Consider the following 104,767-nt stretch of genomic DNA (forward strand, 5'->3'; position numbering starts at 1 on the left):
ACCTATACTAACGGAATGTGGGAATCCCAATAGCATATCCGTTGTTTCTGCAGTTTGCTCCCACCTCCAGTTCCGTTCGTGGTGGTTCTTCTGTCTTGAGCTATGGCTGTCCTCAGCCAATTGAAAAGTATGAAAGTCACACGACACGAAAGCAGCGCATTTGCTGCATGAAATACGAAACTGCCAAGACGCCTAAGTGATAGTTTCATACTTTCTGCGATATGATTAGCGCTTTCGCGCCTCATTCGTGTTTATATGGACATACTTATACAGTAGACATTCAAGATGATAAATGTGTAGGTTTATTAACTTACAAAACACAAACTGTTTCACTGTTTCGAAACAGCGTATCGAAACATTACATTGTACTCCATGGTTACGTGTTTCAGTTTGCCCATCTCTAATTCCAAAGTTGTCGCTGGCTTTTACAAAGATATTTACTTGCCCGCAGCCGTGGTGCCGCTTGGTAGCCAATAGCCATGATGGCCGCGGTAATGTAACAGAGGAGTTTGGTTGCAGTGACAAGTTGTGGTACCTATTTTCAATTTATTGTTGAGTGGAAAGATTTATTTAATTGGGACCATTTGTCAAAACAGGTAAGCCTTTGTTTCCAGAAATATACAGTGTTACTAAAATGCATTCATTTCTATGTATAACAATATTGAGTTCAGTGAAAACAAACTTGTCAGTGTTATTGTTATCGTTCCATGCTTACTATACGTTAATTTTCCCGCATCATCCCACTTCTCAAATCTTTTCCTGTTATTCGAAAACGGAACTGGACCTATATGCTTAAGCAGAGGTCTGAAGCTATGTATTCAGTAAGAAATGTCATGCCGTCACGTTAATTAAGGATAGCTCCTATCTAGTAACATTCCAGAACCTATTCGGTCTTGCTGTGTTGTGTGGTTGAGCATTTCGTAATGACCTCTTCTGATACATCTATGTGGAGGTCTGTCATTCAGCAGTACCGATTCTTTCCTAGACTCCACCAAATGCATTTGTTTGGATTTACTTGCATTTCAATAAAATGGTCTTGGCTGGTTAACGTCGATGGAACTTCTCTGAAGCATTTTGGATAGCGCCATGCCCTTAACTAGTTTAGAGTTTGGTTGACACATTTAGTTTGTTCCTTTTGAAAAGCGGCAGATTCTACACATGCTTGTGGAAGAGCATCAGTCTAATGTGACCCTGAAGTATGGGTCAAGTGAAGTGTTCGAATCCAGTTGATATTGTTTTTGGTTGATTTTGGGAATGTTGTGGTTGCTTTATTTGATCGTTTTTGTCATTTGATTTAGTGGCGTGTGTTTATTTTTAGTTTGTCCCCACACAGAAACCCCCTATTTCCACCGCTTGTTCCGTTAGTTTGATTATATTTTTGGAGGAATATGTGTTTGATGGTTTTACGATCTATTTTTGTGTTTGAAACACCTTGAAAGTTTGTTGTCTTGTTTATGTAATGACGTCATAGTCTCGATTGGGAGTTATTGTGAATGGTCGTTTCCGCCATATTGGTACGTCATTGGTCAAACCAGACGGGTGGAATCGGACGTTTCCTTTACAGTATGCCCCTGTTGTCTAGTCGCAGGATTTTGCAATGAATGTCATTATTTCCTAAATTTACTGCAGTGGCCGTCTGTGGTTTCATCTTGGCCTTGTAGGCCTGCTTCCAACACCGTTTAACAGTGATATTCAGCAGGCATGCTGTTGGTGAATATTTGACATGAGCATCCTTCCAATTGTGAAAAAAACTGTTGTCAGTGAGTTGGACAGTTGACCGATCACTGTTTAATAGTGACTGGAGAACCATCTCCTGTGTAAAAAGCTAGATATGAGTAGGTTGTAACAGTCCAGTATGCACGCAGTCTTTTAAATCGTTCTGCATAAATTCTGCTTTCAGACTTTCCCTGCATCTAAAAAAATTTCAGCTGTCGACATTCGTACATTGAAGTTCCTAGTGATATATTCAGCGTTCTTCAGTTGTCTTTATCAGCCAACCAGAAAATTTACCAAGTAAACATACAGGGCATTGGTTTGTAGCATTCATGAGGTTACTCGTGACCTTTAGTATAGGTATCACCTTTCCTCCATTTCACTTGTCAGGGAAGTATTAGGTTAGTTAGCAAGCTTGTATATTCGAGTCGGGCTTGGTGTTCCAGTGCTAGTGCCCATGCCTGGAAACAAAAATGAAGGGGGATCAAATCCTGCTTGTGTAATGGAAATTTTTCATTCTGCATTTCAGTTATTCTTTCTTTCACAATTGAATGAAGATCTACCAGGGAAGACAAATGGTTCAGCTTCCATGTTAAAACAGTAGATCCCTTTTTTCCAGTAGGATTACTGGAGTAGATTAGGTACACACAAGTCAGTGAAGTGGCTTCCAATTGAAAGAAGTGCACCAGTTGAGTCAAACGAAACATAATTATTATTGTTATTATTATTATTGTTGTTGTTATTGTCTTGTTCCTCCTGCCACCGAACTTCACTAATTCCACTATATCTAACTTTAACCTATCCATTTCCCATTTTAAATTTTCGAACCTACCTGCCTGATTAAGGGATCTGACATTCCATGCTCCTGTTTGTAGAACGCCAGTTTTCTTTCTCCTGATAACAATGTCCTCCTGAGTAGTCTCCGCCCGGAGATAACAATGGGAGACTATTTTACCTTCTGAATATTTTACGCCATCATCATTTAACCATACAGCAAAGCTGCATGCCCTCGGGAAAAATTATGGCTGTAGTTCCTCCATTCGCAGTACCAGCACAGCAAGGCCATTTTGGTTAGTGTTACAAGGCCAGATCAGTCAATCATCCAGACTGTTGCCTCTGAAACTACTAAAAAGGCTGCCGCCCCTCTTCAGGAACCACATGTTTGTCTGACCTCTCAACAGATACTCCTCTGTTGTTGTTGCTCCTACGGTACAGCTATCTGTATCACTGAGGCACGCAAGCCTCACCACCAGTGGCAAGGCCCATGGTTCATGGAGGGGGAGGGGGGAGGTCTACAATGGTTTTGGCAGGAAAAATGTTTGCTCACCCCAAAGTTGTGGTAAAGGTCTCTGCTTTACATAGTTCATCTGTTGACAGGCCTTGTGTTGTAGCATAGGGTTCCTATGTCTCTTTCTAGTAAAAGTTAGGTATTGGACACCCCTCTTTGCTTTTTTTAAAATGTCACAGCTGTAAACATTAGGGTTTGCTACCAGCCAATTTGTTACTACTAACAGATTTTCTGCATTCACATTCATTGGCTTCATGAGGAGGGGGATAGTGTGAGCCAGGTCTTTGGACAGATGATCCAGTGGCTGCACAACAAGATGAAAGGAGTTCAGAGGGTACAACATATAAGAATTAGGGAGTGGAGGAAAGGAGAGTAATGTGGAGATAACAAGAGTGACAGGAAAGAAAGAGGAAAAAAAGATTTTTTTTTTTGGGGGGGGGGGGGGGGAATTGGAGGAGAAAGGGTGGTAGGAGAAGGCAGTAGGCAGTACATAATCTGATCAGGAAAGGAGTGTCTGGGCAGAAGCAATAAAGGAAAAGGTAAGAAGGGGGGCAGTAGGAAATAGGTTAGTGGAGTTTAAGCAAGGGGGAGTGCGAGAGTGCAGGATGTGCTGGAGAGAGAATTCCTATCTGTGTAGTTCAGAGAGACAATTGCTGAAACACATTATGCATGTTGCTTGCATGGTGAAGCAGCTGGTTTGAAATCACTTGTGTTGTTGTGCATAGCATGTTCGGCAGCTGGATGCTCAAGTTTGTGGATTGCCACGATTTGGTGGTGGTCATTCCTGTGAACAGTTGGTTACTTGTCTTGCCCAAATGGAATACTGTATAGTAATTGCAAAATAGCTGATTTACAACATGGCTGCTTTCGTGCATGGCCCAGCCTTTTATAGGGTGGGAAATAGCTGTGACTGGACTGTGATAGGAAGTGGAGGGTGGGTGTATGGGACAGGACTATCACTTGTGTTGACCACAAGGGAGTAATCCATGGGGTGCAGGATTGCAATAGGAATAGGAAAGAATATTCTGATATTCTGGAGGTTGAGTGGGTGGCGGAGCACTAATTTGGGTGATGTGGGTAGGATTCTGGGTAGAATATGCCTTATTTCATGACATGATGTGAGTTAGTTGAAGTGCTTGTGAGTGGTGTGGTTGTGCTTTTCAAGTCAAGCATGATACTGGATGATCAGAGGAACGGTGTTAACAAGGCTGGTTAACAGGGTTATTGGTGTCAAGAGAAGGAGATGGCACAGGTGATCTGTTTATGGATGAGGTGGATAGGATATTATCTATCAGTAAAGGATCTGGTAAGATTATCAGTATATTTCAACAACTCCTGCTTTCCACTGCAGATGCAATGTCCATGGGTGGTGAGGCTGTAAGGAAGTGACTTTTTGACATAAAATGGGTGGAGGTACTGTTGGTGATAGATGCACTTGATATTAACAGTGGATCTATAAATATGCCTCAGAATCCTCCTGCCCTAAGTCTCCACTAACCTGTTTCGTACTGCCTCACATTACCTTTTACAACCTCTATTCTCTCCACACCACTCCTTACCTGTTCATATTCTCCCTCTCCACCTCTCTCCCCCTTCCTCTCCCCCTCCGTCTCCCTTTCCCCCCTCTACCCTCCCTCCCTATCCCCCTCTCTGTCCCTATCCCCCCTCTCTCCATCCCCCTCCCTACCCCCTATCCCTCTCCCTCCCCTCTTCTCCCCCTCCCTATCCCCTCTTCTCTCCCTCCCCTCTTTTCTCCCTCCCCTCCCCCCTCTTCTCTCCCTCCCCTCCCCCCTCTTCTCTCCCTCCCCTCCCCCCTCTTCTCTCCCTCCCCTCCCCCCTCTTCTCTCCCTCCCCTCCCCCCTCTTCTCTCCCTCCCCTCCCCCCCTCTTCTCTCCCTCCCCTCCCCCCTCTTCTCTCCCTCCCCTCCCCCCTTCTCTCCCTCCCCTCCCCTCCCCTCTTATCTCCCTCCCCTCCCCTCTTCCCTCCCTTTCTTCAGTTCTCTTAACTCCTTTGTCTTGTTGTGCAGCCACTGAGTCATCTGTCAAAAGACCTGCCTAACACTACCCCTCAACTCTCTCCTCACTTCATATGTCGTTCCCCACTCCCTCCCCACCTCCATCCGAAAGGCAGCTGTTCTTAGTAATTGCTAATCAACAGTTAGTCGCACCTCAGGTCTGTACATTTGGTTGGCTGTGTAGTAGTATGAGAGAATGTGTGTACATTCATTACAGAAAGAACAAGAATGCGAAAGCTACTGCAAATAATCTTTTCTGTTGCATGTTTCATAGCATTTTAATGCTATGTACTAGGCTGGTACCTGAACTTGGTCTTTGTCTTGCCAGGCAATATTTTAACCAGCTTATCTTAACACGGCTGATCTGGCATACAGTTTTGATTATTTTGGAAGTTTCAGTTTTGTTCTTATCTGTCAAAATATTGTTTGTAATTTAACTTGTCTATGCACTTAGAACCAAAACTAGGGATGTAAAATTGGAGGTCAGTTAATATTTGCCTTTATTGTCTTTCCTTCTTGATACTTGAATGTGTTGCGTATTTATGGAATCATATTTTTGCAGTTTCAGCTTAGAATGGCTCTACCACCCAATTATAAACAAATTGCTGTTGTCTCTCCAGTCCAGTCTTCAGGGTCACGTAAGTACTGACTGTGTGTTTAATGTTATCACATTGTGAAAGTGATTTGTTTTTAATTCATGATGATTGATACAATTAGAGGGACAATACTTAGCCTTCTTTTGAATTTCTAGACCTTTGTCATACCATAGTATCAAACTTACAAACAATTAACAGGATTTAATGTGTTTTAAGGATGAGTTCACACTCTTGTAAATGTCTTACGAAATATATACCCGTTTTTAATTCAGCAAACCTGCAACTTTAATAAAATTGGTTACTTGCTCAGCATTTTCACTTCTTCAGGTGAATGTTTAATGTTTCATACGTATTTGAACCCCCTGCGGCTTCGGGGGCTATAATAGGCCCTAGGTATTTCTGACTGTCGTAAGAGGCGACTAAAAGGAGTCTCACATGTTTCAGCCTTTATGTGATGGTCCCCTGTAGGGTTTGACCTCCATTTTTCAAAATTTTCCCGAAGAGTGAGGCAATTGGGGAAGGCTGCCTTACATGGTGCATCTTGTCCATCGTGCTCTGAGACCTATCGCATCCTTCGTCGACGTGGGTCTGCACTTCTGCTCATTCTGCAACTGTTAGGTGAGGTCACCCTCCTGGGTGCATATATTTCCATCAACTGCAGGATTGTTTTCTGTGCTTAACGATGATAATGGACTTGTCTGCTTGGCTGCACCTAATATCCAGCATGGTAGCCAGTCCGTTGTGGTTGGGCCTCCATGCACCCTGTTGGTTGTAGCTCCCTGACCACACAGGGATTGCTCTGCTGCGCCGTTAACTCCCCACGTATGCTGAGGAGTAGATGCCCGTCACCTTGGGGCATCAAGACTTCCAGAAATGGCCATCCTGCCAGGTGGCCTTTGCTGCGGCTGGGTGGCACTTTTGGGGAGGGCCCCTGCTTGGAGTGGGTGGCATCAGTGCGGATGACACACGATGAAGAGTAGTACATCATCTCTTGCTGGTGGTCGAACACCAGCAGTCTCTAAGTGTTCATGGGCTCAGTTCAACGAACAGAAGAATGGCCCCAAATCGTTCTCCCTGTCCACACCATGGGAGGAACTTCAGGCTAAGGATGGCAGTGGCTCTTATTCACCCTTATACCTTGTATGTTCAAGAGCTGATGGGGAATCTTTCATGACGATGAAGCCTCAGTTTTTTGTTAAGCATTTAGAGGACAAGTTTGGGGAGGTGGAGGGCTTGTCCAAAATGAGATCTGTGTCGGTCACGGCCGTTACTCACTCGTGACAAGCTGGGGAATGTTTCTGTAACCATCATGCCCCATAAGAGCTTAAATATGGTTCAGGGTATCATATTTTACAATGACCTTATTTTGCAGTCCGACGATGAGCTGCGCGCCAGTTTAGAGCGGCGAGGCGTACATTTCGTTCAGCGTGTTCACTGGAGTCCGAAGGATAATCAGATTGCCACCGGTGCCTTCATCTTGGCCTTCGAGGGAGATACATTACCCGAGAAGGTCAAGGTGATTGTCTGCTGCTGTGATGTAAAGCCTTATATCTGTCCCCCAATGCGGTGCTTTAAATGTTGGAATTTCGGCATTGTCTCTCCCCGCTGTACTTCCAGCGTCACATGTAGAGTTTGTGGGCGCCCATCACATCCCAATACTCCGTGTGCCCCGCCTCCCATCTGTGTCAATTGCAGAGAGCACCATTCGCCTTGCTTGCCTGATTGCAGGATTCTCGAGAAAGAAAGGGAAATCATGGAGTAAAAGACCCTGGACAGACTGATCTACACTGAGGCTAAGAGGAAATTTGAACGCCTACATCCTGTACGTACGATATTGTCTTACACTGCCGCTACAACAGTTCTAGCACCATCAGCTTCGCCAACCCCAGTCACTTCTCAGAGCCGAAAGACTACACCTGCCCCCTTGATGGTGGGGGCTCTTTCCTCCCGGTTGCTCTTGCACCACCTACTTCGGGAGCAACCCCCAACCATCGGGGATATCAGTCCCCACTTCTGCGCCAGAGAAGCGTAAGTCTTCTTTGGTTCCTCTCGCTAGGAAAAGGTCCCTTGGGTTGAGAGGTGGCATGAGCCCCCTCTCATATTTCTATCTTACGATTTTCCTCTCTAATTGCATGCAGTGAAAAGTCGCTATTCCTTCACACACGGACTTCCCACGCAGCGTCTCTTGTCACCCGGGTGGTCCGGTGACAGGCGGGCTCCGCTGATCTGGAAAGGGTTAAGCCGACGGGTGTGAGTAAGTCGAGTGAATGCTTTGCAGACGCCGACATTGTCAAAAGAAACGCCCGGAGGGGTCTGAAGTAGCGGCTGGGCTAGAGGTTCCATTACTTCGCAGAATCTTAGCGAAAACACTTTCTGGCGGGCTACCAGCGAGGCGTGGGAATGACTTGTGTACCCAGGCAGTTGTGGCGGGAAAATTCCCGCGCTTTCTGCAAAATAGTAACTGTGATTGGCTTGCTCAGGGCATAGCTCCGTGACATAGCAAAATCAGCGCAGAAATTGGTGCCAAGAATCTCCATTGGCGGAATGGTAGTGCTCCGGCAATAGAGTGGAATTTTCCGCCAGTTTTTAGAGTTGCTGATTGGAATGTTTAACCGCGGCCACTGTCGTGGGGGTGGGAATGTTGGGTGTTCGGCCTGTATGGGTGCTCTAGGTAGTCAGCTCTCGCCTTTCGGTCGAGGACGTCGAAGCAACCAGCCATCGCCTCCGGTACGCCAAATCGTGTCCTTGCAGTTAAGAAGACAGATTGGTAAGGTATGTCCGCAGCACCGGCAGACAGGGATTTTCCTAGGTGATAATCAGAGCTCAGCTGAGCGCGCCTGTTCGTCTTTTTCTAACTTTGTTCTGTCTTGGGTAGCAGCAATTAATGTTGGGTTGGCTATGTGTTTTCTCTTAAGATTTGAGTTGCAAGGAATTGGCTCCACATACCACTTCGTCATAATCCTCACAATCTAGTTTAGGGACAACTTCACATTCACAGCGTTTGTTTGAGTATCCAATTTGAGCCAATTTGATGTATTGTAAATGTTTCATGTGTTTTTGTTTATTATTTTGTGTTTAGTCTTAATAAATCATATTGTTATTTTGGACAGAACTTTCATTCTGTTAATCGGTAGAGCAACCCTATCATTCCTCACTATGTTAATGAAACCTTCGTTTATTTAACTTATTTATCAAATTAAATTATTGCAGGTGCCAAACTCTCTTCTACTCCACTGGCAGGGTTGATTAGAATCTGTTCGCGTTTTTTTTTTTTTTTTTTAATCCTTGTGCAACAGCAAAAGTCGGAGTTAGAATAGGGGGGTCTTAGAGCATCATTTACATATGTAGATTCTAGAAGAATTTAGTGTTAAATACACTGCTAGCCCCGGCACCTCGCAGGGTCACTCCATTCCCAGGTTTCTGCTAGTGGGAAAGATGACATCCGCCAGTGTCTGAAGAGCCCAAAAGCAGTTGGTCATAGGGCTTTACACTTACCCGCAGTCCCGGAGACTGAGCCAGTGAAGTCGTCCCAGCCAGGAAAACCCAAGGAGCAGCGAGAGAAATAAAAAAAGAAGATCCCCAAGACCAAGGGAACTAGGGCTTTACACTTACCCGCAGTCCCGGAGACTGAGCCAGTGAAGTCATCCCAGCCAGGAAAACCCAAGGAGCAGCGAGAGAAATAAAAAAAGAAGATCCCAAAGACCAAGGGAACTGTGGTGGCACCCACACCACTGCTACCTACAAGCTCTGCGCCTGCGGATGAGGTGGAGATTCTGGAGTCTGCTGAGGACCTAGATCTCACCGGACCCTCAGACACAATGGATATAGACTGCTCAGGCAATAAGTCTGTGGCAGCAGGTGACCCTGTGGCGTAAACTGCTTCATTGATTGTTCCATGCCTTCCCAGTCTCACGATGATGTCATCCTCCAGTGGAATAGCAGCAGTTTTTTCCACTGCCTGGCTGAGCTATGGCAACTGTTAAGCTTTACACCTGCTTTCTGCATTGCCCTCCAGGAATATTGGTTCCTGGCAGTGCGGACCCCTGCCCTCCGCGCCTATATGGGATATTACAGGAACTGTAGCGACTATAATTGAGTGTCAGGTGGAGTTTGCGTTTATGTTCTAAACTCAGTCTGTAGTGAAACTGTGCCCCTTCAAACCCCTCTTGAACGCATTTCCTGCACTGATTGATCAACTCCCTAAACCTTTCATACTTTTGGGAGATTATAATGCTCATAACCCGTTGTGGGGTGGCACCATGTTTACTGGCCGAGGCAGAGACATCGAAACTTTACTGTCTCAGTTCAACCTCTGCCTCTTAAATACTGGGGCCGCCACACATTTCAGTGTGGCTCATGGTAGTTACTCGGCCATTTATTTATCAATTTGCAGGCCAGAACTTCTCCCATCTATCCACTGGAGAGCACATGACGACCTGTGTGGTAGTGACCACTTCCCCATCTTCCTGTCACTGCCCCGGCGTCAGGCCCATGGACACTTGCCCAAATGGGCTTTAAACCAGGTGGACTGGGGAAACTTTCACTTCTGCTGTTGCCATTGAATCTCGCCCACATGAGAACATCGATGTGATGGTTTGAGCAGGTGACTACAACAATCCTTTCTGCGGCAGAAAACGCGATCCCCCGGCAAAAGGCAGTCCTTTTGTGGTAGCCGGAAGTTGCTGAAGCAATTACGGAGTGTAGGCGAGCTCTACAGCGGCTTAAGCGGCACCCTTCCGTGGAGCACCTCATAGCCTTTAAACGGCTCCGTGCCTGCGTTTGTCAACTTATCAGACGACAGATGCAGGAGTGTTGGGAGAGATATGTCTCGACCATTGTGTGCCATACGTCACCTTCCCAAGTCCGGGCAAGGGTCAAACATGTTTTCAGGTACCAGAACCCAACAGGTGTTCCCGGCATTAACATAAATGGCGTATTATCTACCGACGCAAATGCGATTGCCAAGCTCTTTGCTGAGCACCGTGCTCGAGTGCATGCGTTGGAGAATTACCCTCCGGCCTTTCGCACTCTCAAACAGCGGCTGGAAGGGAAAGTCCTCTTGTTCACTACGTGCCGCAGTGAATAACGCTCCATTTACAGAGTGGGAGCTCCTCAGTGCCTTTGCTCATTGCCCCGATATTGCCTCTGGACCAGATCGGATCCACAGTCAGATGATTAAACATCTCTCATCTGACTACAAGCAACATCTCCTCGTCATCTTCAACTGGATCTGGTGTGAAGGTATCTCTCCATCGCAATGTCGAGAGAGCACCACGATTCCAGTGCTCAATACGACGGTTCAGTCCCGCGTCCGGCCATCCTGATTTAGGTTTTCCGTGATTTCCCTAGATCATTTCAGGCAAATGCCGGGATGGTTCCTTTCAAAGGGCACGGCCGATTTCCTTCCACATCCTTCCCTAATCCGAGCTTGTGCTCCGTCTCTAATGACCTCATTGTCGACGGGACGTTAAACACTAATCTTCTCCTCCTCCTCCTCCTCCTCCTCCAGTGTTCAAACCTGGTAAAAACCTGCTTGATGTGGATAGCTGTCAGCCCATCAGGCTCACCAATGTTCTTTGTAAGCTGCTTGATAGTATGATGTGTTGGCGGTTGGGTTGGGTCCTGGAGTCATGTGGCCTACTGGCTCAATGTCAGGGCAGTTTCCACCAGGGTAGCTCTACCACTGATAATCTTGTGTCCTTCGAGCCTACCATCCGAATAGCCTTTTCCAGATACCAACATCTGGTTGCCGTCTTTTTCGATTTACGAAAAGTGTATGACACAACCTGGCGACATCATATCTTTGGCACATTATATGAGTGGGGTCTCAGAGTCCTGCTCCCAATTTTTATCCAAAATTTCCTGTCGCTTCGTATATTCCGTATCCAAGTTGGTGCCATTGCTTCGTCACCTCCGTCAGTTTAAGCGGAAGTGCTGCCAGCACCTCAATGCCCTCCACAGCCTGAGCAACACCAACTGGGCTGCAGATCGCTCTACGCTGCTGCAGCTCTACAGAGCCCTTGTTCAATCCCGTGTTGACTATGGGAATCTGGTTTATGGTTCAGCGGCACCCTCAGTGTTGCGTTTACTCGACCCAGTGCACCACTGTGGCATTAGCCTAACGACAGGAGCTTTTAGGATGAGTCTGGTGACCAGCGTCCTTGTGGAGGCCGGAGTCCCTCCATTGCATGTTAGGCGTGCACAAGTGCTGGCCAGTTACGTTGCACACATTCATTAGTTCTCCTGTGCATTCGAATCACTGTCTCCTTCTCTCACCCATGGCAGTTCATCTCCCGCATCAGCAGCCAAGGTCTGGGCTTCCAGTTGCAGTTCGTGTCGGATCCCTTCTTTCCGAACTGGAGTCCTTGCCTTTGCCACCTATACTTGAGGTCCATTCATGTACACCTATGCCGTGGCTTCGTTTGAACGTTTCACTTGGCCCTAAGGACTCAGTTAACCCCCCGGCTCTCCACTGCCACTTCCTCTGGATTCTTGACATGTACAGAGGTCAAGAAGTGGTTTACACTGACGACCCAATGGCTGATGCTCACGTCGGCTTCATGTATGTCCATGGAGGACATATTGAATAGCATTCCTTGCCCACTGGCTGCAGTGTTTTCACTGCTGAGCTGGTGGCTATATCTTGTGCTCTTGAGCACATCCATTCATGCCCTGGGGAGTCGTTTCTTTTGTGTACTCACTCCTTGAGCAGCCTACAAGCTATCGACTAGTGATACCCTCTTAAGCCTTTGGTAGCGACCATCCAGGAGTCCATCTATGCCCTGGAACTGTCGAGTCGTTCAGTGGTGTTTGTCTGGACCCCAGGTCACATCGGAACACCAGGCAACGAACTTGCCAACAGGCTGGCCAAACAGGCTACACGGAAACCGCTTATGGAGATTGGCATTCCACTAACTGACCTGCATTCCTTTTTTACGCCGCCAGGTTTTTCGGCTTTGGGAGACGGAATGACACAGTCTCAGTATGCACAACAAACTGTGTGCCATTAAGGAAACTACAAATGTGTGGCAGTCCTCCATGTGGGCCTCTCAGAGAGACTCTGTGGTTCTCTGCCACATTGGCCACACTTGGGCAACCCACAGCTACCTCCTGCGCCATGAAGACCCGCCTGAGTGTCGATGCAGTACCCTGTTGACAGTGGCCCACATTCTGGTGCGCTGTCCCACTTTGATTGCCCTGCGACGAAATATTCTGTTATCGGACTAGCTGTTGCTAATTTTATCTGACAATGCCTCATCGGCTGAGTTAGCTTTACATTTCATTTGTGAGGGTGGGTTTTATCATTTGATCTAAGTTTTAGCGTGTGTGTTTTGTCCCTGTGTCTTCCACCCTAGTGCTTTTAGGGTGGAGGTTTTAATGTGTTGCAGAGTAGCTGGCTTTTCCTTTTTATTCTTATGGTCAACAAGCTATTGTAATTTGTTTTGCCGTTTTAATCTCTTCTACCTGTTTCTTGCAATTCTGTGCATTTCTTCTTGTATTTCGTCCATTTAAGTGTTTGTTACCCTTCCATCATTCTTGTGGTTTTTTTCTTTCTCTCCGTTTTGTGTCGTCAGTCTCGCTTGTTTTATTGTCACCCTTGTGGCATTGTTTTATTCAGAACAAGGGACCGATGACCTAGCAGTTTGGTCCCTCCCCCCCCCCCCCCTCGCCCTCCTCCTCCTCCTCCTCCTCCTCCTTCTTCTTCTTGTTTTTAAAGCCAACCAACCAACTTATTTGAAATGACAAAATTAAAATACGAGTCATTACAGAGGAACATTCACACACTTCAGATGTATGCTGCAGGAAACATTCCACTCTTGCTGTAACTAATACTTTTTGTGATGGTAAGGACATCTTCTAAAAGAGTTCAAGTGAAATAATTGCCAACTGTCAGTGGATGATTGCTTATTAATAGTGGACCAAATCATACTCAAGGCAAATGCTGAAGAAAAATAAAGGAAATTTCAACTAAGTATCAAAAGATCTTCTGACAAATCAAGGCAAAGAGGTATACCCACAATTTTTGTTGGTTGTGTTGCAAGTTAAAATTGTCCATGACTTTGTAATTAAAGACAGTTATCTGTGACTTAGTAATTAAAGACATTGCAATCCAAGAACTGTGTGTTAACAAAAAAAGTTGTGAACAGTCAAATTTGAGATAGTTTCTGTGTTGGGAAGATTACTCCTATCACAAAGGTGAATGTAAAAATTTTATTGGTCATGTGACGGAATGTCATCACAGCCAAACATGTGCATTACAGCCAGATCTTGGATATGTAAAGTCTAGGTCATGCCATATGCCACCTCAGTGTTGACAAGGGCACTGGAATTTTTGTGTGCTGTAGCGTCAAGGATTTATGGAATGTACCATATTTAAGGAAAACCATCACCATTATTTATCTATTCAGGGAAACTACGTATTGATGGCACGGGTAATCATCAACTGTAACAGACTCTAACAGAACCAGAAATATTGAATTTAATGGTACCACCACCCTGCTTTGACCAGTGAGGCCATCAGAATGGAATTAAAGTATGTACTGCAACATGACTTAGTTATTTTCATTACATTATATTTGTTGGTTTTATGAGGTAAGTTACAGATAAGTATCCCATTGCCAAGCGATATGGGGTGGAATGAGCATGTGAGAAGTGTGGTAGGGAAGGCGAATGGTCGACTTCGGTTTATTGGAAGAATTTTAGGAAAGAGTGGTTCACCTGCAAAGGAGATCGCATGTAGGATGCTGGTGTGACGTATTCTGGAGTACTGCTCGAGTGTTTGGGATCCATACCATGTCAGATTAAAGGAAGACATTGAAGCAATTCAGAGGCGGGTTGCCAGTTTGTTACTGATAGGTTCGAACAATACGTGTTACTGAGATGCTGTGGGAAATCAAATGGGAATCCCTGGAGGGAAGGCAAAGTTCATTTTGAGAAACATCATTGGGAAAAATTAGAGAACCGGCATTTGAAGCTGACTCCCAAATGTTTCTACTGTTGCCAACATACATTGCACATAAGGACCAAGAACAAGCGAAATAAGAAATTTGTTGGTGGAACATGAAAGGACAACCAGTTAATTAATGCTAAAGAGCAGCAAAATTTTCCCTCATGTACCATCATTTTCAATCATTTATTCTTTGGGGTGTTTTTGTGTGTCACACAAACAGTATATTTACTCCTGTTCTGAATAATTTTTTTTCTGATTTTGGCTGATATCACTATCAGGTTGTAGAGGTGACTATAAGTTATGTCACTGATATTAATTTATGTAATAAGAAACAAGACTTCAGTCATCAAATAGGTTCTCTCATGCAAATCCTCTTCCAGAAATTACTATCCCATCAATGAAATAATGTAATTCGATAGATACAGAAATCTACTAACCAAGGGGTGGCGGAGGAAAAACGCACAAAGGTTAAAGAAATGTGCAAGCTTTCGAAGCAAGTGGTTCCTTCTTCTGGCAGAAGGGTTGGACAGGAAGGAAGATGGATGAAGAAAAAGCCTGGCGAGGCTTGGGAAATGGGGGGGGGGGGGGGGGGGGGAGTTCTTGAAAGTTGCCCATATTCCCTGGCGCGAAGTTCTGAGTGACTTTTCAAAACTCTCCCCCATTTCCTACACCTCAGAAGCCCTTTTCCTTCATCCCTCCTCCTTCTTCTTCTTCTTCAACCCTTCTGCCAAAAGGAGCCACTGGCTCCGGGGTTAGAATAGGTCCGAGGTATTCCTGCCTGTCGTAAGAGGCGACTAAAAGGAGTCCCTCCCCCTCAAGGGGGTAGTTTGCGCCTGCGTCCGGAGACGGATGGTTCAATGACTTACATTTGTGGTCATTTTGGTTTTTCGCTCATTCTGGTTTCTTCCTTCCTTTCTTTGTCTCCTTTCTTTGTCCTTCTCCCTCTCTCACTGTCTTCCTTACTTTTTACCTTGCCTTATTCTCCTTGCCTTGTACACCCTATGGTCTCCACCTTGGCATTTGGGACAATCTGTCCTTTCTCTCCCTCTTTCCCTTTTTCTTCCAATTCTTCTTTCCTCCCTGTGTGTGCCTGAAGGCCGATCCACGTGTTCGCACGCCTAGCCAGTGACAGGGTAAAGCGTAATTTCCCGCCCTGGGTATACAAGTAGGGCCCGTGCGTACCCCCTGGTAAAGGCCAGGCCCAGGGAGGGGTGATTGCGCAAGCCGACACATTCCGACCATGCCGATTGGTCCCTCCATCCGTTTATCGGGAGGTGTGACCTGAGGTGTAAATATTCACCTAAGGCGGGAGCGCTCTCCGAGAGGGTTCCCACTAGGAAGGAACGCACCATCGGAGACACTGGCAATCGTGGGGGATTCATCCGCAATGGATTTCTCTTCTTCTTCTTCTCTCGACTTTTCCCCAAAACCGGAATCCTGACCAGCCACCAGTGACAAAAGTACTACCGCCTGCCCCAAAGTTCCTCATAGTTTCTAGATCTGAGGACGGAGAGGATTTTTCATCTGTCAACCCTTTCGTTATTCAGAAGGGCGTAGATGCCATAGCCGGAGCTGTCAAGTCTTGTACCAGGATGCGTAACGGTACCTTGTTGTTGGAAACTGAGAGCGCCTTTCAGGCACAGAAACTCCTTCGGGCCACACTCCTGTACACGTTCCCTGTCCGGGTGGAGGCTCACCGCACTTTGAATTTGTCGCGTGGTGTTGTATCTACTAGATCACTCGATGGATTGACTGAAGAGGAGTTTCAGTCTTTCCTCGCTGAGCAGGGCGTGATGGCTGTCCGTAGGGTCATGAAAAAGGTCGACAATGACCTTGTACCGACCTGGACACTTTTCTTGACCTTTGATAGTGTTCAGCTGCCGTCACGCGGCAAAGCGGGCTATGAGGTTATTTCTGTTCACCCCTATGTCCCGACACCTACGCGCTGCTACCAGTGTCAGTGTTTTAACCACACCCGCCAGTCTTGTTCTAATGCGGCTAAATGCGTCACTTACGGCAGGGACGCCCATGATGGTGACTGTCCACCTCCGTCTCCTCGTTGCGTGAACTGTCAGAGTGACCATGCAGCATCATCTCGCGACTGTCCCATCTACAAAGATGAACGCTGTATACAGGAAATTTGGGTCGAAGAGAAAGTGTCCACCTCGGCTGCTTGTAAGCCTTTTGCTAGTAGGAAGCCCACACAGCTCCCAGCGAGGAAATACAATACCGTCCTCGCCTCTCCTCGGCCTATCAGGGAGGTATCGACGCAGACATGCGATCTGACCTTTAGCGCTACGGTCGTCCGTTCAGCCAGTCCTAAGATCAATGTCTCCTCTTCCTCCTGTCACCCCTACGACGCAAGCACCTTCATCAGCTTCTCCCAAGACTTAAGAACCAGAAGTCAGATGCACAGGCCTTCAAGAAGGAACCATCCCGTGAAGACTTCTTACGTACCCCGAACTCCCAGCCATCGACCAGTACTTAGATTAAACGACCTTCCAAGAAGGCTCATAGGAAGAAAAGTTCTCTTTCTCCGCCATGGCGCGTTTCTTCTCCTGCACCACCCAGCGGTTGCCGTCCCAGGCCATCATCCGTTTCGCCTGGCCGCAGCGCTGGTAGCAGAACATCTGGCCGTTCACCGGCGGAGGAAGCTCCCTCTCCTGACCATCTTAACATGGTGGCATACGAACCTATTGAAAAAATGGACGATGACTTTCCGCTTATTGATAGCGGCAGCAGTGCTCGCTCGAAGCCAGGCCCTCAGCGGCCTTCGAGGTGACCAGTTCTTGCGTCTCCTTTTTCTTCTCATGATGGCACTTCTTCATTGGAATATTTGCGGCATTCTCTCCAACCGAGAGGACTTAAAGTTGCTGCTACGCTTGCACTGTCTGCTCGTAGTAGCTCTCCAGGAAATGAAGCTACGCCCATGCGATCGTATTGACTTGGCACACTATACCTCTGTGCGTTTTGACCTACCCCCTGTGGCAGATATTCCGGCTCGTGGAGGGATTATGTTGCTGGTCCGGGATGATATCTACTACGATCCCATCACATTGCACACCGATCTGCAGGCAGCTGCCGTCCGAATTACTCTCCCCATTTTCACATTTTCCATTTGTACTGCTTACACTTTGTCGTCATCTGCCGTTACTAGGGCAGACATGATGCAAATTATTGGTCAGCTACCTGCGCCATTTTTGTTGACTGGAGACTTCAACGCTCACCATCCCCTTTGGGGCTCTCCAGCATCCTGCCCGAGAGGCTCCCTGTTAGCAGACCTTTTCAACCACTTCAATCTTGTCTGCCTCAATACTGGCGCCCCTACTTTTCTTTCGGACACAACTCACACCTATTCCCATTTAGACCTCTCTATATGTACTATCCAACTTGCACGTCGGTTTGAGTGGTATGCACTTTCTGACACGTATTCGAGCGACCACTTCCCTTGTGTTATCCATCTCCTGCATCATACCCCCTCTCCGTGCTCAACTAGTTGGAACATCTCCAAAGCAGACTGGGGGCTCTTCTCTTCCAGGGCGACCTTTCAGGATCAAACCTTCACAAGCTGCGATAGTCAAGGTCGCACACCTCACAGAAGTCATTCTCAATGCTGCTGAATCTTCCATCCCTCATACTACTTCTTATCCACGTCGCATACCGGTCCCCTGGTGGACCGCAGCGTTTAGAGATGCTATACGTGCTTGTCGATGTGCTTTACGCACCTTTAAACGATTTCGAATTGTATTAATTACAAACAATTATGTGCGCAGTGTCGTCGTGTTATTAAAGAAAGGAAGAAAGCCAGCTGGGCTGCTTTCGCTCGCTCCTTAACAGTTTTACTCCTTCTGTTGTCTTGGGTAGCCTGCGCCGGCTATATGGCACTAAGGTCCACTCGCCAGTTTCTGGCTTGACGGTCGCGAATGACATCCTTGAGGCCCCTGAGGTTGTCTCCAATGCCTTCGGCCTATTTTTCGCAGAGGTTTCGAGCTCCACTCATTACCACCCTACCTTCCTCCCCCGAAAATAAGGCCACCTAACTTTGGCTCCCCGAATCATGAAAGTTATAATGCCTCATTCACCATGCGGGAACTCGAAAGTGCACTTGCCTGGTCACGGTCCTCCGCTCCGGGGCCTGATTCTATTCATATTCAGATGCTGAAGAACCTTTCTCCTGCGGGTAAAGGTTTTCTTCTTCGTACTTATAATCGCGTCTGGATTGAGGGTCATGTTCCCACATGCTGGCGCGAATCTATTGTTGTCCCGATTCCTAAGCCGGGGAACGACAAGCACTTGCCTTCCAATTATCGACCCATTTCCCTTACCAGCTCTGTCTGTAAGGTGATGGAACGAATGGTTAACTCTCGTTTGGTTTGGCTGCTCGAATCTCGACGCCTCCTTACCAATGTACAATGTGGATTTCGTAGGCGATGCTCTGCTGTTGACCATCTGGTTACCTTGTCGACCTTCATTATGAATAACTTCTTGTGAAAGCGCCAGACAGTGGCTGTGTTCTTTTATTTGGAGAAGGCTTAAGACACCTGTTGGAGGGCGGGCATTCTCTGCACCATGCATACATGAGGCCTTCGCGGTCGCCTCCCTCTTTTTATTCATGTATTTCTAATGGATCGACAGTTCAGGGTACGTATGGGTTCTGTCCTGTCCGTCGCCTTTCACCAGGAGAATGGGGTGCCATAGCGATCAATCCTATAATGAATTGCCTCCCAGCTGATATATCAAGCTCCCTTTTTGTGTATGATTTTACCATCTACTGCAGCGCGCAGCGTACATGTTCCCTGGACCGCTGTCTTCAGCGTTGTCTTGACCGTCTTTACTCCTGGAGTGTCGCCAATGGCTTCCGTTTTTCTGCCGAGAAGACGGTCTGTATTAACTACAAAGAGTTTCTCCCACCGTCCTTACATCTCGGTCCCATTCATGGAGACAACAAAATTTTTACGTCTTACATTTGACAGGAAACTTAGCTGCTCTCCACGTCTCATATTTGGCTGCCCGTTGTACACATTCCCTAAATGTCCTCCGTGTTCCCAGCGGTACGTCGTGGCGAGTGGATCGAATCGCCCTACTTCACCTATATCGGTGAAGCTGGATTATGGGAGCTTTGTATACTCCTTTGCACGGCCGTCCATCTTACGCCGCCTCAACTCTATACAACATCGGGGGTTACGTCTTGCGATCGGAGCGTTCTATACTAGTCCCGTCGAGAGTCGTCATGCTGAAGCCGGTGAATTGCCACTAACCTACCGGCGCGATATATTGCTTTGTGGGCATGCCTGTCGGCTATTATCAATGCCCGACCACCCGTCTTATCGTTCCTTTTTTGACGACCGTCAATATGGGTTGTATGTATCTGCCCTGCTACCCCCTGGAATTCACTTTTGTCGCCTCTTTCAGCAACTTGATTTTCCACTCCCTGCAACCTTTAGAGTGGGCTAGAGCCAAACGCCACCTTGGCTCCAGGCTCAGGTTCGCATTCACCTTGACCTCTGCTCACTCCAAAAGGTGGTTACCCCAGCTTCGGTATACTGCTCGCGGTTTGTCGAACTTCGTTCGAAGTTCATTAATATGATCTTCATTTATACAGTTGGCTCTAAGACCAATGACGGTGCGGGTGTTCTTTTATTGTCGGGGCACACAGTTTCACATACCGGCTCCATGGCCATTGTTCGGTCTTCGCAGCTGAGCTATTTGCCCTCTATCAGGCTGTTCTTTACATCCGCCGCCACCGACATTCTGCTTATGTCATCTGCTCCAATTCCCTGAGTGCCATCCAGAGCCTCAGTGATCCGTATCCGGTTCACCCTTTCGTGCACCGAATCCAACACTCTCTTCAGCAGCTGGCGGATGACGGTTCTCCGGTTACCCTTATGTGGGTTCCTGGCCATGTTGGTATCCCTGGGAACGAAGCTGCAGATACCGCAGCCAAGGCTGCGGTCCTCCAGCCTCGGACAGCTTCTTGTTGTGTGCCTTCATCTGATTTTAGCAGGGTCATTTGTCAGCGGCGCATTTTATCGCTGTGGCATGCCGATTGGTCTACACTTACTGAAAACAAGCTTCGGGCCTTGAAACCTCTCCCCATGGCTTGGACGACCTCTTCACGCTCTTCTTGGCGGGAGGAGGTCATTTTGGCCCGGTTACGGATTGGACACTGCCGGTTCAGCCACCGCCATCTGCTGACGGCTGCGCAGGCGCCGTTCTGCCCATGTGGGCAATTGCTGATGGTACGCCACATTTTAATGTCCTGTCTGAATTTTAATACACTACGCATTGATCTTGGCCTGCCATGTACTCTGGATGAAATTTTAGCGGATGACCCATGACCAGCTGCTCGCGTTCTTCGTTTTATCCACTTGACAAACCTGTCTAAGGACATTTGATTATGCTGTTTTCTTTTAATCCCTTGCCTGTTAATGTGCCTTTTATAGTGTTATCCTTTCTAGTTGCTGTTTTAACATTGTGCCTCGCAGTGCATTCATAATTTAGTCTGGGCGCTAATGACCCCTGTAGTGCGGGGGGGAAAAAAAAAAAGAAAAGAAAAAAAAGTGTGTTTCCTCCTGTCACCACCTGTTGATTAATTTTTTTATTTATGTGATTATATTCTCAAAAATCGATTGTTTTTGTTTTGTATCCTATCAGATTTGTATGGAAACAGATGGCAGTTATAAAGAGTTGAGGTTATGAAAGGTAAGCAGTGGCTGGGAAGGGAGTGAAATAGGGATATAGCCTATCTCCGATGTTATTCAGTCTGTGTGCGTTGAGCAAGCAGTAAATGAAGCAAAGGAAAAATTTGGAGTAGGAATCAAAATCCAGGGAGAAGAAATAAAGACCTTGATGTTAGCCAATGAATTGTAATTCTGTCAGACACAGCAAAGGACTCGGAAGAACAGCTTGCGGTGGCCCGGTGTAATGTTAAGCTCTCTCTATACAGCTTAAGCGTTTTCGTGGACTTACTTGTTGAAGAATGCTGGTACTGCTTTCTTGCAGTGCCGATGTCTTCTGCTAGCACCGGACACTTCTCCAAAGATTTCACTGCTAGGAAGGGGAAATTTTCACTCTCTCGCTCTCTCTCTTCTTATTTAAAAAATACGCTACTCTTGGAATATCATTCAATGCACCAGAACATATTTATTTCCACTTTGTACAAAAATAAAACAACTAAACTTTATGACGTAAGCCCACACATTACCAGGCACCCAGAATCAGTTAATTACACATTTTTGAACACAATTAATACATAAGCTTTTATTATGGCTGACTATCCACGTCCAGTCCACGTACTCTCAACAGCAGTTCAATGTCTAATGAACATTCACTATTTCGAGTCTCTCCATTTGTTTTTTAACAGTACAATGCTACATTACTCTTTGTAGCCGGCCATGGAGCTTCCAGGCCGTATTTGCTTATTCTTGGCAGGTCGCGCTGAACGCTTGCCAGCGCCGACGAATGCTCTCCCTTCCAGTTTCGCCTGCACAAACAATAAATGGGTGCAGTATTCCATGCTCATTCTTACGCCCTGCTTTAAAATAACATGTGTTCGAAACGGCTGGAACACAAGTGTCCCCAGACTCGTAAAATTCTGGGGGCACTACAAGTTGAACGGAACGGACAGTGTCTTGAAAGGAGGATATAAGGTGAACATCAACAAAAGCAAAACGAGGATAATGGAATGTAGTCAAATTAAATCTGGTGATCCTGAGGGAATTAGTTTAGAGAATGAGACACTTAAATTAATAGATGAGTTTTACAGTTTGAGCAGCGAAATAACTGATGATCTGAGTAGAGGATATAAAACGTGGAGTGGCAATGGCAAGCAAAGCATTTCTGAAGAAGAGGAACTTGTTAACATCGAGTATAGATTTAAGCGTTAGGAAGGGTTTTCTGAAACTGTTTGTATGGAACTGAAATATCGACAATAAACAGTGTGGGCAAGAAGAGATAGAAGCTTTTGAAATGTGGTGCTACAGAATAATTCTGAAGATTACATGGGTAGATCATGTAACTAATGAGGAGGTACTGAACGGAATTGAGGAGAAGAGAAATTTGTGGCACAACTTGACTGGAAAGGAGGATCGGTTGGTAGGACACAGTCTGAGGCATCAAGGGGTCACCAATTCACTATTGGAGGGAAGCGTGTAGGGCAAAAATCATAGAGGGAGGCAAAGAGATGATAGGCTTAGCAAATTCAGAAGGGTGTAGGTGCATTAGTTACTCGGAGATTAAGAGTCTTGCACAGGAGAGAGTAGCATGGAGAGCTGCATCAAACCAGTCTTCGGACTGAAGATCACAACAACAAATGCAAATTATGAACTTGGCATTCAGATGAATGTTGCACATTGTTTGGAACAATATTTTACTGATGTTCTCTTTTTATTCTGCTGTTGCTGTCTACACTGTAAAACAAAAAGACTGAGGAAACGTCATTAAACTGCAATTGAAATACTCATCTCTTGTAAAGGTTCTTTAACAAGATGGATAAAATAGAATCATAGTGTTGCACTAAGGATCTAAGAATCAAACAATGGAAAATCCAGGATGGAATGTAACAATAGTGTGAAAAGGAGAGTTGCTACTCACCGTATAGCGGAGGTGCTAAATCGCAGATAAGTACAACAAAAAGACCGTCACAAGACCGAATCCTCAGTTGCCTGAGACTGCGGTCGTGTGTGTGTGTGTGTGTGTGTGTGTGTGTGTGTGTGTGTGTGTGTGTGTGTGTGTGTGTGTATGTGTGTGTTTGTCATCTAATTTTGATGAAGGCCTTACTGGCCAAAAGCTATATTTGTGATAGTCTTTTTGTTGTGCCTATCTGCGACGCAGCATCTCTGCTATATGGTGAGTAGCAACTTTCTTTTCACAATATTGTTGTAAGGATCTAAGAAGATATTCTTGATAGGTCTCTGTAATGTAAGAAGATTTTTTGTCAAGTTGTTATTTGGTATGAAGAAGCAGCATGAAAAATAAAAACAGCATGGAAAAGATAGTTTAATGACATGCAGTATTGATATTGTGAGTAAATAATACAGCATCTTGCATTAAGGATCTAAAGTTGGATTTTATTTATTTGTTTGTGCCAGATGAAGTCACACTGATTACTCATTAAGCAAGCTGAAAAGGAAGGATTAGGCAGACAAGTTAAGTGAGGCTACAATCGTAGACTTGCAGGGTAGTAGATAAAATAGACAGCAACCTTCTTCGTTTCATATACATACTTTTTTTTTCCTGCCACAGTGATAAGTTTGTGAAGTTGCTTCAAAGGTTTACTGGGTTTCTCTTAAAGAGATAATCACCCAGGAGATGGGTCACCATGTAGTAGATAACAGAATTTTTAATTTAATAATTCTTCTGTTGAATGGCAGTGTGAGAACATCTTTTTACAGTAAATGTTATACTTAAACAATATAACGAGTTACAATTTTTTATTCTCTATCAACACGTGTTGAATTCTTTGCTCCATCATCAGAAGGCAATGATATTGCTGTTCAGAAAGTACACAACGAAGATGTTTGAAACTGCAGATATTTCGGTTGCTTTGGTTTCTTAGGAGTTGTTCGCCTGAGCTAAACACTGGAAATGCCTTCTGGTGAGGGAACAAATCCTCCAATATGCATCAGAAAATAGTGGCTAGTTGTATTCTGTCTTTATTTGTATTTTGAATGTTATGCAGTAATTGAGTGTATCTTCATGTAAATAAATTAGATGTTATATTTAGTGACAAAGGAACTGTATTCATCAGAACTATTTATATAATTTATTTAAATTTATGTATTGCAGGAGATCTAGGGGTTAAGTGATAGACGTAGTGTTGCCACCAGTGTTATAAATGTCTTTTGGGATCATTTCACTTTTAAAGTACTAAATGCAATATCTTAGTTTCAGCATAAATTTGGAGTATAGGGTACAGCATAATCTTATGTGCTAAATTTTTTTATACACTGTTTTATAATGTCTGAACTGGCTTTGGAAGATCATGTGTATAATTAGTGTATGGTAGAAAGCAGATGTGTTACTTCATTATACACCACTTACCACAATATTTGTTCCAGTTCATGAGTGATTTATATACTCTGACATTTAAACACTGCTTCTGATGATGTATGGACTTACATATTATGCTTATGAACATCCATAATACAGTTTATATTTCAATAGAACATACACGTTTCACCATATTTAAGTTGTGATATTACATCATGATTTTAAATTACAGATAAGGGAAGCAAAGGTAATATGCTGGGTGATTATTTGGTTTTGGCTGGTGTATTACATGTTGTTGTGATTCTGTACATGATAAATTGTGATAGTTTTGTATGACAGCTGGTGCTCAAGTGCAACATATTTGTTCAGTACCAATATGATTTAGAATGCTCTAACATCAGTAAACAGATCAAGTAATATACTTACCCAAAATGTGCTACACACACTGATAGTGTGATGTACAGAAAACCACTGCAGATGCGCACGCTTAAGACAATCCTACTGCTTAAAGGGAAGGTCTAAAGAAGTGGAAAGCCTTCAGTACAATTGAATCAAAAACAATTAAAAAGGGCAAAATTACATCGGATATTAGAGGTTTCTGTTAAAAAATGAAAAAGGTTCTCCTTAGGTATCCAACATATCTGCAAGAAAGTACTTTCCTCCATGGGTCTCACCACTGATCGGTGAATTCGCACTTGGCTACCATGGGGCCCCAGCCTGTGTAGCATCTCTTCCCTTTCCATGCTGCATGTCTATCTTCCTCCTATTCTTTTTCCCCTCCCTTGGGAAACATATCTGAGGTATTTTCGAGAATGATTTCTGAAGTGTTGGTAGCAAGACATCAAAACAGTCCGTCGTCTGTTTTTTTGGTTGTTTCTTTGTTCTCCATCTCTTCCCGATCTGCTGATTCAGCTTCTGAGGTCTCTTTTTGTTTCTTCTTCCTCTGTATGTGCTCCTGAAGGTTTGCCAACATGTTTGACATGTAATGGGTGACTGGGTAGTATGTAATTCCGAGCCCTGGGTCGACAAGTTGGGAACACACATACCCCATGGTACAGACCAGGCCTAGGAAGGGGTGACTGCCTGAGCTGTTACCTTCCCAATTGCCTAAAGATCCCCATTGTCTGGAGTTAAAGAGATATGGAACAGTCATCTAAGGCAGGTGAGGCCAGTCTGAGGAGGCCCCCCAGTCGGAAGGAGTGTGTCATTGAAGGCGCTGGCGGTCCTGGGAGATACTTTCACAATGAGCCAGTCATCTTCATCTCAGTTACATCTAATAAACACAAATGAAAATAAGCTAGAGATTCAATGACTCTCAGCCTCACTTCGGTTCCTTGTGTGGGGTCATGTACCAAAGGAGGTCAGTCTTCTGCTACATTTAAACCTTTTATTATTCAAAAATGTGTTGATGCAATTACAGGCCCTATGACGTACTGCTATAACTTATATAATGAAACTTTGCTTCAGGAGACCAATTGTAATTTTCAAGCCCAACGACTGCTGACTGCTTCGCTCCTAACTGCTTCGCTCCTAACTGCTTCGCTCCTAACTGCTTCGCTCCTAACTGCTTCGCTCCTAACTGCCTCGCTCCTAACTGCCTCGCTCCTAACTGCCTCGCTCCTAACTGCCTCGCTCCTAACTGCCTCGCTCCTAACTGCCTCGCTCCTAACTGCCTCGCTCCTAACTGCCTCGCTCCTAACTGCCTCGCTCCTAACTGCCTCGCTCCTAACTGCCTCGCTCCTAACTGCCTCGCTCCTAACTGCCTCGCTCCTAACTGCCTCGCTCCTAACTGCCTCGCTCCTAACTGCCTCGCTCCTAACTGCCTCGCTCCTAACTGCCTCGCTCCTAACTGCCTCGCTCCTTCTTAGATATCCTGTTCATGTCAAGGCCCATTTTCCACTGAATTATTCATCTAGTGTTATTTGCACTTCACTGGTAGATGGTAAGACCAAGGGGGAGATCCAACATTATCTCTCTGGTCAGGACATCACTGCAGTCAATCGGCTAATGGAAAAGGTTGATGGAAACTGAGCGCTTACACACACTCTTTTTCTCACATTTGATTGAGTTGTGCTTCCATTGGAGATAAGGCAGTCTATAAAGTCATCATAGTCTGACCATACATTCCAAACACAATGCGTTGCTACCAGTGTCATTGTTACAACCACTCTTGCATGTCCTGTCAAAACAGTGCAAAATGTATTACTTGTTACAGAGGTGTTCATGGGGGCAACTGCCCCCACCCTTCTCCCCTCTATCAGTTGTAATGCCAACCATGCCACCTCATCCCATGAGTGTCCTGTGTATCTCGATGAGCAGTCTGTTCAGCAGATCTGGATGAAGAAAAAAGTACCTTACCCTGTCACTCACAAGTTGTTGGCTAGTCCAAAGCCCAGCATCTTACCATCTGGCAATTTTAGTACCATTCTTGCTATGCCTCGCTCTACGAAGGACATGGCCATGCATACTTGTGACCTCCAACTCAATACTGCAGTTGTGAAATCACCCAGTATTATGGTAGTGTCCCTATCTCCTCCTCCTACAGCTGCACAACAGGCCACCAGATCTTCATGCCCAGTGTTTCGTTTTAGGGGGGGGGAGTCGTGCTGCTCATTCAGGATGAGGTACATAGCCAGACCATCTCATTGAACATCTGGCTGCAAGCTGTTGCAGTCCGCATTTTCCTTCCCCGTTTCACCCTTTCTCTTTGTAACATCTACATCCCTTCGTCACTTGGTGTCACCAGGGCAGACTTACTGCAGCTTATTGGTCAGCTCCCTCATCCCTTTTTGCTGCTTGGTGGCTTTAATGCCAACAGTCCCCTTTGGGACTCGAACCTGTCTGTGGGATTCTCTGTTAGTTGACCTTCTCAGTCAACTCAGCCTCATCTGTCTTAATACAGGAGCACCCAGGTTCCTGTCAGACTCCACACACACTTATTTCCATTTAGACCTCTCATTTTGCAGTGCCCAGCTTGCCTGTCATCTTGAGAGGTTTATTCTCTCCAACACATACTCGACCAAGCATTTTCCATGTGCTATCTGTTTGTTGACTCCTACCCCATCTGTGTGTTAACCCATTTGGGAACTTTCTAAGGGCACTGGAGATTTTACTCCTCCCTGACGACCTTAGATGAATAATGATAATCAGGTAGAGTACCTTAATGAATGTTATCTTTTCTGCCGCAGAATGTTAATACAGCGCAGTTTTTGTTTACCACGCCGTGTCGCAGTCCCCTGGTGGACTGACATATGCTGTGACGCAGTTCGCGCATGGAGATGTGCCCTCCATGTTTTTAACTGTTGTCCTACGATGATGAACTGTATTCATTATAAAAAGTTGTGTGCACAGTGTCTTCGCATTTTTGAGGATATCAAAACAGGTAACTGGGCTTCCTGTACTAATTCTTTTTTATCAGTTTCACTCCCTCTTCTGTTGTCCTGGGCAACCTCTATTGGCTCTCTGGGACCAGGGTTTGTTCCCTGATTTCTGGCTGGACTGTAGCAGTCGATATCATTGTGGACCCTGTTGCTATCTCCAACACCTTGGGCCGCTATTTTGCAGAGATATTGAGCTCCATGGTATCATTCTCCCCTCAGAATCGTGAATTCTTCTGTGCCGCCTTTATTATGATGGAGCTTGACCATGCTCTTACCTTATCCTGATCTTTCACCCCAGTGCTGGGTGATGTTCAGTCAGATGTTGCAGAGCCTCTCATGTGGGCAAGCACTTTGTCCTTCATACATACAATCACTTTTGGGCAGATGGTATATTTCCTAGGTAATGGCGTGAAACCACTGTCATACCCATGCCTAAGCCCGGTAAGGACAAACACCTTCCTTTTAGCTACCACCCCATTTCCTACACTGACTGTTTTTTCAAAGCGATGGAACACATGATTCATGGGTGGCTAGTATGATGGCTCAAGTTTTGCAATCTACTAAGCACTGCACAATGTGGATTTCGTGCACACCGTTCTGCAATTGACCATCTTGCCAATTTGTGAACCCATGTCACTACAGAAATACCAGACTGTGGCTGTATTTTTTGATTTGGAGGAAGCCTATGACACCTGCTGGAGGACTGGTATCATCTGTACTTTATACACGTGGGGATTCAGAGGTCGCCTGCTCCATTGCCTTCACGAATTAAAAAAAGGTATGTGTGAGTTTGGCCTTGTTGGGCACCTTTATTCAGGAGAATAGGGTGTCTCAAGACTCCATCATGTCATCATCCTCTTTGCTGTAGCTATTAACCTTATTGTGGTATTGTGGCCTGTCACCCAGCAGGCATTTCTGGCTCCCCTTTCGTTGACGACTTTGTGATCTGTTGCAGTTCTCCATGGACTAGTCTCCATGAGCGGCATCTTCAGCAATGTCTCCATCTCTTTACTCGTGGAGCATCGGCAATGGCTTTCACTTTTCCCCTGAGAAAACCATTTGTTTGAATTTTTGGCGGAGAATGGGTTTTATCTACTGTCTTTACATTGTGAGCCTGTTACTCTTCCGTTCTCTGACACTACGAAGTTCCTTGGGCTCATGCTTGATAGGAAGCTTTCTTGGTCTTCCCATGTGTCTTAACTGGCCGCATGCTGTACCGGGTCCCTCAGTGTCATACGTGTCCTAAGCGGTACTTTCTGGGGAGTGGATCCAACCACTCTCCTCTATTTATACTGATCCCTTGTTCGCAGTCCACCATTGTGGAATACATTTAGTCAATGGAGGCGTTTACACAAGGCTGGTTGAGAGTCTTTATGCAGAAACTGCTCATCTAACACTGTCATACCGTCATGATATCCTCCTCAGCAGATCCACGTGCCGTTTGTCTCCCATGCCTGACCACCTGTCTCGTGCCATCTTTTTCGATGACTCCCTTGACCGCCAATATGGGACGCGCCCTTCTTCTCTGTTACCTCCCAGAGTTCACTTTCAGCTAGGCCTACTGGTTTGGCAGCTTAACTTCACGCTGCATGTCACATTCCCAATAGGTGTGGATCCTGACCACCTTGGCTCCATGCAGCGGTCCATTTTCATCTTGGACATCATTTGCTTGCCAAGGATACTACTCTGGATTCGACCTCTTGCTGTAAGTTTCTTGAGCTTTGCATGCAACTTAGCACTAGCACCTCCGTGAACACTGGTGGCTCTCAAACTGACCATGGTGTTGGGTGTGCCTTCGGCATTGGCACCGACTGTTTTTGGTATTGGCTTCTATATCAGTGCTTGATTTTTACAGTAGAGTTCTTCTTCTCATATCAGGCCACGCAGTACATCCAACAACATGGGCTTTTTAATTGTGTAATGTGCTCTGATTCTCTCAGTGCCCTTCCAGAGCCTCTCTGTGCTGTACACTGGCCATCCCGTAGTGAAGCGAGTCCCAGAAAGCTTCCACTTTCTCACCATTGAGGGAACCACTGTGATATTCATGTGGGTTCCTGCCCATGCTCCAGTCTTCCTACCTCGGCCTGCTAGCTCTTCCATCCTCTCAAATGACCTCTGTGTTGCCACCTGTCAGCAGACGGTGTCAGTTTGGCATCACGACTGGTCTTCTCTTCATCGGAATAAGCTCCGGGGCTTGAACCTCTTCCCATGGCTTGACTGACACCCCCCTTTCGGCCGTCATGTCACAAGATCGTTTTAAGTATGTTACGTATTGGACACTATCTTTTTAACCATCACCATTTGTTGAGTTGTGCCTCCCACCACTTGTCATCAACCTTTGGTGGTTCAACATTTCCTGACCCAGTGCCCATTTTTTAACTGCTTATGTTACAGTGTATATTAGCCGTCTGATTTATTGGCTATTTCTTTGATTAGGGACCTCTGCTGTCTCTATGGTGTATTTTGTTGACTTTTCTCCAAGGGGAAAGTCCTTTTAGCTCTTGATCGTTTTATCAACTGGGCTTAGTATATAGTTGCTTCTAACTTCTTTTACCTATTGGTGTTCTAAGATTGACATAGGTGCTTATAACCTTGGTCGTTTTTGTGCCCTGAACACCCCCCCCCCCCCAAAAAAAAAAAGGGGAAGGAAAGTACTTAACATAACAAATAAATTAGCAGGTACATAACAGAAGAGATTCTATCTCCTCTCAAATTGTGCCGTTCCAATCTATTGCAAGGCACGAGCAATCATCTGGGCCCTAAGACGGCAGCTGGTGAAGCCAGCACAAGTACTGTTACATAGTCAGTGAGGTGTGTTTCTGAGTTTCACAGATGAGTGTAGTACTGCACCTGCTAGGGCACCCTAGTCAGTTTGGAAATTTTGCGAACATACATACTTGGGAGAAAAAAAGATTCAGAGAACTGACTGAAGAAGGAAGACATCCAAAGGGTGAAGAGAATCGCAGGACAACCTGCATCAAAAGTATGGCTCCTGTAGGAGTGGCAGCATTCCTGGAGCAAAGCAACAGCGGAAAAATAACTTCACTGTTTCCACTTGAAGAAAGGGAAGTGGCCCAATTTAAAACACAAGCAGCCCACTTTGATAGTTAATTACTATTCAACAAACATGGAGCATACCTGTGCTGTCTCACAGGGATAAACCAGATATCAACCAATATGCTCTGATGCCCTGTTATGCATGTGGCTGTAAGGGACTTCGGCTCATGTGATGGGGGGTGTGTAATACAATCAGTGGAGACAGGCAAATTTCTTCCCATATAAAATTGTGCTTTTGATGTTGGGAGGTGAAAAGTTATGGCACATATGTAGTGAAAGTCGCAGAGTTTCCTGGAATTGTCAGAAAATGACCTGGAAGAAACAAGTGGCAGCAGTTGTGGAAAAAACCAGGGCAGGTGCTGCAAGAGTTGGCCACAATGCAAATCATAGTGTGAAGAGATGAAACAGTTGTGGGATTGATGTAGGATAAAATTGATGTAGGATAAAAAGATTACCAACACAAGAGGTCACTGTGTTTGAGAGTACTTGGGCATAGTGCTTCTGCTGGCTACAGCAATTACCTCTTGTGGAATGACACCATGCTACGGTTCTGGGGACGTCAAGTGGCTTTGGCATGTATGGTCACAGGGAGTGTTATGGAGTGGCAATGTAGAACTTTATTAAAGACAAGAGGGCTGCATCAATCGCATATGTGGTAAGATGAAGGACATAGCTCACCTGCATACAGATCAGACACAGTCTCTTGGACTCTACTTTTTGTGTGCCTGAAGGCGAGTTGGGGGGGATTGGCAAAGCCCTTAGATACCTTTTATAATAATACAGTAAAGTCCTGGTTAACCAAACTTGAGTTAATCGAAACTTGGGTTCTATATTAAAAAAAAAAAAGAAATTTGTGCTGTACTACAAAAAGTGATGTGCAGTATACTGTATATTAATGTACTGTAATCATAAAACACTGTTTTTCACTTTAATAAATAACATTAGTATGCATGAGTAGGAAGTATCAAAAAGATAGACTATGGCAGATAGTGCCAAATGAATTGGCGTACAGTGAACAGGGGCCCATTACAGGTACTATAAAGCAAAAACGATCTCTTTCTTTGGTCACATCGTGAGGACATCAGAAACCAGATTACCAAGAAAAATCATAGAGAAACTTTGGGACATGAAGCAACAAGTAGGATGGATAAGGAGATTGGAGAAGATATTAAAGAGTTAGAATTAACCCTGGACAATTGTTAGAATTATCCCTGGACAATTTTCAAAACAAAACAGAGAATTTAAGGAAACTGAAAAACATAAAATTAAGATTTAAACCAAAAATAGGCAAACAACAAACAATAAAAAGGACATTGACAGATGAGGAACAACAAAAAAGATCATAGCAAATGAAAAGATACTGGGCAATACAGAAAGAAAGCCTATTGAAAAAGGTGACCAGGAAACTATTGACTGAAGTGGTCTAGTGGAGCTGGGAAAGCAGAATCAGAAGAAGAAAGAATGTACGACCTCTCAACAAAGAGATTCTTTAAAATTTGTTTGACGTTCGTAGCTTTCAAAAATACATACAGTACATACTATTGTCATTAGATATTCATAGCTTAACCAAAAATATTGGTATCCAAAATGGCTTCCATCACTTAATTTCAGTTAACTGGCGTTCTGGTGTGTGTGTGTGTGTGTGTGTGTGTGTGTGTGTGTGTGTGTGTATGTGTGTGAGAGAGAGAGAGAGAGAGAGAGAGAGAGAACAGTAATTCTATTTTGGTAATCACATCACAGTATCATCAGTTTTTATTGCACATTTTCTAAAAGTATTCCCCACTTAGCATTTATATAATTTTTCTTACATTTATTAATTTTATATTAACTGCTTATAAGTTGTCAGAAAAAAATTCTGGCTTTAAACATACGTTTCTTGGGAACCAGGGAAGGTTTTTTTTCTATGAACAGGGGAAAATGTCTCATCTGTAATTAGTTTCCTGCCAAATCCAATAAAGCAAGTCTTGTATGATAACTACTTCTATTATCCGTTGTCGCAGGTCAGCTTTTCCCGGAAGCAGAGCAACGAACACTCTGTCTTTAAAACAACCCTGTACCCAGCAGTCCACTGAGTTAAATCAGGTGATCTTGGTGATCAGGGTGTTGTTCCACCATGTCTAATCCAAGTTGTCCAATCCCTAACCCACTGTCCTGTGGGATACACAGCCACTTTTGTTGAAGCAATTGTACAAATTATCAACAGTTTGTCTTTGAGGTGGTGGCTTGTGACATTTAGTCTTGAATTGTCTTTGAACTGTAGTAGCAAATTTGGATTCATGAAACCATAATAAACGCAGTGCACACTCTGCACCATTATTCGACTCCATGATGACTGTTGGAATAACCCATTTGTGCATGCCACGTAGCGGAAATATCTGGAACTAGCAGATTTAGGTGGGCATAAAATTCAAAAATGTATTGCATTCATCGCTGTGTCAAACATTTGTGTAAACGATTTACCCTTTTCACAGATAAAGGTTACTTTTGTATATGTAATTTCGAAAAACACTGATTAGCCTGTTGGGTCCAGCATATAAAGTTGATAATGAAATATTGGAAAAAATGTAACGTTGGAATTGATATAATTTTGTTACATAAACATGATGTATTTCGAAAATACTAATGCTTTACACATAATGGTTTCTTTTTGCACCAGATTATGGTAAATCAGAAAATTTAGTTCGAGCTACTGGTGTATGTGTTGATTTTGAAAAGGCTATACGGACTGCCCAAAGTTTTTATAGAAACTTGAACTTACAAATAATGCTAAATATGAATCAGTTAGAGGCACTAAAAGCTTATAATCTGTTACAAGCCCTTTCGTGGCATTATTTGACGGGCAATAGTCTGCTATTAAATTAAATTGGAACAAGATATAAGAATGTAGGCTTCCTCAATCGTAGGCAATCATATTAGAGGGACAATTAAGTTTTAAAACAGTGATGTCAGACATCGATAGTCTGTAATAAATAGAAGCACCAATCCCCATGCAAAACCAGTTGTGCCCTGAGGAAGGCCATTGCGATTTGGCCGAAACGTCGGTTTTAGTTTATTATTGTTGTTAGTTTTTAGCAATGATGCGCATAATACCCAGAAGAATTTTAATCACTAAATTGGAACAAGTATACCATCACTCTGATTTGAACAAATGTCCTCCAAATGTTGTGCTGTTAACTGGATCATCTTGTATTTGATAAGCAAAAGAACAAAAAGAAGAAAAATATATATCAGAACAAAAACCACAATCATAGCTTCCACAGTAGAGGACACTTAGGGAATCCCGTGATAGCCAGGTAGTTAAACAAGTGCCACACGGTGTGGCACTGTGAAGTAAATTGTTATTTGTGATAGATATAAAAAAAAATTAATTCCATCCCCTTCAGTATAGACGCCAGACTGAGATTCAATGGAAGAATCTTAAGGAAATGCAACTGACCGATTCTTGAGTATTGTTCATCGATCTGCAACCTTACTAGGTAGGACTGATGGGGTGGAGGGTGGGGGGGGGGGAGAGGGGGGGGGGGGGTGAGGGCAGGCTCCAACAAAGAGTAGCCATTTCATCATGGGATCGTCCAGTCAGCGCAAGAACGTTATGGAGAAGCTCAACAAACTCCAGTGGCAGACACTACGACAGAGGTGTTGTGCACCACAAAGAGTTTTACTATTGAAATTTCAAGAGATTACTTTCTGGAATGAGTTGCATAACATATTATTTCCTCCCATGTACATCTCGCCAAATAATCATAACGAAAAAATTCGAGAAATTAGAGCAAATACAGAGGCTTACCAACATTCATTTTCCCACGAGTGGAACAGGGAAGAGGGGATCAGTTACTACTACCAGAAGTACCCTCCGCCACACGCCGTCAGGTGGCTTGCGTAATATTGATGTAGGTGTAGACGTATGTGCTGCAATACATTGCACACTAAAAAATATGACTGGAAATCATAAATTACTAAAATTCTGTAATATGATATACCATATGGATGTGAAAACTGAACCCTCTCTTGAGTGAAAAATTGAATATACAGACAGTGGGAAATGAAAAATTGCTCTGTGATACACACTTAAGAATGACAGTATAAGAGCTTAATATATTAATGCCAAATGATAAAAGGTTGGTATGGAACAATAAAATTTACTTCTACTATTTTAATTTGTAAGGAGATAGTTGCTCCCTTTGAGTTAGAAGGCTGCTCAAAAAATATAAGAATGTTGGCTATATTACAGCTATTTTTGTGCACTTTCAATGAGCATTTGGTGCCCTATGTCTCAGTTAGTAAAAATAGGAGGGAATCAGTCCACTAGAGTTTTTTATTCAGTAGCTGCCATTTGTACTGATCACATTATGTTCTGTTCAGTAACATTAGGCGAGTCAGTGGTGATGCTGAATTTTACTGTGTGCTCAACTTTGTGTAAGGCATTTCCATTGACATCCAGCAAATTGAATGTGAGAGCTCAAGCTTTTCTTAAAATACGTTCCTGGTGAATAAAGTATTCGACACTCTAATGTTAGTCACTGCCCTCTTCCTGCCTCACAGGGTTGGAACCTGTATCACATTGCAGGTATCTTTTTCTGTTTCATTTAATGCCTACAAGTGAAGCAGTGCATTGTGACAGCTGAGTTGCTTGCCTACTTCAAATGAGTATAATGTTGACATTAGTAATTCCTTTGTTCTGCAATTTTCATTGGCTCTCCAACACATCACGTTCTACACTTGCAAGCAGTTACACACACACAACAGGCTGGATTGTATTTTTTATATGTATATGTTTCTGTGTTTTTGTATGTATGTTTTCATCATATAGCCATATATATACATGATGATATTGAAATCCCAACATTAGCCCCATCCCGGCATTGAAATAAATTCAGTGGCTACAAGTGGAAATTTGTGCTGAACCAGAACTCGAATCCGGATGTCATGCATTATGGAAGTGGTCGCCTTAACCACTTTGGCCATCTAAACACACTTCCTGTTCAACTCAAATTCCAAAGTTGTCGTGTACTTCATACATAGCAATCCCTGTCCATTACCCTCATTGCTTGTAGCCTGATGCTGATTCCTGCAAGTAGGTGGATGAAGAGTGCATCTGTATTGCATGATCATTAATGCCATCAAGGCATATGTATATTTTTATAGTGTGATGTCTGTTCTTTCAGGTTTGAGTCCTGGTCCACCACAAATCTTCAATTGTCACTATTGAATTTATTTCAGTGCATGGTTGTGGCCAATTCAGAATTTCATTCCTCATAGATTGTATTTAATGCAGCATTTCAGTTCTGTTAGAGATATCTGTATACATTGGATGCCATATTATTGATGTGTTCTGTTGATGTTTCTGGAAATTGCTGTTGATCTTTCTGGAAATTGTGGTGGTGTATGTTGTGGTATAGTTCAGTAAGGGACCTTTGGTAAAATAAATTGCCTTTATATTGTATTTCCTTTTGCACAGTGTCATTTTCTTTAAGTGTGTGTGTGTTTTTTTTTTTTTTTTCCTTAAACTTATTGATTTCAAACAGTGCTTTTATTAGTACTGTGAAAATTTTCATCTTAGCTGTCTGTCAGTTGTAACGTCTGAATCCTAGTTGTGCCCTTTGGGTCTCTTGTTCATGGTTTTGAGGAAGGAGTTGATCAAAATTATGAAAACTATAGCGAAAGGCATTTATTTTTTAATTGAGCATATGTAAGCCGTGTTCCAGGTATTAGTTTTAGAAGTAGGTGAGTATAAACTCCTATTTTGTCTCAAATGGGGTATCATTCTTTGTAGTGTACCTGTAGTAGTTTTTCGCCTCAATTTACTGTAAAACCGTAACATGTTTTTGCAGAATTTATGTTCCTAACTAATTTACCAGAAGAATGTTCTGTGTTTGTTAGTGCTTACCTGTGGTTTGTTTTTGTGCTTTATAGTGTACAGGTAGCATGTCAAAACTGAACAAAATGTTCCATTGAATCATGTATTATTAGTCTTGCATACTTCTAGTTGCATTGTAGAATGGCATGCAGTGTAGTTTCATGGCATATCTAACAACGCCAGCTTAATTAGTTCCAGTGTGGAAGGAATGTGTAGAATTTATGTTTTCTTCATGTACAGTCTATAAAAATAAGAAAATATCAATTTGTAATTCAGTGCAACAGTGGTGTTGGATTCTTATTTTTGAATTAAAATATATCAGTGTGACCTGAAACAGGCCATTTTATTCACGTATCTGTGGAGCTCTTGTTTTTTTTGTCCTGTTCATTTTCTAATTTCAGTATTTTAAAACTGAAACATTGACCATCGACAAGAATTTTGATAGTCACAGGCATTTGTCACTCCAGAGAGTGAATTTTCTTGTGTGCTGTGTTATCTGCATCTCATTGATAACATAGATGAAAATACATGAAAGCATATCCCTATTTAAGAACACTACTGACCATTTGTGTTCATAATGCACTTAATTTTTATGAGGAAGTACACTGTGTGCATTAAAAACAATTTGGGCCGAATAAATATGAAGTTTACTCCTGGCTGGAATATCAACAATTGCGAAAGGATGACCCATTAAGCTGCAGACAAGCTCAACAAAAAGGCTTACAAACTAAGCATCTGGCCAACAAGGAAAGGACTTTTGAAGCCTTCTTCAAAAAAGAAAATGTGAAGTATTATTTATTAGTCTCTTTAAATACAGTGCACAGGTAATTAGATCTGCTGTGCAGAAGACACGTCAAGTTGGAAAAGGTTATAAAGATTTAAAAAAGATCTTTTTACATTGTTATTAGAAAGTTACACTTTATAGATTAACAGTGATGCAAGTACATCTAATAAAAATACATGTAACACTACAACATTTATTACAACATTAGTTGTCTACATTTTTCTGTTGTTTGAAGTGTAAAATTGTCTTCCATGAGTTCTTCAGTGGTATAGTAGTGTGTTTCTCCTACAATATTATGGAGTAATATTTTCAAAGAACCAAGGTCCATGTTTAATATGCTCCTACCTTGTAGATTGTTATATATTTTTAGCCCTGTGTGCAGTGGTGTTTGAGCTTAGTTTTAAGTGATATGAGAGAAGTTGAAGTTCTCCTTGTGATGAGTACCATAGCTATGGTTAAAGTGGTACTTCTCAAGTTTTTATTGGTAACAAGGAAAACACACATGCATTCTCACGAGGAGGCACACCTCTTGCAAGCATGACCGCTTTATCCAGCTGCTCTGGCCAGACTGCAACTGTTGATCTAAAGCAGCAATTGAGAGTGGGGCAGAGAAGGGGGGGAGGAATAGTAGAGTTCAGGCCATCTGGAGTCTTTCTCTGCCACCAGCTTTCCTGAACTGCACAGATGGGTGTTATCCTTACAACACATTCTCCACACCCGAAATTATCCCATCCTCAGCCTATGATAACTTATTGTCCCTGCACCCTCCACCCAAAAATTTCCACTCCTTCTATCCTATGACCTCCTCCTAAAGTCGTACCCCCTCATCCTCATTGTGTGACACTCTCTGCCAGTGCACTCATTAGTCTTTTTCCCTTCTCTGCTCCTCTCCTCTTCTGCTCCTCTAAGCCTGCTGACATTGCACCAGACAGCCTTTTCCTGCCACCATATAGTCTCTGCATACTCCACATCACAACACTGACATCTCTGTCCCCAACCATACCCTGCTGTCTCACCCCTTCCCAGCCCCACTCCGAATTGCTGCTCCCATTTGACGCGACACAGTTCCATTCTGGCTGGAGTGGCCGGAGATAGTGGTCGTGTGTGGTATGTGGTGTGCCTGCTTGTGTGATGTGTGTATGTGTTTTCCTTTCTCTTCAGGAGAAGGCTTTAGCTGAAAGCTTATTTTGTAACAGTCTTTTTGTTGTGCCTGTCTGCAACTTAATGCACATGCCATTTTTATGGTGGTAGTAATATATCCTTTTCACAATTGTTAATATGTGATGTGTAGTATACCTATCGCTGAAGTAAGCTACTACATTGAGATGGTCAGGGTAATGGCAAGGTCCTCCTTTTCAAATACTCTTCTTAGATAATGCAGAGATGACTTGTTTTTTTCTACACTTACTAACCATCTCTCTTTCTTCGTTTTTTTTGGAGGAGTGTCCAGCCACAGGACAGGAATGTTTGGAATAATTTAGCAGCTAACTATGTAGAATCCGTTAACCCCAGAATTTTCTGTCCATGTTACAGGGCACAGAATAGCCAACGTTAAGGCTAGTCATTAATCAGCAATTCTGGTACACCAAAACATGTTGTAAGCAAAATTTCTACGTTTATAATGGTTTCAGTCACTCTGAAACTGTTACTCTTACTCAGCACTTTAACAGCCATAAAATTTTTACTTTGTCTGTGAATGTTACCCTCTTCCATCTTGTATGTATGTAAACACAAGTCTTTGCCAAACATTTGGTGAAAGTGTTTTCCTTTATTCATTATTTCTTTACGATTTAACTCATTTTTCTGTGCACAGTACAAACAAAATTGGACGAAACATAGAGTTGCAACTAATTTCACCAAAAATGGTGTGGAGAATGGTGTTTACCCAGGCTGCTTAGGGCTTTTGTAGTTCATTGCTACATTTTGAAACTACTAATCTTGTTAGTGCACAGCTGTGACTTATACAGTGTTTCATGTTGTTATGCAAGACTGGTTTTTTCTTTTTAATTATGCTTTGCTTGGGTTGAATCTTGGGCAAAAAAGCAAATATACAATTTTTAAGTACATTTGTACCTTAAAAATTACCAGTTTTGTTGAATATGAAGTGTTGCAGATAACTGGAGAGAGGGGTTCTAGGAATCTGTGAAATATGATACCCAGTGATTCATTACTGCCTTTAGTTTGTAAAGCCTGCATGAAAAAGATTTACAGCTTCTTCTTTCCCAATGTATTTAGTTATTTCATGAACACAGACCAGGTTTGCGAAAGAATGACCCAGCCTATTGTATGTAGTTTGCATTGTATCATTAGGTGAGAATGATGTGCCCACTCATTACTTGTGAACTTAACATATTTCAAAAAGAGGCTTCTGCATCTGTACACACCTAACATTGTTTTCTTTAGCTAATGAATTACTTCCTTCCTGTAGCTCAGTTTGTTATGAAATGCTTTTTTGTATTTCTTAGATTTGCTGTCAGCTGGACCTCCTATGAATTTAAACATTTTGAGAGGTAAGTTTTGGTTTGCTGTTGCTTTTTCTTGTCAGTGAGAAAAATTAACCATTACCAGTGGTAGTAATGGCTGCACTTTGTTAATTTATTTGCAATTAATGTTTAACATGAAAATCTGTCAGCTATCATTACTCAATGAAAAAGGAAATGAAAAATATGATGGCTTTGGTGTTGGATGTGAGTTTGTCATCCAGTAAATAATGTTATGCCTGCATTAGGTGTGGTGTTGGGGATTTTTTTGCTTCCTTTCTTTCCTTTCTATGTATAACTGTACAAGGTGTAGAAAGTGTTTAACTTAAATGGGACATTGTGAGTATTATCATCATCTTCTCAAACTACTCTTGTTTAGCACGTGCTGTTTCGTATGTTGTGATTGTCATATTTTTACATTAATTTGAAATTTACACTTTGTGCATATTTCCAAAAACAGTAACTGAAAGAGATTGTTAATCTTGGAGAAATGAGGCAGTTTAGGTTTAGTTTCAATCTGTTACTGAAAGATGCCAGTAATGTAAATGACAAGCAGTCATAATAATTACTATTCTTTTTTCATACTGACACACATGCTTCACTGTTTCATTTACTTTACATGTTGCTAAAAAGTAACAAAAAAAGTATGTTTACAGATGTATGTGGTAATCACTAACAGGTGGAAAGTTTCCTAATGTATTTCTCATACTGCCGCTGTTAAGATGATGTGATATTATTGAAAAATATATTTGATTGTTGTTATTAGTGACAAACGTACAGCATGTGCATATTAATGAAAACTGCGATAAAGTTATTATTTATGGATTTCTGAGGGAGAAATATTGTCCTTGTTAGTATAGTACAGATAAAACTTATTCCGAAAGAGGCCAACACTGCAAGATTTCAATGATCAGGTAATAAACACATATTCAGTTGAGAATTGCTGACATTCTCTCTGCATGTGCAAGAATGTTTTTAGTTTTTAACATCTGCATGTATCCTCTTTCTTCTAATGTGTAAATATTATGTAAGTTTGGACATTTAATTTCCCTGCAAGTATAATGTGATGAAAATTAAATTAAAATTATGGCCTTCGTCTTAGATAAACTCCTCATGTACATTTGAAATGTTGTGACAGTGCATTGGAGTTCACCTATAAGAATAAATTGTTATTAAAAATGAATATAGTATTGTGCTATGTTAATTTCTGCAGGTATGTTACTATATTTTGGAGATCGAATGACAACATTGTTTTCTATTCAGGCATGTGTATCAGATTTTTGTAACATTTTCTAGAAACAAATGGTAATTGTCCATTTTCCTTTTTGTCTAATTACAGAGCGGCTGAGACCAACTAGTGCTTCAAATTCTTCATCTAGTTCTGGGGTAAGAAAGAAACTATAATACTTTAAATTAACAGAGCATTATTTTCTCTTATGGTGTGATTATCAATGAAGATGCTGTTTTAAATGAAAGTTACTTTTTCAGAAAGATGCATCTGCGAATCAGAGTCCATTCATCACAACACCTCATGGACATCCAGGATTTAACCCACAGAAAGTTGGAAAAGGAGCTGGTGTAAGTGATCTGCAAGATTTCTTTTGGTTTATTGTTCAATTGCAGTATATAAGGGAAAACAACTTGATGTAAACATTTTATTACCAAACAATATGATGCTATGGGGACAAAGGAAGATTATAAGAGAATTTAAAACTCGAGTGTGTGTGTGTGTGTGTGTGTGTGTGTGTGCATTAAAGTCCTTAGTTTTTTCCATAACTCATAGACAGAAGACCAGGTGATGTTGACACAGTGATTAAGGTACCCCGTCATCATAGCCAAGGCTACAAACATGCTTATGTGATAGCTTGTGTGATGCTTGACTCCGGGGTTACAGCTTTGAATCCTATAATTGGAATGGAGAGCAAAGATCTAGGCTTAAAGTTCTTGATCATCGGACTATGTGGTAATGCCCTGCATTAAATTCTGAATCTCTCCACGGTGTGTCGTGAGTGAGGGTGCGTGTTGCTGTTGATAAATGATGACTGTGGTGGTGGTGGTGGTGGTGGTGGTGGTGGTGGTGGTGGTGATGGCGATGGCTTCTGTATCAGGTGGGGTAGTTTGCTTGGTTGCCCACTTGTGTTATTTGAGAGGTGTAAGATATATTCTCATGTTGAGATTCACCCTCTCTCTCATCTATTTCACGATCAAGAACGCAAATATGGTACTAGACTCCACGTACGCTACATTCATCCATTCCCTGTGCTAAACAGGCAAACCCAATGTGTGTGAATAAAGAAAGCCTTTCTGAGTTAGGCTACTGAACTCCAAGGGGTGTCATAGCTATCAAAACACATGAAATTCTCAGGTACATTCTATTGTTAAAACACTTAAACATTGTCTAGAGTTTCATTGAATTGTACCGAGCAGATGGGAGGCCAGTTTCTTTAGTAATGTAACAACAGTTTCCTTCCCTGTTCGTTCCTGTTGGATTTCTGATTCTGTAAGGTCATCAGTGTTGATAGGACTTTAAACTATTAGTATTGCTTCCTGTTAGGCAAGTACTACAATCATTTTAGATCATCTTCGTTGCTCCTCCTCTTAAAACAAGTGTCCTGTTTTCAGTCAGTTTACAATCATTGGGACATTTAACATGAAGAGAAAAAGGAAGTAAATAAAAAGTTTTTGACTATCACTATTTGTGTTTTCAGTATTTATGCAAATTGCTGCAATAGAGACTTAGTATTTATATTGCATTGCTTTACATTATTGAGTAATTAACATTGTCTTGTGGAGTAAAAAGAGCCAACCAATCAAATGAATTACTGGGTTGTAATTGTGTTATTTAAATTACAGGTTTCTTGATATTAATGGAGCATATACAGGACTAAAACATTTAAGATAAGTTAATTGAGTAATGCATTACCTGTAAAATGCACTAGTCTGGGTGTGAGACCTGCTCCAGAATCAAGTTTTAACTTGTCATATTTTTTCCAGTCTCATTGTTTGAGGTGTAGCAGTGTTCAGAGCTTTTATTCTGTCACAAGTTTATCAATGCTGGACAACAATGCAAAGATACAAAACCATGATGACAGCCTGAAATACTAGTAAACAGTTTCTCTCTCTCTCTCTCTCTCTCTCTCTCTCTCTCTCTCTCTCTCTCTCTCTCTCTCTCCCTCCCCCCCCCCCCCCTCTCTCCTCCTCCTTCTTTCCCCTTGAAAGCAGTATTGAGAATGTAGGCAATTGAAAAGCAACACATGACATGATCTTTCAGTCTTTCATATCAGGAAAGGAACAGTGGGGATTGGGGGATGCATGTAGCAGGTTTTGACAGTTTTTGAATTGATGCAGTGAAATGGAAAGGAATATGGCAGAAATAGCTCAGGGAAGCCTGAGCACCTCCAGATTGGCTTGGATTAGAAAATCCACTGAGCTGTAGAGGTGTTGAGCTCAGTGATCAAGTGAGTGGTGTTGGCAGGACTGAACAATGAGGAAAACTCAATTAGCGGGTAGGTGACATTGGGAGTGCAGGGTTGTTATGCTGGGTCCATTTGTATTATAATGAACTGTTGAATCATAGCCATGGGGGTTGGCAGAGGAGTAATGACCCCGGTGGATTCTTACCAAGTGGCTTTGAATGATAGCTTTGTGACAGATGAGGGTGCTGGTGTCCACCATTGTTGATGAAACTGAAACAGAAGTTGGTTATACTTTGGTTGGCTTTCATCTCAGAGTGGAATACTGAAGTCTACAAACATTTCTTATGTACACTGACACATTTTGTAAATATAATGATGACTGTAAGGTCACATACTAGAGGCACAAATGTTTGCCATGTGATTAAGAAATTTATAAATCAGAATGGAAATAACAAGTGAGGCTTTCTACAAGACATTGACGAGAAAATTTACTGGCCATGTTTCAAAATGTTTATAGTTGAAAGAAAAATTAGATTTAATTCTTTGAATTGAATGGAAATAACAGCTGAGGCTTCCTACAAGACATTTTCTGCTTAGAAAACTTTTTGTTCCTAGTTGAAAGAAAAATTAGATTTAATTCTTTGAATTGAAAACTTGTTTTATATGTCATCTTCTTTCTTAGGGTGATACAAGAGTACCAAAGCCACCTAAACCTCCAGAGAAGCCATTGATGCCATATATGAGGTACAGTCGAAAAGTATGGGATCAGGTAAAAGCTCAGAACCCTGAGCTGAAACTATGGGAGATCGGAAAAATTATTGGTCAGATGTGGCGAGACCTTCCAGAAGAGGAAAAAACTGAATTTGTTGAAGAATATGAGGCTGAGAAGGTACAGTATGCTTATTAATAGTTACCCACTGTGTGAAAAAAACCACGTTGTCAGCATTGAGAAGTGGTAGTAGTACATTTTGCTTGTTAGTGGTAATTTTCTCAACTTCAGTGTTAGAGTAGTTAAAAATAAGTGGATTTACTAATTCAGTGAAGACCAGTCAGTTGCCATTCGTGCTATTTCTGTTACACAAGAAGTGGATATTAATTTCTATATATCTGCTATACTAATTGAGGGCTCAGGTGTAAAACATGGTAAATGTCTTTTAATGTTTTGAAGTTATTAGCTATAAAATCTATGAAAAATATAATTTTACATTGGCAATGTTACATTGCTTCTTCATATTTTATATCAAATATTTGAACATTAAAAAATTCACCTTTAAGGTTACAAAATCAAAACTTTTTTTTTAATTAGAAAAAAGAAACAGTACACAAAAAGAAACAGTACACAAAAATTATATAGTTGATACCATCTTATTCATGGTCATAAAATGTAGATACAGTCTTATTCATGATATTGCAAATATTTACTTACCACAGGAAAATTTGACGTTAAAAATTATGGATAATAATTTAAGATAGCATATTAACTAGACAGTATAATGTAATTAAATTTACTAAGTTTGACTTGAAAACATTAATACTGGTATTCAGATTTCACTTTCATTGCTCTCATCATTTGCTTTGGATTTCTTAGCTACTTTCAATATCTTGTAAGTATTGGAAACAAGGCAAGAACATCATTCAGTTTGATTGCCTCAGTGGGTCATGGGCCTCTGCATACCATGTATAACACGTTAACTACAGCAGATGTCATTGTGTACATGCGCGATTAGTGACACTTCTTATCTAATTTTCTTCCTTACAACCACTTTCATGTCGTTTATTTTCTGTCTCTTGGCAAAATGGATTTTAATCAGTCATCAAACTCTTAATCAATGCTTAATAGCCGTTCTAACACTTCAGTATTGTTCACATTCATCTTCCCTCCAAACTTTAACTTCCTCCTAGTAGTAATTTTGGCGCACATACCATGTTATACATGCACTGGTTTCTAGTTACCAGGAAAGGATAAACTGTATTCTTCTGCCATCTGCGGTTATTTTTGAAAACTTCCTCATATGTTTAACTCTAAATGCAAGATACTGCATCATATCCTGCATAAGTCATTCTTGCCCAAAATGTCAGCTACATTTTACACCCGAGCCCCTCGGCTTAGACAGTTTAAATACTGGTAACAAAACTGGTAAAAACTGTACTACACACCAATTGATGGTCCAACCAGTGAAACTGTGTGTGTGTGTGTGTGTGTGTGTGTGTGTGTGTGTGTGTGTGTGTGTGTGTGTACAGAGGGGGAGAGAGTTGTTGTGTTTTATGTCATTCTTTTTCCCTTGGCAGTGTCACAGTAATGCATTTATTTGTTTCAATTTGGGAAAATTATTTCCAAGAATGGATGTAGATATGAGGTGGAATCCAAAATTTTTGGGACTGGTACTGCCATCTGGAAAGTAGGAGTAGTAGATCTTTGCACCGCTAGGTGGCAAGAGCTGCACATCTGATGAGTGAGTCAGTGTGCAGAGTGGCTTTCAGCTGGGAGGACGTGTTGCATGTCCACAGTGATTTCTGTAATACTCTGTGTTTGGTGTGCGGCGATTTTCGATGGACCCATTCAAGACCTTGTGGATGGAGTGGGTATTGCTTATGGGACATGTCAATGAATGTTGACTGATGAATTGGGCATGCATCGTGTCACCGCAAAATTTGTGCCAAGAATCTTGACAGACATATTTAAAGACGTCTGCTTGTGTCTGTATGTGTGGATGGATATGTGCGTGTGTGCGAGTGTATACCTGTCCTTTTTTCCCCCTAAGGTAAGTCTTTCCGCTCCCGGGATTGGAATGACTCCTTACCCTCTCCTTTAAAACCCACTTCCTTTCGTCTTCCCCTCTCCTTCCCTCTTTCCTGATGAGGCAACAATTTGTTGCGAAAGCTTGAATTTTGTGTGTATGTTTGTGTTTGTTTGTGTGTCTATCGACCTGCCAGCGTTTTTGTTCGGTAAGTCACCTCATCTTTGTATTTATATATAATTTTTCCCACGTGGAATGTTTCCTTCCATTATATTGATATCAGTAGTTACTTTATATATTGATATGCCAAAAATGTATGTTCAGTCAAGTCGACACGAATCAAAAAGATCCAAAACAGAGGACATTATTCTGTTATTAAGTGATATCATTTTCCGTAATAAAGTTGTTTCGTAGTCTCCCACTTATTTGAAGGCTTATCTGACTGACTGACTGAAAATATTTCAAAGTTCAGAAGATAAACTTATCTTTAATTTGTCAAAGCCAAGACCATTATTCCATGTTTCATTATTTCTTTCAGCAAATATTCTAAGAAGGGCCAAAATCTTGAAAGAAAGTCTGTTACTCTTCAGTTGTCACCCGCTCCCCTGGGATATCTAAGTTCATACACAACAGCTAACAATTGTCATTCTTCAATCATCTCTATTCTTTTTATGATCAAAGTGGTTACAGGAAGTACTGACAAGAATGTTCTATATTGCAGTGTAACTGTGAATAAGCCTGCTCCTTTATATGCTTCAAATCTCTGAAAGAAAGGTTGGAAGCTTTTATAAGGTCCAGCTTATGCCACAACCTGTTCTTGTATATGATGAGATCTTCCAAATTGTCGCTGAATGTTCATAATTCACATATTTTTGGCTTGATGGTTCAGTGCCAAAGGTCCAAGATCAATTTCCCAGTTAGTTCTAGGATTTCTCTCGTCTTTTGCCTCTGGTGGTGATTTTCTGTATATGAAAAATATACTGTGCTGTGGGGTTCATGTTAAAACCATAACTGTTTAGGTAAATGCATTGAAAACATACCACTTCCAACAAGATCATGCCTAGTTAAGGCTCTGGGTATAAAAATCAGTCTTAGAATTGAGGATTTTGACTTGCATATAGCACTGCTGTCATTAATTTATCATCAAATTGAGGGGAAGAGAATTCTGTTGAAGGGTGTCACTTCTGTCAGCTAGAAGACGCTGAGCTTAAGGGCTTTTCGTCTTCCTTTATACTAACCATTTTCAGTGCTCATTTAGAAAGTCCATTCGTATTCAGTGAATCGTCTTTAATAACAAAAAGCATTTCTTTATGTTTCTTCATTTGAAGAGACAGTCACATCTCAGAAATTTATTTCAGTGGTGTCATAAAGGTTGTGAGGACATATTTTGGACCTTCTATGTATACAGTGAACACTTACAGGGAGACCACGCAGCAATTGGATTTTTGTATTTTCTTATGTTTATGATACTTGAAGCACAGAACTCACATATCAGTCATCAACCAAGCGAGGTGGTGCAGTGGTTAGTACACTGGACTCTAATTCATGAGGGCGGGGTTCAAACCCATATCTGACTATCCTGATTTGGGTTTTCTGTGATTCCCCTAAATTGCTTCAGGCAAATGCTGGGATGGTTCTTTTGAAAGGGCACAGCCAACTTCCTTCCCCATCCTTCCCTAATCCAATTGATGACCTCACTGTTTGGTCCCCACCCCCAATTCAACGAACCAGCCAATCAGTCGTCAAAAGCAGTTCAGTACAGGGAGAAATCTCAGACTGAGACTGACAAAGGGAAAACACCAACATTGTTGATTTTTTTTTTCCTTTCTTTCTTTTAGTGTATTACTTGGTAATTGTTTGTGAGAAAGTGGATGGTCATTAGTGATTTATTTCTCCTCCTGAGCATATGAGAAAGAGCAGTGTAATTCAGATTGTAACAAAACCTTCACTTCGCGGAATTATTATGTACAAAGTTTTCTACTTTGTCTAGAGGATTAGAGGTGATTCTACATGAAACATGTATATGTCCAAATTAATGGAGCATGCTGAATGGAAGATCAAAAAACTAAGGAAAGATAATCTTTCACCTCGTAGGCAAAACATTGAATAGTAGGCCACATAAACTCGGTGATTGGACAGAGCATCTCTCTCTCTCTCTCTCTCTCTCTCTCTCTCTCTCTCTCTCTCTCTCTCTGTGTGTGTGTGTGTGTGTGTGTGTGTGTGTGTGTGTGTGTGTGTGTGTGTGGGAAGGGGGATTGTTCTTAAATGAAGACAGCATGTTTACTAGCTGCAGTCACTTTTATATGTCCCGCTGAACCACTGCTCATTCCTTTCCGTATGTAGTTGCTCACTTACCGTAACTTGTTACTTCAGTCAGAAAACATGTTATCTTCCATGTTTAGTGTTGTTCTGTGTGCTGAAGGTAACCTTTTAGGTGAGGCAGCTTGTAACATATTAAAGCTTTTGTTTCCAGTATTAATCCTATTAATAGAGTAAATTAAATTCTGTTTGGTTATGACTTATGAATCTATTTTGTTGAACAGGGTCACAGTATGTTTAAAAGTAATTGCTTATTTAGGTCTTCAGATGATCCAGCACATGAATTCTTGTAATTTATATCGATTATTCTTAATATTGTTGATGTCTGGTGATATTGTTTTGTGTGTGAACCTATTTCCAGGTGTTATATAACGACGCAATGAAATCATATCACAGCTCTCCAGCATATGTGGCGTGGATGACTGCAAAGACGAAAGGTAGGCCACCGGAAGTTGATGGTGGGCCCTGGGCATACACACCTCATTTTGTCTTGACCCGCTCTGTCACTGCAGGGTGGCACATTCCCTTGTGTCTGTTGAACCCACTTTGTTATAAAAACCTGCTTCTTATGAAACCTTTGAACTGGCATACATATAAACCTCTGTGTAATGGTAAAAGGTGCTGGCCTTCATGTTTGTGTTGATGACTTTCTGCCTGTAAATAATGGTTGCTTCATAGCTAAGGGTATAATTAGTCATTCTTTAATAGTAATTTGCCAGTAAGAGTGTGGAATTGTAGCTCAGTTTCATAGCTTATGTGCCTCAGAAACCTGAAAGTCAATAATACCTGATTTCATGTAAACAAGATAAAAGGCCAGTTCCTAATATACTATGTAGGAATTGCTTCTACACTTTTCCAGCAAACTGAGTGCATTGTAAGTGCTTGGATTGTGCCTTGATATAGTAGATCTTACTAGCGATCAGTTTGCCACTTACTCAGTTTATTGAATTCCACATTTTACAGAAATAGTGCATGAGGAGTCCCCTAATGGTTGACCCACTCTGCTTTAGCTGAAGATTGTGTGCACTAAGCAGATAACTAAAACTGATGCACGGAATCACAAAACTATGAAATATATACAGTTTATCAACGAATAAAGAAAATATATATAAATTTTAAAGGCAAGCAATAACACACTAAGCTTGCATGTGGAGGGAAAGAACAATTTAAAATAAATAATCTTTTCAGTTTTGTCCAGTTTTCCCAAATGCCATTATCAGCAGCTATTAGTAAACATATTACCATGTATTAACACACTTATTTACAAAGTCTGCATTTTCGATAGCTTGTGAATCTGTTGCAAATTCATTTTTTTAATCTAACTGTTTGTGAGAAATACATCAAGAGAAAATTAAAAAAAAGTAAGCCTTTATAAAATAGTGATTTCTTTCAGTTTTTACCCAATGTATGTTCAGTAAGTCACGTAAGTTCTGGATAATGGCTAGAATTGTTTCTGAGAAAATCTGAATTTTTAATAATTGGGGTAGTGTTCTCACACAGAAGACCTCTTTCAATATTCATTTTTCAAATAAAAGGTGACAGTCTGGTCCATTTAGGAATTCGTTCTTGATTGTATCTGATTTACACACATACAGTGTAAAATAGATGTTACTTAAAGTTCTATACTGTCATTTTATACTGAACGAATTATGATATCTTCAATTTTTTGAAGTGTTAGTATTTTCTACAGTGTAGTGGATGATCTTTAATAATGAATGAATGAAGTTAACATTATTTGAAATGTGCCATGTGAAGTCTCTCAATCAACTGCCGTCTTTACTGTCCTGTCATCAGTCTTTATTCATAGACAGTAGTTTGAAATCTGTAAGGTGTTTGAGATAATTAATCCCACTTCCCCAACTACAATTTTCACAGTAAATGAGACAATAGTTGGTGAACTCAGGTAATTATCTTTCTGCAGTCAGTAACTGTAGCAACAAATGTATCATTGATAGGACCAGAAAAATTAAGCAGTTTGATGGTGGATGTATATTAACAAAGATTGTTTCGAATATTAATTGTTGGATACAAACAAGTATCTTTACTTTACTACATGATGGGCCGCTTCCCATTTCCACAGTGTATGTGCTGTGTTAGAGAACCAACATTAATGTTTCTTAAAGTTAGTTTTGAACATTGATGCACATTATTGGCTATTAACGTACTTTGTGTGGAATCTAGGGTAAAAGTGAGGGGATTTCTATAAAGAATCGTTGCCTTTCTTGAGGAGAAGGTAGATGTAATAAAACTAGTAATCGCTCATTTGAGGTTCACTCCAGTCGTATATTTGACATCAGCAAATCACTTAGAAATGATGATTATCTTAGCAGTGTTCATATTCAGGCACATAAGTTGCATGTGACATGTCCCCAGTCTAGCAACTGCGTTATTAGTTTCTGATATTCGCTGGTTTTGTTTTTAAAGGACTCATTATTTTTCTGTAATAGATTCCAACTGTCGATATTTATAACATGTTCTTTTGGTCCACTCTGCATGCAAAATAAAATTTCTGAGCATTTGGGACAGGAAAATAAAATAAAACAGTATTTGTGAATGCACTGTGCCTCAAATTGCTTTTGTGCATACATGTAATTTCAGTCTGCTGCAGTTGTGTATATCACTTTTAAATAAAATGAAAGCTGTGTTCAGTGATGCATACGAGTTTGTGTTTGACTTTGAGAATATGTAAATAAATTTAAGAAACAATTTTGCCTTAATATTGCATGTCTTTTGGTGGGGCCCTCGGTTTCATATAATGACATTATTTCTATCTGTATTTTGTGTAGTGATAATAATGGAATTAAATCCCCCCCCCTCCAGGAAAAAGAACTAGCTATGTGGACCTAAAGTGTGCTTATTATATGCAAGCAAGCATTTGTGAAGAAACACATTCCACAGTCCTCACATACATGGAATTTGTGAGCTATTATTGACTACTACCAAAGTGGGTGCACTGGTTGTTACGCTGAATTTAGTTACATTATCATTGTGTGCACCAAACCATTAAAATCAGTCTGGATGTAATCAGTTCATCATCAAAGTGGTCTTCACTGTGGTGCTGAGATCTGCAACATGCTAGACAATGCATAAGTGATCCAGCAGGGTTGTGTTCGCTTGCTTTATGCACATCTGCACACAGTTATTCAAAAAGTTGCTGAGGCTTAGGATGTTGTGTGTTCCTAACCCTGTGCTATAATTTGTTTATATCTGTAGAACGCTTCTTTGCACAGACTCAACAAACCACATAGATGTCCCACTTTGTGTGCCAGCGCAAGGGTTTCATTTAATGTCACTCATGCTTCTTCCTTTGACAGCATACTGACCTGGATATTCCCAGCAGATCCAAGGCCATAATTGACTTTTAATCTTCTTCATCAAAGAGACATAGTACACACTTGACATCTTCTTTTCCTTCCTTTCTTTTTTTTTCTTCTCATGTTTCAGTTAGAGTATGAGAAAAATTTGAAAGTGTATCACAATTCCCCGGCTTATGTGGCGTACATAGCAGCCAAGAATCGTGGTAAGTCCGGTAGGTCAAAAACCCATTTCACCAATTTCGATGGTCATTCATATCATACATGCTCGTGTTTTGTGTTTTAGAATATTTTACAAAGAAAAGCCAGTATGTAGCTTAGTGTATTTGCTATGCACTATCACTAGTCAGAAATGCTGTGCATAGTGGCTAAATGACAATTTCATTGTTTGTTATCTGCAGTGTTATATAGCAGACATTAATGGAATTGCTTTTTTTTTTTTTTAAAAGCGTCATAAGCCTCACTTGCCAACACAGAACTGCTCTCAAAATTAGATTTAATGCGGAGAACTTAACATAAGCTGCACACCAAGCTGTGTAGCTGTTCCTTGTACTTTCTGTATTTCCAGCACCACCCTGTCTCTTGCCTAGCCTCTCCTACCCCACTCCATTGCTTCCCCCTCCGACTGTGCTGCCCTTCCCCTCCCTTCCCACTATCCCAACCCTCCCAATACTTCTCCCTTCTCTTCCAATACTTCTCCCTCCCCTCCCAATACTTCTCCTTCTTACTCCGTCTCTGACTGCGAGGTGGCGCAGTGGTTAGCACACTGTACTCGCATTCGGGAGGACGAAGGTTCAAAACCGTCGCTGGCCATCCTGAATTAGGTTTTCCGTGATTTCCCTAAATCGCTTCAGGCAAATGCTGGGATGGTTCCTTTGAAAGGTCACAGCTGATTTCCTTCCCTAATCCGAGCTTGTGCTCTGTCTCTAATGATGTCATTGTTGACGGGACGTTAAATACTAATCTCCTCCTCCTCCCCTGCCCCTCCGTCTCTGATTGGCCCTCCATGTTGTAACTCACAGCATAAAAAACACAAGACAACACCTCCAGGAAATTTATATTTAATGATGTCACAGGACTACAGCTTGTAGCAGATAGTATGTGTGGGCATGATGAACGAGAGCAGACTGAGGCTGATAGCCGGCTGGCAATCACATATAGACGGTTTGTCACAGTTGGTGCAGGGAGGTGCCTGCGCAGCCATTGTGTGCCGCTCCTTGGCTGCAGTGTCTCAAACTGGCAACCATGCTTCGCAATGTGGACATGGAGTGACTGTCATATTGCGTGCGCCAGCAGTGGAGTGACAGCCGACATTGGAGACATCGACTGGTGCCAGACGTGAACCTGGTAGCCCAGTAGGTTACCTCGTACCTTCTTCCATGGGGAAGCAGCAACTGTGTCATGCTGAGTTAATCCCTGCCTGGCCAGGTGTACAAGTAGTGCTCCAAACCAGGCTTCTGTCTTCGTAAATGTTAGATGGCCTGGCAGTGCAGGTCATGACCCAGCAGTGCAGTTGGATTCTTGGTAGCTCTGAAACTGTTACAAGAAATGACTCTACATCCATGTTAAGTTCTGGCGCTGTAGGGAGCTGCAGTGCTTGGGGCAGTGCTGGCAGACACAGTACAGCAGCCTGATCTTGTGTTGTCCGGTTCATCTCGGGCAGCCTATAAACAGAGGAAGACAAAGATTTGACCAGGACTGAGAACCAAGGGCAGGAACAGCCTGGGAGCAGAACGGGACATAGCAGAGGGCCCAGTGGAAGAGAAATGAAAAGGGGCCTTGCGTGATGCGTGTCTACCAGAGGGCCCAGAGGCAATGATGGCTAGGTCCCCTTCGGCAGACGGAGCTGATTTTGATGACATGCAACCATTGAGTCCACCTCAGTCAGAGTGAACTCTCGATGTCAATACTACTGCCAGAAGACTGCCAGAATCCATTTGTCATGATGTCCCAAACCTCGCACACAAAGTGTGGGTGCCCGGCTGGAAGTCTGGAGACAGTGCCATGGACAGCTCCAAAGGCATTGGCAGAGAGAGATTGAGGGATGCGAAGAGCTGATGGCCTTGTAAGAGCTCCCCCAAACTATTTGCCCACATTGGCGTCAACCTGTAGGAACTATAAAAAGTGTTTTTGCGTTATTCTTAGGAGAGTCGACCACGTATTCCTTCATCTGTGATTTAAATGTTTGCATGAATCTTTCATACTCACCATTTATTTAGGGGCAGAAAGATAGAGACAATAGGTGTTCGGTGCCTTTCCTGTGGCAGAACTCCTCACAAACATGGCAGCGAAATTGTGGTCCATTGTCCAGCACCAGTGTGAGAGGAAGTCCTTCAGTAATGAAAATTCTGGTGGATACTGTGACCATAACCTTTGCACTTGTAGGCCAGCAATTGACTATGTACAGAAATGTCAAGTGTGAATCAAGGACAGTCAGCCAGAAAGGGGCTCATGAAGTTGACGTGAATCCACTCCCACTGACGTGAGGGCATCAGCCAGGGTGAGAATGTTTGACGGGGATCCTCTTTGCTGTTGTTCACACTGATGACAGTTGCAGACTGGATGTTGCCTTGCTGGTCTATGCATGGTCAGTACACCTGGTGCCAGATGAGGAGTTAAGGTCATGAAGAACCCCGCCCTCCCCGGTGACTTTGGTTCAAAAGCCGTACATTGTTGGGCACAGAGGTTCCAATGGAACTACCAGTGGAGACCTTTGGTCCACGGTTAGTAGTATAATTCCATCCTTTAGGATTAGCCTGTGGCAGAGGTGGAAGTAATGCTACAACAGGTGGGAGTCCCAACCTGAAATGCAGTCCAACCAGCCCTGTTGTTGTAAGCCGGTGTTCTTGACCATGGCTGTAGCCACACAGTTATGGGTGAAAAAGTGTCCACTGCCTGATGAGCCTCTTCGTCCAACTGAAGCATAAGATCTTACTTTTGTCAACCTCTGAATTGGGGCTCATCAGGAGATGGGACAGGGCATCTGCGTTGGCAGGTGTAATGATATTGCGGAAGTGAATTTTGTAATTATACCTGCTGAGAACAAGTGCCCAGTGCTGGAGTTGGTGGACAGTCCTCTCAGGTAGCTTTGCTGCAGGACCAAAGAGTGAGATTAATAATGAAGTGAAATTGAAATTTCTTCAGTGCAGAGACCTCAATGGCCCCTATTTTCCATTTGTGAATATCAGTTTTACATGGTATTGAGCTTCTTTGATGCAAATGCAATTTGATACTCCAATACTTGTGTGTGTGTGTGTGTGTGTGTGTGTGTGTGTGTGTGTGTGTGTGTGTCACTGTGCCAGGACGACCCACAGCCACCATTCAGAGGTGTCTGGTGCCACCACTAGTTGTTTGCCCGGTTGAAATGTGGTGAGACATAATGCCAACAGGAGCACCTGCTTCAGTGCCTTGAATCCCTGTTTGCATGTCTCCAGCCATACAAAAGACATGCACTGCTTCTGCAGATTGTGAGTTGGTACATAATAAACAGCACATCTGGGATAAATTTTCCATAATACATTATGTTTCCCAAGGAAGTAAGGGACTCCTTCAAATTTGTGGGCCGAAGAAGTGCAAAGACTGCTTCAACCAGCTTGTGTGTGGGCTTAATACCTTCGTGAGAGATGATGAGTCCTAGGTATTCCACCGACAGTTGAGAAAAGAGAAATTGTTTGAGATTGAAGCCTGCAAACTGGAGGGTGTATAACAGCCATTGCAACTTACCAAAGTGTTCGTCTGTTTTGGCTCCTGTCACCACAATGACACCTGGATCCTTCCTAGAGCCCGCAATATCCTACAGCAGTTGTTCGAAGAACCTTTGAAAGAATGTTGGGCTACTGACCACCATGAAAACTAGCTATTGGGAATGACACAATCTGTGCAGCAAATTGACTGCCAGGACTTTCTGCAAATCCTCATCCAGATAGGTAAGTTATGGAAAGAACGACCTTTGAAAAACACTGACCTCTCATGGGCGCAGTGAGTGGGTTGTTGGGTTTTCAAATGTGTCAATCTCTGACTGAGAATTGTCCGTAACATTAGTCTCCACATACACACAGTTTCCCTGATGGTTTTTCATAATAACCAAAGATTTTGCCCACTTATTTGCAGACATGGATTCAATAATGTCCAAGGCTCTCAATGAATCTAGCTCATTCTTGATATCATCACATGGTTTGAGTGGCACAGATCATCCACAGAAGAAGCAAGGTCACACTGATTTCTTTAATTTAATTGGTGCTGTGAAGTTCTTCACTTTTTGTAGAGCGCAAGAGAAAATGTCAGAGTAATCCTTACTGATGGGTTCCAATTCTCAAAGCAGTCCTGTTTCTGTGCCTAGCTGGACTGAAAATGGAAAAGAATCAAGGCCAGATAGATGGTCTGTATCCATGCTGTGAACCACAGGGAAGGTGTGGTGCTGTATGACACTTTAGTATGTTGCTGCGATTGTGAATTGTCCTTTAAGTGGAACAGCTTCAAGCTGTGGATATAAGGGTGGCACTCCCAGTTGGAGATAAGTTTGAAAATTTAGTAGGCACTCCTGTAGAGGTGAGTGTTTTCCGTCGAGAGTGTGATAGACAAGATGCGAGACGTCCTTTCTTCTGGCGTGCCTCGCACGGTGACCAACTATCAGGGCAGTCCTCTCAGCCATGTGTTCGAAAACAGCCCTGGCATGACTGAAACCAGCACCAGTCAGGGGCTGAGACTTCTTTCGTGGCTAGCGATATGGAGCCAGAGTGTAGCAGCATGTGGATCCGTCTCTTCCAGGTCTGACGTGACAACCACCACCATGCCCCAGAATCCTAATTAATGGCCTGTGACCTGTGAAACTTTGAAGGGTTGGGCCATTTTTAGAATGTCCTCCAAAGTAATGTCCTAATGTAGAGCTTTCAGAGAAAAGTCTTTTCCGGAGCGACCCCTAATGATCACACCCTTAATCCTCACCTCTGTATAAGATTCCTTATTTAATAGTCACAAAATGCCATTTCCTAGTGAACTACTGCACTTCAGCCCACCAGATGTGGTACAACTGATTAGGCTGTTTAAGACACTGATATAGTTCCACATAGGATGCAGTAACCTGCTAGTGTCTGTGAAAGTAGGTAGTTAAGACAGCAGCACACATTTCGTCAAAGGTCAGTGGTGCCTGTTACATAGACAAGACACTCTGCACAAAATCTGGTACATATTGGGTGAGATCCACGACAAAAATGATTTTATTATGGCTCGATCTGTTACCTGGAATGTGGCAAAGTCCTACGAAAGACACTTCCCCTACGCATCCCACTCTTCCACCATATTGTCATAAGGCGGGAACAGTAGTGGATTAGTAGCCAATGGCCAGGAGAGCAATATGGACGAGGCTTCCTGACATTTCTACCCCTGTAACTGCTGTTGCCGAAATTACTGTACCATCACTTCCATTGACACACTTGGTATAGCATGATGCATGTAGTTTGTGGTTATGTTAAGAACACAAACAATGCCCAGCATGAAACTTCCTGGTAGATTAAAACTGTGTGCCGGACCAAGACTCGAACTCGGGACCTTTGCCTTTCGCAGGCAAGTGCTCTACCAACCGAGCTACCCAAGCACGACTCACGCCCCGTCCTCACAGCTTTACTTCTGCCAGCATTCTTGCCAATTATGTTGAAACACACAACATAAAAAAACAAATGGTGTCACCTCCAGAACAAGTATATTTAACAATATCACAGGACAGGCATTGGCAGTGCTTACAACATATGGCATAGCCACATGCAAAATAGGTACAGTACAGTTCTAGCTACTGCAATAAGTAGTGTGACAAGCGACAGAAGACAGAAGGTGCTCGCCGGACACAAATTGCATAGTTCATGAGTCACAGATGGCACTGAGACGCTCTCTGCAGCTGTCGTGCACAGTACCCTCTCACTGCCCCTCGGCGTCCCCTCACTGCCGCCATCCCTCTGACTACCCCCTCACCTCAATCCCTCGCCTACTCATTTCGCTCCCTTGTTGAGCCTCTGTCTCATATCCAAATCTCTCTCCACTCTCCTCCTCCCCCTCTCTACTCTCCGGCCCCCTCCTCTGGCGCCTCTCCGGTTTCTGGTCCCCCTCTCCCTCCCGCCAGTCTCCCCCCCCCTCCCCCTCCCGCCGCTCTCCCCCTTCGCCCTCCTGCCAGAGTCCCCCCTCGCCCTCCCCCCACCCCCGCCACTCGCCCGCCCCCCTCCACTCTTTCCCTTCCGCACTCTTCCTTCCACTTCCCTCTCTATTATTATGTCTCTTCCTCCCCATCCCCACTCTGCCATATATACGATCACTTGCTCATCCACGGCCAGACACAATGACATTTACCAAGTGAGGTGGCACAGTGGTTATCGAACTGGATTTGCATTTGGGAGGACGATGGGTCAAACCAGCGTCCAGCCATCCTGATTCAGGTTTTCCGTAATTTCCCTAGATCACTTCAGGCAAATGTTGGGATGGTTGCTTTGAAAGGGCAAGACAGATTTCCAGTGGCAGCTGCTGTGTAAGAGTGCAAGAGCATGGAACACCCTAACTTTCAACACCTTGGTGACTTATTGGTTATTTTTCTTTGAAGGCTGTTAATTGTAACATAGAAGTTGCAATCTGAATGATGTGGCACTTAAATCTACCATGCTACTGCTCCTTTAGTCTCTGTGAAACTTGGCAACTTGGTCACGAGCACAACTTCATTTGTGCACATTTTAAGAAGCTTTTGCTCATGCGCTACTCATATAACATAATTGCCTTATGGGCCAAATAAGTATGGATTCGATAAACAATGTGCACGGTTCACTGTGTGCACAACTAGCCCTTGCCAAGTTTACATCATTGCCACTAGGTGGTAGCACACTGCGGCAGGCCTTTATCCCCCTTCGCTTCACATAAATCCTGCTAGATTATAGATCACGCCTCAGATATGCTAATTCACACATTGTGTAATAAAATTAGATCAGACGTCAGTATACAGGATGGAGAAAAATTGTCATGAAATTTTAAGACTGGATAGCTGATGCCAGTAGGAACAAAAAATACTAGTGTTATGTAGGTCGACAATGCACAATTTTTAAACTACACAAACTTGGCGCGATTGGCCATGGCATTGCCCTGTTGCCATTCGTCATTTGACAGGCAGCACTATGGTTGGCGGTTCACAGAAACAAACATCCCTTGCCCTCTCAAGCCCCAATGTGCTACGTACATGTGTCGAATAGGTCTTGCTGTTTGTGTCCACCTCATGTCAGAAGCATTCATATGTACGCTTTGTTTCGGAGTGCGCACGCACACACACGCACGCACACACACGCACGCACACACACGCACGCACACACACACACACACACACACACACACACACACACACACCCCCTACAATTCCGTTATACAGTAAGCATGGCGGCACAGTGTTCGTTTGAAGAGGTTTTTGTTTATGGACCAGCTGGCGGTAATGCGCATGAAGCTCGACGGTTGTATGAGGAACAGTACCCAGCAAACTGCCATGCCACCCACACCTGCAAATGTTTAGCGGGATATCATGGTTATGCCGGAATACCTCGAACACGATGGGCTGCTCTTGAGCACTTCGACAAGTACTCGAGTAGTTGGACACAACATGGAGGTCACTCATCGGTTAGTCTAGGAGGTTTTGAGGGATGACGGCCAGCATCCATTTAGTTTCAACCCTGTCGAAGACCTAAATCCTGCGGTGGACTATGAACATAGGCTAGGGTTTCGCCGGTGGTTTCTGTGACATTTTGCACGAGTTCCTGACGGTACCTCATGTCGTTGCAGCATGATGGGGTGCACGCACGTAACTGTTGTGCTGTGCGTGGATATTTAAATGAACTCTTCCACGGCTGGGTAATTGGCAGAGGTGCTCATAGGACATGGCCCCCATGATCACCAGACCTCACCCACCCGGATGCGAACCACCTACAAACAGAGGAATTAATGGATCAATGTCCTAGTGAAAAAAAGCCCCTTTTCGGGGCTGACACAATTTGTTAAAGGCTTTCTGTAAGCAAACTAACCGCTATTGCTGGGTTTGTTCCCGATACTTCTTATCGTGGAACTACAATGGATGTGTTGGGACCATGTCTGATTCGCCTCCAGAGTGGAAGCCTGGCACGCTACCACCAAGCATGTGGGCCACCTTGGATACATCGCTATCTCTAGCAGGCAAAGCATTCACGGTCATGCATTGTCCTGAGCAGCCAGAAACAGGGAATCCCACGGCCAATCATAGTGCGTGGCGCCAAGTTTCCGTAGTTTAAAAATTGTGCGTTGTTAACCTACACAACATTAGTTATTTTTGTTCCTACTGGCACCAGGTATCCAGGGTTAGAAATTCATGACACAATTTTTTTCCCCCTGTATATTAATGTTGTACTGACAGTAAACCTATTTTGTGGCTCTCTAAATGAGTTACAGTATATTAAGTTTTGAATTTTGTCATACAATAATCCATTTGGTGTGCTGACAATAGTAAGGGCCTATAGTACATCGCCGTCGATTGTGGGACTGTAGCATTTATTCATGTTTTTGAAATCTGTTTATCTTATGGTGAGTCAGGTTTATCTGTGATGTAGGCACAAATTATATGAATATTCATGAATAGCTGTATCACTGGTTTCTCTGATATTCATTTAAATGTGGGATCGGCAGTCGTATGCTTCAGGCCCTTATGGATCTTAGTGCCTCATTTATATTCTAGTTAAGTGACCATGTTGGTAGACATTACTGCTTGAGTTTAATCATTTCCACAAATGGCACTTTGTGTTTTGAGTTGGTTGTTTACTGTTCGGTAATTCACTTTCATGTGCAGTGTAAAGCTGAACTATGTTGAATCTATTTTAAATGCTAACAGCAAAGTGTAGCTATAAGGACGGGTCATGAGTCTTGCTTGGGTAGCTCAGGCGGCACTTGTCTGTGAAAGGCAAAGGTCCCGAGTGTAAGCATCAGTCCAGCACACAGTTTAATCTTCCAGGAAGTTTCATTTCAGTGCACACTCCACTGCAGAGTGAAAATCTTATTCTGGGAACAGAAAAGTAAACTACCAGGAAAAGTTAGCTGCAAAGGAACTAGGCCCTCTGAGAACAGATCCTTTGATTCTTTATTGAGAGAGTGACGAAATCAAATAAGTGTGACCACAAGTGAACTAACCTCCTCCCCTTCCTCTTTCGAATAACATGTGCCTGCTCTCACTTCCAGGGATGTAGTTAACGTGTTTTTTCTTTGGCACTTTGGTAGGAATGTTTTGAGAGCAGCACAGAGAGTATGCAAACTCCCTTGAAGAAGTGGAATTATTGAAGTGGGAATCATCATCTTGCTCATGTAGCTCATGAAGTGTTTGCCAACTAGAGATGTCGAGGGTCCCCCCGCCCGGTGCACTGTGCAAAGCAACTGTGAACGGTAAGACTGATGTACAGTGCTGGTGAATGTTTCATGTGATCAGAGTGGAAATTGTATTGCAGTTGGACACAAAGAAAGCCAAAGCCAGTGTTACTTGGCTGTATACCACCCACCTCGCACCCCCCCTCGCTCTCTCTCTCTCTCTCTCTCTCTCTCTCTCTCTCTCTCTCTCTCTCTCTCACACACACACACACACACACACACACACACACACACACACACACACACACACACACACTAGGGAGGAAGGGATTGAGTAATACAGAGAAATTCCAAATCAGCGGTGTGATTTTCTATAGATAAATCATGTCAGGACTGCGGTCAGAACAGTCCTTACTTGCTTTGACAAAATAATAAAGCTGAAATGTGATTTAATAGTGGAGAGAAATAATAGAAACTTGTATAATTTCTTCTGTGAATTTTATGAAGTCTTATTTGATTAGCAAATTTCACATAATATCACAAATTTGATCAGACTCGTCTGAACTAATGAATATTGAATGTTGAGAGATCTCAGTGACAAATTCATTTCTTTCAAAGTCTACAAGGTCATCTCTGGACTTTGTGTGAAAGATTATATTTACAAGATAAACATGCACTTAGCTTTTTAAAAATAGTCCTGTTTGAGGCCAATGCACTTGGTGCAAGGATTTTACAGTGAATGGATTTCATCGTGGAAGTGATGTATCATTACGGGAGTTGTGCAAAATACGTAACTGTGCCTCTTCACTAGATTCTTAGTTTTCCAACTACAAATTTCCTTGCATGTGGCTCTCTGTGGATGTCAAAGGATATCAAACCTGGTAGTTAGTGTAGATATTCCATTAATTTGAAATTCAGATTTATCCATTTTCCCACTGCTGCAGTACCTTCATGCCTAGGTGCATTACACTGTTGATATATTTCCTCAGCAAACAAAGTTTTTCTCTCATACATTTTTGCACCCTTTAAGTCTACAAGACTTGTCATGGTAGTCAGTAGGGAAAGAATTTTAGCTCACAAAACGTTGAAAATAACCTTTCAGCCAAATTAAATCTGCACGGCCTCTTTTGGTACAAGACTTCCATCTGTTATCTATAATTTCCTTCTGCAAGGAGGGGCAGGGGGTGAATCCACAGGTCATTAAAATTAACAAATACACACACAGTATCAGTTGAATTGTTTTTAAAATGGCTAATGTTTGCTGAAAATTTGATTCTCACATGTACTTTGGGAGATGTTGAATAAATGTCACATACTTCTTGCAGAAAGCTCCTCACAGTTAATTTTTTTGTATAGAAAATGCCATAGTCTTTCTTCTGAAATGTCTGATATATTATTTCATACACTTCTAATTGCCAATAACCCAGTATTGTGTTGCACATTTTTACACATTGTCATCTGTGGTTGCAAGTTCGAAGCAATCATAAGAATCACCTTCAATATGAATACAGTATGAATAAATTCAGTCACTCAGCCATTTACTAACTATTTAAAATTAAGGAGCACACACTTACAAAACTTCAGCAAATTTCCTATGACAATCACCCACACACAATAGATTTTTTTAAAAAAAATATATTTATGGCAGAGTCCTTTGGTTGACACATGAGTGAATCACACTTGCTTTAAATATGTGCCTAAACACAACTATTCTGCTGATTATCATGACACCTAACCATTCTGCAGTGTGTACCAATATAATGAAAACATGTCTTTTTACCTTAATACACTCCACATTGTTACACCTTCCGTCCCCTACTGCAATACTGTTGATAGCCATTTGTGCAGCTAATTGATTACTAGAGCACAATCAGGGTGTCATTCAACAGGTGCAAAGTTCTTGTTCAGAAAACATTATGTAATATTGTTGCTAATGAAACAAAGCAGTAGTCTTTCTGAATTAACTAACAATCCCCTTTTCCTCACCACCCTCCCCCAAAGAAAATTATGCAGATGGGTATAACTGGATATGTGTACTAATTCAGTGTTGTAATTGTCAGAATGAAAGCTACACTTCATCATTGCTTAAGAACTATTTGTCTTACCATACAATTGTGCAAGTGTTCTTTGGCTCCAGACAATGTGGTTTACACTGTGACAAGTGTAACTGGAATCAGTTGTCTTGGTGACAGTGCTGCCAGAAAATGTCATGTATAAAGTATGCAAATTTGTGTACATCCCAAGTGTGTTCCATTCTTGGTGGTTGTCTTCGAACAGATGTCCGTTTGAGATCACAGACAACTGTGTGTGTTCATTTCTGTGTTCAAAATGTTACTTGCCCTCTGTATTTCTTGAGAATGCACAGGACGTCCACCATTTCTCCTTCTGACTAGTCATAAGATACTTTCTGCATTGAATTGTCTGTCAGCTGCGTAACTGGTATTGAAAGTCCCAACTTTTACACAGCTTTCTTTTTTTTTTTTTTTTTTTTTTTTTTTTTTTTTTTTCCACACACACAGTCCAATCTAGCCACTGCCATGGATGATGATAACACACACACACACACACACACACACACACACACACACACACACACGTCCCCAGGCAGAGAGAATCCTCAATCCAGCTGGGAGTCAAACCCGTTAATAGATAGCGTCCATTGTTCCCTACACATTTGGATTGTAGGTGAGTCACTTCATAGGTTTCGAATAGGTTAACATTAAGAAGAGTCGCAAGGAGGCTGTGAAGAAAATGCAACTTGTTGAAATTTGCAGAAAAAATTGTTTTCCACATTTTTTCCCTTAAACAGTTAAATAATAGGCTTGTGCAGAACACACTTTCATGGACTTTAGATGACATGTAGTTTGTGCTGTGCAAAAATGTATGGCTTTCACCATATCATACAATATATTTAAACATTGCCATCGGAACATAATTGAGCACTGGTTTCAATATGAGACAAGTAGTGTGCCCATTTGCACAGAGTTAGTAATATTGCTTCCCCTAGTGGGAAAAACGTTTTAGTTTAGAAGACCTGATAACGTAGTTGCAATGCATTAAGTTCCAGGATTGAAAACTAGAACAATCCCCACCCACCTCCATTCCCTGACTCTTTTGTTTATTACTGGTATATGTCATACGTTGTAATTCAAATCTCAGTAATAACGAATATTACTTAGTTGCCAAAAAAGTAGACCATTGGTGTTATCTTTTATATAAAAATAAGTTTGAGGTTTGAGAATAAGTGATTCTCTTACACAAATAAAATATACACTAAGTTACCAATAGTTTCATACTGGCTTTCTCTTTTAGAAGAAAATTCTTTTCATTGACATATCCTTCATCATTCAGTTCTTTTTAAAGTAATGTGGTTTGGGTGTAGAAATTAAAAGTATTATTGAACATAATGAGCTTGAAATTGTAAGCTACTTTCTGCTTATGTACTGTTTAATAAGCTAACAGCTTTCTCAGTTTTGTGTGCCTAACCCACGTTTTTGCCTAATCATAAAATTCAGTGCAATGAAATACAGAAGTTAGTAACTTTTTATTGTCAGGCAATCTGTGCAAAACAGAATTGTTTTGGCTGTATGGTAGTGCATAATTTTTGGAATCTTTCACTTCCTAATTTTTGTGGTATCTATAAAGGTTAACTAGTTTCACTCTGTTTGGATATATACAGTTGTAACAATTTTGTTTGCTATGTGGTTTCTTGGCATGCTGTGTTGCATAATTTATATTACCTGTATCTGTGTCGTACAATAATTCCATGTTTTAAGCAGTAAATTGTTTAAATTATCATGTGTAGATATTGTTTACTTACAATTGCATGTAGACTTCTGCAGTCTTTTCAGTATGACACACAAAAAGTATCATATACAAACAGCCTGAGACACAATTGTCTTCAACTCAAATACTAATTCATATGAAAAATTAAAGGTTCAATTGATTTTATCTGTGGCAGATATTTGGCAAACATCCGAAATGCCATAACAGTTAGAGAATCAACAAATAAATTTAAGATACAGATTTGCCACTTCTCATTTACACTGATGAGGATTTATGGACAAGAATCATTGTCTAATACTCCTGCTATCTTTGGTGGTTTATTTTCTTGCACTAATATATTCCTGAAAGTTTTTAAGAACTGTTGCTCTGTACTTTGATGATTATTTCAACTGTTGTACTCTACAAAGAGAGTGTATTGCAGATTTCACGGATGTTTTTCAGGTATGACTTCTTCTCTGCACATCTTATACACTACAGCTGTGATTTTTTTTGGTCACACATTATAAGCAGAGTTTCAGAATAACAGTAAATCATCTTGCAGATAATGTTTTTTTTTTAAGTGACAAGTCCTTAGCCATACATAGTTAAAAGAGAAAGTCAACTGGATAAATGCGTCATGAGAGTGCTTATTGAACTGCATAAGACATTTGATATGAAAGTGTGTCTTTCACTCTGCTTCAAAATGTAAAATGTTATGATTCTGCGTGGTACAGGTGTATGTGACATAAAAAATGTCACATGAAAATTGTAATCATTCTGTACAGTTAGTTCATGCTGTGAATAACCTTCATTCAAAATAATTGAAACTGTCTGTATGCTTGCCAGTGTTTATTTTTCGTATTTGTTAATCCTGGAAATATTTCCACTGCTGGATTTCAAAAAATGCAACATAACAAACACAAATAACAACAGTTCAGAAATCACAAATACTACTCATAGTATTATAGTCTCATTCATATTGTACGTCTCTTTAACTGACAATATTTGTCAGAGGAATGATCAGCAGCTGTGGAAAAATTATTCAATTCATATCCTAAACAAGATACTCATAAAAGATTGATTACCCTCAGTGGCATACATTTATAGCATTAAACATATCTATTATTACCAATAACTGTCTTTTTGCTTAGTTAGTGCTGTTCGAAAGGTCCCTGCCAATCAGTCATTTTGAATACAACAGTTACATACAAATAAATTGAATTAGCCCCAGAAAGTTTAATTTTCTTGTCAACAGTTTAATGACATCTTAGTAAAGATACATATTAATAATGTTATTCCAGAGTGCCATAATAATTCTGTTTTTATAGCTAATGAAATGTTCTTTATCGTAATGTAACTTTCAGTGTTTTTCCCGTCTTGCATCTTAAGCAGGTATATCTTTAAATGGTTAAATTAGTAAACCTATATTTTGTAACTGGCAATGAACAAAATATTTTGTTATGTAATTGCAGCCCAGCAAGCAGCAGAAGAAAGAGAAACACATGAACGAACGCCAGGCGGGCAGGCAAAACAAACTGCCGCTGACAGGCGCATTGATATTCAACCAGCAGAAGATGAAGAAGGTATATTATAGAACTGATATTGTTCAAGTTCATCCATTGTGATGATCCAAGATATTTTGATTATCTTCCTTGATTTTTTAATCATCTTATTTATGAATTGAGCGGAAATGTTTAAAATAATTATTGGATGAAGAATTTTATCAGGAATGGGTAACAGTGTCGAAAGGATCTGAAAAAAAAAAAAAAGTTTTGTTATTTGGAACATTTTTTAACATTTGGAACATTTTTTAACATTTGGAACATTTTGCTTTGCCTAGTGCTTCTACAACCCCTGTGCTTCAACAAACATCCAACAATATTTTTAAAAAATATAATTGGATAGGGTCAAGAGAAAACACACACAAAAGTTAAGGAAATTTACAAGGTTTCAAAACCAGTGGCTGCTGCTGCTCCTGGCAGAAGGGTTAAGGGAAAAGAAGAGGGATGAAGATAAAAGAACTGTCGAGGTTTAGGAAATCAGAGTTACGGAAAAGTCACATGAATCTCGAGTAAGGCGAGTGTCATCAGCAAGCGTCCCCTGACCTGGAGTTACGTGTAATGTTTCTGTAACCCTTCCCATTTTGTAAACCTTGCCAGTCCTTCTCTTTCACTCCTGTTCATCCCCTTCGATCCATGTGCCAGAATAAGGAGCCATTGGTATAAAACTTGACATTTCTTTAACTTTTGTATTTTCTCCTACCATCAGTTGGTTGAGTACATTTTTTATCTATCCAGTTATACTTTCCAAAACTGATTATTTTCAACTGTATTATATTTCAGAATTTGTATAAACTCTCATTAAGTGTCAATCTGATGGCATTTCTAGCTATAGTTGCTGTCACGAACGATGGTGGTCAAGTTTAGGATTATTCTGCGCACCTACGTCACACATTCTACGACAGCCAATGACCATACAGCAGTGTTCTGAGTGCTGTGCTGTGAGTGTTGTATGCAGTGTGACTATTTAACATGATGACAGTGAGTTATTTAGTGAATTGTTACCCCATTTGTTGTGAGTTGTCATGGCTGATGGTGACAGTAAGCGACAAATTCTACACAAGCAAGTGAGAGACATAATAAGTTGCAGGATGCACACTTACATAAAGTGCAAAGCACGCGTATGCGTGTACCTCAACTGTCGCTTGGAACCGGCAACATTGCATTCCCCATCCTTGTCTCGACCTGCATGAACTGCCATCATTCGTGGATCTGACTATAGTTCAGATAGATGATACTATTTCATGGAAAACTGGAATTATAGAGACATAATAAGTTGCAGGATGCACACTTACATAAAGTGCAAAGCACGCGTATGCGTGTACCTCAACTGTCGCTTGGAACCGGCAACATTGCATTCCCCATCCTTGTCTCGACCTGCATGAACTGCCATCATTCGTGGATCTGACTATAGTTCAGATAGATGATACTATTTCATGGAAAACTGGAATTATAGAGATAACTGACACAGTTTATTTGCATGAAGATTTTTCTAATTGTTATTGGTCTTCATGAGGGTCATCTGTAACACCAATATTTTCATAGGTAATTTAAGGAGGGATGGCAACAACTCGCAGAGCAATTCAGGTACTGAGTCATTGACAGGTACATACATAAGACAGAACATTACCAGCTTTCGGATGAGTCCTTCATCAGAGTATTATTATTATTATTATTATTATTATTATTATTATTATTATACTACAGTAAGTGCAGCAAATGAGTTCAGTATGCTGGTTTTCATATTTTATCACTATTTGGCCACTTCCCTAATGTCTAAGACTGTGTGGTGTATCAGCGGATAATTCGTGCAAATTCCAGTAAAGAGGCTTTTTGTAGTTGGCAAATGGATATTTTATCCATGCCAGTCATTTTCAAGTGTCCACTAAGATCAACACAGCTCCCAGTGTATCAAACCAATGGGACACTTCCACTGTTTTGCACCGGAATTGCTGTCGTTTGATTTTCAAGTCATGTAATAAAGCAAGTTTAAGTTCTTCCTCGTCGATCCTGCTATCACTTGGGATGGTAGTGTTTATCATTATTGACATTATTATTGTTAAAAAATAATAATTATTGTGGTATAATAATAATAATAATAATAATAATAATAATAATAATAATAATAATAATAATAATAATAATAATAATTATTATTATTATTTCATTCATTCTAATGTAAGCATTTGCACCTGATACATGGAAGAAATATAGAAATACGATGTTACACAGGGAGTTGTTCACCTGAATATTGCTCTAAGTACATTTAACGGCTTTTGCCTAACACCCAGTTATCAGATAAGTTAAAATTTTTGGTTATTCAGTTAAATTAATTTATAAGCAAGAAACTTCTTCCTGATGTTTCACCATATGAAACATACGAGGTGTATTCAAAAAGTAAGGTGACTTTATATTTTAATAAAAAAAATATTTATTTATTCATCAATATTCATGTTGTCCCCTTGAAAGTAATCCCCCTCAGATACAGTACACTTGTGCCAACGCTTCTTTCAATCCTCGAAACACTTCTCATGAGCACTTTTTGATACAGTCTTGAGTACTTCCAGCGGCGCAGTTTTTATTTCATAAATCACTGAAAATCTTTGTCCTTTCACAGGTCTCTTCAGTTTTGGGAACAGAAACAAGTAACGGGGCCAGATTTGGTGAATATGGTGTCTGAGGCATGATTGTCGTGTTGTTTTTGGCCAAAAAATCTCTCTCAAGCAATGATGAATAAGCAGGCGCAAAAGTCGTGAATTGTTTTTCCACAATTCCTGACTTTTTTTGCATATTGCTTCTCGCGAGCGGTGCGGAACTTCAGGGTAATACTCATTATTGACCGTAAAACCTTGAGGCAAAAATTCATGATGCACTACGCCATGGTAATTGAAAAAAACAGTGAGCAAAACTTTTGACATTTGATCGAACTTGGCATGCTGTTTCAGTCTTGGCTCTCTTGGATGCTTCCATTGGGACAACTGGTCTTTGGTTTCGACATGATAACCATAAACTCATGTTTCATCACCAGTTATGACCATTTTGAGCAAATCAGGATCATTATTGACGTCATTGAAAAGCTCCTGAGCAATGATCATAGGATGTTTCTTTTTATTAAAGTTGAGAAGTTTTGGAACAAAGTTCGCTGACAAACATTTTGTGCCCAAAACGTCTGAAAAAATTGCATGACATGAGCTGACCGATATGCCAACATCCTCAGCAACTTCTCCTACACTAATTCGACTATTTTCCAAAACAATTTTTTTCACAGCTTCGACATTATTATCTGTTGTTGATGTGCTGGTATGTTCAGAGCAAGGTTTGTCATTTGCATCTTCTCGGCCATCTTGGAAGAGCTTGACCCCTTGTAAACTCTCTCTCTCTCTCTCTCTCTCTCTCTCTCTCTCTCTCTCTCTCTCTCTCTCCTTTTTATTTTTGAGCAAACTCACCATATGCCATTGTCAACATTTCAGGTGTTTTGGAGTACTTGATTCCATTCTTCGCACAAAATTTGATGCAAATTCTTTGCTCCAGTTTTTTTAATAATAATCAAAAATAGCAGAGTACACTAAAACACATCTGATCTTTCTAACTGTCTAAAACAAACGAAGTATGTTGTACACTTGAAACTGTGAACATATGTTCAGGAGGTGTGTACCAACATAACAAAAAAAAAGATCAATAGTCAAATGTACATTGCCTGTGCAATTTGAAGTCACCTTAGTTTTTGAAAGCCCTCATGCATGTGTCGCAGTAGGCACTGCTGTTCCTAGACAAATAATTTAGTAATGAACTCAGTGTTGTTGTTGTTGTTGTTGTTGTTGTGGTGGTGGTGGTGGTGGTGGTGGTGGTGGTGTATTAAAACTCTCACAGATTTGTATCACATTTGGGCATACTAAAGAAGTTGAAAGCATTCCATGCTAATGAAATACACATTTTTCTTTAGTGTGATTTGGTATAAATTATTGCCAAACTTTTTGGAGTAAGAGTGTTAGAGTGCAGTTTGCATGTTCCACTGCTCTCTCTTCTCCCGAGAATACTTATCTACATTTAATACTAGAACCCACACATTGTGTATTTATCATGTGTATTTCCTTGCTTGCCGACTAGTACCATATTTACTTGAATCAAAGCCGCACTTTTTTCCAGTTTTTGTAATCCAAAAAACCGCCTGTGGCTTAGAATCGAGTGTAAAGCAAGCGGAAGTTCTGAAAAATGTTGGTAGGTGCCGCCACAACTAACTTCTGCCATCGAATATATGTAGCGCTACACAGGCATGCTTTCCTGGCACAAAGATAAATACTGGCGCCAAAACCTCTGCGTCAGTATATAAATTAAAAGAAAAGGTAGAAGAATGTAAACATTATGCCATGTATTCTTTTGTGTTTGCTGCTATCGCATTTAAATCCTGTGTGCCCAATAAACTACGAAACTAGAGTGAGACAACAGCAAAAGCGGAAGAATATACATATCGTGTCATGTTTATATTCGTATTATTCTTAAGGTGAATAGTGACACAGTCAGAAATGAAGCACGGCAACTGACTAGATTTTTAAATCTAAGATGAATCTAATTCAGAATGTAATGTAATAAAGAGGCGCCTGCAAAGATTTTCAAATGGAGAAAAATTTTTGCTAAACTCTCGTTCAGTACATCTTCTATCATACGCTGTCTATTATTTGGTTCTTGTTGATCATTATCAAAGAAAGCAGCAGTGTAAGTAACAACAAATAGCAGTCTCTTGCCATTGTTTTGCTTATGAGACAATTCCTATCTTTTTTTAAATTGTAATCCGCAGTAGCGCACACAAAAGCAACCCATGCCACGAGCGACGACAGGTTGTAAACACTCATTATCAGAAAGTGACAAACAATGCGTGACACAGTACAATAATGCATTTTCAGCATAGAGTGACGTAAACACCTATAACAAAGGGAACAGCTCTTATCAGATCAAAGTAAAATAAGCAATTGATTCAAACCAGATAAAGCACATGAAAAAGGAAGGGTACCTGTATAAATATGGACGGAGCACCTGACACATAGCAATGGCTACTTGGTAAGGCTTAACTGTTAATCTTAAGACTCGAACCAAACTACTGTAGCTGTATCTTCATCCATTCAACCTCAGTTGTGTCTCATGTTACAATGGACCAACTTTGTTTCGATTTGGAGGTGCGGTCTAAAACTTTCGTCTCCCCTTGAACTTCGAGTCTCAAATTTCAGGTGCGGCTTAGATTTGGGAAAATTTTTTTCCTTGATTTTGAGTTTTAACTTTTAGGAGGAATTAACGTCCATGAAAAATCAATTCATGGCAAAATTGTGGTATTGCCAGAGCATAAGTGTGCTGTCATCTCTGTGGGTTTTAAAGCAAAACTGTATGATTAATTTTCTGAAATGCCAACATGTTTTTCTTGGCCTAAATTGTTTAGCAGTTCATGATTGTCGAGAGTTCTAGCAGTAATTTAATCAAGTGGTTCTTAGCTACAGATATTACTTCAGTTGGTGTCACAAATGATCTCTTCACATATGTGTGTGTTATTCTTTGGCTGTGAATCACAGGGAATTTCATCAATGGCTGTTTGTGGAAAGTTTAAAATTACAAGAGTAAATCACACAGACAAATAGTTACAATTAAACAAATCACAGAGGTGTATCACTGTTAGATGCCCATCCATAGTATTGCAAATGTAAGAAAATTCTGTACCACCAGGTCTTCTAGAGTTAATCGCTTTGTTCGTATTTTTGACGCTACTTGAAAGACAAAGTGGTCTCCATTTTCTCTGAAAATAGTATCTTGTAGCTCACAACAAAAGGACTGTTTCCTGTCATTTTCTTTTTATTATCTTCTACGGTCACTGAGGAAACATTTTAAGCACCAGTTGATTCACCCCAGGATTCAGTGTTAAGTTGACTACCACTTTATGAATATTCACACACATTCCAATCGATATTGGCATCCCTATTGGATTATATTGTTATTTATTTGTGTTTATTTATTTCCTAATTTTTTAAATACGAATTTTAGGATCGGAATATGTGGACCGCAAGACGTTTTAAGAGCATACATTATAAACATTCATGCTCATGAATTTAAATTTATTCAATTCTCAGACGTAAAATATTGTCAACTTACACACAATATTATCAAAGTTTTTACTGAAATAATTAATACAATGGCCCTAAAAATATAGTAAATATGGTTTACCTCCATGTGAGCTCCTAGTTAATATCATAGCTGTGGAAATTTGCAACAAATTTTAAAACTTCCTTTTGCTCTCCAAAGAAACAGAATCTGAAGTTGTCTTTCTATTTGATCATAGTCAACAAGACTCACATCCGCTGTCTCAGGATATTTGAACAGGAATCTGAAAGGGTCATAAAAATTGTTACTTCCTCTTCACCCAATCATATGATGAATCTTTAGTGGATTACCGCCTGTCTTCATCCCCCTCACTAGGCTCCTGACATTCTGACTATTTTATTTTTGTGTTAGTTTCCATGACTTCTCTTCTGCTTCTACATCTACATCTACATCTACATGACACTCCGCAAGCCAGCATGCGGTGTGTCGTGGAGGGTACTCTGTACCACTGTTAGTCATTTCCTCCCCTGTTCCACTCGCAAATAGAGCAAGGGAAAAAATGACTGTCCATATGTCGCCTCCATATGAGCCCCGATTTCTTGTATCTTATTTTCGTGGTTCTTACACGCAATGTATGTTGGCGACAGTGGAATCATTTGGCAGTCAGCTTCAAAATAGTGTTTCTTGAAAGGAGCATCACCTTCCCTACAGGAATTCGCATTTCAGTTCCTGAAGCATCTTCGTCTCCGTGACATTTACGTGTTGTTCAGACCTACTGGTAACGAATCTAGCAGCTCACTTCTGAATTGCTTTGATGTCTTTCTTCAATTTGATCTGTTACAGATCCCAAAAACTGAAGCAGTACTCAAGAATAGGTCATGCCAGTGTTCTATATGCAGTCTCCTTTTACAGGTGAACCAGTTACCTAAAATCCTCTCAGTAAACCAAAGTCGATCATTTGCCTTTCCTACCACAGTTCTCACATGCTTGTTCCATTTCATATCACTTTGCAACATTACGTCCAGATATTTAAACAAGTTGGCTAGCAGGACAACAGTAATAGTGTATCCGAACATTACAGGTTTGTTCTTCTTTCTCATCTGCATTATCTTACATATTTCCACATTTCTTTGTTTCACAGTTGACACTGGATGAGAGATTTCTTCATTTGGATGAGATTTTCTGCCTTCAGTACTGGCACCAGGAACACTTCTTCTTGGCCCAGTTTCCATGTTTCTTTGCCTTTTTCGGACACCTGGTGATTTTTTACGTCATGCATTGGAACAATTTTATGGTTCATTGTAGCAGTGCCAGTGCGGACAGAGATTCTGGAGACACTGCCATACCAGACTGTCATAATAATAGTTTATTAAGCACTTTTTTTTATTCAAATGGGAAATTGCACAGGCTCAGAATCCAGACTTTAAGTTGGCAGCTGCATCTAGATTGATGGTATCTGCTAAGAGGAGCAGGGAAAATGTCTTTTGGAACTGAAGTCTGTCTTCTGTTTGCTTTCTGGTGCCATTTTGTCAATATTGATCTCTATCCAATTTTAAAGGTCTGTAAAATGCCATGTCTAGAGGTTGCGGCAAATTTGTGGCATTCAGAGGGAGGTATATTTCATTTTGTGCTTCTTACACATTTTCAGCACCTCTAATGAAAAATGAGAAGACATATTGTCTTCCAGCACTGCTTTCACTCCATATATCTGGTTCTTGAAGGCCCTCCTTGTGTCCAGGTATCCCACAGCTGTTCGAATTTCTAAATGCTGGCAGGCCTTTGACATTGGCTACACCAGCAAGCTTGATAGTGGTTGCTGATTTAGAAGAGTTCATTCTTCTCTCTGGATACTTGGTTCGTGGCTTGAAAATACAAACTTTTCTACCAGGTTCTTCAGCTAGATTGGTTTCATCATGATCTAGAATGTTAGGAGGCTGTGATAACCCTCTAGAGTCTCTTCAAGCTGTGCAAAATAGTTCTGTGTCAATCTGAAAAAAAAAAATATAAGTAATAATTCCAAACGGAGAAAATAAAAATTCCTTCATACAACATAAAATAAATTGTTACCGACTGTTTAAAACTGATACTTTTGCTCTCATAGCAGAGATGTTTCTGGAAATTCTCATTGACAGCATGACATTTTAATGAATGAAACTGTCCACCCACTCTTCTCCAGGAAATTTGTTTCTGAACAGTTTTGCATTCTGTCCACTTTTGTAAGGATAATGTTTTGCTATTACCCAAACATTTTTCCGTGTTTTCCCATTTTCCCATTTGTCAAGGTAGTTCATGGAATTCCATATTTCTTTGCAGCATTTCTGATTGATAATGCATTTGATTGACTGTATATCATCAATTGCTTCAGCAAAATCTGGATATTTAGAAGACATGTCTATAACGTACTGCATTGCCGAGAAGACTGACAATGAAAATATAGAAATTGCAGCAGACAACAATGGTTCCTGGTCAGCTATGTACTGGAATACTATTTCTGCTTGTGATGAGTTTCAGTAACATGGGAAAAAATTATTGTAATATTTTGTTAATCTTAAAATCATGATTACAGAAATATGATTATTTTGTATTTCAGTACAGCCAAAAAGAGCTAAATTGATAAAGTTAGACACGGTACCTTTTTACTACTTTTCCTGTTGATGGCAGTAAGTTATAAATCATCAAGAACATACAGTATGTTTTGCACCACCTTGCGAGGTCAAAGGAGAGATCTTATCACAGCTAAAATGCAGAAGTGGCAACTATTAGCTAATTGTGTTTGCATAAACTCACAAATTTAGTAAGTGCACGCATTGGATGAATCTTGACATGCCAGGTTGGGTCTAAATGGTGCTATGGTATTTATTGAATGCTCAGATACAAGAGAAACTGTGTAAGAAATACGCTGTCCAGTCACATCGATGCGACTGCCAATCAGAAACCTGCATGACCACCATTTAGTATGGACTGCTGCGAGAAGAGAGTCCGTGAAGTTCTGGAAGGTAATAACAGGGATCTGGAGCCATGCCAACTCCAGTGCTGTGGCTAGCTGTGCTATGTTTGGCGATTGAGTATCCATAGCGCGAACACCCCAATTGATGTGGCCCCCACAGATTTTTGATAGGGTTTAAATCTGGGGAGCTTAGTGGCCAGAATAGTACAGTAAACTCAACCTGGGTGTTTTTCGAACCATGCATGTACACTGCGAGCTGTGTGACATGTTGCCATGTGCTGCTGGTAGATACTGCCATGCCGAGAAAAAAGAAACTGTATGTAGGTATGGTCATGATCTCCAAGTATAGATGCATACTTTTGTTGATCTCTTTTGCTGATCAGAATGATGAGATCACAAAGAGAATGCCACAAAAACACTCCCCAGACCATAATGCTCCCTCCTGTTGCTGGGTGTTTGCTTTCACACGTTTCACGTTGTACACATCAGTGACTATTCGTCCGATGGAGCAGTAAATGTGATTCATTGGGAAAAAACCACCTGTTGCCACACAGTGCTGTGTAGTTGTGATATTGATGTGCAAATTCCGGCTTCCATCATCGGCGAACGGAAGTCAACGTGGGTGCATAAACCAGGTGCATTCTGTGGAAGTCCAAATACAGCAGCAACCACTGAATGGGCATTGAGAAGACACTGTTGCCCCTTGGTTTGTCTGAGCGATCAGTTGCTCAACAGTTGCAGGTCTATTTGGCCATACATATCTGTGCAGCTGTTGTTGTTCACCCATCATCTATGGCATGTGGTGCACCACAGGTGCTTCAGCACTGGTTTTGGTTAGTGCCATTTTGCCATCCACGGCACGCTTTAACCATGGTGGCACAAAAACTATTTCCAAACTTAGCCAGTTCGGAAATGCTTTCACTCTTAGGCCAAAAACCAATAATCATGCCATTTTGACTTTAGGTAATTGCTCCACTTCTGCATTATGATAAAGACAGCACTGTTTAATAATTAGCATTAGATTGTGCAATTAATAATGTGAATTTTAAGTATGTCACAAATTTTGTAATTTCAATTATTTTTAAAACGAGAGCAATTTTAACTGTTAGTACATATTGATTGTAACACATTAATTTCTTTTCTTATACATTTTAGCCTGAAATATGATACATCGTATACAAAATCGTATGAATTCTTCCAGTGCAAGAATCAATAACATACATGGTATCAGTTATCTCTATATATATAAAAAAAAATATATCTAAAAACAAAGATGATGTGACTTACCAAACGAAAGCGCTGGCAGGTCGATAGACAAACAAACGAACAAACATACACACAAAATCCAAGCTTTCGCAACCAACGGTTGCTTCATCAGGAAAGAGGGAAGGCGAGGGAAAGACGAAAGGATGTGGGTTTTAAGGGAGATGGTAAGGAGTCATTCCAATCCCGTGAGCAGAAAGACTTACCTTAGGGGGAAAAAAGGACAGGTATACACTCGTACACACACCCATATCCAACCGCACATACAAAAAAAAAAAAGCATAATGTTAGAGGAGGGTGACTTGTTATAAACTGCTAGTGCTGCCATCTGACATCTGTGTGTGTTTATTGCACATTGACTTCAGACAAAGGCGGTGGTCACAGTAATGTGACTGGACCATGTATATTCATCTATTTATTGTTACAACCACTAGTCCTCCTACCTTCATTTTGATGTATTATTTATAATGCTGTTTTAGTTTTCACTCATTTGCTTTAAATTTTTTGTTGCTTTACATTGATCAGAAATAAAATGATTAGTGTTTCATCAGGTATAGACAAGAAAATTCTGAAACATCTGTTCTCTCTTTCTTTTAGATCAAGATGATGGGTACTCAGTCAAACATGTAGCATATGCACGCTACCTTAGGAATCATCGCTTAATAAATGAAATTTTTTCTGATGCTGTTGTACCTGATGTACGCTCTGTTGTCACTACAGCTCGCATGCAAGTCCTAAAACGACAGGTTCAGTCCTTAACAATGCACCAGGTATGTGTGAATACTCCATAGAATCTGTCTTCTTATTTTCATATAGTTATCTGATGTGATACATCTGTTCTAGAAAAAATTAGAGGCAGAACTTCAACAAATTGAAGAGAAGTTTGAAGCTAAGAAGAAGAAGTTTATTGAAAGCAGTGAGGCTTTTCAAGAGGAACTTAAGAAGGTAGAGTACAGTTTCAGCTGATGTAGTCCTAGCTCTAAATTTTCTTTCCGCTTATTCATTTTGTTGTTTTGAGAGGGAACAAGGGAGGAAAGGGGAAGGAAGAATGGTTGGCATAGGTAGCAGTGATAAAAGAAGTGGACATTGTAAGAGACTAAGTTCCAATCTGAAGAGATCTGAAAGGAGTGGTGCTGGAGGATAAAAGTATTTCAGGCAGGCATCAGTCTCATGACTATTCTGTTTTTCTACAGCTTGTGTTTCTGGTATCCACTTTTTGGCAGAGCTAATTTATTTTCACTAATTGTGAGGTTCAGTGCTTTTGATAAAATATAGGGTTTACTGGATCTTTGGCTGTAGTAGGTAGTGGTAGTGAAAAACACACACAAACACACACACACACACACACACACACACACACACACACACACACACACACACTCTCTCTCTCTATGTGATCGAAAGTATCCGGACACCCCAAAAACATATGTTTTTCATATTAGGTGCATTGTGGTGCCACATGCTGCCAGTACTCCATATCAGCGACCTCTGTAGTGACTAGACACCATGAGAGAGCAGAATGGGGTGCTTCGCGGAACTCATGGACTTCGAACGTGGTCAGGTGATTGGGTGTCACTTGCGTCATATGTCTGTACACGAGATTTTCACACTCCTAAACATCCATAGCTCCACTGTTTCCAATGTGATATTGAAGTGGAAACTAGAAGGGACACGTACAGCACAAAAGTGTACAGGCCGAACTCGCCTGTTGACTGACAGAGACCGCCGACAGTTGAAGAGGATCGTAATGTGTAATAGGTAGACATCTATCCAGGCCATCACACAGGAATTCCAAACTGCATCAGGGTCCCCTGAGGTTATGAGAGATATAAGATCTAGCCATAATCCATGGGTGGCACTGAAATTCTACTGTTTCTAGGCTGAGGAAGAAAATTTTGGATGTGGATAGTCTTGTTTCTTTACACAAGTTTTGAAACTTATAGGCCAATTATTAAATAACTTCTTCACAAAACAGTATTCTACACAACGGGTAATCCAAATTATGTTGTACTATTTTAAACAGACTGGCCTTGTATCCGTGATGGTGAAGGTTCCAATTTCTATATAACCATCTTGATTTTGGTTGTTTTCCATGGTTTCCATAAATTACTTCAAACTAATGTCAGGATGTTTCCTATTATAAGGTCACAGTTAACTATCTGTTCAATCTTGTGTAACTAGTCCTGCAAATCAGGAGGACTGCACTGCACCATTTCAACAACGTGATGCTATTGCACATGTTCTTGAACTACATGTTCAGAAGGAAAATGGGAACTTGAAAGAGTATCTTGTTTCACGTAATGTGCTGAAAACTCTGATAGGAATTCGGCGTGTAAGAAAGCACTGACGGCATTCTTCGGCGGCAGCAGCAGGAGCACTAACATCACAGAAGCTATAAACATACACCATATCTGCATATCCTTCATTAGTGTAGATTTGCTGCATTTTAGCCAGTATGTGTACAAACACTGTTAACCATTGCTTCTCTCTGATACTCTCTCATCCCTCACACCATTTCATTTGCAACACATCATCAACAACTGCATGTTCACTGGCAGAAAGACACACCAAGCAAAGAGGCTGAAAGCAGAAAGGTAGTTCAGGCAAGAATAAAATGTTTAAAAGATTGGGTGACTAAAACACACACATCTGCACCACTAGCCCCAAAACAAATGTCGATTAAATATGTTTGGTATCGAAAACTATTTGGAGTAGGACATATGTACATATGATGTTTTTTGCTGCAAATGAGTGGTCCTGTTGTATCTCTGAATATTGACCATTCCTTCTGGGACAGCCTCTGTATATATTATTTCAAAATGCGATGCTACATGCACAAACAGTTGACATCAGGACCTCGGCTACAGTGATGTCCTTTATTTTGTTACTGCAACTTCCAATATGCTTGCATGAAAAGTTGAGTTGATATCCCTCCAACATGAATGAAATGTTGAGCTCAGAAAGAGTATAAGATGTTTGTAATATTGTTTGTGGAGATTTAGAGTAACTTATCCAGTATAGATTGAGTGACTTTGCCAGAAAGGAAAAAAAGAAGACATTGTAGTACAAAAGTGTGATGTAAATTGTCAGAGATGTGGTGTTGTTGTTGTTTACTTGCATTATTTTTCAATTTAAACTTCTGCTCTGTGTTATCTAAGTAATCTTCACTGTTCATGACGCTCTGCTGAAAAGTAATGCATCTGAATTTTTTATTTGCAGCCGTTTAAGCTTTTTAAGTAAAACAAACTTTACTAACATTCAACATCTTTATTCTTCATGCCTACATATTTATTTCTCAACATTATGACCGTGGGGACAAAAACATCCAATGTGATACCAGTTTGTTGTTAATGTCACTGTAGAATGTTTGACTTTGTTGACAGAGCCACAACCTCACCTCTGCTTGCATTGCTTCGTCTTTAACAAAGTGAAGTTCCTTGAAGGTGTTCTGTAAGTTTTGGAAACAAATGAAAATCGCTTTGTGCCATGTTGGGACTGTACGGAGGATGATCGATGCCAGTCAGCCCAGGACTTTGGATTAGTGCAGATATCGCAGCGCTCTTGCATGGTCTTGGATTGTCATTCTGAAGGAGAGGGCGTCCCATATGTGAACGAACTCTTTGAATTTGTGCTTTCAGTTTTCTGATGGTCTTGCAGTACCTTAGAATTTATTGTGGTGCCTTTAGGCATGACTTCTGTATGCACCACACCTTGAAATCCCAGAACACTGTGAGCTTGATTTTGCGTGATAATAGCATGGTCTTGAATTTTTTTGGTGTAGGTGATTCTTTGTGGTGGAACTCCATTGAAGCTTTCTTGTTCTTGGAATCAAAATGGTGACACCAGCTTTTATCACCTGTCACAATGTTGAACCCATCACCTGAAGGCTCAAAATGCAAAAGAAGTTGTTGACAGATGTCCAATCTCCTCTGTTTCATGTTGGGATTGAGCGTTCGAGACACCTATCTTGTACGCACTTTTCTGTACTCCATTTCTGCGATTATGACCTGTACATGCACTTTTGTTATGCCAGTCATGCCTAAAAGCTTTGTGTGTGTTATCCAGTGATGTTCTGTGACAAGTTCATGAGCCCAATTCTGCTGAATCTCATTGATTGCCTTATACAATCTACTTTCCAGCTTTGTCACATACGATGAGGCTGTCACCTATGATGAGGTTAGCAACACTGTTTCTTTGCTCGATTGCAGTACTTTGTTTCTTACACACTGACATAGTTACATTAAACACCGCCATTTTACAGACTAAAATTCAGATCCCTCTAGCCCCCGAGGATTTAACTTGTATCAGTGAAGTGGGAAAGTTGACCTAACGATATGCATGACATGTAATACCACAACCGATCTTGAGAACAGGATGAAAAATTCAGGGGAATTGTTTTTCAGTATGCCCTCGTAGAATGAATTGATTTATAAGTACTCATTGACAACATCTTAAATAAGGTTGATTTAGACATCTCTTAAATCTGCTTGGGGAATGAATTGCAAAATCTTGTGCTTCAAGAGAAAATTCTGTTTTGAGTTTTATGTTTATTGTGTCTTGGTAAATTTAAGTTCAGTCCAGATATTTTGTTCCATGGTCATGAACAGAGCTGTTTGTCCAGTAATTATCGAGGTAATCTTTAATATGCTTTACTGATTGTTAAATGAATTCACATGGTGTAGCTTTAATCCCCAATGCTTTGAGCAGATTACAATGAGCACTTATTCAAAGATAAGAACTGAGCATACTCATGGATAGTATGCAACTAAGATACTGACTGTTACTTAATGACGACAGAATCCGTAAGTGCATAACATGCTGCTGAAATTCTGTTTGCAAGTATCTTTGTGTGTGACACTACATCAACCAAGAATAAATATTCATACCTAGAAATTCCACATTTACTACACAATCTGCAGAGGTACCATCTACATCTAATTTAACAATGTTGCTTTCTGTCTTCAACACAAAATTCATGGTATTTGTTTTCTTTATGTCCAGTGTAACTTCATTGGGTATAGACCAATTGTAAACTTCCTTGACAATTCTATTTGCACCCACTGCAAGGAGTTGCCTGTTTTCTCAATTAATGTAATATTGTGTCAACGAAGGTAATTTTTTCCCCTTGATTAACACAATTAAGAAGTATAGTGTGGAGAGTTCTAGCAGAATGTAAAAATAATTTGGGAGTAAAGTAGAGCACTCGCAGAATAGCAGAGGTGTTGCGTCATCAACAAGCACCCACGAAACATAAAGAAAACTTTTGAACTTAATCCTTTGATGACAGGGTGTATATGACCTGGGAGATCCGGGAAAAACCCGGGAATTTTTTCATCCGGGAGAAAACTGGGAAAAACCCGGGAATTGTTTAGAATTCCGGGAATTTTTCATTGTTTTAGCTTTCAGTTAAATTTTTGTGATTCTGAATGGTAAGAACCAATACTCTAACAAAGGATATTACTGTATCCCGCTACTGCAGAATAATACTGCAGCAACAAAACATGAACGAGAGAAAAAAGAAAACGAAGATAAAACTTAAGTTGCAAAGGAAATGCACCGTATACAAAAACAAAACAGTGCTCATACAAGCGTCTGCCAACAGCAAAGTGTGTCAAAGGCTTTAGGAAGACTATGCAAAGGTGTATAACAACAAACTGCCTCCGATGAACGTGACGTGACAACTGTTTAAATTAGATTCGTTTGAGCTGTTGCGGGCGGGCTCTTGAGCATGCACAGTTGAGTCGCGTATGAGTTGTACCTTCTCCCGCTTCTGGTTCCAGAAGTGTGGCTGGGCGCCACTGCTTAATATTGCTTCGGTTCGGAAATATAGTAAATCTGGGGATGATGCACAGAGCAGTCTTGAGTTGTGGTGGGGAGGTGGGCAGCGTCCACGTGACCTGTGTTTACGTTCAGTGATTTTGTTGTTTCCTCTTCGTTTATGGCTCTCACGTTAAATGATAACAAAACGGATTTTTGTGGCCGGGAGCTATCAAGTGAATTAAAATTCGTCCGCATAATTACGGAAGGCTAAAATGTGTTATTAGTTTCAGATTTTATTTCCACCTTCCTGACAGAACAATGAAGTTATTTTTGCCGGTTTGCTAAAGAGATTTGGCTTTTATTAAATCTTTTCTGCTGAGGCAATCAGTTTATTTGAAACGAAGCGTTTAATTTCACACTATTGGCTAGTTTCAACTGTTCGCTGCATTTCAAGTGCACATATGGCATTATGCCATAATAAAGAACCAAACATGAGATAATACAGTACTGGTACTCCAAGAAAATGTACATACGAATTATCCGTTTTAGTATGGTTCACGAAATTTCGACGCTCTTGACGTATCATCTTATGTATTGTTTCTTTAATGCCATACGTAAGATCTTTTAATGTTTTACATGTACGAACATATGGGCTTCCTGCGTCATCGTAGCTGCGCAAGCGCGGTGATGCCTGTTATTTGGCGTTCTCTTGCAACTGCTGAAACGAACCTAATTCTAACAGGTCGCGGGAAAATATTGCGAATGGTGGTTTGAAAAGCGTTGCATTCAAAGCAGATTTCCTTTTTATGCAAGATAAACTATGTGTGAGAATGTATGATGAATTTCTTAAATCACAAAGCGTTTGTCTCTCATTTAAAAATCAACTCTTTGAGGACGACCATTTAGAAGAATTTCCAGCCCAAAAGATCAGACATTTACGTCATTTTACTGGCACATTTGTGTGATGTATCTTAAACTGTAACACACGCAAAAAAGATCAACATTATATGTGGAAGCTTAACTTTTCTTCCATCTTATTATTCTTCGAGACCAGTATTATATGTGAATGTATATTAATTTACACCATTAACTTTTCTTATTTGTGTGTTCGCGTTACTTAAGAGTGATCTTGCTATTGGCTCACATCATCATGTGTCCTATGCTGCCGTCAGCTGGCGAGATCATGTGACAGAAGCTATGACTGTCTTACAAAAGCGCATCGCAATCTCGATTTCAATGTTTCGGAAAGTAACATGCGGTGTTTGGTGTAATTCAAATTTATACCTTCGTAATACGAAAATATGCAGCGCACATGTTGCTGCACATCAAAGGTCTTTCAAAACGTGTTTTCGGGACTCTTGAGTCTCGTTTCCTAAAGTGCTGGAAAATTCCACTCCTGCATATAAAACCATAGGCCTGATGAGTTTTACAGTGCCGAGGAAGAGTATACTGTCACTTAACACGGAAAAAGTGTATTTTCATCCGGGAAATCTGGGAAAAATTGGGGAATTTGTTTTCCTTGTCCACGTATACACCCTGGATGAGCTACAGTACATACAAGTGCAACCCCCCCCCCCCCACACACACACACACACACACACACACACACACACACAAAATGAGGTAGTATGTTTGAATCTGAAGAATGTGGGAAAGGCAGTGTTAGATTGCAGCAAGGCCAAGAGCAGTAGGGGGGGGGGGGGGGAATGAAAGAGAGAGAGAGAGAGAGACTGTGCTCCTTCGTTGTACTGGTTGACTGGTAGGCAACACAAAGATGGGATTGCATTTCAGTATATGGGTTGTGTCGGGTGGAGCTGGTAGACGGAGAGAGAGGTGGGAGGCAGGAAGTTGTGTTGGGGATGGGTAGCTAGTGGCTCAAAGGGAGGCAGCAGGTTTGCTGGACAAAAATGCAGGATGCAGGGGTGACAGTTGTATGTGCTGAATGCGTAACGGGTGGGTACTGGCAACAGAACGTGAAGAACCTAGTAATTATCAACCAGCAATTTGAAGCGTGAAGCATGATGAAGATGATGTGCCACAGGGTGGTCAGTGTTGTTCTTGGCCACAGTTTGGCAGTGGGCATTCATTCCGATGGATAGCTCATTGGTTGTCATGTGGACATGGAGAGCTGTACAGTGGTTGCAGCGGAGTTGGTATATAAAATGGTTACTTTCATATATGACCCTGCCTCCGATGGGATAGAATAAGTGTATGACAGGACTGGAGTAGGAAGTTTGGAGTGATGGATAGGGCAAGTCTTGTAACTAGGTACTCCATAGGGATTTGATCCCTGTGACAAGGGGTTGGAAGTGGGAGCGTCAGAGGGGTGGACCAGTATGTTGCAAGGGTTAGGAGGATGATGGAATACCACTTTTGGAGGGGTGTCAGAGATCTTGCGTAGGATGACTCATTTCCAGGCTTGATAGATAATCAAAGCCCTGACAAAGGACATGCTTAAATTTCTCTAGTCCAGGGTGATATGGTGTGATGATGGGGACCCTTTTTTTTAATTTTTTCTTAGAGGTGGTGGGAGTATTAGGTATGTGTGAGGATATGGCATGGATAAACTGTTTGCGAACTGTGTTGGAGGGGGGGGGGGGGGGGGGTGCCTGCATGTGAAGTCCTTCATTAGCTTCAGCATACCGAGCATGCAAATTCTCATTGATGTGAATACAATGTCCTCAAGTGGCCAGGCTATCTGGGAGTGATATTTGGTGTTAGTGGGATGACAGCTGTCAAAATGCAGGTAGGATTTTAATATGGGGAGAGAGGTGAATGCAGCCGTTAGATGTGGAAGTCATCATTCAGAAAGGTTGCATGTTGGGTTGAGAGAGACCAGGTGAAGTGGATGGGGAACAGGGTGTTGTTATGGAGAAATGAGCATAAGGTGTCTTGGCTTTAAGTCCAGATCATGAAGATATCATCAGTGAACTTGAACCCAAGGGCTCTCCCATTTTGAGAAGCTGGGAAGGTTTTCTATAGATGGCCCATAAAACTTCGGCATAGGAGGGTGCAATGCTGATGTCCAGGGCTGTGCTTCATCGATTTGTTTATATACCTTCCCCTCAAAGGAGAAGTGGTTGTGTTCAAGGAAATAATTTGTAAGATGTACAACTAATGAGGTAGTATGTTTGAATCTGAAAGGTGTGGGAGAGGTAGCGTTAGATTGCGGCAAGGCCAAGAGTGTAAGGGGTGTTGGTGTATAGGGATGTGGCATCAACAGCGAAGAGTAGGGGTCCAGGTGGTAAAAGAAGTGTGAGTATGGTGGGGAGTCGGTGAAGGAAATGTTTAGTTTCTTTGATGTGAAGACTAGGCTTCGGGCAGTTGGTTGGAGGTATTGGTGAACAAGAACAGAAATTCTTTATGTGGGAGCACAATAACCAGCTTCAATGTGGTGTCCAGGATTGTTGGGTTTACGGATTTTGGGTAGCATTTAGAAGATGGAGTGTGGGTTGTGGTTGGGATAGGGAGTTAACAGTTGGCAGAAGCCTTCTGTCAGGTAGTCAGTGCGATTCATCGCAACAGTGGCAGAGACTTTATCTGCAGGAAGAATGATAGGTCAGAGTTTGTTTTGAGATGATGTATGGCTGTCCTTTCTCCCACCTTGAAGCATCACTATCCATCAACATGTATCCTGCCCACAGTGAACCCCCTTGTCAACCATTTCAGTGCCCAGACCCTACCTAGCTGATCTTCACAATTTTCCATGTCCTCTAAAACTCTCTTACCAACACTCCACAAAACTCATAACCCGAACAAACCCAAAACACTGCTGTTACTTTCCACCAAAAAACCTCAGTCATAGAAGTTTGTCTTGTCCAAAGGCTTTACATTCTGCTCTACACCCAAGTTTAACCATGTTGCACTTGCTAAAGACCTATGCTCCTTCTACCATCCCCTACAGTAGAAACACTTCTTTGCTGCCAATCCCACCAACCAAAGCCAAGCTAATCCTAACATTTAACCTTGCCTTTCCCAGTTCATATCACCATCCAACTACGAACCCCCCACCCCACTGAATCATTCCTTGGTCACTTTTAACACCAATTTGGTCTCACCATCCTTCCTCAAGTCCCCTTCTGAGAACACTAACCTCTCAACAGAAGAAAGGACAGCTATTCATAATCCCAACATAGATCGTGATCTAACCATCCTCTCTGGATACAAGGGCTCCACCACTGCCATGATGAATTGCAGTGGGTACCTGACAGAAGGCTTCCCCCTGCAAAATCCTCCATAATGATACCATCACAGAACTACAACTTAACCTCCAATGCTTTGGTCCATCCCAGAACCTCTCCCCTGAGTCCATCTCCCTCTTCACCCTAACAACATTCCATTCACACACACACACACACACACACACACACGCACGCACACACCTTCTACATGCTACCCAAAATCAACAAACCGAATAATCCTGGATGCCCCGTGGTAGCTGGTTAATGTGCTCCTACCAAAAGAATTTCAGCTCTTGTTAACCAACACCTCCAGTCAATTGAATAAAGTGTAGCCTCCCACATGATCTGGACTCAGGGCCAAGACACCCTATCCTCATTCCTCCATGACCTCGATACCTTCTCTTTCACCTGCTTCGCATGGTCTTCCTCAACCCAACGTGCCTCCTTTCTGGATGTTGGCCTCCACCTCTCTGATGACTCCATCCGTACCTTTGCCCATATTAAAACCCAGCTGCATTTTGACAGCTGTCACCCCTTCCACACCAAAAAGTCACTCCCGTATGGACTGGCCACCAGAGGACAAAAAATTTTGGAATTATGTGAACAATATTCTTCACCAGTGCCTTATCTATCATAGTACATGGAAATGAGGGACATCCTCCCACCATGTCTAGAGTGGCCTTCTATCACCCACCCAACTGACATAGCTTCCTAGCCCATCCCTATACCCCACTCCCACTCCAAACCCCTTCCCACAAGGGTCATATTCTTATGGAAGACCCCGTGCAAGACCCATTCATTCCAACCCTCACCATCATCACTTCCTACTCCAGTCCTGCCACAGACTTACCCTATCCCATCAGAGCGGGCCACATGTGAAAGCAAGCATGTCATATACCAACTCTTCTGCAATCACTGCACAGTGTTTTATGTCTGTATGACAACAAACCAACTGTCCACCAGAATGAATGGCTACTGCCAAACTATGGCCAACAACTAACATGATCACCCTGCAGCATAACATGCAGCTGGACACAACATACTAGATATAATGGATGCTTTGCAACCAGTGCCATCTGGATCCTCCCCTCCACCATTACTTTTTCTGAACTATGCTAATGGGAATCACCCTCGCAACACATCATTCGCTCCTGCAACCTTCGTGGCCAAAACCTCCACTATCCAACTGTCCCCACACACTCCATTCAACAGTTTCCCTTTCTTCTGTCATGTCATACCCTTCTAATTCACACCTTCATGTCACCTGCATTGTGTGCTTCATTGTTACAGGCTCCGATACCAGTGTATCACGAACCTGCTGCCTCCCTCCACACTGTGAGTTACCTATCACCAAACCCTCTTCCTACCTCCCATCTCCCTCTCCTTCTCCCTCTCTGCCTCGTGAATGAAACAATCTCTACTCCACCCCACCCCAGTACATTTGCCGAAATTCAATCCCGGCATTGTGCGCCCAGCCAGTACCATGTAGGGGTGCAGGAGTGTGTGTGTGTGTGTGTGTGTGTGTGTGTGTGTGTGTGTGTGTGTGTGAGACTTTCTTGGCAACATGTAAAAATAAATAAATTATTGCAGATGAACTTTACTGATCTCACTATTAAAAGTAGACATGTTTTTGTAGCATTGTGTGCGTGCTGTGGATGATGAAACCTTCCAACGTATGGTGGAACGTCAGTATGAACAGCTTCGCAAGGAACGCATGAAGACGGAAGAGGCACCTCCAACTGCTGAAAACACAACAGAAGATTCTCAGCCTAAACCTGAGGTAAATAATTGCTTTTAATTATGTGAAATGATTTTGTATTTTGAGTTGCAGTGCAAATTGTTGCATATTCTGTTTGCTAGTTGTCTTGTTTTGCTTCTTTTGTTCTGAATTGCATCAATTTATAATTTCTGTAGCTTCCATTTTCACAGTGTAGCATATAAAATACACACAATAATAATTTTTAATCTAGACAATGCTTGTTAAAGATGAAATTGCCCAGAGCTGCAGTTTTATACTTCATGTTTTAGTGCATACCACAGTGTTATGCATTTCACACCATATATTTCATTGCTCTACCTGCACAGATTTCATGAAATTGTTTTCTCTATCACTCTTCATTTTCTGCCATTTAAACTATTTTACTCACAAAGATGTGAATTCAAATTTTTAAAAAGTTCAGGCATAAAGTAGTATTGAAAATAACACTATTGTGAAAAGGATAGTTTGCTACTCACCAGATAGAGAAGGCATTGAGTTCTGGACAAGCACAATGAAAAGACCACTAAATATTTAAGCTTCTGGCCAAAAGGCCTTCTTTGGAAATAGAAAGCGCGCACACATTCACAGAACCATGCACAGGCACGGCCACTGCGTCTGGATACTGTGGCCAGACTGCGGGCTCTCTTAGAGTGCGTTTACACCTGTGCACCTTACAGCTAGTCACCGTGTGACTGTGTTTGCCCCACGTGCAAGTAAAGGCACGGGTTTATGTTCATGCCTCTTTCTCAACATGTGCATGCAAGTGGTACCATTCACACCTGTGTTTACACTGGGTGCCCCATCATCTGTGTGGAGCAAGCTAGCCATACAGCTACCAGTACCTAGCCGCAAGGCACACAGGTGTAAGCACTCCTTTATTGTACCCCTCTTGCTGTACCCCAGTTATTGTAAGCTGTAGTAAGAACCATTATCTCCAACATTGGGAAATTGCACATTATAAAGAACTTTGAATTATGTTGTTTTTAAATTTATTGTTGCACCCATATAGTATGGGGAGGGGTGGGGGATGACTTGCCCCACCAATTTGTTTAGGCTGTTGTACAGCATCAGATGCCCCTCAGCCAACAAAGCACAAAGGTTAGCCTCCATGACCACAAATAACTAATAGTTGATGGGGATATTCATAATAACTGAGTATGACAAAATATAATGATATTTATAATGAGAGAAGGAAATAGTGAGAATCTGGCAGAATTCTACTTTCTTAATGGCATGTGTGTGGTTTCTAAATCTGATGAACGATGTGGTGAGTAGGATGTCATCCTACCATTTCTGATAGTTGTGCATTGTTTGACTATTAACAAAGAATGGCTGTTATTACTGCTCAACAGTAGATTGGCTGTACTATATCATGTCTGTTTAGAAGTGTGGTAGTGTATCATAACCTGTGGGCCTTGTATCCTGATCTAGCCATTCTGATTTATATCTTCAAAAATTTCTTGAAATGAATCTGGGGTAATGTCAGTGAGGTTTTCGATTTCCCTTGTTGCTAAAACTGTTGAGTCCTCATCGTCAATTGTGGGGTCCTGCCCACTTGTCGCATATAGGGTGCCTAAGGGATGCTGCAGTCTCGGAATGCTATACAATTCAAGCAAATAACATTAGTAGTTTTATTTCAATAAAGCAGACAGACAATACTTAAACTTGAAATAACAAGGGTCTCACAAGTGATGAGTGACATGCAAACAGAAGTGTTCTCCCCTATAGACAACGCCCCAACAAGCAATGGATATGGATCACTGATAACTGTTCTCGTAGTGCTCTGCTAGGCTGTGCTAATACTCTGTGAATGCTATCCACTAATATCTGGCCAAGGCTGGCAGGGACAGTGCTTGTATTCACTTCCACTAGATGCCGCTCCTGGTCAGCGCGCTATTGGCTGACAGCTTCTCACTGCTTTCTATGGTATTGCGTTCTTCATCTTCATTCCAGCACTTGTGGTTATGCCAGAACAAAAACTCGGCTAGAATTTTGCAGAAAAGTTTTGCTGAAATTCTGTGTAAATGAAGAATGTGTTGGAGCGGCGGGGGAGTAAGATACAATGTTTGTGAATGTGGTGTCACATTTCGTGCTTCTAAGTAAACTTGTTAATGACACTGAGAGCTTTTTTATTTCAGTTACAGATCCTGAATATTTGACTTTAATAGTGACAAAAGAATAAAGATCAAAGAGGGCATGTGTATATGAAAATGCACCATTACTGTCTCAAACTTGTTTTTTCATTTGTAAGAAACAATTTTACATGTAGTTATTATTATAGTTAATCAGTGAATGTGCATCAGCATTACTCTGAAACTTAAAGAGAGTTACATTTTTGGAAACTGCTCACAGCATTTTGAATATTTGTAGTTGACAATGCTCTGAAACCTTTCTTTAACTACATTATTATCACAACCTTGATCAGGACATTGTCTAAACATAAGTTAACGCACGTAGTGGAATCCAAAAGTGTGCTAATCTTGTGTTTTTATCATTTGTAAGTCATTTATCCTTTTAAGAAAGAAATTATCTCAAGTAGTCCAATTTCATTTTTCCAAAGAGACGAACTTTTATTTTAAAATATAGAAATCGAAGTCAAATCTCTGGTGCTTCAGTATCATTCATATGGATGCAACATAGATTATTAACTTATGTAACTGATTTAAGAGCACCACATTTATAGTTTTGTTAGTATTATGTGCTGCATCATTATTGAATTCTTAGTATTTGGCTGGATGCATCTTACTTTTTATTATTTATTTTCAAAGTGCTGTGCTACATGTTTCTGTTGTGACTCTGTCAGTCATCTTACTCCCAGCCCCAGATGGTTTAAGACTTTCTTTCCAGTGCCGAGTTTAGTACTTTTCTTGATTCTGTCTCTTAGTCTCATATGCTGTGTAAAGCATGTCACATAATTTTGCTTTTACTTCATTTTTCTGGTCTCTAGTCTGAAGAAATTTTGTGCACAAATCAATATATTAGTGATTTTGAAGAGAGTCTAAAGTTTTATTGCTGTCATGTTGTAGCCAATGGATGTGCAGCCAAGCAATGAACCTGAACAGCAGCAGCAAACAACACAGCCGCCGCAACAACCACCACCACCACCACCACCACCACCACCACCACTGCCGCCACAGCAGCAGCAGCAACAACAACCACCACCATTGCCACAGCAGCAGCAAACATTGCCACAACAACAGCTGCAACAGCCGCAGCTGCCACCACAACCCCAGCAGCAGCAGCAACCTCAGGCACAACAACAACAACATCCGCCACTGCAATTACAATCTCAGTTGCAACAGCAGATGCAGCATCCTCAACAGCAACACATTCTTCAACAGCAGCAACAGTTGCAGCAGCAACAGCAGGCAGCACCGCAACAAACTGAACCTGGTCCTATGGCACCAACAAAGTTGCCCTCTGAAATTACTCAATCCCCAGCACTTCCCTCTGTACCACCCCCACCTCGTAAAGTATCGACACCACCAACAGTAGGTTTACCACCGGCAATTGCAGCCCAGCAGCATACACCCCACATGCCTGCCAGTCATCCAGCAGGTCAGCCAGGGCTGCCTCCCCCTCATCAACAACCTGGAGGACCACCTGGACCACCATATCAAGGTTATCCACCACCACCACCACCAGGACCAGCTGGTAATCCAAATGCACCACAGACAGTGCCAGTACCACCTCGCCCACCACACACTCACACTGGTTATCCCCCATACCCTCAGCAGCAACCTGCTTATCAGCCATACACGCAGTATCCTCCACATCCTCATACATATTATCCTCCTTATCAATACCATATACCTCCGAGACACTATCATCCTCAACAGCATCCAGATGTGGCATCACACCAGGTACAAAATATTTAATATTATTTTCTGTCATAAACATTGAATATCTTGGAGGAGTAAATAGTCTCCCTAAAATACTGCATACAGTGCAGCATTAATTCAACTGATGTATGTGTGACATAATAATGTTTGGCATAAACAGCAGATTCTTTATTTTATTATTATGTAGGGCCATAAATAATTGCAGATTAAGCTGCACACAGCCAGAGTAAAGGGTAATGGTGCACTCTATGCTAAGTATCCTTATATTCTCATTTCAATATACTTCAACACTACACGGAGAACCTTTTATTTTGCAGTTGGCAGGATCTGTTTTTGTACTCTCTTCATATAAAATTTGGTAACTTTTTATAAGTAATCATTACGGAATACCATTCATAAACCTTGTGATCTCGGTAGCAACACCTCCACTATTACCGCCACCACAACCACCACCACCACCACCACCACCACCATAATTGACAATAGGTATTTAAAGAACGCACACCTTCCATGTCGCATAAAAACATATACATGTTGTATTTTCTCCACTGTCACGAAATGTGAATTAATAAGAAGTGAACAGGTGTAAAAACTATTAGTAATAAACATCTTGTATATTTTCAATCTGTTTCTTTTTATTTCCTATTTATTAATTCTTTCAGGGCACTTTCATATCCTTCTCATTTTAGATTTTTTTTTTTTTTAATAGATACTCACTTTACTTCCTCCCTACATGTATTGAGGGGCAATAATGTAATTTTTTTCTGCCTTTTATAGCTTTGAAAATTTGCCTCTTTTTAAGTTTTCGCTGTAAAACATTTTGGGTTCAAAATATTTAGTATATGTTTTGATTCTGTAGGATTGACTGCCCCATTTTTATGTGGTGTTTGTTTTTGCGGATGTTACTTCTTCTGAACTGCAAAGAAAAATGAAGTAAATAAATTTATTGCTCTTTGTTTATAGACGCTATCAGCAAAAAACAACAGTTGAGATAGATTCGGCCATTTTGTAGATGGCACTATGGTGACATGACTCAGCAAAATGCACTAAAATTATATATGGAATAATTGCTCACAAAAAAATCACTTAAATTTTTTTCCAGCCTTGCTCACGTTATAAATGAAACATTTTGCAGTAGTGAATGGTTCCTGTGCCTGTTGCTTCTCCCTCATATTAACTGCTTATTGAGCAAAGGAACTGAAGTGAAGAGCTGTATTTTAAAGTCGAGATAACCCAGAAAGAAGTGTGTCACATAATCAAAACACAGTTCTTCCCCTTCCGCCCAGGTATCAAAGTTTCATTCAGTGGTTGCAAAGGTGCTTTTGCAATGTTTCTGTTTCCCTGGTGGTGCATCTCAAAATTAAAAAGAAGACTTTTTCCTGATACTATAACAATATCTTTAAAAAAACTGCTTTCTCCCAAATTGTGCCTGATTATTCATCAGCAACATTTTTGATTGAAAAGTTTTAAAACGAGGCCATTGGACCAGATTTCAAGAATACTACAGGAGCAGACTATCACATTTTTTGTGACAATTTTGCCACCAGAAAACGTCAAATAAGACTGAACAGGAGAGTGGTGGCTTGTAGTAATTTTACACAATACTAGAGGAATGAACATTTTAGCAATATAAAAAATATTTCAACTCTTATAGCTAATAAATATGAAGTATGTGAGAAAAGTAATGATACAGACAGCGTTGCGAGCGATCTGGCGACACTGTGTTCATCCCTTCCAGATGCTCAGTCCATGTTTCAGCTCCATACAGCCATTACAAGATTTTTGAGAGTGCCATCAGTGAAATTGTGTTTTTGTTGTGTGTTAAAAAATGGAACATTGGAATTTAGAACAACATTGTGCAATCAAGTTTTGTATTATACTTGTTGAAAAGTTAAAACTAGCATAAGGTGCACATTCCTTATCAAGAGCACAAGGTTTTCACTGGCACATGTCTCCTTTGAAAGGCCGAGAACACCTTGAAGATGAACCTCATTCAGAGAGACCTTCAACTTCAAAAACCAACGAAAATGTCAGACATGTGCATGCTCCTGCTGTTTAACAATAAGGATGATGGTTGTTAGAAACATGCCCTTGCAAGGCTCAGAAAAGGGTGAATTGAGTGAGACCAGATGTTGCAGAGAAGTGGAGGCTGCATCATGACAATGACACTTCCACCACGGAATTTCTGACCTCAAAAGGAATTCCTGTTGCTGCACAGCTGCCCTAGTCACCAGATCTGAGTTCTTGTGACTTTTTCCTCCCTGAAATCAAAAAATGTCTCAAAAGGATGTCATTTTGGGACTCTGGAGAGTATTCAAAAGAACATGACTGACATGTAAAGGCCACATCAGTTGAAGCCCTTCAGTGCTGCTACCAAGTGGAAACGATGACTGAAAAGGAACTACTTTTAAGGGACAATATTGTTGTTTGAAAAAAATAGACACTTTGATAGATAAAAAATCGGTCTCGTTACTTTTCTTGCACACCTTGCAAATACAACTATTAAAGGAAGCTTTCACTACTCCCAAGTGTGTATATAAGGTATTGTGGTTTCATCTTAATACATTGATTAGTCCTGTGTTGTTAAAGGATGAAGGAGGGGAATCATAATCTGAACAGTTATGAAGTATTCATTTGGCTTTCGAAGCTAATCACAACTTATCTTAGTGAACGTCATTCTGCACAGGAAGTGATGAAAATAATTTGAGGAAATATTATCTATATATGTTGCAAAATAACTGTATAACTGTTCATTTTGTAACTTTGTTAACAAGTCCTAACTATGTTCTAAACTACTGCAAGTGACACGTACACAGTGTTTTATGTAACTGTGTGTGTCTCTCTTCTTACTGTTACTGTTGTTAGGTGGGAGGCCTACCTTATACATCACACAGTTCAACACAGCCATTACTTGGCATTATATTGTTTCCAGGTTAATCTCAATTTCCTTCTAATCTTTTTTTTGTCTGTATAATTAATCAAAGTTGTTACTTTCCTACTTGTAAGGCTTTTAAGAAATTGTGCTTGTGATGATGTTATTGAACTCACATGCTTAAACCGCCAACCATAAAAAACAGTAGCTTTATTTATTGCTTGATTCTGTAGCTTCTCGCAGAAATAAAGCAATCACTATATTTTATTTCACTCTAGATGAGCCAATAGATGAAGGATGTGTAAAATATGTGAAAGATTAAAACTAAATAACCAAATTGAAGTTTCAGGCAGGATGCTAAGGTAACCAAAGTGAATTAAAAAAATAACAACAAACATGTTATTCATTTTAGATATGACAGAAACTCTTGGTTCCTGTATGTCTTTCTATGTCAAGAGTGATCTGGAATACAATCCTGGCTCTGATTTACATTTTCACCCTATTGAAACAACAGTGCAAAGTTTGATTGGAAAGGGGGAGGGGATAATTTGGTAACTAGATAATGTGTATCCCTTCCTTATTCTACTGATGAACATTGCACAGAATGGAATTGTACGTGGATCCCAGATACTTTAACATTACAAAAAGTGGAATGTGGGGAAAGCATACTGAGGGAGGGAAGATCTGTCCAGACTGTTTTCTGATAATACTAGAATATTTTAAAATGACCTTGCATGTGACGCACAGTTCCTTCTTTTTATTGCCTCCGTTTGTTATTGACATATGCGTGTTTTTTTTTTAATAACTATTTTGTTTCAAACATATGCTCTCACCATGAATTACACAGGTATTATTTAAATCTATGAACTTATTTTGACTTACCAAGGTAGCAATACTTATAAATGTATTGTAGGTATGTCCTATCGTAGATAATTTACAGGTCCCCAATATAATCAGACAAATGCTCCTTTGGTTTTTGCCTTTCCAAGGCAGCAGTATTAGGGCCATGTTTTGCGTTTCACACAAAAATGTCTGACTATTGTTATCATTTCAAGTCTTACGTAACTCATTTTGTGGTCAAACAGTAGGTCTATGCACAATAAATTGCATTTGTACTTTTTTGACACTAGAGATTATTGCGAGTTACTATTTGTCTTACATTGCTCCATGGTGAAAACAAACGGTAGCCTTTAACTATAAAGCAGTATTTTCCCAGAAGTATGAAACAAACTACATTTTTTATCATGGCACTACCAGATAATACTTTTTCATGGGTAAAAATACTCCCGAAGGTGATGCAAATATTTTACCGTGCTCATACACTACTGGCCATTAAAATTGCTACACCAAGAAGAAATGCAGATGATAAACGGGTATTCATTGGACAAATATATTATACTGGAATTGACATGTTATTACATTTTCACGCAGTTTGGGTGCATAGATCGTGAGAAATCAGTACCCAGAACAACCACCTCTGGCCGTAATAACAACCTTGATACGCGTAGGCATTGAATCAAACGGAGCTTGGATGGCGTGTACAGGTACAGCTGCCCATGAAGTTTCAACACAATACTACAGTTCATCAAGAGTAGTGACTGGCATATTGTAACGAGCCAGTTGCTCAGCCACCATTAATCAGACATTTTCAGTTGGTGAGAGATCTGGAGAATGTGCTGGCCAGGGCAGCAGTCGAACATTTTCTGTATCCAGAAAGGCCCGTACAGGACCTGCAACATGCGGTTGTTCATTATCCTGCTAAAATGTAGGGTTTCACAGGGATCGAATGAAGGGTAGAGCCACGGGTCGTAACACATCTGAAGGTGACAGAGACGTGTAACCAGCGGCACCCCAGACCATCATGCTGGGTGATACGCCAGTATGGCGATGACGAATACACGCTTCCAATGTACGTTCACCATGATGTCGCCAAACACGGATGCGACCATCATGATGCTGTAAACAGAACCTGGATTCATCCGAAAAAATGACGTTTTGTCATTCGTGCACCCAGGTTCATCGTTGAGTACACCATCGCAGGTGCTCCTGTCTTTGCAGCATCAAGGGTAACCGCAGCCATGGTCTCCAAGCTGATAGTCCATACTGCTACAAATGTCGTCGAACTGTTCGTGCAGATGGTTGTTGTCTTGCAAACGTCCCTATCTGTTGACTCAGGGATCGAGATGTGGCTGCACGATCCATTACAGCCATGCGGATAAGATGCCTGTCATCTCGACTGCTAATGATACGAGGCCGTTGGATCCAGCACGGCGTTCCACATTACCCTCCTGAACCCACTATTCCATATTCTGCTAACAGTCATTGGATCTCAACCAACGCGAGCAGCAATGTCGGGATGTGATAAACCGTAATCGCGATAGGCTACAATCCGACCTTTATCAATGTCGTAAACGTGATGGTACACATTATTCCTCCTTACACGAGGCATCACAACAACGTTTCACCGGGCATCGCCGGTCAACTGCTGTTTGTGTATGAGAAATCGGTTGGAAACTTTCCTCATGGCGGCACGTTGGAGGTGTCGCCACCAGTGCCAACCTTGTGTGAATGCTCTGAAAAGCTAATCATTTGCCTATCACAGCATCTTCTTCCTGTTGGTTAAATTTCATGTCTGTAGCATGTCATCTTCATGGTGTAGCAATTTTAATGGCCAGTAGTGTAGTATCATATCTCTGTTTTCTATAGTCCATTTGGTTTCTGTATAAAAGGGGAAAAACTATAATTTGCTTCTCCTTGGTGTGTATGTTCCCAAAATATTGAATGTATTTTCAAAGAGCTGAGAGTTGTGTTTTAGCAGGAAATGTAGCATCACACAATATCCAGTTTAGTGAAGAAAAGAATGTCTTCTTGTGCCTGATTTCTTTTTTTTCTTGCTAAAATTCATCTGAATATACTTGTGGCAAATTATTGTGCGTATAGCTTTGCACACAAATGAAAACTCATTTTTCTTTCAAAAATTACTATGTCTCATTTACAGGCTGTAAATAGTTGCCCCACCATATTATTATTGTTATTATTATTATTATTGTTGTTGTTGTTGTTGTTCACCTTATAGTTGTCAATTAATTTAGTTTTGTGCCAGTTTCAGTTGTTGTTGGAACACTTTGTGGAAGTCTGACAGATTTTGTAAGTTTTGTGCATTTAATTAATGTCGACATGTTTATGTGATAAAATACCAGAAGCTTCCCCCCCCCCCCCCCCCCCCCCCCCCCGCCTCCCCCCACGAGGTGTAAATACAATAAAATTACAAGTAAATAATACTTCTTGCTGAATATACAGATGTATCAAACTAATGACATCCATCTTTCAACTGTCTCAAGGGATGATCTGTTACAGCTTGGACATTAACTCCAGTCTAAAGAGATGGACATCCACTTGGTTAGGTATAAAATACCTAAAATGGCAGATTATAGATGCTATAAATTGAAGACATCACTGTAATAACTTTTGAATTTCCTTTCATGACCCTTTATTAAGAAGCTCTGTTTCATTACCAAAATGGGCTGTTAGCTACTTTTCCGTTTGGAGTTTAACATGCTGTTTTCTTTACTATATCAGACACACACATCACCAGTTGTACTCCTTAGCAACATTGGTATCTGTGCATGAAGTCAGAACATGCCTCAGTGATATGAACAGTTCAGTCTAGAGATTGAAATATGAAATTTGAATATGTCATAGATATGTTTGTTTTATATTTTTATTCAAGAAATTATGCTCTGCATAAATAGATAACTAGTAAAATTTTTCCACAATTGGTTGCTAGCATTGGCGTATGCAACGTCCTTAAATTGTAATGGTCAGTGTGTGTTGTACTACATCAAATTTTCTTATATATGGTTCTTTAATCAGCAACTGCTCTAAAAAAGTTGGCAACCTCTTTTTTAAAAGAGGAAGTAGTGTCTATCCTCTGATAAGTCAGATGCCCTGTTAAAACTAAATAAAGAGAAGGAATGAACAAATTTCCAGTGTAAGCAATGGCCCAGTGACCTGTGTTCAGAAGCAATCTGTTAATGACAAAAACCCTTTAGAGGCACACAGTGGAGAAGTATTTTGTACACATATAATTGCATACTATCAGCATTATTTCTTCATTCAGATATATTTATCCTGATAATTGATAGGCTCATACGTATAATAATTTCAAGAAATATTTAGACACATGTTCTCGTTTGTTAGTATGTAGATTTATTTTCCTTTGGGACATAGTAAAAATGGAATGAACCAATTGTCATATTCTCTTCTAAATTTGATGGCAAATAATTTTTACTGCTCAACACCCTGACTGACTTACTGGATACCTCATCTGTGCTTTCACTATTCAGATGATATTGTAAGACCCTTAGTTGCAAAACTGTGATTTACATTTTGTAATTGATTGTCAAAACTAGCTCGGCTGCAAAGAGTAATAAGTGCAGTATATGCAGTCAATATTTCTGCATTTTCAGATTTCGTCCTCCAGTTGGGTGCTTGTTGTTTTCTTACAGGGTGTTGATCCAAGTGTTAGTTATTCACCAATGGCTGAGGTTGACCGGCCTCCCATGGATGATGCTAATATCGATCGTGGAGCATCAGTGGAGCAGTCTGCTGATGGTAACATTCAGATATGAGGAAATTTAAAGATGTTATCATTTAATGCTTCATTTTTGTACTCTTAATAGGCATGCATTTGACACTGCTTTGTATTATTATATTTCTTTTACTTTTACGTATTGTATTGCTTTTTCTGAAACAATGCTTTATAATTACCACACTGCTAAAAAGAAGTAATAATCTTAATATTTACAAATAAACTTTGTGCACTTGTTTGAACCTTAATGGGATTCTTGTTAGTTGTCCTTTCCTCTTTATTGACAGTGTGACGTGGAATACTTAAATACAAAGACAGGTTAAAAAAGGAATTTTTCACATTGTGATGTTGTCTGAAAAGTTTTCCTCCAACAATCTCAAAGGTTTTTGAAAATCATTGCAGTTACATGGATAAAAATTTTCCAGATAATAACAAATATGATTTGCTGTAATTAAGGATAATAATAATGGTGTGTGCGTGCGCGCGCACACACACACACACACACACACACACACACACACACACACACACACACACACACACACACACACACATATAATATTATTCCATATCATTGAGTGTTGACAATGGCACAGCACATTGCTGAAAAAATGCTCAAGGTAATAACTACAATTGATTGTACTTGTTTTTGCCCTACAGATCATTGTTCTTATACCCTGTAAAAATAAAATACTGCGGAAGCAATGGCGTCCTCCTTATTAAGAAAACCACGGCTATTGGATATAAAATGCCTTTCAGTTTATATTCTGAGATTCAAAATACAATATTTGTTCTTTGTAGTACACTTACACGCACATAAGTTTGTTAACAAGTATCTTACGTTGCAAAGATGCTTTTGTATGTGTGTGCATGACTGTGAAAAGAACCAAACATTATTTTGCATGAAAGACTACAGAAAGCTTTGATGTATTGTACAGTAATTACAAGGAAACAACATTTTCTTAAATGTTTTCATATTTTATGAAAGAGTAACATCTGTTGAAACTGTGCAACAAAGATCTACACACATTTAAAGACGGAATTAGTTTATCTTTGCTTGATAGTAATAGAACAGTAATGCTTGCAGTATGTTAGCCTTTAGGAAGTAATTCCTCCTTGGTAGCTAATATTGTATATTGAAATTAAACTGTAATGATATGAAAATCCCACTTGCCAGCTTCATGCAGAGATCTAATCTTTGATTGTTACTATGCTTTGTGGCTAGTGTAAGGTGGTGTTACAAGGAATGTGCATGGTCCTCATCCAGGCATTATCAAAGTTGAGCATGCTTGTAAGGAAGAGAAATTAATTGCATAAACAAAGAAATTTTGCTGTTTCAGATACTGTTGTAATGAAAGGAATGCCAAGTGACATTGACCATGCTTCTGATAAGAATAAAGATGGAGACTGAGCTAGGAAGGCTGTTGTATTAACAATAATTCACAGATTTCAAAATGAGTATCAATGTATTAAATAAAAGTTTGCTGCTTTAACACAAGGACAGTTCTCTGTGTTTTATCTACATAAATCTATTTGTTACTGAGATCTGATGTATGAATGATAATTAACTATAAGAGTAGTCATTTAGTTATCATATTCTCACATGAGAGAAGAGAGATGGATGTTTTTGGGAGATTTGTTGTGTGTGTATCTTGTAGTTGTAATACAAAAGCAAATAATATTGATGTATTATACATGAACTTAAGGGCTACACTATGTCAGCTCATACAAATAAAATAGAACAAGGAAAATAAATGTATCTCAACAAATTCCATCTTGATAAAGTTCTGTGCATGTATCAGAATTGACTATTATACCAGTAGTGATAGTAGGTGTTATTGATTTTCGGCTGATGAACTGCCAAAAACTTGACTTTAGTTTCTGATATTTATTCCATGGTCCATGAATGTGGTCTTAGAAAGCTAGTTAGCGGCACACACATTTATTTAAATCCACTGGACACCTTAAGTACTGATGCAGCTTTCAAGGAAAAAAATAATATTTCTGATGTAAAGCACAATGGTGAGTATGTGGTATTAAATCTGCATTGTTTACTGTTATTGTTACTCTTTTTTAACAATTGTATAATTGTGTATTTTAGTTATTTTCTGCTGTGACATCACAATGATGGTTTCAAATCTCACCAACAGAATTTGCCACAGGCAAGAGGTCAGCTTTCTGCTTCTGTATAATGGCACACAAGAAATCGTTCCAGGTTAGGGTACTCATCAAGGGATTTTTGTTGTGTGAGGTGACCAATATTTATGAGAATATGTTTACAGATGTAAAGATCTCAGAGCAAAAAGATGAAGCTGGCGCCTCTTTAAAAGTTTGCTGAAGGTGCTAATCCACAGTCCTCCAGCATGTGAAACATTATTAAATATTTACACTTATAATCTAGTAAAATTATACTTTAAATTCATGAATACATACTGCAACAACTTTTCTGGGAATGGGAATAAGCAAGCATACGTTCCAAATCTGTTATACTTTGAAAAGGACTGTCAACATTTTTGGACATTATTTAGGCTAAACATACTAAAATCATTTGGGCCATTATGCCAATATTGCAGGATATTTTAACCATGATACCAGTGATTCCCAAAAAAATCAATGTTTGATCCCTAGCTATGGAAGAGACCTCAGAGAGAACAGAAGCACATGACTTTGATGTACAGCCGATGCACTCTGTAGTGCACTACGAAGGTGCAGTTTCATTCCAGTTTACCCGTGCATAGGTAACTTAGTCCGGAAATTCAAATCAATATTACCATTACAGTTGGTATTGCCACCACCTGAAACCTGATACATTCTAACCTCCTTATCATTATAGTTCACAATCTCTTATGTCTGTAAATCTTACTGTGTGTCTACTTGTGGCTGCCATAGCATGATTCTTGTTCAGTATAATTTTGTGATTTCTCGGTTTCCAAACATATTTTCCTACTACTGATTTATTCCCCTTCTCCCTGTCTCCCCTTGCTCTTTCTGTGGATGTTTTGTGTTTGTTTTCATTAGTCAACACAAATTTTGCTGCCAGGAAATCTTAAAATGTGATATAAATATAATATTGGTAGATAAAAAGTCTACTGAACAAATGGTGACAGGAGAAAAAGCATAAAAGATGTTGAAACACTCAAGTTTTAAGGGCCCTTTCATCTGACTGAAGGGTTGAAGGGCAAGGAACGGGAATGAAGGTAAAGGGCGGGTGAAGTTTAGAAAGTGAGAATAGATATGGGAAATTTGCCCAGCCAGAATCCCAGGCCTTGGGAGACTTACTGGATGGGATGAGAAGGAAAGACTTAGACTGTTGTTGACTGCACCAGAAAAGATTTGAAAACATGAGACCTTAAAGGTCGAATGCAGAGGTAACTGGGTGAGTGGTGAAAAAAAACTCCTGAAATAGTAAGAGTGGTAAACTAATTGCTGACAGTATCTAAATAATGTAGGAGCAAAGAAGACCCCTCACCAAACAGCAAAAGTTTTGAGTCATTGACAGACTTACAAAAAGATTAAGTTTATTTGTTTGCTTTCGAAATAAATCCTTTGTCGAGCAAGAGTTACTCAATCACTCATTCTTACACGTGTCCCGACATTGTGCTTATCTAGCTTGACAAAAAATTCATGTAGCTTGACCTAAACAAACAAATATACCTACTCTTTTGTGTGTGCATGTCGATGTTTCAATACTTTTACTATTTAGTAAGTGGTCTCCTTTGCTCTTATTTACATTCTGCAGAATCTGTGTGTGCTGTACATAGTACACAGGTGTGGGGTTAGAGAGAAGAATAGTTACTTTGGAAATTCAAAAAATAAATAGAAAAATGAAAGGGATGAAGAGGAGGAGTATTAACAAAAATTTAGCACATGTTCTAAAGCCAGTTTCCAACTGTGGAGTTCAGAGAAACTGGTGTTGGGAGGGAGAATCCATATGGCACATGGTGAAATAGGCACTGAGGTCATGGCTGTCATGTTGTAGAGCATTCTTTGCGATAGGATATTGTGTCTGCCTAGTATGGACTGCCGCCTGTCTATTTCCATTCGTCATAACTTATAACTTGGTGGTACTCACACCAATGTGGAAGGCCTAACAGTGTTCATGTAACAACTGGAACTCAACCTGTATAGTTTTGCAGGTGGTTCTCCCGTTGAAAGTATATGTTTTGGCGGTTTTAAGGTATGACCAGGATATTTCGGAGATTAAAGGGTGATGAAAAACTATTCTAGGTGGGGTTGGACCTCGCTTCTGGGCAGGAGTTAGGAAGTCAGCCCTGCTGAAATACATTTAAGTTTACTAAGACATTCATATGTATTATAAGTGATGTACCTTTTAGGTTGGTATGTGTTGCATTGGGCATGCATGCACGTGCTTACACACACACACACACACACACACACACACACACAAACACACACACCCTTGGGTTTGTGAACAACATGGCAGGCTCCTCTTTTTTTAAAAAAAATATCACTGAAGGGAGACCTGCAACCAGCCACTCTATTTGAGTGCATGGTATATTTCAACTTAACTAGTTCAGTCCTTGGCACATTGTCAGAGGACAAAGAGGGGTGTTCTTACACTAACTGCGTGAAACTATGCATAGTTATGGTGAAATAAACTGTTCATTCAGTGTAGCTGGTTGCACTTTTTTCTTAAGTGATTCTGTCATGTAACCATGAAGTCAATATACATGGTATCCCTGTTAATTTACAAGTTTCCTCATGGTAGAAAGGTATCACCGTAAATACATTAATACGAAAATTAGTGATATTGTCCAACATGCACCCTAAAAATGTTTGCAACGTTAGGACATGCCAAAATGCTGTCTTTTTCTCATATACAATGCGATACATTGTTTCTTACTACTCTGTATCATCTCACTATCCACCTTCTTAGCACTGAATTTGCAGA

The 104,767-nt window shown here is 41.0% G+C and overlaps 1 protein-coding gene across 4 annotated transcripts; it reads left to right on the forward strand.

Moving 5' to 3' along the window:
- The first annotated feature begins 441 nt into the window (after positions 1-441).
- On the forward strand, positions 442-101,624 carry LOC124804600 (RNA polymerase II degradation factor 1). Of its 4 annotated transcripts, none has more exons than XM_047264793.1 (14): positions 442-596; positions 5,578-5,653; positions 40,095-40,139; positions 41,449-41,495; positions 41,598-41,687; positions 44,208-44,414; positions 48,944-49,019; positions 66,473-66,583; positions 77,448-77,620; positions 77,694-77,795; positions 88,428-88,571; positions 91,577-92,413; positions 99,773-99,878; positions 101,196-101,624. In XM_047264793.1, exons 2-14 carry the CDS (start codon positions 5,590-5,592, stop codon positions 101,264-101,266), a joined length of 2,073 nt encoding a protein of 690 aa, XP_047120749.1. In that variant the 5' UTR covers positions 442-596; positions 5,578-5,589; the 3' UTR covers positions 101,267-101,624. The 4 variants fall into 4 exon arrangements, with proteins under 4 accessions (XP_047120749.1, XP_047120748.1, XP_047120750.1 ...); XM_047264792.1 differs by lacking the exon at positions 48,944-49,019 and adding an exon at positions 52,027-52,111; XM_047264794.1 differs by lacking the exon at positions 48,944-49,019 and adding an exon at positions 52,027-52,102.
- The last annotated feature ends 3,143 nt before the right edge of the window (positions 101,625-104,767 follow it).

This window comes from Schistocerca piceifrons, chromosome 7 (genome assembly GCF_021461385.2).
Source record: "Schistocerca piceifrons isolate TAMUIC-IGC-003096 chromosome 7, iqSchPice1.1, whole genome shotgun sequence".
Classification (NCBI taxonomy): Eukaryota; Metazoa; Arthropoda; class Insecta; order Orthoptera; family Acrididae; genus Schistocerca; species Schistocerca piceifrons.

What these genes read in the sequence shown, in the direction of transcription:
- LOC124804600 (XM_047264792.1), top strand. Translation starts at nt 5,590, where the DNA reads ATGGCTCTACCACCCAATTATAAACAAATTGCTGTTGTCTCTCCAGTC. An exon ending in GAATTTAAACATTTTGAGAG is followed by an intron (nt 40,140 to 41,448) that starts GTAAGTTTTGGT and finishes GTCTAATTACAG; the next exon opens with AGCGGCTGAGACCAACTAGT. An exon ending in ATTCTCAGCCTAAACCTGAG is followed by an intron (nt 88,572 to 91,576) that starts GTAAATAATTGC and finishes GTCATGTTGTAG; the next exon opens with CCAATGGATGTGCAGCCAAG.